General features: G+C 32.5%; 10 protein-coding genes and 3 long non-coding RNA genes across 21 annotated transcripts in view; 6 read left to right on the top strand and 7 right to left on the bottom strand.

Moving 5' to 3' along the window:
* The window catches only part of LOC129946059 (integrator complex subunit 2), a 10,212-nt gene extending 9,612 nt beyond the window's left edge, over positions 1-600 (bottom strand). The window contains exon 1 of the mRNA XM_056056084.1: positions 1-600. This exon is cut by the window's left edge and continues 389 nt beyond it. Coding sequence (XP_055912059.1) covers positions 1-451 — 451 coding nt within the window. The 5' untranslated portion in view covers positions 452-600.
* Positions 601-758: 158 nt separating this feature from the next.
* LOC129946018 (uncharacterized) lies at positions 759-1,241 on the top strand. The gene is made up of 3 exons (XR_008781532.1): positions 759-977; positions 1,029-1,084; positions 1,155-1,241. It is a non-coding gene; the product is annotated as an uncharacterized LOC129946018 (long non-coding RNA).
* Positions 1,242-1,298: 57 nt separating this feature from the next.
* On the top strand, positions 1,299-2,399 carry LOC129946016 (uncharacterized). Of its 5 annotated transcripts, none has more exons than XR_008781531.1 (4): positions 1,299-1,398; positions 1,517-1,778; positions 1,835-2,145; positions 2,220-2,399. It is a non-coding gene; the product is annotated as an uncharacterized LOC129946016 (long non-coding RNA). The 5 variants fall into 5 exon arrangements; XR_008781528.1 differs by having other exon boundaries at positions 1,299-1,462; positions 2,220-2,398; XR_008781529.1 differs by having other exon boundaries at positions 1,299-1,458; positions 2,220-2,398.
* A 1,336-nt stretch (positions 2,400-3,735) lies between these two features.
* LOC129946737 (uncharacterized) lies at positions 3,736-5,161 on the bottom strand. Its single transcript, XR_008781637.1, has 4 exons — positions 5,027-5,161; positions 4,411-4,962; positions 4,058-4,340; positions 3,736-3,992 (listed from the first exon to the last, which is right to left on the bottom strand). It is a non-coding gene; the product is annotated as an uncharacterized LOC129946737 (long non-coding RNA).
* Positions 5,162-13,687: 8,526 nt separating this feature from the next.
* On the bottom strand, positions 13,688-15,802 carry LOC129947569 (protein YIPF1). Of its 2 annotated transcripts, none has more exons than XM_056058185.1 (5): positions 15,550-15,802; positions 14,987-15,418; positions 14,733-14,933; positions 14,592-14,684; positions 13,688-14,539 (listed from the first exon to the last, which is right to left on the bottom strand). In XM_056058185.1, exons 2-5 carry the CDS (start codon positions 15,392-15,394, stop codon positions 14,270-14,272), a joined length of 972 nt encoding a protein of 323 aa, XP_055914160.1. In that variant the 5' UTR covers positions 15,395-15,418; positions 15,550-15,802; the 3' UTR covers positions 13,688-14,269. The 2 variants fall into 2 exon arrangements, with proteins under 2 accessions (XP_055914160.1, XP_055914161.1); XM_056058186.1 differs by having other exon boundaries at positions 14,987-15,422.
* A 4,349-nt stretch (positions 15,803-20,151) lies between these two features.
* LOC129945359 (40S ribosomal protein S19a) lies at positions 20,152-21,065 on the top strand. The gene is made up of 3 exons (XM_056055049.1): positions 20,152-20,235; positions 20,464-20,534; positions 20,602-21,065. The coding sequence occupies exons 2-3, from the start codon at positions 20,464-20,466 to the stop codon at positions 20,999-21,001; spliced, it is 471 nt and encodes a 156-aa protein (XP_055911024.1). The 5' UTR covers positions 20,152-20,235; the 3' UTR covers positions 21,002-21,065.
* Positions 21,066-30,709: 9,644 nt separating this feature from the next.
* On the top strand, positions 30,710-31,421 carry LOC129945389 (39S ribosomal protein L14, mitochondrial). Its single transcript, XM_056055120.1, has 2 exons — positions 30,710-30,848; positions 30,903-31,421. The coding sequence occupies exon 2, from the start codon at positions 30,920-30,922 to the stop codon at positions 31,385-31,387; it is 468 nt and encodes a 155-aa protein (XP_055911095.1). The 5' UTR covers positions 30,710-30,848; positions 30,903-30,919; the 3' UTR covers positions 31,388-31,421.
* LOC129945388 (DNA replication complex GINS protein PSF3) lies at positions 31,413-32,474 on the bottom strand. Its single transcript, XM_056055119.1, has 4 exons — positions 32,141-32,474; positions 31,982-32,087; positions 31,638-31,926; positions 31,413-31,581 (listed from the first exon to the last, which is right to left on the bottom strand). Exons 1-4 carry the CDS (start codon positions 32,241-32,243, stop codon positions 31,441-31,443), a joined length of 639 nt encoding a protein of 212 aa, XP_055911094.1. The 5' UTR covers positions 32,244-32,474; the 3' UTR covers positions 31,413-31,440.
* Positions 32,475-38,747: 6,273 nt separating this feature from the next.
* Positions 38,748-43,837, bottom strand: LOC129948537 (uncharacterized). The gene is made up of 4 exons (XM_056059578.1): positions 43,516-43,837; positions 42,166-43,428; positions 40,331-41,046; positions 38,748-39,978 (listed from the first exon to the last, which is right to left on the bottom strand). Exons 2-4 carry the CDS (start codon positions 43,351-43,353, stop codon positions 38,928-38,930), a joined length of 2,955 nt encoding a protein of 984 aa, XP_055915553.1. The 5' UTR covers positions 43,354-43,428; positions 43,516-43,837; the 3' UTR covers positions 38,748-38,927.
* A 2,935-nt stretch (positions 43,838-46,772) lies between these two features.
* On the top strand, positions 46,773-53,437 carry LOC129945041 (transmembrane GTPase Marf). 2 transcript variants are annotated; one of them, XM_056054702.1, is made up of 11 exons: positions 46,773-46,997; positions 47,853-48,270; positions 48,337-48,626; positions 49,120-49,458; positions 49,575-49,586; positions 49,731-49,847; positions 49,903-50,464; positions 50,530-50,768; positions 52,114-52,275; positions 52,331-52,527; positions 52,592-53,437. In XM_056054702.1, the coding sequence occupies exons 2-11, from the start codon at positions 48,060-48,062 to the stop codon at positions 52,791-52,793; spliced, it is 2,331 nt and encodes a 776-aa protein (XP_055910677.1). In that variant the 5' UTR covers positions 46,773-46,997; positions 47,853-48,059; the 3' UTR covers positions 52,794-53,437. The 2 variants fall into 2 exon arrangements, with proteins under 2 accessions (XP_055910677.1, XP_055910678.1); XM_056054703.1 differs by lacking the exon at positions 49,575-49,586.
* Positions 53,438-73,243: 19,806 nt separating this feature from the next.
* On the bottom strand, positions 73,244-74,377 carry LOC129947863 (protein Dr1). Its single transcript, XM_056058600.1, has 2 exons — positions 74,120-74,377; positions 73,244-74,063 (listed from the first exon to the last, which is right to left on the bottom strand). Exons 1-2 carry the CDS (start codon positions 74,213-74,215, stop codon positions 73,608-73,610), a joined length of 552 nt encoding a protein of 183 aa, XP_055914575.1. The 5' UTR covers positions 74,216-74,377; the 3' UTR covers positions 73,244-73,607.
* A 3,450-nt stretch (positions 74,378-77,827) lies between these two features.
* LOC129948412 (plexin domain-containing protein 2) lies at positions 77,828-100,621 on the bottom strand. Of its 2 annotated transcripts, XM_056059414.1 has the most exons (10): positions 100,447-100,621; positions 88,130-88,626; positions 86,274-86,396; positions 86,023-86,215; positions 85,760-85,969; positions 85,545-85,696; positions 85,415-85,487; positions 84,596-84,954; positions 84,476-84,490; positions 77,828-81,191 (listed from the first exon to the last, which is right to left on the bottom strand). In XM_056059414.1, the coding sequence occupies exons 1-10, from the start codon at positions 100,541-100,543 to the stop codon at positions 81,123-81,125; spliced, it is 1,788 nt and encodes a 595-aa protein (XP_055915389.1). In that variant the 5' UTR covers positions 100,544-100,621; the 3' UTR covers positions 77,828-81,122. The 2 variants fall into 2 exon arrangements, with proteins under 2 accessions (XP_055915389.1, XP_055915390.1); XM_056059415.1 differs by lacking the exon at positions 84,476-84,490 and having other exon boundaries at positions 100,447-100,620.
* Positions 100,622-103,421: 2,800 nt separating this feature from the next.
* LOC129944581 (serine/threonine-protein kinase Tao) lies at positions 103,422-121,017 on the top strand. Of its 2 annotated transcripts, none has more exons than XM_056054110.1 (13): positions 103,422-104,025; positions 111,975-112,242; positions 112,305-112,809; positions 113,454-113,807; positions 113,883-114,347; positions 116,513-116,686; positions 116,751-117,113; positions 117,179-117,301; positions 119,499-119,615; positions 119,671-119,844; positions 119,918-120,139; positions 120,206-120,324; positions 120,674-121,017. In XM_056054110.1, the coding sequence occupies exons 2-13, from the start codon at positions 112,013-112,015 to the stop codon at positions 120,795-120,797; spliced, it is 2,970 nt and encodes a 989-aa protein (XP_055910085.1). In that variant the 5' UTR covers positions 103,422-104,025; positions 111,975-112,012; the 3' UTR covers positions 120,798-121,017. The 2 variants fall into 2 exon arrangements, with proteins under 2 accessions (XP_055910085.1, XP_055910084.1); XM_056054109.1 differs by having other exon boundaries at positions 103,423-104,025; positions 113,454-113,810.
* The last annotated feature ends 879 nt before the right edge of the window (positions 121,018-121,896 follow it).

Here is a 121,896-nt window from a genome sequence, read left to right on the forward strand (position 1 = left end):
CTGGTCGGTTATTCGAAAGAGTATATTCTGTTAGTTGTGCTTGGATGAAGAATATTTCTGATAGCACTATTCTTACTTTCCTAGTTACATCGGCGCGCTCAAATCCTAGGGCAATTCCACTTTGTAATCCATATAAAAGAAAATTTTCTGAAGCAACTCCGCCTTTTTGACGAGTTTGCTGCTCTTTCTTCAAATCTGTTTCCAACTCATGATAGTTGACTTGCAAAAAAGCCACTATATTATTTACAACTTCAATACCCACAAGCAGGGCTAGAATTTGCTTACGAGAATCCATTGAAGATTTTGTGTTATCGAGAGGAGACAGAAGGCTCATTCGTACCAACGAGGGAAGTATTGGTCGAATTTCATTTTGCGTGTAGGACGAAAGTTCTTGGATGTTAAGATTTTGCATTGCTTCAAATACTCGACTAGAAACTGTAACAGTTTTCATTTTAATGTATTTTTTTATAGATCATGCAAATAAGACTTAAGTTAAACATAAAATATTGTGACTTGTTTATATCACTAGAAATAGGTGGGAATGGAAACCGAAAGGCAAAGCAAACTAAACTTAAACTGCACTAGTCCATTATAAAACAAAAACACTCAACTGACAATTACCAAGACCAAAAATACTCCATTTAACAAGATGGGAATCTCAGGCTGACATTTCAGTTTGGTTACAAGCTTCCGAGGACTAAATGTGAGAAAGTGTGCGTGAAATGATGCCATTCTCGCGTTTAGTCATAGAGGAAATATATTATCTAGAGTCCCGACCGGTACCCGTCCTACCTGAAACACCCTCAAATTTTATTCGAGGTGAACTCTCTCAAATTCCCTATCGGTGAATACATGTGAGTGGTGAAAAAAAGCAAAATGGGGGATTTCCCTTATAAAGAAATGTATGGAAATTTTGTGACCTGTCAAAAATTATAATCAATTTTGCAAAACAAAACAATGGGTTTCAGATTTTAAGAGTAAGTATTTGTTAATTGTTCTGATTTTTAATATAATTTGATATTTTTCAGACCAAAAATCTTTATAATGAAGAGAGGATATATAAGTTCACTTAATTAAATAAAAAGTAAGTCAAATTGAAGTGAAGGAGGTACAACAATAATCGATTTATTTTATGGTCTGTCTTTTCATTTTAGATGCTGCCAATAACATACTATAATGCAGAAGCATTTTCCTTGAAGAAATCTGGGAGACAAAGCAACAAGGTGCTGATTTGCAGGCAAGTTTTGTGTATATTATATTTCTCTTAAAAAATAATATTAATGTTTTTACGACAGATACAGATTGTGTTCTCAATGTCCATAGCTGCCGCAGGTGTTTACGGTGGAGGTGTCGCCATCAAAAACCATCAGCAAAAACACCACCAAGTCAATGATACAAGTATAAGAGGAAGTTTTGCCATGCAATAGTCGACCGCTAACGCCCTTTTCGATCAATTTCGTAAGTACGTATCGAAACAGTCATATCGTTGCCAACTAGCTTAATCCTCATCTTCTAGGTGTAAAGAGTACTACCAGAGACGCAAGAAAAGCAAGAATACAATCCAAAAAGTTTCAGCCTTGACTGTAAATTAAGTGAATTCAATTCAAACACTAAGGATTGCACTGGCTTAACGGTGGCAATCATTCGGAGGCAAATGGGCTGGCCTGACAAGAATCCCCTTTAAGTTAAACAAATTCAGATCAGTCTCTCGGCGACCACTGACGATGTCGGCGAGTTGAATCCATCGATTTTCATACAGAAAATCAACATCAAAAACAGTAAGTCAACTTCCAATTGAGATTTCCTTATATAATGAAAATTAATTTGTTTATAGTCAAGCCAATTCAGCAGCGTCATGGCCAACCTGCCTATTAACCAAACCATCTCTATTCGCAGTGGAAGTGTTTGTGGATCAAGCGATCTCTGCGTGTCAACAATGCGAACACAATGTCATTAGGCTGGAGTACCAACCTGGACCCTTGTATTGCAAAAGCGCGCGAAGATCAGTGTAACTGCGATGCAGCGGCTACTGCAGCCGCTGAGGCTGACACCGCCTGGAAGAGGTAGGTGATACGAATGCCGGTTGAGAAGGAAATTGTTGGGACAGTATAGTACCTCCTCAATGACGGGAGTCTCAAGTCATTGGTAAGCCATAAAAAATAAATTATAAATTAATTAAATACAAAACAATCTCAGCAGTTTTGTATTTACTATTTTAGAAATCCCTGCAATTTTAAGAAACTTGAAGACTAACGAAATGAAGCTGAATTCCATGTTTAGAATTAACTGGAAACGACACAAGAATGCCCGTACAAACTGCCCTTATGATGTTCCAAGAGTTGCTGCGCAAATGGTCGCGAGCCGGCAACCTTCATATAGTGAAAATATCGGATTGGAATTTATCAACCCAAACGACGTCGTTGCGTATCTAGTTTTTAAATTAAGTTATATTTTTTTCAAAATTTTTTTGTAATTGAGTATATTTTTTGTTTTTAAAATTCAATTCCATTATAGATTATAGGTTTTATTTAAAATGTATATTACAGCTAGGTTCCTAAATTTATTTCTATGTATATCTAGAAAATAATCTTTTTTTGCAAACAACTTGTTTATTTATTTTGAGCTATAGTGTAATTTTGTATATATTATATATTCTACTGTTTCTTTGCTGACTAGGATTATTTTTATTCAAAATTATTTATGATTTGCTTTACTTTAATAATAAAGGAATTTGTTTTGAATTCAAAGATGTTGGTGCTTTTTTCTTCAGGGGTTGAATTCGGTTGAATCAAGTGAATTTTGAAGAATATACAAATGGTAATGTACAAATTTTAAATAGTTCGTTTGAGATAATTTTTGATGCTGGGGTGGAATCGGCTAAGGTGATTGTTGATTGTTGACAGTCAAAATAATCGAATTTGATCTACGTAAGGTGATAGTCAAATTGATAGCTAAAAAGCTATCACAAAAAAATGTGATAGTCGTTTTCAAACAAATTTGTTTATTTCGAATAGAGCTACCAGACGCTTACACAAACGACTGGAAAATTTTCTTAGTTCACTTTGTTTCTTTTAAAAAAACACATTCCTGTGACCGACAAATCTTACGACATTCGAAAAAAAAACAAGAAAAGTAAGAATTGTATACAAAATCAGCCAATTTTAAACTTTTATTTAGATATTTTATAAGAATCAATTTAAAATTTCACCAAGGCAACAGCGAATTTTGACAATTTGAATCTGAAATTGTTCAATCGAATTGAATTGAGTTGAATCATCTTACACAGACGGAATGAAAATGATAGTCAATTTGACTATCAAAAAAATTGATTGTCAACAATCACCTTAGCCGATTCCACCCCTGATTACGAATCTAAACTTCGATTTTAGCTACATGTGCTCAAACTGAAGAACACCATTTCTCAACATTATTTTTTTATTTATTCAATGTACTACAAGATGAAAAGTACGAAACAAATTTAAGCGAAATATTAAAAAAATATTGTAGATTTGGAAATCATCACATTTTTTTTGAAAAAAAAACTACTTCATGAATTTAGTGAGCCTAAAAAAGCCTTAAATGTATGTATGTATATTATGTCACTAATTATAAATTTGAGTACCGAATGGAATTTAAAAACATATTTGAAATAATTTCATTGTATTTAAAAAAATATATAAACATGATTAACAAACCAGGAAGTCTACATGTTTAATGATTCAAATTATTTAAAAAAAAAAAAAAGAATACAATATTATTATTAATGATTTTCAATTAATGTAAAATTGAATATGGATATAAGCTAAACAAATTGTTTTTATCCATATGCTCATCATTGCCAACAAAAAGGAGACATTTAACATTTTGAACTAATAGATAGAAATGGTATGTGATGTTAGTGCTGATGAGTTAGTGTGATCTTAGTGCGAAGTTTTAAGTTCGCTATTGCTTGATATAGAACCCTCCAGCTGTGATGATTCTCATCGTATCAGCTGAAAGAAGATTTTTAATTATAAAATAAATTATCTCAAGCAAAAACATAATACTTTTCACTTACTCTCTGTTGTTAATCATTAAGCTTTTAGTGCCAGATCAAGATTGGATAGTCCAGGCTCTGGAAAAATCTTAACAACCTCAGAATCTGGCATTTTCAAAAAGAACTGATAAATAGAAAAAGGCGACGTTTTTTCTTCGTCCAGCCAAATACCATCGCCAGCAGATTTTCCGAACTTGTCTCCTTCTTCGTTGGTAACAAGAGGCAGAATTGAAATAAAGATATTGACGCATTGAAAGCAATAAATCATGAATGAAGGAAGGTATTTCAATTGAATTCCAGAGACCTACAATTTAAATTAGAAAAAGCGAAAATTTAGATAGTTCTTATTTTATTATTTATAAACACATCCTCACCAACTACATCACAGAGTTCGCCAAAAAATGTAAAAGGAAGATATTCAAATGTGCATTTCTGCAAAAAAGAACATAGTGAATCAGATCAATTGTCCAATCCTCGGTGGTAGGTACTGTCTTGAAAAACTGACTGTAGATTAAATTAACTATTGTTTACATGATCAGGAAGGACTTGCATACATTGCGATCTTTCGCCTATCCGTAGCTGGCTGAAAGAAGTGCTTTGCATTGCAAAGATGGTGGCACATTACGTGAATGTGCTACTGCTTTCACACGCTGCAATTAATTCAACTTGTATTTGTATTTGGCTTGGCTATAAATGACCACCAAGTAAAGAGATTCCTCAACTTTATAACAACTCTCGACTTGTATATCCATCTCGTCAAGTGAAGCATGTCGGATAGGTTGCAAAACAAAGCTTTTCAGACTTCTGCGACATCGCTGGAGTCGCCCCTTCTTATTCCTACAAGGTTTAAAATGAGGATATAAGCCATCAGAATAGAGCGATTTGATTGCCAGGAACAAAGTCTTGTTGAGAAGTGTAATTTTTTACTAAAAAACAAAACAAAACAATATTCATATAATTCGAGTTAAAAATTAATATGAACACATTTACCTTCAATTTGTACCTATTCACTCCACAATAAATATGTCGGCGTTGCTGGCTTCCTACTCGGGGCTTTCACTTCCACTTTTATTGTTGCAACGTAATCCTTGGTTTCTTCTTTATCCGAGGATCAAATTAAATTCATTAAATTCATTATACATATATTTTTATTTCAATAAATTAATATTTTGTTTTACCTTCATTTGCATTATTGATACTGAATTTTCTTTTGTTTACATTTTCGTAGAATTGTCAAAATACTCACCTCGCTGTTGATTTGTCAAAACTTGACATTACTCAAATTGGGCCACGTTCGCATTACAGTTCTAGGGTGCGCTTATACTTTCAGCACGATTTTTTCTGTTTTTAGTGAAATTTTCCATAAAATACATGGAATTTGTGTGCCAAAAGCATTCAAATATTATTTTTAGCACAGTTTTCACTAAAAAGAATGTGTAAAATTCATTTTTCTAAAAATATTGCATTCATTTTTCAATTTTTGAATTCAACGGATTTCTTTTTTGAACGTCTGAGTTCACCTCATATTGTTTTCCCCCGTAATTGTGCAAACTTCACCAAAAGCCCATAACAACTACATAGAATCTGGATTTTCCCATAAGAAATGCACGGGAGAACTAACACATGCTTATGCTAACGGGCAAAATTCTCTAAATTTAGTTTGTAGGCCGAAAGAGAGCAAACCCATTAAGTCGGGACTCTAGATAATATATTTCCTCTATGCGTTTAGTCCTCAGGCCCATCATCCCATCAGGCCCATCAAATTGCTTCATTTTGAAAGTTTTATGGCCGCGTTCAAAAACGAAACAATCCTAACCAATAGAATTTGTAGCGCTGACATGGTCTTAAATTGGAAGATTTGTACAGCTTTTTAATTTCAATCCAAATTAATGTTGTAAATGTATATTAAATTAAATGAAATTGATCAAATACATATTTTATGATTTATTAGTTAACCATAGGAATAAGCTCAATGTAGTAAGTCCTTGGAAAATGACAACTTGGATTAAGTGAAAATTTCAGGAAAAAGTATTTTTTTATTATGTTTCTGAAGTGGGTACATAATTCATTCTATAATTCGGAAATTGTTTGGTCTATTTTGGTGGTGGTATTTTAATTGGAAACAAAAATCATATAAAGTATCTCATCATTTTTAAAATTTTTAATAATCTTAAAATTATGAAATTTGTAGTACCTATTTAAAATATGCTATGAAATAATTGGCTGCTAAATTTGTTTTTAATAAGTTGATAAAGGTAAGGTGAAGCGGAAATTTCCTAAAATAATATTCTTTTCCTCAAAAATATTTTTTTATTTATTTATTTATTTATTTATTTATTTATTTATCATCAATTAGAGATTATAATAACTCTTACAGACTATGGAAATACAAAATTTGTCTTAACATAAATTTTTGTCAATTAACCAGAAAGAATAAGCTGAGCATATTTTTAAATGCATCTCTACTCAAATGAAAATTAAAATCAATAAAATCAGATATTTGGTTAATTTCTCTGACACAGCGAGATATTGGCTCGTTAACAGCATAATTTACTCTATGAAATACCTCATGGAATAAACAACGATTTCTAAGCACTCGAGTTGGAGCATGTAAATTTATAAGAGACAATAAAAACGGACAGTCAATATGATAGGATAAAATATCTTTAATGAACATTATAGAATATATTTTGCGGCGATTTTCTAAGGTCTGAATGCCAAGAAGTTGACACCGAGTATTATAGGGTGGCATAACATCAGCGTTGCATCTAAGTTTATAAATAACTATTCTTGTAAATTTTCTTTGAATTTTTTCAATTCTAACAGAATGAGTTTTGTAAAACGGATTCCATACCACACAGCAGTACTCCAGAACTGATCTAACATAAGCAATGTAAAGCGTTTTTAAGGTATAGGGATCACTTAGACCTTTAGAGTTGCGGACAACAAATCCAAGCATAGAGTTGGCCTTGTTCACTATGAATTCTAAATGATTACTGAAGCTGAATTTAGAGTCAAAAATCACTCCCAGATCTTTTTTGACTGAGACTCTATCGAGAAAATTTTGTTCTCAATATGATAATCATATACAAAAGGAGAAGATCGGCGGGAAAATGAAAAACATTGACATTTAGAGATGTTGAGGTTTAATTTGTTGATTTTACACCAAGTTGATAAGCTTTGAAGATCTTTTTGAAGAAGCACACAGTCTACCGGATCCTTAATGCATCTCAGAAATTTGAGATCATCGGCAAACATTAAGGAAAAGGAATGTAAGAGAAAATCAGGAAGATCATTTATGAATATAAGAAATAAAAGTGGTCCAAGATGGCTACCTTGGGGAACACCCGAGGAAACATCTATTGGACTTGAGACGATCGAATCAATACGGACATATTGAATGCGTCCTGTAAGATATGAACTCAACCAATTTAACAAGTTAGAATGTATACCTAGTTTTTCCAGTTTACGAATCAAAATTTTATGGTGAACTCTGTCAAATGCTTTGGCAAAATCCGTATATATGACATCGACTTGAAATCCTTTTTTTAGATTATTTAAAACAAAGTTGGAGAAAATTGTAAGATTTGTAGAAGTTGATCTACCGGATACAAATCCGTGTTGAAATGGGGATATAGTCTCTTTTAATAAAAACGAAAGCTTATCGCAAACAATTTTTTCAAAAATTGTTGGTATTACGGATAACTTGCAAATCGGGCGATAGTTTTGGACCACTTTTATGGACAGGAGTTATAAAGGATGTTTTCCATTCGGAAATACACCTTTCTCAAGTGATCTGTTAAAAATAAAACAAAGTATTCGAGACAGGGAAGGCGCACAACTCTTTAAAATAATGGGAGGAATTTCGTCTGGACCAGCATTCTTATCGTCATTCAAGCTCAATAATACTTTCTCAACCTCAGTTATGTTAAAACTTAACTGACCAATGTTGACCGTATTATTAGATGGTGCCAAAGAGAAAGCATTATTGGTATTTGAAACTAAATAATTAGATTTGAAAAATTTGGCAAAATTATTGCAAATGTTAGGTAGGTCAGTGTACGTATATCCCAAATACTCCATACACTTTGGAATTCCATTATTATTTTTTTTATTTTTAATAAAAGTCCAAAAATACTTGCTATTGTTTTTAAGTTTAGATTCCATTGAACAAATATAGTTTTTATAAAGAAATTTATTTAACAAGTTAAAGCTCTTTTCAAGAGCAATATATTCAACTTTTAAATTGGCATCAGACGAAGAAACCCGCAACAGTTTATAAACTTTGTTCTTTTTATTTTTCAAATTTATGAGTCTTTTATTGTACCATGGTGGCTTAGAGTTATTTTTAATTTGTGATTTAGGAACAAAAATGTCAATTGCTTCCTTAAGAGTACTTAGAAAGTCACTATAGAAGTAAGATAAATCAAAATTGTTATTAAAATCATTGGGCAAAACTAAACGATCCAAATAATTCGCTATGCCAACAAAATTGGCTTGTGCAAAGTTAAAGTTGTGAAATGAAAATTTAAAGCAATATGATGCATGGAATTAGAAAATATTGGAAAAAGTGATTCATTTACTGACATTCCCAAGTCCTTATCAACAAATACTAAGTCAAGTGTCCTATCCAAACTATTTTTACAATTATTTATCTGAATTAGATCATATGCTGCAAAGGAATCTACAATTTCTGATACATAATCATTAGAAACATTAAATGGAATAAGTTGTGACTCATCATGATCAAAAATCCAATTTACATTTGGTAGATTAAAATCACCTACTATAATAACGTGTTGATTATCTTTAAGTTTTGATAGATAAAAATTACAATTATTTTTATGTTCTTTATATAAATCTAGTGGACTTCTTGGTGGAATATAGCTGACAATAATATATATATCTTTATTAGAAGTTAATGAAAGTTTAATAATAACCTGATCAATGTCAAATGTTGAATAAGATGATGAGGGCAGCTTCAATTGAGTGGAAGCGTGAATAGACCGAACTACAAGTAAAACACCTCCACCTCTGTCCAAACCAGTTGAAAGAGAGCATCTGTCTTTTCTATATACAGAATAATGTTTAACATCAAACATCTCTGCGCTATAGTGCTTTGAAGAAAGCCAAGTCTCTGTAAGCGCAAAGAAATCAAATTGAAGCGAAGAAGACGATAAGAGCAGTTGTTGAAATTTCGTACGCAGACCTCCAACATTTTGATAATAGCCATGAAAACCATGGCTATTTATTAAGGGAGCCGATTGAGCGATATCGATGAATTGCGAAGAAGATGATGATTGCGAAGTATGAGAGCCGTTGACGAAGAGCGGTGTAGAAGAAGGAGCTGGATGACAAGAGTTGAGTGGCGGTGTGGACATTGAAGAGAGTTGACAGGTGGGTGAAGATGAAGAGTCATCATGATGAGAGCAGTTGTCACAGAGCAGTGATAGCTTAGAGGCACAAATTATAGATGTGATGTTGGAGAGCGATGGTGATGGAGCTGTTGTTATTGTGGTTGTTGCTGCACAGGTGGAGGCGGGGGTGGTATTACTGCCGTTTTTTCTTTTCTGTTCAGAGAGAAAAAATCTTTTACATGAACATGCTGTGGCCACACTGATGCATCCAAGATTGTTGTCAAACTGTCAACTGGTACACTTAATTTAAATGTTACAAAGCTTAAGTCGGACACCTCTGTATCTTTTTTTATGAGCATGTAACATTTAAATAGTTCAGAAGATATGTTTGTTTTTTCAGATATGTATTTGACAATATCCTCGGAAGTGGTTTTATTAGAAAAACGTGAAATATGGAGCCACTTAGTTTTTGGTATGGAAGTAAGAGAGGAGGTGGAATCGGTCCCGATTATATCTACCCTTCTCTTAGTTCTTGCATGATCTACTGAATAAGTTGTGCATGAATTTAGAACGACTTTTTGACGTTTTCATTTTATGATAAATGTCAAAATTTGCATTTTAATTGCTATTTTATATTGTTATATTGTTCTGATTATTTTCTTAAAACATTGGTGTTCCTTTGATATGTTCCACAGTATTATGATAGTAAACACATGTATGCTTCCATTAATGCAGAATGTTATGGATACGGTATCTTTCGCTTATAACTCTTTTTTAAATTTTAGATTTACTAATAAAAATGAAATTGAAAAATAGTTAATTAATTTGATACAGATTTTAAATACTTGCAAAATATAAATGCAATTCATTAAATAAAATTTCGTAAAATTCAATTAATTGCGCTCACAACCTTAACTATTTGATTCTTCGACCGCATCTTTGATACTAAATAAAGAACTTCGTGTTTTGATGTTGAGCATGTTTTTTTATGACGTTTGTTCGTTATAGGGATCATACACTAAGCAAACACGTTTTTGAACAAAGATAGTTTTGCCATACACTACACAAATACGTTTGAGAGATATTAGTTGCGTGGTACAAAAAACATCAATTTTTCATGCTAAATCTATGAAAATTGGCATCGGTTTGAGCGAAATTCAATACATACCACACAAACATGTTTGTGCTGGCACGGAAAATTCAATTTTTTTTGATTTTGTTCAAACCGCTTGCGCAAACAAGCATCATCGCTATACACTACTCAAACAGTTAGCAAAAATATTTTTACAACAACAAAATACATTCGTTAGCTCAAACAGTTTGTGTAGTGTATGGGCCCTATTATCAACAAAATGACTGCAAAAGTGAAGCTTACAACTGACTTTTTCATTGAAAAAAGTAAAAAGAAAAAACTAAAAAAAGTATTTACCTCCACAGATTGTTGTTGCTTTGCAAAGAGCCTCTAGCCCCATCGTTTTGTTTTTGGTTTTCACTTCTATTCATGGACTAATTGTCAAAACTAAAAATAAAACAATGTAAGCAAATGGATTTGGAGAGTGAAACGTAAAGATTCCCATCATGGTAAATAGAGTATTTTTGACCAGACTATAAATATAAACGCTGGGCGACATTTTGATTTTTAGGCCCATTGGTTTTCATCATTGAAACAAACATTGAAATTTTTTGACAGGTCGTTTATAGCGATCATTAGAAATTTCTATCATTGAAATTCACCGAACAACTTTTACTAATAGAAATCTGTCATTGGAACTGTGTGGAACTGGAACACAAATCAGTGGAACGATTCGTTTCATTTTTGACCATAAAAATATCATTTGTTCAGGGAAATGAATTTCCGTCCGGAAAATAGAAAAATACATTTTTAAAGAAAAATAAATGTGCAACTAAACTTTTTTTTCTCAAAAAAAATTCAATAAAAAATGTTTCCGAATCCATTTAAATGATGATGGACTAGAGAAAGTGAAACATAATTCTCGCATTTAATCCAACCAATGAAATTTAATGGGCGAATTCAAATTTAAAAACAATACAATCCTTTCAACAGAAATTCAGTTGTCTTAAATTAAAAGACTTATGGCTTATTAATTTCAATCAGAATAAAAATGTTTCATATTTTGTATTGTAATTTGTAAAGCTATCAACGCATTGACTCTTTGACGTAACGGAAAAATCAAATTTTTCACTAATCAAATGGCACCCGTTCAATGTCGTTACTTCGACGCCTATGTGAGTATATTTTTGGTTAGTTACTTCGCAAACCTCTACTTTAAGTTCATAGTCATGCAAGCTACAAGTCCACCACGATTTGTATTTTGTATTGTAAAGAAATATTACTTTTTTCTTTTCCAATTTGACATGGAACCCTTTAACATTTAATGAAGTTGTGTAGAAAATAAATAAATGATTAAGTAATAAAGTTCAACTTTCAGTTGAATGAAAAAACATAATCACCTGTCATTTTGATAAAAGTAGACTTGACTTAATAGTTATGGAGAGTTTTCTTGACTAACTTTCCAGTCAAGATTTCATTAAAGTTGCCTTAATTGGAAGGTAATTTTTTGGCAGCTGGCAAATCAGATACTAGAAACTTGCCTAACTTTCAAGTCCCTTATGTCGTCTGAACCTCCACAATCTTACGGCATTAAAATTCTTCTTTTCTTATGAACTTTTGATGTTTTTTTTAACAGCAGGCATAATATTATCTAAAAGCGTTTAAAATACGTTAAGAATTTGTTATATTAAATAAAAATCAAAAGAACATTTCGAGTTGAACTTTTAACCACTCCCAAAAAGTGGAAATATTAATGAAAGTTGATCTGAGCTTTTAATTATATTTTAGTACAAATAAACAAAAATATGTATGTAAACGTTAATATAAAATAAGAAACATTTTGTGTATACCTATCAAAATGTGAATAGTTGATCTATGAAGCCAAAAGTGGTTTTTAAAATCTGCGTCGCAAACCGTATGCACAATATCCCAAAAATTTGTTATTTTATTCTGATGATTTGGAGGCGTATTTTCGTCTGTTGAGGAATTGGAACTACTCGTATCATCTAGCAGTGCGGACAAATTTGACGAGTGATTCGCTATCATCGCTTTCAAATAAGAACTACCAATGTTAAGGTTTATAATAAAAAGACAACAAAATAAAAATTAATACTTTTTTTGATTTACTTTTTGATTGTTTTTTTTTTTTTGCTTTATTTTGAAATGTAACTTTTGAAAGAACGAATTTGACACTGCTACCAAACTTTAAATAATAAAAAATATGATGATCCAGCTGTTTTATTATCATGATCTGATCCGGATCAGATCATAGTGATAATAAAACGCTGTTATTAAAGTAATTTATTTTATTTATTTATTTCAATAATTTATATTTCCAGTCGCTTTTAAATTCCACACTTAATTTTCGTACAGGCAGCGCCCCATGGCTCGCCTTCCGTAACAAAATTATTGTGTTTCATGATAGTACTATTCACATATATATTCAAAGTAGTTTTCTTTCACTATTTTTAAATAAAAAACAATGATTCTAATTATAAAACATCTTTGTAAATAATATTACTGAAAAAAATCTAAATTGTAAGTTTAAATAATTATACTATTTTATTTAAATTAAAACTGCAGTTGGGTAAGTTTTGGACAAAGTTTTATAATACAAAGAGAAATATTTGTTTTGACAGCAGCCATCAGCTGTTTTGTTTACATTTAATTGAGTTGAATGCTTCGAAAAGTTTGTTTGTTTAGTTCATCATTCAGTTACCAATATTTTTTGGACTGTTTTATATAAAACTGGTTGTTTGCAAAAACTTAACTTGTAGCTTACGAACAATGTATGGGAAAACTTGAGTTTACGATGCAGGTTTTGGCCCGAAACTGATAAATTCACGAAAAACTGGTTTTGGGATTGAAAGTTACTAATATACAACCACTTTTACATTCTTTACCAAATAACCTAGAACTTGGTCAAGAGCTCGGCTATATTTACACTGATTATTCTTAAGCTTTTGATAAACTTTTCACAGGATAGTAATTAAGCTGGCGATAACTGGGATACCGCCTCAATTCACCGCATATATTTCTACTTATAAATTATGACTTTGAGTAGTTCGTTATCCCTTTTGTTGCATAATCAGGATTTTGCCAAGGAAGTATCTTCCAGTTCCATGGACTATAAATTAAATAGAATACTTTACGCCTTAAGAGGGCCACCATGTCCCCCTTCCCACAACCTTCCTCGCTATGAACATATTTAAATGCAACGTCTCTGTAAGTTAAAGGTTATAAGCGATATTGTATTTATTTACAAACTCATAATAAGAGTACTTTTAGCACTTGATGTATTAAATTCATTAAGTTTTAATTATGATGATGAAACTCAAATATCCGAAGTGTACAATTATTAATGTATTTTTCCAGCAACACACCAAAAAGTGCATGCATAAACTTTTAAACTTGAACTTAAACGTCTTGGATTTTAAAGAGGTAAGAATATAAGTAATACTTTAAAGAAGTTTACCATGCACTTAAATGCATTATTTTGTGTGTAAATATTATTTTCCTTTCCTCAATTATATAATACTGTAATAATTACTTTAGTTCGTTACTGTTTCCTCATTTATAACTAAGTGATGGGCCAGAGGAGATGGTGTAAACGAAAATATTACTGATATTATGTTAACACATTAATATATTGTACTGTGTAAAGGGAATTACTTATTACTAATAAACCTAATTCGTTTTGTCATAAGTTTTATAATTGCAACAATAAATAAACAAATCTTTTAATAAGCTTAGTGTTGTAAAAATAACACCGGCTTTTTGCGTATTGCCTTATATCATTTATTTTTAAACGCTAATGTTCTTTGAAATGCTAACTACACTGACACTTGCAGGGGTTTGCATTAAATTATTTGTTAGAGTTAGTGTTGTACTGTTGGGTACATGGAAAAAGTAAAGCATAAATCCTGCTGCAAGAAGAAAATGTGCCCCCAGGATTCCAATCATGAGAAAAAACGATATCTTTGAATTCCTAAGCGCTGGTGTCAAAACAGCAATGAGAACCGATCCTGATGCTAGAGCAGCTGTCAATACCAGTAACCACTGCAGAATTGATATCTAAGAAGACGAGAATTACAAAACAAATTATCATTTTAAAGCTTGCAATTACCTGGATAACCCATAAAATTGACACCGGAATATAAACAGCAAGGGAATAACCATAAATACACATCAACGAGAGAAGACTGGGTGTATACGTGGCCTAAAAAATAATTCAGTCAAATGCTTAGAAACAAAAATTTGAACCTACGTTTTCTGTTTCCAGGTCCTCTTCGACAGGCTTCAAAGTGTACTTCATTAGACCCCATAGAGTCCCAGGGACAAAGCAAGAATAAATAAAAATGCAGGAAGCTGCGTATGACACTAAGTGGAAATTATATCGCCAATGATAGTTTTCATTGGCCGTCTGAAGATAACTTGCAACATTTCCACTAATTGCAATGGAAAATATCTAAAAATTATAATTATTGTACGGAATCAAAAAAAGTTATTAAGATAACTTACTAAAGTAACTGTTATCCAAAATGGGCCATAAAGATCAGGATTGGTTCCAATGTGAGACTTGAGATAATTGCTTGGTGCTCTTTGTGGAATAACCGCACTCGCGATGCGATCAATAACCATGAATGTGTCCACATTGAAAAACTGTTGGTAGTATTCAATGGTCAGAAAAGATACAGTTCTCGGAGTGTCTTCCAAAGAACCGCCTTCATTTGCTTGATTTATATTGCTGTCGCTGCTTTGAAGGTTTGCACTCTTCGACATATCGTATATAAGAGCTTGAAGAGGGTCTCTTGAACGTCCTGTTGAGCTTTTTTCGGGTGAATTAACGCTAATCTGAGCAGGTTGGGGGCTGCTGGAGGAACTTGTAAAATCCTTGAATGTCAGCAAGTCTTCTGAATTTGAGTCCATATTGAAAAAAAGTCCAACTTCAACCTACCTGTATATTTCAAAAACCAAAACAGTTAAATATTTGTTATGAATTTGTACATTTGTGAGAAAATTATGTATCTAATTATTAATTTTTCAACAATCAAAATGATATTGATCAGGAACACTTTATATACCTCACGAACACAAGAATATATGCAGTATTTTAATTTATTTCATAGACTCTATTGGTGCTAGAGGGAAATTTTGTGTTGCATTTAAATAAAAGCTAGTGTTTTTTTTAATGTTAATTCAATTTCAAATCAACGCTTGCTTGTTTGCTTTTGATTTCAAAGATAAAACAAATTTTAAAACGTAGTCATACGAAGGAGTTTGTTAAATTTGTATATTGTATTTGACTATCGACACTAAAAACATATGTAAAGATAAGCATACTTCGTACGTATCACCCTTCAAAACCCATTTTTACATTGTTTTATTTTTATTTTTAAAATGTCAATGAAGAGATGTGGATTCAAAAACACTCTAGAAAAGATATAAATCCTCGGTAGACATATTGGTGTGCCTACAAGCTAAACCGGAAATCGGACTCATAAACTTATTTAAGTATGCGTGTGATTTCTCTGATTTCTCTATAATTTTATTATATTTCCCCTAAATAAAAACCTAGTATCTGATTCTATCTATGAGTGAAAACACGTCAATGACCGCATTCACAAAGCTAGTGACTCCGTAGTCTAGATTCAACTGGCTTTGTGAATGCAAAATTGCACTACAAAGCTAGTCAATCCGGAATCTTATAAAATAAGAAACATTTGTTTTTTTTTTTTGTTTTTAATTCAATGAAACCAAATAGAAGATATAGTCTGATTAATTAATATTTGTATTGTATTTGTGTTGAAGATATAATCTGATTGATATATATTTGTATTCAAATACCGAAATATTCATTGCATTTTGAATTTTTGTGTCCTTATCAGCTGATTGTGAAACGTCAAAACCAGTGTACACTAACTTTGTAGACAACATTTTTACACTACGTCGAAGGGGAAATTTCAACTACTTTTGTAGTTAGATTTAGCCAATCAGAATTCCTTGACCTCGTAGCCACCAGCTTTGTGAATGTGACCAATTTTTCTCGTTGAATTCGTCCACATTACAAATACAACAATGTAAACAAATGGGTTTTGGAGGATGATACGTACGAAGGATTTATATCTTTATATAGAGTGTTTTTGTGTGGATTTCAACAAAAATGTTTTCTTGATTTCACTCATACATACAACTAACAAATGAGTATTGCGCGCAAATGTCAGGCACATATTTTTATCACTTTATGAATCAACTGTTCGCTATAACTCGTAGGCAAACCAAGATGGCTACCGTGTTTTATATTAATTTGATGTGTTTTTTATAGGCACACAATATCAATGACAATCCATATGAAGAACGTAATCTTTAGTATTAACCCATCACCCATTCGCTTACGTGATATTTTGTCCATGAATATAAATGTCCCAAGCTAAGAACCAAAATGAGTTAAAAGTTAAATGAGAAATCGCATACTAATAACGAATTTAGTCTTAAAGTCATAGTAAAGACGTTATGGATAAACCACAACCAAGCGTTAGGCCGGTAGTGCTTTTGACAGGTTTTTTACTGACTACAATATCATGTATAATAAGGCACGACTTACGAATTTGCAAAACCTTATGTAGCATCAATCCTCGGTCATTGAGAAGGAAGTTTACTTACATTTTTTGACTCAATTATTTATTTCTTTTTGGGAAAGTTTCAGTCTAAATAGATTCACATGTACGCGCAATGCACTCTCTGGAGCCGAAAGGTATTTCTGTATGAGAGTTTGACACTTATTTGACAATATTTTGGTATAAATTGTAGCAGAATCAGGGTAAGTGAGAGAATAATCAGAAGGTTATATGTCTCTAGTGGATTTCTGTTTAAGTTCGACACTTTATTTTAACCTTGCAATCTACTTTTTGTCGACATTAGTGCTTGGTTATTAGTAAGGCCCAATGACTACACGGTGATCTAGTTTTTTTTTTTCAAAGCAACAACAATAAAAGATATTAAAAAATTGTTTTCTTGAGTTATTATATGGAACAAATTGAGATTATTAGATAGTTGTTTAGCGGAAAGCTAAGTCTTTTTAATCAGATAGAAGTACTTGGCTCGTTTATTCCCCACGTACGACAGAGTGCAGAGCCTTTATTTGTTTGCTCTTGCTGTTTGATTTTTGAAACAGTTTAGAAATAATAAAGATGAATTTAATTTAATGGTCCAAATAGTGGCTGCTAACTTGAAATTAAACCACTCTATATGAAGATATAAAACCTTCGTACGTATCACCCTTCAAAAACACATTTGTTTACATTGACGAACAGATGTGACGGATGCAACTGAGTTTTTAGGGGAAGAGAATTGTCAACCATCTTTAAAAGAGTTTATGAATCTGATTTCCTGTTTAGCTTAATCTTTATTAAAATGTTTTATCTTGAAATTTTCATCATCATCGGCTTTCATAATTTTGTATCGAGATTTAAAAGCAAGTAAGAAAGCCATGGCATTCCATGTTTAATAATTTAAAAAAAAAATTGTTTGGTGATTTGCTATTTCAAAATTTTGTCACCGCTTATAGTTCTCTATACTTCTTCCACTTATATACGACATCCTTACAAATTTACAACAAGTTATATATATATATATATATATATACATTGGGTGGCGCAACAGTCCGTTTGAGAACTAGGGCCTAGTGACTGACAACTCTCAACCATTCCTGTGTGCGAGTACTGTTGTCAAGGATGGAAGAGACCTACAGTTTTTTAAGCCGAATCCGAACGGCAAATTTGAGAAAGCACTTTTCATGACAAGAATTACTCTTGGAGAATTTGTTAATTCCTCGCAAGAGGCAGTACCCGTGAAAAAAAACTTTAGATGACCTCTGGCATGACATCGCACTAACCATCATGCCACGGGTACAACACAAGTTATATATTTCTAGCAAATATGTTATATATAGAAATTATTTATATGACAAAAAACGTTTGTCAGGTCAGCTAGTAATCTTATAAAGTATGTCGCATACATAGATTGTGGAATTAACATTTTTTTTTTAATGTTCAAGATCGAAAATTAACAAGAAAGTTTTTGACTCATTTGTACGTGCTATACAATATGACAAACAGCAACGGGTTGGGTTCAAAATACTGTATGGATTATAATACTGAATTTAAAATACTGTATCTCAAAATACTGTATTTCAAAATACTGTATGTACAAAATACTGCATGATCAAAATGCTGTATTTCAAAATTTAGTATTTCAAAATCTTGTATATCAAAATTCTGTAATTCAAAATGCTGCAAATAAGGCTAAGAAGTAAAAATCGTTTTGAAAATGTAAAAAACTGCGCACTTCTTACATTATCAAAACGATTTTAATTTTGTAGCCTTATTTACAGAATTTTGAAAACAGAATGCTTTTTTTTTTTGGGAAACATCATAATTATTTTGTATTAGCATAATGTTCTATCCCATGTGATCCCATCTTTCGCCAATATAAACAAACTGGATGAGAGAACGCTAGGTATAATTGGCCGTGTGAAAAACATGAAGTGCTTTAATGTAAGCCGCAGACAAATATTGTTTGACCTTGAGACTTATTGATAGTCATTGCAAATAACAATCTAATAGGAAATTGAAGTCGTTTTGAAATAATATATTTTCACCTCGGAATTTGCGATTTAGAATTATGGCTTCGATAACATTTTTCATCAATTTTTTAATAACTAATCGCGTGCCAATTACCAGAGTTTCAGCCTTCACTTGTGTGGCTAACGTGTTCAAAAAATCACAAACTGTATAAATAGATTTATATGACCCCAAGTCTTTTGGTAACAAATGTTGTATCTTAAGATTCAATTCGTTGACATCCACATTTCTTGCTGCTAAAATTGTACTTTCTGCCAGCCATTCTTGATTTATATATTTCTGTGTATGTCAATAAGAGCATCTTGCAAATCAATAATCGTGCAGTAACCGACCGGTAATTTTATGCATCCAGTTTCATCTGTAGTAACTTTCCCGTCGCCTATATCTAACAGTTGTTTTGAGAATGTGTCGATATGAATAGTCAACTATGAAATATTTCCAGTTAACAGTTGTTTCCTGGCTACACATTTCATAACAGTTTTCTTTCCTCAATTGTCAGTTTTATTTCTTTAATTAAGATTAAATATATAGAAATTTCTCAACTTAATTTTCGTATTTTGCTTATTTTTTCAAACTTTATACTTATAGATGACCTAAGTGTCTTTGAAAAAAGGTTCAACTCTCGTTTTTTTTTATTTAGAAGATATTTGCAATTAAAAAATAATCAGCAATTTTAGACCGAGGAAAATTTTATTTCTATTTTAAATTAATTATCAAAGTTGAAATTTTTACATGGAACATACACAAAAATGGTTGATTTTGACATTTCTCCCTGTTTTTTGTTCATGAAAATATTTTTTTGTATGACTTTTCTACTGAGAACTCTACCTCACTGTTAAAAAAAATCAAAAAATCGTGCTGAAGTAGTTTAAAGTCACCCCAAAAAAAAGATTATTGAGGCAAAGAAACAAGTTTATTATTATTATTATTTTAAAAATTAGTTATAACTTTTATCTGCAAACCAAATGAAATTACCTAACGCGCTAGCATTGTGTTTAGTCAGTGAACATACATTTGATAAGTAGCTCACATTTTGTTTTCGAAACCGTTTCCAATTTGCTCAAATGTTCAAACAGACACCAACTTCATACAAAATGTCCTTTCTTCCGGTTCACTTTATCAAGTAAGGTATGGTTTCTGTCATTTTAATGTAATTTTTAATTAAAACGTGTAAAATATTTGGATTTTCTTTGTAAAATCGTATATATATTCTAAATAAATATGTTCTCTCTGTTAATTTGTTACCAAAATGTCTCATTATTCTCAAAGCTCAGTCTGTTGGGATGTTTTTGTGTTTTGTCGCATCTTAGTGGAACGATTGATTTCTTAAAATAAAATATTCTCTCGTTTTCTCAGATGCCTGGTGTAACAGTTAAGGATATTGATCAACATGCTGTTGTAAAGCATGTCGCCGTCTTCTTGAAGAAGTAAGATTTGTATACATTGTAGCCTTAAATTTTCTAAACTTCTAATGCCTTATGTTTTAATTCTCAGGACTGGCAAGCTAAAGGTTCCTGAACAAATGGACATCATTAAGACTGCCAAGTTCAAGGAACTTTCGCCTTATGACCCCGATTGGTTCTACATTCGTTGTGCGTCGATCCTTCGTCACTTGTATCACCGCAGTCCAGCTGGTGTTGGTTCCATAACTAAGATCTATGGTGGCCGTAAGCGCAACGGTGTTCATCCATCTCACTTCTGTCGTTCTGCCGATGGATGTGCAAGAAAAGCTTTGCAAGCATTGGAACATGCCCGCTTAATCGAAAAGCACCCTGATGGTGGCCGCAAGCTTACATCCATTGGACAACGTGATTTGGATCGTATCGCAAACCAAATTGTAGTTAAGCAAAGAGACGCCCGTAAGGAAACCGGTCCAATCGTGATTTCTAAGTAATATTAGTTGTATGTAAGTTGCGAAGTATGGACAGTTTTAAATAAAAAGTAATATAAAAATCGAAGCTTACAGCCAATATCATTTAGTTGATGTCTTGGGGCGACTTTCCATTACAGCAGCACGATTTTCCTTGTTTTTTTTTACAGTCTCAAATAGAACATGTTTTGAAAATTAAGGCGAGGAAACACCTTTAAGTCATACAAAAAACATCTCGGCTCATTTTTTGTCGAGTTAATTGCTTCATCAAGAAAAAAAATTATGCTTTCTGATACGTTTAATGTGCAATTCAAATTGTTTATTATAGTTTTAAATGTACGAAAATAATAACTACCTCATCGTATGTAGTTGTCTTGACAAAACCGCTGTTGAAATAATCCTTCCTCATTTTTATCGAAAACAATATTTAACGTTTTGATTGAAATATACGTTTTTTGGACTCTGTACAGGAAGTGTAAACTTGAGTGTGTTTTTGGTGAATTGTAGAAATTCACTGTTTTATCAGCAACAATAATACATTAAAAAAATATACTTCACCAGCACGTGTCTTCGAATGAAAAATGATCATTTTATTAAAACTATTAGCTTAGGGACCTATCGTGAATAAAATTTCCTTTATGATGTTTCCTATCTTCAAAAATTGAAAACGTGAATTATGTCGAAGTTTCAAAGTTTTAAATTTCAGCTTACAAATTATATTCCCAAAAGTCCCCAATGTTTGGAAATTGGATTTGAATTTGTTTTCAGTGTTCTCACATCAATTTCAAAAACTCAATAAATCAATGGGAGATTTTCTTAGTTCAGATGAAAAGATTATGATTCAGTCGGATCAAGTTAAATGTCACATCTTAATAAATAAATTGGGTGGCGCAACTAGGGCTTAGTGCCCTCAACCATTCCTGTGTGCGAGTACTGTTGTCAGGGAGGGAAGGTACCTACAGTTTTAAACCGAATCCGAAGGGCTTATTTGAGAAACTACTTTTCATGACCAGAATTACTCTCGGAGAATTTGTCAATTCCTCGCAAGAGGCGGTACCCGTGAAAAAAAAAACTTTAGATGGCATAGGCAGGGATCGAACCAAGGCCTGACATAAGAGTCCATCTAAATTTTTTAATTTCGAGTAAAGTTAAATGCACAACTACCAATATACTACAAGAAAAAAAAGCTTTTAATAAATTTTCATTTCATTAAAATTTGGACTATACAATCTTTTTATCTTTAAATCATATTTAAATAATTAAAACAAATCAGGGAAAATGTTGAATATGAGTTCCATCTACCACCCCAATTACACCGGGAATTCGTAAATTTTGTCAAAAATAGCTTTGGACTTTTGTTTCTCTTCCTCATTCATTTCAAAATTCATCAATAGCGGGCACATAACTCTTTCAATTGAAGTCGAAACTTCGGCAAGTATTTTTGACATGGTTTGCTGTGCAATTCCAGTGTTTTTGTCACCACCGATTTGGTTTTGGTAACGTGCTGTTGCCAACATATTCAATGCTACTGATAACTTAATAATGATCGGAACGCTCTTAACAAAACTAAAACCAAAGTAATTGTATATTTTTTATTATGAATGCGTTCAAATATTTTACCGTACATATGTATATGTACAAACCTTTTCTCACACAGCTATTTATAATGGAATTATCTCATATTCTTCTGCGTTCAACTTGTTCTTCATTTCTTTGCAAATTAAACCAAATTCCAACGGTGTCCATTTTTGTCATAATTATTCTTGTCCAAAAATTTGATGTTTTATTTTTAAAACTGTCAAACAACTCGATACTCAAACAAATTGGTATAACCGGCATCCGATTCTACTTTTATACATAAACCGATTTGAAAGTAGAATCGGAAATGAGTTTCGAATAGAATCAAAAGTAGTTACATAGTAAGGCCCCGGGTTACTTATTAAATTTAACGAATTTATTTAACTTTATGCATTCCTTATGATCGCAAGTATAATTTTACATTAAGGGCATTTTCAAATTCCATTGTAAAGAGGAATACGTTCGTAATACAAAATTGGATGAAATTTTCCACTACGAACGTATTTGGCAATAGTTTCATTCGTGTTCATAGTAGGGCTGAGCATTCCATTATCCCAAACCAAAAATTATGTTAAATATTAACCCATATTTTTACATAAACATGTATGTACAGTACATATGCTTTTCAGATGAAAATGTTTCTTTTTAGTTGCTTGCGACCATCAATTCAATTCCAAATAAGGGACACTAAGAAACAATGATAGTACAAACACAAAAGACGATTTTTTTCATTTATTTTTGGATTTTAACAAACTAATTTTGCTTTTAGTATCTTAACAACTAAACCAAAGGGAAAACAAAAATATGAAAAATTAGACTACTTTATAATTGTGATGAGTTATTTTTTTTTCAGAACGAAATAATGTGAGGGCCAATTTTCAAAGGAATTCTTAGTAAAATTTAAATTATTAAAAAGGTGTTCAATTTTAATATTTGGTGCTTAATCCCTTTCGTTGAATAACATCTCGTAGGGGTCGTGTTATTGAAGTTATTAATTATTTTATTTGACACATACTAATTTCAGCTCACGCTTGAAAAGAAGTCTTGAATTAAAATTACCTACACGATTTCAATCGGGTTCGGGTTTTTAAACATAAATAGCATCCTTATTCTTGTGAAAGATACATTTCGAATCAAATATTTCATATGCATATTTTCGGGAATTCATTTTGGTAGAAACAGCAGCTTATGGCACAGCAAACCATCAACGTACCAGCTTCAAAATCTGGGTATCCTCCATTTTGTCTTATTCGAAAGAATTTATACTTTTCAGCTAAAGTCAATCTGTTGGCTTTTCGACGAGATTTTGGTTTCAGGACCCGTTTCACATATTTAATATTTTCACACCTTTCAAAAACTGTTGCATCCGTCTTGGGGACTCAGTGAGGGCTAAAATGTTAAAAATGTTCAAGCGGCTTAAAGATTTTTACTTGAACTTCGCTTAACTTCATAATTTTAACGCAGCTTTAAGAAAATGCCTATTACAGATTTACTTCTTAAAAGTATGCCACCGATTTGGCTATGTGTCTTAGTCTGTTCTAGGTAATAAGCAACAAGACCCCATTTTTCTGCGGATAATGGCTTTCAGGATCATTCTTGTAATTTATTCTAATACAGTCCCTTTTATAATTATTAGATTATTCGCAATGTTTGTAACGTCCAAGAATGGATTTGTGGTTACATTTGTATGCAAGATTGAGCTCCATGCCACACAGCCCTTTACATAAAAACTAATTTGAGGAAGAAAACATCCCTCTGTTGGACTGGCCGGGGAACAGCCCTGATATGAACCCAATTGAAAACGAGTGGGAACTGATGAAGAGGGAAGTAGCTTAAGATGCCGGCACTTATTGAAAGAGTAGTTCACGTGTGGAATCACCACCCACAAATGCAGGAAAAAGTCAAATCATGCATTTACAGTATGTCGCTCAGAATTGAGGCTCTTATTACAGCAAAAGGAGATTCAACAAAATATTTAAACAAAATTACAAAAATAACACCAAAAAACTGAAAATGTTAATGAAAAAAAAGTTCTTTAAATCTGTTGCTTTATTTTTAGGAAGTAGTTTATATTCTGCATACAAAATAATTAAAATGCATTACAGTAGGTATTCGAAAACCTGATTAAAAAAGCTGGAAATTAAGATTTTGCATACAATCGAAAGTGCGTCCAATAATATGGCCAGGGATTGTAAATTCAATTCACTACGTGATTAACAAAGTATATGCAACTAACAAACCTATGTTATCTGAAGATTTTTTTATTTTTGCTCCTTTTTAATAAATACAATAACTTGGTCTTATAAATTTTTCGTATCGCAATAAAGATCAATAAATTATTGTTAGACTAGCGGTACAAGAGAGAGAAAGCTAGTTAAACAGTCGTAAAAATATAAAATCAAACAAAAAGGTTGCCATTCCTTTATAGTAATTTTTTTATAAAAACAGACGGAACAGCAGTGTTTTTTTTTGTCCTTATCATTGTTTCGCAGAGTGTATAACATTCATGTACTGATTTTCGAAGATTAGATGATTTAAGAGAACAATATATTTGTATCTTGAGAAGTATATCTTGCTTGTTTGATGGTATCAATTATTTGAATCTTCACTTAAGGTCATGAATCCACATAGTTGATAAGTTAATGTAGAAAGATTCATATTTTCTGCTTCTTGTAGAAAAAGCAACAGTTTTTTTGTTTAATTGCTCAAGATACGACACGCCTCCCTGTAAAACACAAACATCTCCTGTGACGGTTATTCTCTTTATTCTTGGTACCAATATTCTCTAAACAACACAATAATACGACATATATGTATATAATATGCTTTTTTGTTATATGTATGTACATCAACGAAAATAATGTGTAAGCGCTCATTGTGCCGCAAGTATTATGCTACAAATAAGTTGGTTGGTTCCTTTGCATTACTTTTCTTCTTATGCTTTTGGATATTATTTACACACATTAAATCGGTTCAGTAACTTACATAAAATAAGATAATTCTAAACTAACAGCACAATTTCAAGCGAATTCAAGAACTACATTAATTCAATTAACCTTGGCAGTTTTTAAATAAAAAAGTACAAGTAAACATGCCTTCTTGAAAATTTGATTTTTCACAAAGTTTCAAAAATTGTATATTTTTAATAATGTGTACTTTTATCGTTGTATATTTCGTTTTGTTGATGTTCTGTGTTTTGTATGGGTTAAATTATTTTTGGAAATGTAAAAAAACACCATCGCCAATGCAGATTTTGATAGAGGTTATGGACGATAAAACGAAATTTTGTAAGAAAAAAGAATTTTTCTTAAAAAATTAGGGGCAAAGATTTTGTAAGTACCGGTGAATAAAGTCATACAAGCTACAATTTTAAGGAATATTTAATTTGTAAGTTCTATGACAGGCATTCATTCAAAAAAAAAAATAAAAACTTTTTTTTATAGCTTTGATGTATCGAGGATTTAAAAAATGGCTTACTACGGTATATCCTGTCCCATTTTTCCTGCAATATTATCATTAGTGTTAACTAAGTATATTAACTTCAATTGGATCTTTATTTTAAAAAAAGAATGCTAGCCGTTGTATTTACATTTACAAAAATTTGATGACTTAGTCTTTCAATATCTAGTTTCTTGCAAGTTTAATTTTTCCTGCAAACAAATATTTTGATTAGGGTACTTTTCCATTTAAAAAAATGTGAAATAAACATGCCGGTTTTCTGTTTTGTTATTAAAATAAAACTCACTCAAATACTTAACTTAACAACAGGTTAAATTTCAGGGGGTCATTTTTAGGCTTAGAAAAAAAAATAAAATAGGTATACGATTGGGTCGCACGAACTTGCTCTTGTATTTAAAGATTCTGTTTAATAACATTTCAAATTGAAAAATATTCCTACTGAAAAAAAACTTTTTTTTTTCACTTTGAGTATACAAATATTTTTAGTATGCAGTTATTTAAAAATTAAAAAATACAGTTGCAATTTGAATGGGGACTATAATTTAGTTTTTAAAAATTTCTAAGTTTGAACCCAATGGTGTGGGCCAGAGAGAAAAAAACTAAACGAGAGAAAGAACTTCGACAAGCTGCCATTTGCACATAAACTTGCATATGTAATAACTCCATATAAAACAAATGTGGGGAACAAAAGTTATGCAAAAAGATATCCATACTCCCACCACATGAAAAATGGCGAACACATTTGAAAAATTAGTTTTTTCTCTCTGGTTTGGGCTGTAGGGGCGAGCAGACACGCTGACTGACGGAGTCGGGGGACCCACTTTTTCCAACTTCTCTACCACCGTACTGTCATGTTTGATTAAAATCGCGAGTTCAAATTTTTTTACTAATGCAATACTTGTCGTATAGTTCCTTTATGTCATAGGTAAAAAGTTGTTTCCGATGATTTTTATTTTAGGGTATCCTAAAGATCCATAATAGGTTGATTGATTTTTTGCATGCATTTTTCTTATCCCTTTACTTACTTTATTAAATTATCATTAGTTGTTAGTCTCCCGAATGACGAACTCAATTTTCATGTAATTGACTTTCTTTATTTTTTGTGAAAATTTATAGTAGTCAAAGAAAACATCTCAGCAAAAATATTACTAGCTATATACATATTTGCTCAGGTTTTTTTTATTGCTTAAGTTTTTAAATTACAAAATAAATTTTAAATTACATTTGCACTTTTGCAAAATAAATACAAATTTCATATGCCAGAATAAAGTGGTGTAATAAAATAAAAATAACGACAAAATTAGTTCGTTAAACTCTCATGCCATCATATACCTGGATCGAAATCTCAATTCGATTCGATTCGATTCCAGGTATATGATGGCACTGAATCGAGGAATCGAATTCAAATGGAATCGAAATGACATTTGGGTTGTATTTGTGTGCGTACTGCTACGTGAATAACTTTCAAATTTTTAAACAATGCTCTCAACACAAAGACGAGCGCCAAATAAAATTCAGGTTATAACCAAAAATACTCCATTTAAATGGAGTATTTTTGCTTAGAAAAAAACAAGATAGAAAAAAACTTATCGCACGTATACAAGCAAGACCTCACACACCAATAACTCGATTCCCCGATTCAGGTTTACAAACAAATTTTCGATTCGATTCACCTCTTTCAGTGGGATCGGATCGAGTAATCCTATTTCGATCCGATCCAGGTCTATACGGCGCTAAATCCTGATTCAATTCGGATTCAATTCTCCTTGTAAACGCGGTATATGTGCTTAGTTTTACTGTTTACATATCCTTTTATTATGTTTCCATCTCATGTGTCGAGATATATTTCACTCTTTTTTCGAGAAGCTGCGCGAAACCGGAAATGCCTACCAACACTTTTGAAAGTTTTACGTTTTGACTTTTATATATTAGATGTCGTGGGGTTTGGTACTAAGGTTTAATTAGCTTTTTCTGGAAGTGATAAGGAACCTTAAAAAAGGGTAAAAAATTACGAATAATAAGCCATAATTTACATTTACTAAATTTGAAGTGCATATTATTAAATATATCATATCATTAATTAAATTTGAGTAATTGCTTCAATACAATGGTAATAAATCTTATGTCAAAAAGTTTAAGAATCTTTTCTTAAGCATTAAATCTCCTTCTGAAATATGGGTTGTTTGAAGAGAATTCTATTAAATTTTTGGTTAGTTACAAAATTCAAATTTAAAATCTTGTAAGTTATGCTATTATTTTTTAATATTTTTTTTTAAGATTTCCTTTACCTTCTAAACAAAAAGAGATAGCACCTATCCCATCTTATAACTAGCCAAGTTGTCATCATCTTTTCTTATATTTCGGAACGCCCCTTGTAATGTATTTATTGAAGAAAATCATCTTTCTATGACTTTAAAAAATTTGAACTTCTTAATACTTAATTTGAAAAAATTGTAAGGTAGAAAGGTGGTCAATTTTGTTTTTAATTTATTTGGGAATGAGAAACTTATTTACCCTTAATAATATAATTTATAGTTTCATAATACAAAAATAAAGTTAGAATCTAAGGCTAGGCGCGCACATGCAACTTTTATTTTCGAAACAAGTTTGGTTTCTAAACTGAGCGTGAGACACTTATATGCACATGCAGAAACCATTTGGTCGCCTATTTGTGCAACTTTTTAGTTTGTGTTTTGACACAAACTAGACGATCACCTCGAATTATAGGTAACTGCGCGGACATTCAACCAAATCGTTGAATAATTTTCTGTAAGTGCAAGTTCAAATGTAAACAAAAATCAGTCCTTACCAACGTTATCTGAGATTTGTTTCTTTCATACCTATCAAAGTAAAGGGTATGCATATACAATACATTTAATTCAATGTGTTTTATATTTGTATTCATTTGATTTTAGTTTTTACGAAATCTGAAAATTTAAAAGCAACGTTTTCAAATTTAAGTTTTGATACAATGCTACGTTGCCATATTTTGATTTTTTCCATAGCAAATACATTCGATGTAGGTATTTTTTTAATTTGTTTTTTTTTTTTTTTTGTATTGTAATGTGGGTAGTGGGTGAGTAGGTATGGTTCACCTTTTTTTAAATTCAAAATCAAATGGGGTGGCGCAACAGTCCGTTATGAACCAGGGCCTAGTGACTTACAACTCTCAACCAATTCTGTGTGCGAGTACTGTTGTCAGGAATGGAAGGGACCTACAATTTTAGGCCGAATCCAAACAGCTAGTTTGAGAAAGCACTTTTTCATGACAACAATTACTCTTGAAGGATTTGTCAATTCCTCGCAAGAGGCAATTTTTTAAATTGTTATGGTTATAAAACCGACCACTCAATTTGCTTGAGAGCCGTTTCTGCGTGTTTCTGCATTATTATCTGTATAACAAAATTTATTTGAAATCAATATCTCCATTGGTTCTTGAGCTATGGACGACGAAAAAAGTTCCAAAACTTACAGACGCAACGTACACACACACGCACAGGCCTCTTAAAATCTTTTAGACTCAAGGGACCTTGTAACGTCGAGAAACGTCAAAATTACAAATCTGAGCAATTACAATAACTTCGTATGGAAGGTTAGTAACATTTGAATTACAATAACTTCTTATGGGAAGTTAATAACATTTGAATTTTCTCAAGAAATTTCTGAAGTTAATGTACCTCGTCATTCTTTTTATATTGTTTACAAAAAATGTTCGCACTATTATTAGCATGGTTTAAAATATATGTTTCACTTGAAAATGATTCGGTAAGTAGGTAGGTAGGTAATTTATCTAATTGGCAATCACAAAAAATGTATATTCTAATTCTTTTTGTCGTGTTTTTCTTTTTTAATTTTTTTCATTTCCAATCAACCAATTAAAAAACCACATTATACAGAATATAAATAATAAATTATAACAAAAATGTCTTTTCATTGCCTCCCTCGAACTTTCGCTGAGCTTGTATACATTCTTCTCTATCTTCTGTCTTTTTTTTGATAAGCTGGAAATGTATTATTTTATATTGGAATTCTTGCTCATTTTTACCCCTAAATCAATTTGCACATACAAAACATGTGGAACGAACTGTTTAGGATGTTGATGAAAAGATGTCAGGTCGAGCGTTCCTCTGCATGATAGTACTATTCAAATATATATACAAAGGTGCGTATCACTCCTTAAAAACCATTGTAGTATTTATAACGTCAATGAACAGATGGGAATTTGAACAAAGTAATGTTGGCTTGTTTTCACGCATGCAAAACATTAACTAAAGAGTTTAAAGCACTATTCATATGAGCACCTCGATTTTGACATTTCTTTCACACGAGAGTTCTTAATTCGTCGCGAATGAACTAAAACAAGAATGATATTTTAGGTTAAGAACGTGCGATTATTTTATTCGTTGCGAGTGTGGATAATGTGGAACGCAAATAAAGTTTGACAGTTCGTATCAACTAAAATTTTGTTCGCAACAAATGAATTTGTTTTCTTAAATTTATTTATATATGATATTGAAATGTAAAAGTATGCATCATAAATCAAATAGAAACTATATTGCTATCGATTTGTTAGAAATTTGTGCGGAAATATGTCTTCAAACGTATATAAACCCACATTTTGTAATTCATTCGTCGTTCGTTGGTCGGGCTCTTGTGAATACTGCTTTAATTGAATGTCACGCACACTTGGATTTCTTTATGAATCAGCTGTTTGCATACCTAAATGGCTACCGAGGTTTTTCATCTTTATTAGAGTGTTTTTGGTTCTTACTGGCAAATGTAGTATTTATTCAGAATTTCATCTTACCTGCATATAATCCTTCAGCTTAAATAGGTTTGTTATGAAATATATTTACCAATAAACTACAATGTTACTTTCTTTCAACAGCCACAAAAACAAAGAAAATGCTGAAATCAAGTTTTAAGAATCTATTTGATATAACATTAACTAGTCTAACACAGTCATCAAAAATTCATTTGTCCTCACGATGTTATGAGATTCGAAAACTGGCTAGATTGCGCGTAGTCGACAACAGCGAGGTTGGAAAACGTGCAATGGCCGAAGGTAAGCCTCCTAGATGTATCCATGTTTATAACAAACGTGGGGTAGGCTTAATTGGCGACAAAGTCCTTGTAGCTATTAAGGGCCAAATGAAGAAAGGAATTCTCGTTGGCTTAAAACAAAATCAAAAACCAAAAATTCCTAAGTTTGATAGCAATAACCTGGTGCTGATAGACGATAATGGATCGCCTTTAGGGACAAGAATACACGTTCCAATCCCAACAATTTTACGAACTATTCTAAAGGAAAAGACCTTTTCCAAGGGAGCAGACTACACGAAAGTTCTGGCGATAGCTACTCGTTATCTTTAAAAGCTTTAGCAAATAAAAAATAAACTTTATACTATTTTTAAGACGTTTTAATACTATGTTGATGATCTTTTATTAGGTCCTTGAGGTGAGCTCTCTTCATCGCTAAGAAGCGCACGTCTTCTCTTTTTACTGTGTTCATGGACCATTTCCGAAATACAAATATTCCTTGATTTCATTTGTAACCAGTTAATATACTGAAATTCAAGATGTTTTAGTAAACAGAAATACAATTTAGTGTGCGTTTACTTACAAAAGTGTTTGTTTTTACTCCAATTTCATACAATTTATTTTCGATGTCATCGAGTTTACGTTCTGGTTTTCCTTCCCCGTTGGTATTTTTGGATATGTCCAACAGATGACGAACTCTTTGCCTCATTGTCTCAAAAACAATCTTACCTACAATATGATTACTATCGTACGGGGTTAGATACCTTCCATATTCATAGAAGAATGGATGAAGTTTCCCTAGCTCAATATGAGTTGTTTCGGCTTCGCAGACAGCCTTATGGACATTTTTATAGATCATTGGCACATCAACTCTAAGAAAACGTCGAAATGAATTTTCAATAAAATTTAATAAAATTTATGACTCACGAAAAATAAGGATTGTTAATTTTCAATTCCTTTATATACCAAAGAGGTAGGTTCACAGACTTCCCAGGGCTTAGATCCTCGCACTCGGCTCCAGGATCAAGGAAACCTTTTAATACACGTTTAAAGAGCAAAAAGCGAATAATACAATCAAATATTTACCCATTTGAAGAAGTTTAGTATTTACTATACATTCCACTCTCTCCTGCGATACGAAAATATCTTCTATTGAATAATAATTGGGGAAGTAACTCCTTGAATTCATTTGGCTATTTAAGTTGATTTATGAGCAAGGAATGAATTTACTATGAATCTGAACTGCGCACAATTTTTATTTGCATTGTATCAATTTCGTATAATTATTTGGACATAAATGTGGAGAAGCGGTTATAAGTCTGTTTGCTTATAGGACAAAATAATCTGTAAGTAAATTAGTATTTTTCTTTCAGAATATATAAACGATCATTAGAAATGTCCCAATACACAACATGTTGAATGACTGCATTCAGAGAAGAACAACTATTGACAGTGTTGCCGTATCCCGTAGATATAATTTTCCAATTTTAATTGAAGCATCTCTAAAAACAAAACAATTCAGTGTCAAAAATAATACATGTCGTTTAAAAAAAAATAAAAAAAAGATATTTTAATAATAACTTCAAACACATATAATAAAAGATAAGAATCGCGTACAACCTGAAACGTCAATTCGCACACACTTATTTAATGGAATCAATTGAATGTTGGGATAGTGTTTAAAAAGTATGAACGATGTTTTAATTGCTTACTTGGACCCTGTTTCACCAAACATTTTACTTTAACTTTGCAAATTACGTTTTTTTTCTAAAGAGGAAAATGCGAATTGGCAAGTTTTTCCCTTTGCAAACTACGGTTCAAAAAGCTCAAATTTTAAAAGTCCAAAGTATTTTCAATTAGGTGAAAGATTTGTTATCTTGCAAAGTTTTTGTTTTTTTTTGTTTCAACAAACAATAAACTTTTCAATTATATTTAGAATTTTGAAAAGCTTTTCAGTTTTAGAAATGAAGAAGTATATAATAGGTAAGAAGACAATAGACATAAGCTAATATTTGTATTTTTGACGAATTTACCAAAGAACTTCAATTTTAAATTATAAATTTGTATACATTATTCACTATCTTCTGTTATTAAATTATCTGAAAATGTATTCTTTTGTTATGGAATTCTCGCTCATCCTTACCCTTACTAAAATACATTCCATATGTCTAGCATAATTTCCAAACGACACCAAAAGAGATTATTTTGGGGATCCCTTTTATGATGTGTAGTACTATGCCCTGGTTCTTATTTATTTATTTTTTTAACTTTTTATGTACCTGGAAGAATTACTGCATTTGCTGATGATGCATTTCATTATGTTTATAATTCCTGCTTAACTTTATTTCTGACATTAACTATGATTTTGACATATTAAGACGCTGGTTTGCAGCTAATAAAATAAAACATACTTATGCCCAATTCGGATTTCAAGCTCATAAAAATAAATAAATAGGGCCTAGTGACTTAAGACTCTCAACCATTCCTGTATGCGAGTAATTTTGTCAGGACAGGAGGGGACCTACAGTTTTATGCCAAATCAGAACGGTTAATTTGAGAAAGCACTTTTCACGACAAGAATTACTCTTGGAGAATTTGTCAATTCCTCGCAAGAGGCAGTACCCGTGAAAAAAAAACTTTAGGCAGGGATTGAACCCAAGACCTCTGGCATGACAGTCCAAAGCAATCATTCCACGGGTACTGGCATCGAGCTCATAGCGATTTTTTTCCGCAACGCATACACACTTTTTCGGAAACTCATTTTCGGTTCAAAGTAGATTTTATCGGAGGAAATGGGCAGGTTCAGACGATATAAGGTTCTTGAAAGTAAGAGAAGTTTCTAGTATCTCCCTAACTATCAAGTCAAGTCAACTTATGCCAAAATGACAGGTAATCAAGTTATTTCAACTCAAATTACTTTATGATTTATTTATTTTCTGTTCAATTTCATTTAATATTTTTTGTAAAATTGGAAAAAAAGTAAAATTTTTTTACAATACAAAATGCAGTTCGTGATGGGCTTGTAGATTGTCTGAGTTGAGTTTTGTAAACAAAAATGTTTTCGGCATTTTTTGTGCGATAACCCGAGGGTAGAGGTTAGTAAAGTAAAGTTCCACGTTTGAAATGTATGAAAATTAATAGCTGATTTGGTCAAAATTTACGTTCAAAGAATGCAGTGGACTTCTCATGAAGTCCCTTATGGTGTCTGAACCTGCTCAATTTTATAGTTTTGAAGACGCATTGTGATGGATATAAATCTAAGCAGAAATGTGCAATTTAACCGACATAGCGAAAATGCAATTTTGATGATTTGTTATAAAATAAACGAAATGTAAGTTTTAAAACATGAAAAGTATGTCAAATAGTGTAATTTATTGTTAATTAAAAGTACATTTTTAAATTATATTGCGAAAGCTTTTTAAGAAATGTAAGGTGCACCGATTTTGAATTCAAAACTATAGAATAAAGCCCCTCCATATATCAAAAATTACGTTTTGTTTCCATTTGAAGTGTCAAAAACAAGAACAAATGTAAACACAGTATTATTTATTTGAGCAGCTTAATATAAGCAATATAATAAGAAATTGATAATGTAGGATAATTTTTGGACGCACAATCCAACGTGCTAAGGACACGAAATAAAAAATAGTTTGCATCCAGATTCAAGAAAAACTTTCGTTTCTATAAAAATGCGTTTTTGGAGCAGAATTAACACAAATACAAAGCAAATCATCGGTTTTCGCAACCAAAACCTGTAGGAGAACTTCGAAAAAAAATGTGGTTGTATCTGTCAAAAATAATACCATTACCGATTTGTAGGAAATCGGTGAAAATTTCGCCTCGACGGACGGTTACTTTTGAAAATTGTTTTATATTTTGTATTTAAGTTTAACACCTTAACTGTATAAACAAATTAACTTAAAACCACCCATAAGTCCATTATTATTTCAAGACATCAAAGATACGTCCCTTGTTTTATATTTGATGATATATTTTATGAAATGCGCATACCTCCGGTACTTAAGAAAAAAACATTAATATTTAGTAAGATTTGATAAAGAATGGTTTGTTTAAAAAAAAAAAGGTTTTCTTTTTTTTGGTACAAAAAGTTCAAAACAGCAAATTAAAAAAAAAACTTCAAATACACGAAATTTGGAAAATATGATAAAAACTTAAAAATTAAAATCTCAATGCAAAATAATTTGAATATTAAATTTCGACAACCATTAACAAAATAAGAGCAATAAACCAAAATCGAAAGTATCTTGAGAATATCTAAAATTTTAATTTTTGTAACCGTCCGGTTCAGCGTAGAAGGCCCCACAAATAACAAACTATTAAATGGAGTGCAAGTACTAGCAATGCTCTTAAGGGAGGTGCTGGGGTTGAGTGCTACACATTTCTCACATGCACACACTTCTTTACAAAAATACCATGCCAAAATGGTAAAACTACAAGGAAGTTTTGTTTTTCGTGCACAACAACTTCAAGAGAAACCGCCTTCAAGTCGAAGTAAGTTTCCACAGAGTACAAACAATGCAGCAAACCATTCTCCTTGACATGCTTCAATTTGCATCATACTGACACATAACCACATCATAATAAAAATTGTTAAGCTAATAATTATGTTATTTACACATATGTAGGAACCTACAGTCCCTGGCCATATTATTATACTCATTGCAGAATTTTTATGATTATTAGATTATACGCAATATTTTTAACGTTCAAGAATGCAAAATGGAGGTCCTTGCCACACAGCCCGGTCCATAAAAACTTATTGGAGGGAAGAAAACATCCCTCTGTTGGACTGGCCGGCAAACAGCCCTGATATAAACCCAATTCATAATGGGAGCTGAAAAGGGAAGTAGCTAAAGATGAGGTCACTTATTAAAAGAGTAATTCACGTGTAGAATCACCAACCACAAATGCAGGAAAGAGTCAAATCATGCATTGACAGTATTCCGCCCAGAATTTAGGCTCTTATTAAAGCAACAACAAAATATTTTAAAAAATTACAAAAATAACAACAAAAAAACTGAAAATATTAATTTAAAAAAATTCTTTAAATCTGTTGCTTTATTTCTAGGAAGTACCTAGTTTATATTCTGCATACAAAATAATTTAAAAATAACTGGAAATTAAGACTGCATATAATCTAAAGTGGGTCTAATAATATGGCCAGGGACTGTATGCAAAGAATTTTACTTATTACGTTTTATACCTTTAACTTTTTTTCAAAATAAAATGAAATATGTTCATAAAAACATAAGGCTTTACTTTTTAAAATGTTTTTTTTTACGTTTAAAAATATTTTCCAGTTTTCTTTAAGTTAAGTAACATACATACATGTAAAATATTACATTTACCTTTACACGTTTATTATGAAAATTATGTTTTTAAGTAATTTTGTTCATTAGAAAGATGATAAATGTTTATGTATGTATCAAAAATGGTACAAGGACGTACATAGGTGGCACGAGAAAAAAAATATTTTTGCATGTAACAAAAATGATACAAGGGACTTATTGATGATGTTGATGATGAATTTCATTTATAATGCAAAATAGTGGACATATGAATACATACATGCATATCAGTTTGTACGGGGACAGTCAAGCCGAATTCCAAAATGTATCAAATATGAAATATGAAAAAAAAATTAAATGTTTGTAAAAAATTTGATACATTGGACAGTTAAGGTGTTAAATATTATATTTGTGTGAATATTTTTTCCCTGGTTTTCTTAATTCTAATTTTTTAATTTATTTATTTAACGTAACTACCAAATTTTGAAACGTTGCACACTATGTATTGTGGGCTGCGGTAAATTAAAATCAAATAGGAATTACGTATTTTAGAAAGTGGAAACAAATGCTCCGGCCCGGAAAGTCTTCGAATCCGCACCCACAGGACAACGCAGTAGAGGAAGACCGCGGATCAGGTGGCGCGCACAAGTGGAAGGTGACTTTTCCCGCGCCTTTGGATAATACCACGGAACCCCTTGTTTTTTAAACTGTCTTGTTTTTGGATTGGCCTCAAAGATAATCAGAATTCTTTGACAGTTTCGAGTATGTGAAAACACTGAATGTCGGGTGTGGGATCGAACATCGTTGCCAGAGTCTTTTTTAGTGAACCAGTGTGCGAAACAAGGGTGTTTGATAAGCCCACTGCTATTGGCTCTATATTTATGGTTTTCTTTGAAGACTTTTGCAAGGGGATTGTCTATGGCGAATATGGTTATCAAAATCTTACTCCATGCAGATTATCTTGACTTTTTCTCTGATTGCCAAGCCAATTTGAAAAGCATGGTTGATCATTTGTTGTACCCTTTATGGCTTGAAAATCAACTTAAACAAGTCGAAGATTGTTGTTTTCGTCAGGGCACAAGAATTTCTAGAAATCTTAATTGGAACTACGGGGGAAATCTCATTGAAGTAGTAAATCAATATAAATATTTGGTTGTCTTTTTCAACCGTAATTTGTCTTTAAATAAACATCGTGATTTATGCAATGAGATCAAATTTTTAAAAAGACCTTTAAAACTGTTATTTCAAAAAATTAAGATTTTTAATTTTTCAGTGATATACTCGTATGCATATCTCAGGGACATATGTATATGCAGTGACGCAAATATAAGTATAAATAATAACTGTTACTTCTTCACTTCTCGAACTGCACAAGAATAGCCTTGAAAGCCTTTAAAATTCAGAAACTACGAATAACATCAATGCTGTTAGAAATTCTCAATTCCATGAACTTTACCTTCACCTTAATTACAACATCTCAACATACTTTCCCTCTTAGTTGCCAAAGTTAGAGGAGGGTTTCTCAATATCAATGCCGAAGATTTTAAAAAAGATAAAGGATGAAGTGGAGAGTACGTACCATTTTATTGGCAGATGTCTATTTTGAATAAATGTGCTTTTATCACTATAGAGTGAATAATTAATGTATATTTCGGTTATTACTTATGGTTTACAACTCTGTTTCCATAATACAAATAATGCTCTTGAAGTAAGCTTTCTAACGTTCTACATTACAGTGGTGATGCCAATATAATCTCTGTCCATTAAAAAAATTTACAAAAATATTATCTATTTTTTTGCAAGTAAACACAAAACTTGAACTTTTATCTAGTTTTGAAAATTGCGTATACTTCAGTTTTCGATATTCAAAAAAATTATTGAAATTGAAAAACACTGTTACACAAACAATAAAATAAAATAATTACATTAAATAATTGTTCAACAGGTTTTGTCTAGATGTAGAAGAGTTCTTCTGAAATAAAAAGTTGAGATTAACTACCCTGACTTTTTCAACAGCATGAAATCATTAATGTATTCTATTGATAAATTCGAAAAAAAGTTTTATTTCTGAACAAAATGTTCAACGAATAAATAAAATCATCTTCAACGCAATACGCGACAAGGTCTAATCTTTCAATTTTCGGAGGAGAATATAAAATTCGTTAAGTGTCAGAACAAACTATATTTTGTTATAAACACAATTATATTATAAAATGGCCATCGAAATCATATTTTAGCGTTGGTTTCCTTTGGGAAAATTCAAAATTTGACTACTGAATATTAAAATAAAAACAAATAAACAAAAGATAATCAATAAACAGTATAAAATCATCGTTTTTCCTGAAAATAAAATAGAAAATGCACGCACAACATCGCCCTTATAAAGTTTCAAAATAATACATTTTTATTTGAATTCAATACAGAAATTAAAATAAATAATACGTTCTATCCATGAAAATATTTCTTTATGAAATAAGATACCTTTTCCATTCAAGGTACACATCTTAAAAGGGCACACCTCATCGTTGATTCTTATTCAATAATATTAGTCAGAAACTTACAATTTACACTCCGCCACTGCTTTTAATCATTTCTAACAGTTGTATTAATTCTGGCGATCGCATCGTTAAAAATTCAGTCTGATCAACATTTATTAAACATTTTATAAGAGCAGGTACAAGTTCAGCACTGGCCGAGCGCAAGCAAACTGCTGCTAACTCATTAATGTTCTGCATTGAAAACTTATATCCCTCAATGGTTGAAAATTCTTCAATGGCAAAAACAAACATTTGAGCATCGGTTTCGATAATTATTTCCAACAGGACATTAATTGCCGCGTCAGATCTGTCTCCAACTCTACTTAAAACGAAACGACAGGCATTTACCTTACTGATACCGCATCCTGTTAAAGCATTGTAGATATTCTTAAGAAATGGCAAACATTTCGGTTGCAATTCACAATCGCCAATTACTGTCAAAAGCTTTCGACGCATGTTACGACGTCCATATTCTTCGCAGAAAATAGGAAAGTACAATTTAAACAATTTATGATGTCGCCAAATAAATCTGTAGGCTGAGTTCAATACTTCATTGCGAAGAAGGCTTACAGAGATAGAAATAATACTAAGGTCTAAAAGTTGATGACTAAATTTACACGTATTCTCGAAACACATGTCAGCTAAGAAATTGTAGCACATCGAACCAAATAATTTTGATATTTCAATACTTGACATCATTTCAGATCCCACTCGGTTCGTACTGATGTTCAATGAAATATTCTGAAGTTGATTTTGTGGACTTGTCAATGAAAGTGGAGATGGATCACGAGTATAGCACGTTGTTTCTGTGTCCTTAGGTCTAGGGAGTTTTACAGCGGAAAGCTTTTCGGGAGAATCGTCATTTGATGATGTTTCGCGGAGTGGTTTAACTCTTGGGATCTTGAAACTTTTTAATGCTGGGTTTATTTCATCTTCTTGAGGACTTAACAATGTTGTTTCAAGATGACTTCTAGGCGCAGGACATGCGGCTGAAATGCTACTGACAGAGCAAGCTTCTATTTGGGGTTCTTCAACATTTAAGAAATTTGAACCTTCGAAGCGATCATCTATAGGAGAGCTAAAATACAAATTATTTATTATAGAGATTACACATTTTTTAAACTTTAGTTAGTAATAAATATGAATTTATTTTGTGTAGCTTTTAAAACCGAATGAAAAAAGAATGAAATTTTCGGGAGCGAGTCTGTGCATTTTTTTTATAATTAATACATACAAATTATAAAATCATTCGTGATATACTACTTGGACACGCCGTACTCGCTCCAATAGATTACCATAAGATTCATACAAATATCGAAAAGCCGACAGGTGAGATAGATAATGTCTCAGTCTCTATGCAGTCTTTTATTCTCAAGCAATATAATTTAAATGGTTTCAAGAAGAAAATATAAGTATTTAATAGAACTTACTTAAAACAAGACGATGGAGCTAACGACAGCAAGTCATCATCCAAACAATTTTCAAAATCCAAAAGAGAGTCATCAAAATCTTTTTCTATTTCAAGCAATGACATATCTTTCACAACTTCTCCTGTCATCTTAGCCTTGGATGATGTATTTTTTGAGATATCTGCGATTCCTGAAGAATCACTAGTCAATTGCAATTTATCTCTTTTATCACTATCGGTCACAAAATCTGTAACAGTCTCTTCGCGTTGATTAAATAGAGATTGATGGTCAGATCTTGTGGTCCCATTTGGTTTCATACTAAAAGCTATTACACTGTCTGATATTTTGACCCTCTGTGGAGTAGAACAAAATAAGTCTCCTTCTTCCATATCTAGGGATGGCATACTACGACAGGTGCTAAAGATGACATTACTGCTCTCTTGGGCTTTTGTCAGTCCTAAATCATTCGGATTGATTTCTTTTGAGCTGTAAGCCATATTGACTCGCCTATTCATAGATTGTGGTGTGTTGTCAATAGTTTTTGTTGTTGAAATATCAAATTGCATATCTTGATTATTTGGTTCACCTTTAGATGTTTGATTGTTCTCATCACATGGATTTACATCGCTTTCTTGTGGTACGTTAAGTGAAACTTCTTGGGTATCCACAGTTCCTTCCAGAACACGCGCTATTACATTATTTCCAATATCAAGCGATTGATTATCAATAAAGTTTACCTGAAATAATATTTAATTAATTGCGGATTCATTGAAATATAAAAAGGGGGTTCTCAGTGGGAACACTGTTATTCTAGAGAAAAGAAAAAAAAACATCAGTTATTGCACAGATAAGTTTTCTAGGAAAAAATATTCGGAAGTTTAATGGGAGATGGCTTTTACTCTGAAGGTATTTGCAATAATTGAAATGTCAGTCCCAGGACGTGCTACGATTTTACTTCAAGAAATTATTTCAGAAGCAGCAGGGAGCTACATTTTTGAGCTAGCTAGTATAAAAAGCTATCAACATTGCCAACTCGAAAAATATAAAAAAAGTAATTTGCTCTGCCAATCTGAATATCTTCTACGGACTTATGAACGCCAACAGCAAATTCCTGATCAATCAAACAATGTAGTATTTCCCAAGAACATGACTTTTTTAACCGCTTACTAGATGTAAGTCCCTAAGTTTCTAAATAATAAAGTTCCCCAAAATCGCTTGTGGCTTGTATATTTGCCGCAAATGCTCACTTTATATATAATACAGACTCAAATATAAACATTTTGAATTAAAATTTAAATAAAACTTATTTAAATACAAATTATCCATCTTTTAAATAAAATTACAATTAAAACTATAATCTGAGCTTTCGGTGTGTTTAAATCAACATCCCATCAATCTACAACACGAATTATTAAAAAAAATATGGTGGAGGCTGAACTTCCTTCGTTTTAAGTCTTAGGGCCAATAACTGGCTTAAATGTGACCTACTTCTTCCCTATTGTTTTCACGGTTGTATAAATTAATTTGTGGTACCCGTGGCATGATGGTTAGTGCGTTGGACTGTCATGCCAGAGGTCTTGGGTTCGATCCCTGCCTATGCCATCTAAAGTCTTTTCACGGGTACTGCCTCTTGCGAGGAATTGACAAATTCTCCAAGAGTAACTATTGTCATGAAAAAGTGCTTTCTCAAATTAGCCGTTCGGAGTCGGCATATAAACTGTAGGTCTCCTCCATTCCTGACAATATTACTCGCACACAGGAATGGTTGAGAGTTGTAAGTCACTAGGCCTTGGTTCTCAATGGACTGTCGCGCCACCGAATTTATTTATTTTTTTTATAAATTAATTTGTACTTACAAAATCATCAAAAGGGATAAAGTTTTCATTTTCTGCTGCATCTCCCACACCTTCGTTTGTAGTTGTTACCATCGTAGGTACTATGTTGTTTGATGGAGCACCTAGTGTTGTCCATTCACCGTTCATAAAATATGCAATTTGTGCAGATTGATCCGGTAATACATCCCAGTTTTGAGTAGTTGAAGTGACAATTTGAGATATAGCCGACGAAGGACTATTACCGTTGCACTCAAACATTTCGACATACCTTGCTAACTCACTTTTTTCAGTTTTGGCTTTGTTTTTAGAGCCCGGCTTCCGCCCACGCTTTTTGGGGGGACCGGTTGGCGGTTTTGGGTATTTTCTTTTCGGTACACGTTGTTTGGTCGAAGTTGGCATTTCATCTTTTTCCTTGATAATACATACGACCGACTCTACAGAAGCTGCTGATTCTGATTCATTGGGAACTTTGAACTCAATTTGGGGGCTTTTTTTAAGGGTGGATTGGGTTTGTCCTTCAACCGGCGGAACATCGTCGTCGTCCTTTATTTCGCAAGTCAGCTTGCATTCTGAATTTTCACCGTTATTTGCAGTTCCAGCTGCTTTTTCTGTGTTTCCTTTAAGATTAGATTCAAGCTGCGAGAGATTTAAATCTAAGATCTTCTTTGTCATATCAAGATGGTTCAAATCAATAGATATCTTATATTTCACACTATGCAATTTCTCTTGCAAAATTGTTGGCACGAAAATTGTAACGAGGTTCGTAGACGCCGATACTGGCAAGCTCTCTACCTGCACTAGGGCAACAAGGTCAGATTCAGACTGATGACAACATTTATGGCTAGAGTATATCTCCGTTTCGGCTTTAGTGGACGTCGATGGCGAGGATACGCTTAGTTTACTACGTGAACATCTCGAAGACGAATCCTGCGAATTATTTTTTCGCACGCGGCTAGTTCTTCTTAACTGTTGCTGGGCCACTGACTCGTCAATACGTTTTTGGAATTCAGATAAAGAATTCTTAACATTCTGTATAATATATTTTAAGTCTAATTGCTCAAGTTCGACTTTTGGAACTTTGTCCTTAATTTGTTCTTCAAGTTTGGATCGCAGTTGATTGTTAAACTCTTCACTATTTGGTAAATTAGGGCACAAAACATGCATTTTTTGCACAAGTACATTGACATCAACGCCTTTTGTGTCCTCCATTGTTTTTGATTTTCGCTCACCACAATGCAACAAAATTGTTTGCTACTTTATAGATTATTAATTTTCTTATTATATCTTAATTATAAAAGAGAAGATTTAGTTATATGTTTATTTCTTTTTGAAGGTAAAATTAATAATAATTTTCGTATAAAATTTACTTACCAAAAGTAATACAATATTTGTTCAACATTAAATGCTTGTGGTGGTCTCGGTCTACGCAACGCACCAAAATATTATATTTAAAAACTGAACTTGAAATGAGGCAAATGCACACGGTGTATGGTAATGGTATGGCTGATGAAGACGTTTGGAATTCGACCGTTATTTATTTCCAAGAATTTCCAGATTTTAGTACGGGCGTTTGAATAAAGTGTGGTCCGTTCTTTTTCTTAAGGAGGGCTTACATGCCTGTCAAACCTCACTGTGAATTTGAATTTGACCGATAAGGGCCTGTTTAAAAAAAAATCATAATAGTACCTTGTCCATAAAATTTGTCCTAAGTGTAATATAAATCTGATTAACTCAAAACAATAATTTCTGGATTTAATTAGTTAAAAGTAATTCATTTTTAAAGTACACTAGAAAAAACAGCTAAACTAAGTGTTATTTTTTTTAATATTCAAGTTATCTGTTAGTGAAAAAATGTTAGTTTTTCGAAAAAGAAATTAATTCATTTATTAAAAGGAAATTGAGTCATAAAAAACGCAATGTCACGAAACATCTTCAACCACAAACATGGTCTTATTTAATTTGAAGCTTTTATAAATTATTGGCCAATAGAACTAACGTCCTTTTATTATCAAATTTTAAAATTATTTTTCTTAATTATTAGCTCAAGAAATGTCTTGAGGAACGAAACCTTCTAAAGGATCCTTATGTGCTGCAGGGTTCCTTTTTGTTTCCAACCCTTTTCTTCATTTATATAAAGGATCTCCTATCTGGGACATCTAATCCAATTAGTTCTTTCACTAACGATAACACTCATATTCACATTCGTTTCCTTTCTATTGAGCATGATACTATATAGGGAATGAAAAAAACATGTTTAATTTAATGCTTCGGAAAACCATACCGTATTGTACCTTTAATCAAGATATATATAGATATCCTCGTTATGTGCATCAGAATCCACCTCTTGTGGAAAGAGCATATTCATAATGTCGCCAAAAATGGAGAAAGATGTCTGTTTTTTATACAGAGATTCATTTTTTAGCCACACTTCACGAATGTTGAATTCCTTGCCATGCCCTATTTTTGTGACGTTCCAGAACTCAAAATCTATGTACACATACACCTGCTACTAGCCCTTCCAGCTGAGCTCTAAAAAAATGATGGAGCTAATGGAGTAAAGCTCTGAGCACGGCTGACTTCACGTTTGTTTTGTTTGGTTTGACAGTGCGATTCTCTGGTTTGTTTCAAACACAAATTTCCCTTTTAAAAAATTCGGATATTATTCAAAGTTGACTCTTAACACGTATTTACGAATATTTGGAGTCAAATTACATGACTACTATTGCTATAGCAACTTGATTTATGCCCTACAGTTGAGTATTATGTTTTTTTTGCAGGTAAACTGTTTGTGAAATGACCAGATTATTCTGTTTTTAAACTTTAAGATTCCAATTTTATCTTTGGTAGCTATTTATCATATTTTAACAAGTAAAAACTATGCCATTACTATAAAACGATACAGCTTCACTTCGGAAATGGTGCACATTTTCTGGCTACAGTTCGCAGTACACAATTTTGCTAATTTTTCTTGACCGTGTTATTTCTGGCCACGTGAAAGGTATGGATGGATAAAGGTACGTACAGAAGCACATGCGCAAATGGTTATGGAACATTTCATGAAAAAGAATGTGACGCTGCCTATAATATTGTAACTCATTTAACGTTTAAATGTCAATTCGATTTTTATCAAAATTTTACCATATGTCAAAAACTTTATTTTTCGTTGCATACAATTATTTTGGAGATAAGATCATTTTTTAAAAGAAAAAAATTCTAGGGGACAGTTATGTTTTTTTTGAGTATTTTTGATTTACAAAAAAAACGTTTCTTTCCAAAAATATACTAGTTTGGTTCACGTTACAATATATAATATAAAATTTAACTTAAGTCGCTAGCTAGTGATTGGTAACCCTTTTTAACATTGCTATGGTAAAAAAACCACCCACTCAATTTTTTCGAGAGTCCTTTCTGCATGTTTCTGCATTATTATTTGTATAACAAAGGTTATTTGAAGTTGGTTTCTCCACTGGTTCTTGAGCTATTGACGACGAAAAAAAGATTCCGAACTTAATGACGCAAGAACGTACGTAAACACGCACTCACAGACATCGCTCTTAAAATCTTTTATTAAGACTCTAGAGAACTGTCAAACAGTTCAAGTCGACAGATCGGGAAGTTAATAACATTTAAATTTCCTCATACAATTTCTGAAGTTAGTGTACCTTGTATAAGTCATTCTTTTAATATTATTTATCCCTAAAACAAAACTAATCAAAAAATGTTTGCATTATAATGAAAATGATTTGAAAAAACTAGGTAAAACCTTAATTTTTCTAATTGGCAACCACAAAAAGTTTATACCTATTCTAATTCTTTTTTTTTGTGTTGTTGTGTTTGTTTTTTAAATTTTATTCACCAATCAAAAAACAAAATTATTCAAAATATAAATAATAAATTATAACTAAAATGTCTTTTCATTGCCTCCCTCGAACTTTGTCTGAGTTTGTATACATGTTTCTCTTTCTTGTTTTTTTTTAATAATCTGCAAATTTATTATTTTATATTGGAATACTCGCTCATTTTTTTGCTGTAAAAAGATGTCAGGTCGATCGTTCTTCTTCATGAAAGTTCTATTCAAATATATATACAAAGTAAATTATTAATAAATCGGAATTCTCGCTCATGTGTACCCCACCACAATACATTCCACATGTAAAACATGTGGAACGAAATATTTAGAAAGTCCATTAAAAGATGTCAGGCCGAGCGTTCCTCTGTGGATGATACCGATGAATTCTATATTTTAACTTTGAATTATTTTCCACAATAAAAGACTCTTGATTTCAATAATAACAAAATGATGAAATGCTTTATTTAATGAATTGGACAAAATCAAAACGAAAGATAACTTACAGGCGTCTGGTTGTATCCATAAAATCTTTCTGTCTTCTCGAATATTCGTTGAGCGAAGAATTTGAATTTGTATGCGATGGTTTCGCCATCTGGTTGTGGTAAGTATAATAGTCGCCACACCTCTTCTTTTATACTACTTTTCAAATATATATTCAAAGCTGCTGTTTTGTTTCACATATATAATGCTCTTAATCAAGAGAGACTGGCAGCACTCATTACCGCCGGAGAATTCACCACACTTAAATGTCATAAATGTCAATTCAATGTTCGTTCTGGTTATTCGTAATCGCCGTCGTCGGTATATTTTCTTGTTGTTACATCATTATCAAACTAGTGCAAAATAGATTAGTAATTTCATAAATTATTAGGAACTATTTCCAAATTAAACAAACTAACATCATTTCTCATAATTTTTAATATCCAGATCCGATATTTAAAAGCAACAAGTTTTATGAAATATATGCTTACTTGGATTAGTAAAAATGACAGAAATTGACCAGGTTAGATGAGTTTGATATTTGTATTCCTAAATACCTACACAATGTACATACTAAAACTTGTATTTATTTGTAATTAAGATTGTTTTTTTTATTTAGTTCTTTAATCAATGTGTTTGTATTGCGTATTATTTATTCCCAGTATAGTTGTTTAGACACATAAATTAATAGTGGCGAAGTTTCATAAAACTATAATATAATTTAATATTTTCCATTAATATGCCTTCTTGTTAGATGCCAATCGTGTTTTCATGTTTCTGAGCACATTGTAACTTAAGAACAAGGTGTTTGTAAAGAGGTGTCCTTTATTTTGGAAGAAACGTTTGTCGAAGCCACCTAAACGTTATTGACCGGGTCATACTTTTCAACTGTGCAAGTTTTGTTTATTAACAAAATTTGTTTTTCAAAAATACTTTATATTATTTAGTGATGCCCCTACTATTTGGATAGATTATTTTGTTAACTCAAATATAATTATAAAACAGGTATACTATTTTGTTAACTCCATTTTCTTGAATCTGAATGTACTAATGGGTAAGAATTATGTTTTGTACTAATAGTGGACATTTCTTAAAGTTTCCTTTTTCCTCACGTTCTAGACCAAAAATGTATTCATCATTAAAAGAACGATAAAAATATAATAAAATAATTCTAGACAAATTTAATAAAAGTTTAGATAGTACTTTCTATTGCTAAAGGTTAGAAACCCGAAGGTCAATTTTATGCTCTCCATTTATTTACTATAAGATAGAACTACTCGTAATCAGAAATATAAAATAAAATTGAGTTTATTGCCAAAAAAACAATTTTTTAATTTTTGCTTGAATAAATTTGTTTTTATTGTATTTTTACTTTCAGTTCAGTCGCTGATTATTTTCATAAGCGCAAATAATTTATTTTTTAATCAAAAAGTTTTAATTTGCTATAATTTACCGTTACCGTTATAATTTTCTTTCGAATATTTTGTTGAATTTTGTTTGCATCTCTGATGCTGAAGTTTAAATGATATTTACACAAACTAAATTGCAAACAACCTAATTAATTGTTAACTTTAAATAAAAAATAATGGCGGCATATTTGAATCGCACACTTTCAATGGTAATCGGACACGACGGCAATACGGCTTCATCGATCGACACAAATGCTCGTTCCTTGCAAAATGCTGCCGCTCTTGACAAATCTCCTCTTCAGATATTCGTGAAGGCTAAAAAGAAAATCAATGATATCTACGGTGAAATCGAGGAATATGTTATTGAAACCACCCAATTTATTGATAGTAATACGTTTTTTGTTTTCCTATATAAAATATATTTTTGATGGAGAAAAATCTTTTATTCAATAGTTCTTCCAGAAGATGTTGACGTTGTTGATAAATCAGAAAGAGAACTTTTCCATAGCTACGTACACAAAATTACAGCAATTAGAGAAGTTTTGTGTAGAGATCACATGAAAGTAGCTTTCTTTGGAAGAACCTCAAACGGGAAAAGTTCGGTCATAAATGCTATGCTTAGAGAAAAAATATTACCCAGTGGAATTGGGCATACAACAAATTGTTTCTGTCAGGTCGAGGGCAGTGATGATCAAGAAGCATATTTAGTTAAAGAAGGGAGCGATGAAAAACTCAATGTTGTGGTAAGTTTATCTTAGATATTACACTTTCACTTCTTTTAATTAAAAAAAAATAAAATAATAATACAAAATTGTATCTAAGCACGCATAGATTATTAATACCTACATATATTTAATTTAAAATTGTATCACACTCCTGTTTGAGAAAAAATCTAAAACTAAATTTGAAAACTAGCCTTAAGAAAATAGATATCTAAGCTTTTAAAACTTAATACCTTAGTCCAATCTTATATACCTTGTGTTATAAAATATAATTAATATCCTTAGTTAAGAGTGTAGAATGTCTTAACACAGATTTTGTGTTATTAAACTTTTTTTAATTATATTCATAAAATATATTTAGAATTCTAATAAAATTTAAAGTACGTTATTTAAATGTACTTTTGCTTATAACATCAACAATCGAGATTAATGTTTTGTCTTACACTGAATGTACTCTACGAGTGTACTAAATTTAATTGCGAGTCTTAAGAATATTAAAATCTTTTTTTTGTAGAACATCAAACAACTAGCAAACGCTTTGTGCCAGGAAAAACTCAGTGAGAGTTCATTAGTACGGATATTTTGGCCTCGTGAGAGGTGCAGCCTCTTACGCGACGATGTTGTTTTCATGGATTCACCGGGAGTTGATGTGTCACCAAATTTAGACGATTGGATTGACAATCACTGCTTGAATGCAGATGTTTTCGTTTTAGTTTTAAATGCTGAGTCAACAATGACACTTGCTGAAAAATCTTTCTTCCACACAGTTTCGCAGAAACTATCTAAGCCGAATGTTTTTGTTTTGAACAACCGCTGGGATGCATCAGCTAACGAACCAGAATGTCAAGAATCGGTAAGGTTAAGCCTTTAATCCCTTTGTATGTATATCGTTTTGAAATTTTTAGACAAATTTATACAGTTTTTATGTTTCTTCCGTTCATTTAATCCTTGTTGGTTGTTTGTTAACAGGATCTAGAAAAGGTAATTTGTTGGCTAGACTACCATAGCACCATGCATCGCATCGTTTATTATTATTTTTGTATTATATTTATCTTTTCTGTTAGGGATGTTTTATATTAGAATTTACACTAAAAACTTGTTTTACATTAAATATTTCGTTTTTAGGTCAAATCTCAACATACTGAAAGGTGCATTGACTTTTTGACCAAAGAATTAAAAGTGTGCACTGAAAAGGAGGCAGCTGAACGCGTCTTTTTTGTTTCAGCTAGAGAAACACTTCAGGTAAATACTATATTCTTGCTTGCTAAAATAAAGGTTTAACCTGTTCGTATTATAGGCCCGTCTTGAAGAAGCGAAAGGCAATCCAGCTCATATGGGTGCTATTGCTGAAGGTTTCCAAAATCGGTATTTTGAGTTTCAAGATTTCGAGCGTAAATTTGAAGAGTGTATATCAAAAAGTGCAGTAAAGACAAAATTCGAACAACACAGTTCACGTGGGAAAAATGTTTCCAGTGAAATGCGCCAGATGCTAGATAACATATACGATCGAGCTAATTCATTCAGGAACCAAAAAATCGACCAAAAAAAAATGATAACAGACCGAATTCAAGGAACGGAAACTCAAATGATGCAAGTGACCAGAGAGATGAAGTTGAAAATTCATAAAATGGTTGAAGAAGTTGAACAAAAAGTTTCAAAAGCACTCAATGAAGAAATTTGGCGTCTCGGTGTTCTTATCGATGAGTTCAACATGCCATTCCATACCGAGCCATTGGTTTTGAATATATATAAAAAGGAATTGAATGGACACGTTGAAGCTGGTCTTGGATCGAATTTACGTGCAAGATTGTCAATGGCCTTAGCTATGAATGTTGAAACTGCTCAACGTGAAATGACAGGTTGAGATAGCAAATTGCTTGATAATAAATATGTTTGTTTAATTTATGTTTTGTTTAACTTTCAGATCGGATGCACGCACTTGTTCCCAGTGAAAAGCTTGTTATTCAAACAAAAGTAGTAACACGATCTCAACCCTTCGAAATGCTTTACTCACTTAATTGTCAAAATCTTTGCGCCGATTTCCAAGAAGATCTTGAATTCAAGTTTTCATGGGGAATAACTGCAATGATACAAAGATTTACAGGCAAAACCAAAGGACACAACAAAAAAGTTCCTGCTATAACCTCAAATAGACACAATAGTGTAAGTATAAGATGTTACTGCGTTAAAAGTCATACTTAGAGTTCATAACACAAATATTAATTAGCTATAGCTCATAATTAAATCGATATTAGTTAAAAGGTTTTAAAAAGTAAAGGTGAACTCAGATGTTTATTTGTGCAGTTCACAACTCTGTGACTTTTATGTGTTGTTCCAACTCCCACTCCATCTTTCAAAATGGTTTGAACTCAGCTATTTGGCAGAAAGTTTTTAGAGTGGAGTTAAAATCAAAATTCATGCACATGCACGTGTAAACGTACGCACCATCATATCAAATTCAACTGTCTGTCAGATTTTTTTCAGCCTTGATCGGGGTAAAGCGTTCGGAAATGCCTTCAATAGTTATGCTTTTAAACTTTTGCATTTTAAGCCTTTTCAGACGCGTTTTTCAAATAAAAAAACTAATTACTTTTATCCTATAAGGGATAACAAAATGTGTGTCCAAGACGGTTTGGTTGAAAGAAAATCAATCTAAAATATAATTAAAAATTGTATTTTATTTTATTTTCACTTTGCGAATAGATATACTTAGCGTATATACTATGAACATTTATTAACACAGAACAATAACGTTGAAGGTGCAGCTAATAACTTTGATATCATGAGCTTTCTCTTGAACTTGAGGTAGTACAAGGAAATAGTGGTAAGGATTGTGTATTTTCTATGGTTGTTTAATGATTGATGCACTTTTAGACCCATGTTTATTAATGTAAATCCTGCCTAATGGCCTTAAAAATGGTTAGCACCTACTAACTACTAATTGCTTTCAAAGTTGTTTTTTATGGTACGATGGGGCTTATATTTCAGTCTAAAACAAATATGGAGTGGTATCGGTATGAGAAATTATTTAGGGAAAGCTCATGAAGTTGATTACTCAGGAGTGTCCTTAGTTCCAAAAAACATAAAAGGAAAACAAATCGGTATGCACGACAAACTTTTGCTGATAACAGCGTTAGTCGATAAAATAAAAAAAAAATAGGTGGCACAACACTCCGTTGAGAACTAGGGCCTAATGACTTACAACTCTCAACCATTTTTGTGTACGAGTAATGTTGTCAAAGATGGAGGGGACCTACAGTTTTAGGCCGAATCGGAACGGCTTATTTGTGAAAGCACTTTTCATGACAAGAATTATTCCTGAAGAATTTGTTAATTACTCGAAATTAAACCATAATGTAATTAAATGTCAACATTCCCTTAAAAGGTTCTATTATTTTGTACGCTTTTTTAAATAATGTCTTTAGTGCGGCTGGATTTTAAATATTAACACATGTATACATGTGTATGTATGTGCTAATTAATTTAATTTGATTGATTATCTTCATAGAATATGCTATCACCTGTAACACCGACTTCTGAAACACCATTATGTCTTATGCCAACAAATGCTGGTGGTATAACACAAGAACAATTGTCAATGATTTCCCGTTTTGCGGTAGCTTCTATCGGTTCACAAGGAACAGTTGGCGGACTGGTTGTAGCAGGAATTGTAAGTGACTAAATGTGTAATGTATTCTATTTTATATTATAATATGGTCTTATAGATGCTGAAAACAATAGGATGGCGAGTTCTTGTCGGCGTTGGTGCCCTTTATGGTTGCATATACCTTTATGAACGTTTGTCGTGGACGAGTTCTGCCAAGGAGCGTGCATTCAAAAGTCAATATGTGCGCCACGCAACCAAAAAACTAAAAATGATTGTAGATTTGACATCCGCCAACTGTAGTCATCAAGTGCAGCAGTAAGTATAATAAAATAATTCTCCTAGTTTTTGTTTTTAAACGAGAGCAAATCATTTTTTTAAGAGAGCTTTCAAGCACGTTTGCGCGTTTGTGTCGCGTTGTTGATAACGCCACCACTGATATGAATGAAGAACTCAAGGGAATCGAGACCTCTCTTGCCATTCTTGAGGCTAACCAAAAGCAAATAAAGTTGCTGCGCAACAAGGCAAATTATATTCAAAACGAATTGGAGATTTTCGAGAACAATTATATTAAGTCGAATTGATTATCGGCCAAAAAGAATGACGAATCCTATAATCGTTTTAAAATCACCCAGCGAAACATACATTCTCGTCAAACGATCAATACTTGTAAAAACTCAAAATTTGCTAGAATCAACAAGCATTGCAATAAAGTCGACTCAATTTATGTTAATCCCTAAAAAATAGTTAATATAAAATGAGATTGGTATCTCAAAAGCTCTTGGTCAGAGTTTTTGATAGTTAAAAACGCTAGAAAAATTATAATTATTATCATAATTTTGTATCGAAATGAAATATTTAACTTCATTGGTAATTATTATTATTTGTTTAATTTATTGCCTTTAAAATTGTTTAAATATTGGAAACTTAAAATTTATCAAATAAAATTCGTATTATATCTACTAACTACAACATAAATAAAATAATAATATTGAATATAAAAGTTGTTGTCAACTTTAATTATCTATTAAAAATATAAGACAGGTAATGAAAATGGAACATTAAATACATAAACCAAGTGAATATTTTGTATCGATGATAACGCACCGATTTAAAACTATAAGTGAACAAATGGGTTCAATTAGAACTTAAAGTAAAGCTTCTATGTTTTGTTGATGTGCAATAAAAATAACATACATAATTGAAAACAATTGAAAGTGAGGCGAAATTGTGGTTTTCATTAAGTTACTTATTTATTTTTATAGACCAGAAAAAACTTTCGACACATGACTTCAAAAGTAAGCAGGGGTAATATCGCATATAATTTCATGCTATACTCGACGGTATGTATATAAAATATTTATTTTATTTTATTATTATTTATGTTTTCGTTTTTTTTTAACATTTATTTATTTTTATTTTTGGTCAATGGACCTATCAGGTTGTTGACGAAAAGCTTCAGACGTTCACTTTATACGACAGAAAGTATCTTATATGCAATGTTAAGGAGACCAATCCCTCTGTAGTTGGCGCAATTCAGTGAGCCTCTATTCTTGTGTATTGGGCAAACTCGGGCATGCTTTCTTACAACCATATGCAATTCATTCATTGAATCTTCTTACAGTACTTCCTTGTTTTGGTTTGAATCGATATATCCGTAGCCGTAACTTGGTTGAAAAGGGGTAGTGGTGCGAGTCAATGTTGGCCCCTCAAAATGTTCCGACATCCTGTGTACTGGAAAAATGTCGTGCGTCGATCGCAATGTGGTCAATCTTGTTGAGGCCCAACATTCCACGTACAGATCCGAAATTCGTTGTCCTTATTTCGTCATCAGTAAATCCGTCCGACTTTTTTACGTTCCATCTCGGGAATTCCTTCACTGCCGTCTGGATAAGGAGATGTGTCCTCTTTACTGCCCATCTCCACCATTTGAACATGAGGTGTTGGTATAAGTCAATATTTATTCTCCGAATCGGATTGCAAGAACAAAAATAATCTTCCGATCGGAAATTTCTCTGCTCACACAATGATAGTACGATATATTTTATATACAAAGGTTACATGTTACAAAATGATTCCTAAGCTTGGGTTTTATATCATAATTTATATGTATGTACATATACGATCTTTACTATCAACATGCCTACAATAAAGGAACAAATCTGTAAAAACCGCTCTACACACAAGTTCCCAACATTGAACATTCCCTTCATAACCTAGATATATATTATAGAAGGAGCATTCAACAACCTCGACACATCCGATGATCAATAAGTTTGTACATAATATGCTGCTAAGCAGGATTATCGAATCTGAACTGGGCGATTTTACATACGTACAGCTTAATTTTTGTATACACAGCTAAATAATTGGGTCTTGTTTTAGGCCAAATGGAGATCAGTTATGGATAAATCAAATACCTCCCAAAAGAGAATGGGCGGTTGTTTCATGTTATAAAGGTCAAAAAGTTTTACAATGCGAGGTAAGTAAAATAATTTTCGGCTTTCACTAATTGATTTAATAACAGAACTGGAAATTAGGTTCAGAAACAAAAAAATAGTGAACACATTTCATTAAAAATCTCTCATTTTTTTTAGATGCTATTAGGGTTTACGACAGGTAACCGTTTTCATTGGCGATTGTTTTTGGTGATCGTATTGATATCGCTTAAACACATGATGTTGTCGCATATATCTATTGTAAGAGTTTACTGCTTATTAAAACCAACTACAATGTAACGATATAAAAATACATAGAACGATTTAAAGTAATAGATACTGGTGTCCGCCCAAATTTGGTTTGGTGGATTTTTAATTTCCTAGAAATCTAATTGGCTCGCGAGTTTGGCTGTAATAAAATTCATTCAATTTGTAGCCATCGATTGGAAAGGTACTACAGATAACGTCCAAAAATCTTGTTTGGAGGCTTGGTTGAAGAAACAAAGCAATCGAAATATAATTTGTGATGGGCTGGGCTGGGTCGAAATTCTGTAATTTTACTTTTTGACGAATTTTTCCAAAACGAAAGCTCGCATGACCTTTTGGTTTGCAGTTGGGGGTAGAGCATTAAAATACCTTTCTTTTGAAGTGATTGTACGTATTAAGTGGGAAATAGTTTTGAAAATACTACAATTTTCTCGAAAAACTGAAAAAAAATTTTGAGACTTATGCATCAATTGAAAGGTGGGTCGATGCTTGGAGGCTTGATTGAGGAAATTAAGTAATCGACATTGCCGTTGTTCGTTATTCCAATTTTTTCCTTTACCACGTCAATTTAAATTACAACAAAAATGAGTTCCGCTTGGCTTTATTTTTTCCTCTACCTTAATATTTCGAATAGCTTCATTGGTTTTTCCTTTTTTTCCTTTACCACGTCAATTTAAATTACAACCAAAATGAGTTCCGCTTGACTTTATTTTTTCCTCTACCTTAATATTTCGAATAGCTTCATTGGTTCTCCAAGATTTAGAGATTAAGTTATATACCAGGCGTAATATTTCCATATGCTATATCTGCTTAATTGCTTTCTCCACTTGCTTTCGTTATTTTTAAACTAACAATCGATACCATAAAAATATGAGAATCCGATACATCTTGATTCCTTGGAAAATATCTATGTACATAAATTCGCTCTGTCCTTACAAAACATCACAGCTCCAATCTGTGTGTAGTTCCAAAGTTTGATCTTTTAATTTTTCCAGTTCATCACAAAAATTCGTTTTGAAAATTTGTATACGTTTTTTAAGAGCATACATAATTTAAAAAATTACTGAGGCAATAAAAAGGAGTTAAGCAAAAAAATATATTGTCTTAGAGCTCGGCCAATTGATTAATTTTATTTATATAGAAAGATATAAAGAAATATATGTATCTTTCAACAAAAATATGCTGGTTGCTTCTTTCCAAAAATTATACATTTTGTAACATTACCACTGTCATAACCGTGTATTTTTAAATCTTATTCAGAGAAACAAATTGGTAAACTGTGAATGCAAAATTGCACTACAAAGCTAGTCAATTCGGAACTGTCATATTAACGACAAATACAAATACATAATATATATAAAATAAGAAAAAATTTTATTTTCAGAACTTTAAGTAGTTTGTTTTCTTTTTTAATTCAATAAAACCAAATAGAGGATATAATATGATTGATTTATATTTGTATTTAAATTCCGAAAGATTAATTTCATTTTAAATTCTTGTGTCCTTACCGAGCAGCTGATTGTGAAACGTCAAAACCAGTGTTTACTAACTTTGCAGCCGAAATTTTTACACTACGTCGAAGGGTAAATTTCAACTAATTTTGTAGTCAGATTTAGCCAATCAGAATCCCTTGAATACGTAACCACTAGCTTTGTGAATGCGACCATTGAGCAGGTTCAGGTGACATAAGGGACTAGAAAGTAAGGCAAGCAAAAACACTCTATATGTGTGTGTTTTTTTAAAGGCAAGTTTCTAGGATCTGATTGGTCAGCGGCAAGAAATTGTATTCTAATTAAAGCAACTTTCTTGGAAAGTTAGTCAAGAAAAATCTCCCTAACTATCAAGTCAAGTCTACTCATGTCAAAATAACAGTTGATAATGTGTTTTTTTTATTCAACTGAAAGCTGAACTTTTTTTTACAATATGATTTATTTATTGTCTGCACAACTTTATTTAATGCTTTCTGTAAAAGGTTTCCTTGTTAATTTTAAAAAGAAATACTTATTCGTTGGAACTTTTTGTACTATGAACTCAAAGTAAAGGTTTGAGAAGTAAAGTTTGTTGTGGCCACCGATAATCCAGAGTTGTCCTAGGTGGAGTCACTATTCCTGCAAGGAAAATTCAAAAATATTAGGAAAAATTATAGAAATACAATGCTGACCAGGGACATGGACTAGGTAAGACCCAGGTCGATAGTTCTGGTCAGAATAGGCAGGAGGAATAACTTACCTAGGGACTCTTTTTTGCATCCAGTCCAATTAGTTATTTTATTATTTTATATTTAGTTTTGTGTTATTGCTTTGAGTTGTATTTTTTATGTTTATTTATTTTCCGGCGCACGCGACTTCTATTTCCTAATTCTAATCACTGAAATTTTTTTTTTTACCGAACTTCTCTTTCTCCATTGTCTGGACCCTTGCGTTAAAGCTCAATTTTCACTCCTATCTAATCCTTTCTTATTTTCCCCACCTTCCCCAATTCGCATAAACTTTTCATTAAATATTTAATTTTGTAGGTATTGTTGTTCCTTTCATACCTATAAACATATATCCGTCGCACCTGCAATTCCTTCGTTTTTCTTTTATACCATCTTCTTTATCCCTATTCTTTACTTCGGTCTGTTTTTCATGACATACATATGTATGTCTATTTCGTCCCTAATTGTCATGTCAGATTGTCATTTTTCAAGTCGAGCGTGAATGTAGTGTTGTCTAGTGATAGTGTGTCTGGTGATGGTGTGTTTTGTGTATGGTCAGGTGGCGGTGTGTTTGCGACGAAGCGTTGGAGATCAGTCCGAGAGGACAGCCGGAACGAGTAAGTAATATTTTTTCATTCGGAAGGTTTGTACGTACCAAATGAATCGCGACTGGAGTTCCAGAATCGATTTGAAGATGGTGATTTTGGGTAAAAGTTCTGGTCGAATCATATGTCTTGGATGGGATAGCTTTATAGAAAGCCCACCCAAATGCGACGAGGAGATAAGAATCACAAAAAGCAAAAATAAAACTGTATTTTTAGATAATGTAAATAATTTTTAGAGTATGTTCGTTCTAGTGATTGAGGGGATGTTGTATGTTGGACAGATCTCGGGAACATAAAGTGAGATTATCAAGTGAAGTGAAGTTCGTTAGTGTAACATGTACGAAGAAAAAGGGAAGTAACTGAAGAATCCGCCTGAAACACCTCCAAAGTGCTTTATGAATAATTTTTTTGAATTTTTGAAAAATGTTGGTATTATCAATCTGTCGAAGTCTTTCGTTCAGTCTTAATAGTGTTTTACGTTCGCGGTGTCGGATAGTGATAAATGTTTTTTTTTTTAAGTTTTTCTATTACAAGTGGTTTAAGTATTAATGTTTTACAAATGGTCCTTCAGTTTAAAATCGATATATGTATGTATATGTACATATAATATATATTGTGTTTTTTTATTTTAATTTTATTTACGTTTTTAGCATTAAGTTTTTTTTATTTGATCAGTTTAGGTATACAGTAGTTAAGAACGATATTTTAGTTTTTTTTTTTTTAATTATAATAGGTTTTAGTTATTAATGTTTACAAATCATTCTGTCAGTTTAAAATCTGTACCGGCATAAGTTCGGAATTTGCAATCCATGGCACTTGAAAAACTAACTAGTTCTTTTGGTTAAAATTTTCGTTAAAAGCATAAGAAAGAAGTTGACTGCAATGAAGTTGCCTGAACCTGCCCATTTTTTGTAACTTATTTCGGAAGCTGGATTTATATTTTATATAAATACTTTTATTATTTTCTGAAAAACTGTTTTAAAAATGCTACTTTTCTCGCAAAGTGTAACTTCAAAGCATTATATCTCGCATATTCCTTGGCAAATTAAAAAAAAAATAACAAACATAAAAAATAAATAAATAAGTAAAAGGTATGAAGTGGATGAATAAATTTAACTTTTTGATTTTAGTATCAAGCAACACTCTCGTGGATTCATTGAGTAACGTTTTTTTGCCTCGAGTTTTGCATGCGCAACACAGGGTCGGACATCGATATTCCTAGCATATAGTGTGCCAACCACCTTGAGTTCAGATATTAATTTATTCGTTTCACATTGTTTTCAAACTTTTTTCAAATACAAACGATAATACTATGTACATGCCCTTTATATTCTCCAAACCTGGACATCATGGAAACCGTGTGGGGATGGCTTCCAAGAGAAGTCTACAAATTAGGAATGCAAAATTTGATTTTAAACGAAGGTAGATAGTTATTAGCTGTTTTGTGTGTTGAATTTTAGGCCCTGCTAAATGTCTTAAAATAATGCAAACAAATAATGCAAATTTTTAGACAAAGATTTGTAATCAAACTATATTTTCAGATGGTGATGCAAATGCACAAACGACGAACGTTGGATCTATTAGATTCAGATCTGTTTTACTTTAACTATATTCTCTAGAAGTAGGAGCAAGATATGGCTGTCAAGAACCAGCACGGTATAATATGTCATGCGCAGGCTTCTCTAGACGGCCATTAAAGGGAAACACGATCGGAATCGAAAAACGGACATCGACATACGTTTATTTAGTATGTATGTACATGGAAGGTGCCTACACTCAATCGGCTACAGAAAGCAGAGCATCTTGCCGATGCCACCATCGAAATCAAAGCTGATGTAACACCCCTTCATTAATGAGGACAAATGAAAGTATGTATGTATATGATGTTTTTTTTTTTTATAATAAGCACACACTCAAGGGGATATACTACCCTTATTATGCAGAGGCACAGTGAAGAGGAGAGAGGGTTTAAAAGATGTCGTATTTCATATATTTTATTGAACAGGTTATACTGTAAGATACATTATCTTTTAAAATAGTATAAACTTAATTATTATATTATGTGTTGTGTATATTTGTTTGTGAATTTTCAAAATGAAAATTAAATTAAATTGTATGTATGTATGTGAACACTTTTAAAAAAAAAGTTTAATTTAAATTAATACAAAATAAAAATCAAGAAATAATACTTTATAACTAACAGAACAAAAATATAATAAGGACTCAAATCATCACTACTTTAAGGTTTGCAAATATTCCTCAATTTTAATTCGAAAGAGCTTAGTACAGTTTATCATTCTTAAAGATCGAGGAAGACAGTTCTACAGACGAATCGCAGCTATGAAAAATTGGCGTTCTGATACTAAGAACGTGTAACGTATGGGTACAATATTTAATGTTCTAGTAGAATGTGAGTAACGTATCCTATCATAAAGGTAAGGTGGTTTACGCGTTTGTATAACATTATTTAGCAATACAAGTGATCTAAACTTGAAAAGGCTTTCAAGTTTAAGGCCATATATAGACCTTGAGAAATTAGAATCTCGATCGTATTTTTTTAATCCAAAAATGTATCTGGCAATACAGTTGTAAGCAACATTAAGTTTGCGCTTGTGCTCATAATCACAATTATGAAAATTTCACAGCAGTAGAGCATTATAGGCACGAGCAATGTTTAAGCCAGTATCATACGAGTTTTGAGTGGTGTTATTTTATGATTTGTCAAAAGTAGATGAAGGTCTCCGTAAACACGACCTATTGTCAATCTTATTTGGTAATTCCAAGGAAGCGTTTTTGTAAACATTAAACTTAAGTTTTTGGCTGAATCGACAAACTCAATTTGTTTAGTATTTAAAATTATCACGGGAAAATAAGACGTGTCGATGGCTTTTCTTGAAATTACCAAACATTTTGATTTTACTGGATTGAGACAAAGTCCATTTTTCTCTGACCAAGAAAAAACATTGGCAAGGTCTTCGTTGACTTCAACAGCAGTTTTTTCAACCAATCCTAAAGGAAAACTTTCACTTATTTGAACATCGTCAGCATGCATATCTAATTTAGAGTTCTGCATACATAAGGGTAAATCATTGATGTACATAGAGAAGAATAGTGGTCCTAATATTGAACCCTGCGGAACCCCTCTTTTAACCATAAGAAAGCAGAAGAGTTTGCAATAACTGCCTGAGATCGTAAATGAAGATAAGAATGAACTAGACTTGCTGAAGTAGTAGAAAAATTAAATTGATTTGTTAGTTTACTAAAGAGTATTTTATGACTAACCGTATCAAATGCATTTGAAAAATCAAGGAGAACTAAAAAGGTGACATTGTCGCTGTCAACAGCTTGTCTGATGTTTTCTACAACGGTAATGAGAGTTGTGGTGCAGCTGTGCTTAGGACGAAAGCCAGATTGGTTAACACTAAGCAGATAGTTCTCAGTTAGGTAATTCCTTATCTGAGCATTATTGGAAAGAAATGGTAAAATCGCAATTGGTCGAAAGTCACGTTCGTTTTTGGGAATTGGAATAATTTTTGCTTGTTTCCAAGCTGATGTAAAAACATTCGACATTAATATTGTATTGTAAAGATGTGTTAAGTATATTAGAATGTAGGGTAGTATAGCTTTAACAAAGACTGGATGAATTTCATCTATTCTAATAGAGTTTGATTTTATATTAATGCAACTCTCTAAGACGTCAGCTTCAGTTACCTGCGAGAAACTAAAACAAGGAAATGAAAAAGACGCATTCTCAAATGAAGCAAAAGATGTTTCTTCATTTAATTCAGAGTTTGGAAGCGACAAAACTTTTTATTGAGCTCATTACAGTCAACATCATCATAATTCATCTTTTCTTGCTTGCCAATGCCAATTTCACGTAAGTTTTTCCAAAGGTTTCTACCCGCTTGTGAAGGATCTATTTTTGGTGCGAAATAATTTTTTTTTGCATTTCGTATGTCAGCTGTAACTTTATTTTTCAATCGTTTAAATTCAATATATGTACAAAATATTTAGTCGAAAACGCTTCCAACGGTTATAGGCCTGGTCGCGTTCATATATAAGATTTTTAATGTGCGTGTTAAACCACGAAGAATTTTTTGTTACTACCGTTTTTTTAATCAGTGGAATGTGTGTTTCAAATAAGTTTTGTTGTGGACGCTTTTTCAGGAACCGCCTCCTCAATCCTAAAATAATAAAAAAAAAAGAATTTGAAATAATATACAAAACAAAATTTTTGAAATTAAATAAGATTCAAAAAAATTTTGAAATTTAATAAAATCAAAAATGGAATACAAAATTTGAAATTAAATAAAATTAAAAAAAAAAGAAGTGAAAGAAAGAAAAACTAAAGAACCCGAAAATTGAAACTTGAAAACTGAAAAAAAAGAACCTAAAGAAGAAAAAAATTGGAATTAAAGGAAATTTTAAAGAAAGTTTGAAATAAACGGGGAGTTAGAAGCAAACAAAATTGAAGGAGAAAAAAAAAAGAAATCAATTTATAAGTTAGAAAAAAAAGGAATTACCCAGAAAGAAAATTTGACCCAGAACATATACGACCATCTACATATTCTATATATCTTCATACCTACCCGGTGGATCTTTTTGTGTTTGTGATTGTCCTATATTTAAGTTTTTTTTTAAATTTATCAAATTAATTCGTTAATCTTTAATTAATTCATCGGCGTGGAAGTTACTTTTTGATGTTTATTTTCATAATCTTGTTTGTTTTTTTCTTTATATTCAAATGTGAGGTGTGAAAAAAACGGTTGGTGTAAGTTTCGTGTTCGGTCCCGTAAGTTTTTTTTTGTACAGTGTCCTGATAGATACCTCCACAGAGCTCTTTAGGGGTAGGGAATTAGGGCTCCGCTAATCGTATAGAAAATACCTAATAGAAAATACCACAAAGGGTACTTCTACGCAAAGGTAGAAACAATTAAAGACGTACGACAAACAACCGGGCTTTTATTTGTTACCATTATCTTTTTCTTGTTTTTATGTTATTTTTTTTGTTAATTTATTGTATTTATAAATCTGATGATGATTACGCTGTCAATTAAATAAAAATAAAACTTCCGACTGAAACGCCGGCAATAGAGCTACAAAGTTTTTTTATGTTTCGCCCAAGCGAAACAATGAGAGCTTGAGTCTTATTTTTTCAGGGGTGTCAAGGGTAGCGGAGTGGACATGGACCTAGGATGACCTGAACCCGATCATCGTCCAACAATTTTGGGGGTATCCAAAACTGGCCACGGATACCTAAAGGTAGGGTGGGTAATGGCCTCACTGCACTAACATCCGCAGTGCCCTGATGTGCCAATAGTCCGTCCGTATGTGTTTCCTTCCTTTTCCTCATTCCTTGGCCTGATTTATGTTTTTTATGTCTGCAGGCGAGGTTGAGTTTCGGGGGCAAGATCCCCCCCCGTCCGACGAGCTGATGCCGTGCACCGCAAGCAGGCCGCGTCCCCTGGATCTCAACAATCCCACCTAACCTATTCCTAATCTTCCTATCTCTTTTTCCTACCTCATCCTTATCCTATCCTTCCACTTCACCCACTTCCACACCTCCTCTTGCCTCGCAACAGTTTCTTATATTCTCTTGAATGAAAAAAACTTGATCGTCGACAAAAGGCATTTCATAAACTCGTAACCATTCAATTCGTTTTAAATCAACTTCTAATTGGCTCGTGTTCACTCGTTTGAAGTCGTGAAATAATTTTGCTCGAAATCAATGGATCACATGGAAATGTCAAATGAATTAGGTCGTGACGCGATATTTGATTAATCTTGAGAACTTTATAAATATGACTGACAAAAAATACATCAAGAAGGGTGCTACTGTGAGAAGTGAAATGGGTGGGTGATGATGTACATAAGGAAGAATAGTGGTCCTAATATTGAACCCTGCGGAACCCCTCTTTTAACCATAAGAAAGCAGAAGAGTTTGCAATAACTGCCTGAGATCGTAAATGCAGATAAGAATGAACTAGACTTGCTGAAGTAGTAGAAAAATTAAATTGATTTGTTAGTTTACTAAAGAGTATTTTATGACTAACCGTATCAAATGCATTTGAAAAATCAAGGAGAACTAAAAAGGTGACATTGTCGCTGTCAACAGCTTGTCTGATGTTTTCTACAACGGTAATGAGAGTTGTGGTGCAGCTGTGCTTAGGACGAAAGCCAGATTGGTTAACACTAAGCAGATAGTTCTCAGTTAGGTAATTCCTTATCTGAGCATTATTGGAAAGAAATGGTAAAATCGCAATTGGTCGAAAGTCACGTTCGTTTTTGGGAATTGGAATAATTTTTGCTTGTTTCCAAGCTGATGTAAAAACATTCGACATTAATATTGTATTGTAAAGATGTGTTAAGTATATTAGAATGTAGGGTAGTATAGCTTTAACAAAGACTGGATGAATTTCATCTATTCTAATAGAGTTTGATTTTATATTAATGCAACTCTCTAAGACGTCAGCTTCAGTTACCTGCGAGAAACTAAAACAAGGAAATGAAAAAGACGCATTCTCAAATGAAGCAAAAGATGTTTCTTCATTTAATTCAGAGTTTGGAAGCGACAAAACTTTTTATTGAGCTCATTACAGTCAACATCATCATAATTCATCTTTTCTTGCTTGCCAATGCCAATTTCACGTAAGTTTTTCCAAAGGTTTCTACCCGCTTGTGAAGGATCTATTTTTGGTGCGAAATAATTTTTTTTTGCATTTCGTATGTCAGCTGTAACTTTATTTTTCAATCGTTTAAATTCAATATATGTACAAAATATTTAGTCGAAAACGCTTCCAACGGTTATAGGCCTGGTCGCGTTCATATATAAGATTTTTAATGTGCGTGTTAAACCACGAAGAATTTTTTGTTACTACCGTTTTTTTAATCAGTGGAATGTGTGTTTCAAATAAGTTTTGTTGTGGACGCTTTTTCAGGAACCGCCTCCTCAATCCTAAAATAATAAAAAAAAAAGAATTTGAAATAATATACAAAACAAAATTTTTGAAATTAAATAAGATTCAAAAAAATTTTGAAATTTAATAAAATCAAAAATGGAATACAAAATTTGAAATTAAATAAAATTAAAAAAAAAAGAAGTGAAAAAAAGAAAAACTAAAGAACCCGAAAATTGAAACTTGAAAACTGAAAAAAAAGAACCTAAAGAAGAAAAAAATTGGAATTAAAGGAAATTTTAAAGAAAGTTTGAAATAAACGGGGAGTTAGAAGCAAACAAAATTGAAGGAGTAAAAAAAAAGAAATCAATTTATAAGTTAGAAAAAAAAGGAATTACCCAGAAAGAAAATTTGACCCAGAACATATACGACCATCTACATATTCTATATATCTTCATACCTACCCGGTGGATCTTTTTGTGTTTGTGATTGTCCTATATTTAAGTTTTTTTTTTAAATTTATCAAATTAATTCGTTAATCTTTAATCAATTCATCGGCGTGGAAGTTACTTTTTGATGTTTATTTTCATAATCTTGTTTGTTTTTTTCTTTATATTCAAATGTGAGGTGTGAAAAAAACGGTTGGTGTAAGTTTCGTGTTCGGTCCCGTAAGTTTTTTTTTGTACAGTGTCCTGATAGATACCTCCACAGAGCTCTTTAGGGGTAGGGAATTAGGGCTCCGCTAATCGTATAGAAAATACCTAATAGAAAATACCACAAAGGGTACTTCTACGCAAAGGTAGAAACAATTAAAGACGTACGACAAACAACCGGTCTTTAATTTGTTACCATTATCTTTTTCTTGTTTTTATGTTATTTTTTTTGTTAATTTATTGTATTTATAAATCTGATGATGATTACGCTGTCAATTAAATAAAAATAAAACTTCCGACTGAAACGCCGGCAATAGAGCTACAAAGTTTTTTTATGTTTCGCCCAAGCGAAACAATGAGAGCTTGAGTCTTATTTTTTCAGGGGTGTCAAGGGTAGCGGAGTGGACATGGACCTAGGATGACCTGAACCCGATCATCGTCCAACAATTTTGGGGGTATCCAAAACTGGCCACGGATACCTAAAGGTAGGGTGGGTAATGGCCTCACTGCACTAACATCCGCAGTGCCCTGATGTGCCAATAGTCCGTCCGTATGTGTTTCCTTCCTTTTCCTCATTCCTTGGCCTGATTTATGTTTTTTATGTCTGCAGGCGAGGTTGAGTTTCGGGGGCAAGATCCCCCCCCGTCCGACGAGCTGATGCCGTGCACCGCAAGCAGGCCGCGTCCCCTGGATCTCAACAATCCCACCTAACCTATTCCTAATCTTCCTATCTCTTTTTCCTACCTCATCCTTATCCTATCCTTCCACTTCACCCACTTCCACACCTCCTCTTGCCTCGCAACAGTTTCTTATATTCTCTTGAATGAAAAAAACTTGATCGTCGACAAAAGGCATTTCATAAACTCGTAACCATTCAATTCGTTTTAAATCAACTTCTAATTGGCTCGTGTTCACTCGTTTGAAGTCGTGAAATAATTTTGCTCGAAATCAATGGATCACATGGAAATGTCAAATGAATTAGGTCGTGACGCGATATTTGATTAATCTTGAGAACTTTATAAATATGACTGACAAAAAATACATCAAGAAGGGTGCTACTGTGAGAAGTGAAATGGGTGGGTGATGATGTACATAGGGAAGAATAGTGGTCCTAATATTGAACCCTGCGGAACCCCTCTTTTAACCATAAGAAAGCAGAAGAGTTTGCAATAACTGCCTGAGATCGTAAATGCAGATAAGAATGAACTAGACTTGCTGAAGTAGTAGAAAAATTAAATTGATTTGTTAGTTTACTAAAGAGTATTTTATGACTAACCGTATCAAATGCATTTGAAAAATCAAGGAGAACTAAAAAGGTGACATTGTCGCTGTCAACAGCTTGTCTGATGTTTTCTACAACGGTAATGAGAGTTGTGGTGCAGCTGTGCTTAGGACGAAAGCCAGATTGGTTAACACTAAGCAGATAGTTCTCAGTTAGGTAATTCCTTATCTGAGCATTATTGGAAAGAAATGGTAAAATCGCAATTGGTCGAAAGTCACGTTCGTTTTTGGGAATTGGAATAATTTTTGCTTGTTTCCAAGCTGATGTAAAAACATTCGACATTAATATTGTATTGTAAAGATGTGTTAAGTATATTAGAATGTAGGGTAGTATAGCTTTAACAAAGACTGGATGAATTTCATCTATTCTAATAGAGTTTGATTTTATATTAATGCAACTCTCTAAGACGTCAGCTTCAGTTACCTGCGAGAAACTAAAACAAGGAAATGAAAAAGACGCATTCTCAAATGAAGCAAAAGATGTTTCTTCATTTAATTCAGAGTTTGGAAGCGACAAAACTTTTTATTGAGCTCATTACAGTCAACATCATCATAATTCATCTTTTCTTGCTTGCCAATGCCAATTTCACGTAAGTTTTTCCAAAGGTTTCTACCCGCTTGTGAAGGATCTATTTTTGGTGCGAAATAATTTTTTTTTGCATTTCGTATGTCAGCTGTAACTTTATTTTTCAATCGTTTAAATTCAATATATGTACAAAATATTTAGTCGAAAACGCTTCCAACGGTTATAGGCCTGGTCGCGTTCATATATAAGATTTTTAATGTGCGTGTTAAACCACGAAGAATTTTTTGTTACTACCGTTTTTTTAATCAGTGGAATGTGTGTTTCAAATAAGTTTTGTTGTGGACGCTTTTTCAGGAACCGCCTCCTCAATCCTAAAATAATAAAAAAAAAAGAATTTGAAATAATATACAAAACAAAATTTTTGAAATTAAATAAGATTCAAAAAAATTTTGAAATTTAATAAAATCAAAAATGGAATACAAAATTTGAAATTAAATAAAATTAAAAAAAAAAGAAGTGAAAGAAAGAAAAACTAAAGAACCCGAAAATTGAAACTTGAAAACTGAAAAAAAAGAACCTAAAGAAGAAAAAAATTGGAATTAAAGGAAATTTTAAAGAAAGTTTGAAATAAACGGGGAGTTAGAAGCAAACAAAATTGAAGGAGAAAAAAAAAAGAAATCAATTTATAAGTTAGAAAAAAAAGGAATTACCCAGAAAGAAAATTTGACCCAGAACATATACGACCATCTACATATTCTATATATCTTCATACCTACCCGGTGGATCTTTTTGTGTTTGTGATTGTCCTATATTTAAGTTTTTTTTTAAATTTATCAAATTAATTCGTTAATCTTTAATTAATTCATCGGCGTGGAAGTTACTTTTTGATGTTTATTTTCATAATCTTGTTTGTTTTTTTCTTTATATTCAAATGTGAGGTGTGAAAAAAACGGTTGGTGTAAGTTTCGTGTTCGGTCCCGTAAGTTTTTTTTTGTACAGTGTCCTGATAGATACCTCCACAGAGCTCTTTAGGGGTAGGGAATTAGGGCTCCGCTAATCGTATAGAAAATACCTAATAGAAAATACCACAAAGGGTACTTCTACGCAAAGGTAGAAACAATTAAAGACGTACGACAAACAACCGGGCTTTTATTTGTTACCATTATCTTTTTCTTGTTTTTATGTTATTTTTTTTTGTTAATTTATTGTATTTATAAATCTGATGATGATTACGCTGTCAATTAAATAAAAATAAAACTTCCGACTGAAACGCCGGCAATAGAGCTACAAAGTTTTTTTATGTTTCGCCCAAGCGAAACAATGAGAGCTTGAGTCTTATTTTTTCAGGGGTGTCAAGGGTAGCGGAGTGGACATGGACCTAGGATGACCTGAACCCGATCATCGTCCAACAATTTTGGGGGTATCCAAAACTGGCCACGGATACCTAAAGGTAGGGTGGGTAATGGCCTCACTGCACTAACATCCGCAGTGCCCTGATGTGCCAATAGTCCGTCCGTATGTGTTTCCTTCCTTTTCCTCATTCCTTGGCCTGATTTATGTTTTTTATGTCTGCAGGCGAGGTTGAGTTTCGGGGGCAAGATCCCCCCCCGTCCGACGAGCTGATGCCGTGCACCGCAAGCAGGCCGCGTCCCCTGGATCTCAACAATCCCACCTAACCTATTCCTAATCTTCCTATCTCTTTTTCCTACCTCATCCTTATCCTATCCTTCCACTTCACCCAATTTGAAATAATATACAAAACAAAATTTTTGAAATTAAATAAGATTCAAAAAAATTTTGAAATTTAATAAAATCAAAAATGGAATACAAAATTTGAAATTAAATAAAATTAAAAAAAAAAGAAGTGAAAGAAAGAAAAACTAAAGAACCCGAAAATTGAAACTTGAAAACTGAAAAAAAAAGAACCTAAAGAAGAAAAAAATTGGAATTAAAGGAAATTTTAAAGAAAGTTTGAAATAAACGGGGAGTTAGAAGCAAACAAAATTGAAGGAGAAAAAAAAAAGAAATCAATTTATAAGTTAGAAAAAAAAGGAATTACCCAGAAAGAAAATTTGACCCAGAACATATACGACCATCTACATATTCTATATATCTTCATACCTACCCGGTGGATCTTTTTGTGTTTGTGATTGTCCTATATTTAAGTTTTTTTTTAAAATTTATCAAATTAATTCGTTAATCTTTAATTAATTCATCGGCGTGGAAGTTACTTTTTGATGTTTATTTTCATAATCTTGTTTGTTTTTTTCTTTATATTCAAATGTGAGGTGTGAAAAAAACGGTTGGTGTAAGTTTCGTGTTCGGTCCCGTAAGTTTTTTTTTGTACAGTGTCCTGATAGATACCTCCACAGAGCTCTTTAGGGGTAGGGAATTAGGGCTCCGCTAATCGTATAGAAAATACCTAATAGAAAATACCACAAAGGGTACTTCTACGCAAAGGTAGAAACAATTAAAGACGTACGACAAACAACCGGGCTTTTATTTGTTACCATTATCTTTTTCTTGTTTTTATGTTATTTTTTTTGTTAATTTATTGTATTTATAAATCTGATGATGATTACGCTGTCAATTAAATAAAAATAAAACTTCCGACTGAAACGCCGGCAATAGAGCTACAAAGTTTTTTTATGTTTCGCCCAAGCGAAACAATGAGAGCTTGAGTCTTATTTTTTCAGGGGTGTCAAGGGTAGCGGAGTGAACATGGACCTAGGATGACCTGAACCCGATCATCGTCCAACAATTTTGGGGGTATCCAAAACTGGCCACGGATACCTAAAGGTAGGGTGGGTAATGGCCTCACTGCACTAACATCCGCAGTGCCCTGATGTGCCAATAGTCCGTCCGTATGTGTTTCCTTCCTTTTCCTCATTCCTTGGCCTGATTTATGTTTTTTATGTCTGCAGGCGAGGTTGAGTTTCGGGGGCAAGATCCCCCCCCGTCCGACGAGCTGATGCCGTGCACCGCAAGCAGGCCGCGTCCCCTGGATCTCAACAATCCCACCTAACCTATTCCTAATCTTCCTATCTCTTTTTCCTACCTCATCCTTATCCTATCCTTCCACTTCACCCACTTCCACACCTCCTCTTGCCTCGCAACAGTTTCTTATATTCTCTTGAATGAAAAAAACTTGATCGTCGACAAAAGGCATTTCATAAACTCGTAACCATTCAATTCGTTTTAAATCAACTTCTAATTGGCTCGTGTTCACTCGTTTGAAGTCGTGAAATAATTTTGCTCGAAATCAATGGATCACATGGAAATGTCAAATGAATTAGGTCGTGACGCGATATTTGATTAATCTTGAGAACTTTATAAATATGACTGACAAAAAATACATCAAGAAGGGTGCTACTGTGAGAAGTGAAATGGGTGGGTGATGATGTACATAGGGAAGAATAGTGGTCCTAATATTGAACCCTGCGGAACCCCTCTTTTAACCATAAGAAAGCAGAAGAGTTTGCAATAACTGCCTGAGATCGTAAATGCAGATAAGAATGAACTAGACTTGCTGAAGTAGTAGAAAAATTAAATTGATTTGTTAGTTTACTAAAGAGTATTTTATGACTAACCGTATCAAATGCATTTGAAAAATCAAGGAGAACTAAAAAGGTGACATTGTCGCTGTCAACAGCTTGTCTGATGTTTTCTACAACGGTAATGAGAGTTGTGGTGCAGCTGTGCTTAGGACGAAAGCCAGATTGGTTAACACTAAGCAGATAGTTCTCAGTTAGGTAATTCCTTATCTGAGCATTATTGGAAAGAAATGGTAAAATCGCAATTGGTCGAAAGTCACGTTCGTTTTTGGGAATTGGAATAATTTTTGCTTGTTTCCAAGCTGATGTAAAAACATTCGACATTAATATTGTATTGTAAAGATGTGTTAAGTATATTAGAATGTAGGGTAGTATAGCTTTAACAAAGACTGGATGAATTTCATCTATTCTAATAGAGTTTGATTTTATATTAATGCAACTCTCTAAGACGTCAGCTTCAGTTACCTGCGAGAAACTAAAACAAGGAAATGAAAAAGACGCATTCTCAAATGAAGCAAAAGATGTTTCTTCATTTAATTCAGAGTTTGGAAGCGACAAAACTTTTTATTGAGCTCATTACAGTCAACATCATCATAATTCATCTTTTCTTGCTTGCCAATGCCAATTTCACGTAAGTTTTTCCAAAGGTTTCTACCCGCTTGTGAAGGATCTAACTTTGGTGCGAAATAATTTTTGTTTGCATTTCGTATCTCAGCTGTAACTTTGTTTTTCAATCGTTTAAATTCAATATATGTACAAAATATTTAGTCGAAAACGCTTCCAACGGTTTTAGGCCTGGTCGCGTTCATATATAAGATTTTTAATGTGTCTGTTAAACCACGAAGAATTTTTTGTTACTACCGTTTTTGTGATCAGTGGAATGTGTGTTTCAAATAAGTTTCTTATATTCTCTTGAATGAAAAAAACTTGATCGTCGACAAAAGGCATTTCATAAACTCGTAACCATTCAATTCGTTTTAAATCAACTTCTAATTGGCTCGTGTTTACTCGTTTGAAGTCGTGAAATAATTTTGCTCGAAATCAATGGATCACATGGAAATTTCAAATGAATTAGGTCGTGACGCGATATTTGATTAATCTTGAGAACTTTATAAATATGACTGACAAAAAATACATCAAGAAGGGTGCTACTGTGAGAAGTGAAATGGGTGGGTGATGAAGTGTTAACAGGAAAGAGATTTAAGATACTCATATTGTTGACAAGAAATGAATCATTTAATATGTTGCAGTTAAAGTCACCTACAACAACAACAAGCGGTGATATAAAAGATAATAATTCATCAATTACAGTTAAGACAGGTGTAATATCAATTTTGTTGTAAGGTCTGTATACAGAGCCTAGCAAGATTTTGTTTTCATTACAAAATACCTCTATAAACACATAATCTCTTTACTTCCTGGTTCCGCTTTTCTTTAAATTTTACAATTTATCTCACTGCGCACAAAAATAGCTATCCCTCCACCGCATCTCTCAATCTTATCACAACGAAAAGGCTTATGAAAACCATTTAAGGAACAAACAGTATCACCAACATTACTTGAAAGCCAAGTCTCTGAAACACATTCAACGTCAACCCTCGAACCTTTAAATAAGAATTTAAACTCATCTATTTTTGGTAAAATACTTTGCGCATTTATGTGAACAACGTGTAAACCCGATTGCTGATTACTTAAAACGTTAACCATTGCGCGTTCTATATAATTATTTAGCTGAATGGTTTGTGCAACTTCGGTTTATATTATTTATTTTAACCATATTCGAAAAACCAAGATGGAAAAGACAACCAACCTGCGATCCAAACGAATGACGAACTCCTTTGAGAAGAAAACATTACACAAATAAACAAAAGGTGTGATACATTACACAAATAAACAAAAGGTGTGATGATAAGAGGCAATAAATGCAAATAAATATTACAGAAAAATATATTGATCTTAGAAATTCAGGAAACATGTTTAAAAATAAAAGTAATAAAATATATAGAGATTTGTAAGAGAAAAAAGAATAATTATACATTGCATTAAAAAATTAAAGTTAAAGGTGATAAATTTCATGAGTTGACATCAGATTGAAGCGTTGTTGTTGGTAACGTTTTAATTAAAAACGGCAAGGTCATCAGCAGTTTCAATTAATTTCGCATTTTCTTCCTTATTCTTCTTAACGTAAACAAGTCCACGAAAAGTAAATGCAGATTGTATTTTTTCTCTTGTTTGAATTTGAAATTTTGCTGCTGACACCATCACCATCGCACATTGGTTTTGAATTCCTGAATATTGCAATGACTGGGAAAGACAGAGTGTGGTAAGGCATTCCACATTCGCGTAGTGCGGCTAAATCGGAGACCGTCGTTTCTCATCGCAGGCTTGGTCAGAAGTAGAAATGTGACTATTGATAGGTATAACTTGAAGAAGGTCAAAGAAATTATCTACTTGGGCACTGCTGTCAAGTGTCAAATCTTCAAATGAAATCAGTGCCGAAATCAAGATTAGAATAACTTGCTAACCGCCATTGGTTTTTACTATGGAAGAAATTAAGTAAAATCGTTCAAACCCTTCATCATTTCGGTTCTTGTCAAAAAAATAACACCAAATTCACTGCATTTTTGATTAACTAACATTTTTTATTATTCCTTGAGTGCATTTTATCTATGGAACAGTCAAATTCAAAAGTGAACTGAACTCATGCTCAATGCATATTAAAAAAAAAAGTAGGGTACAAATGCAGTCAATTAAAATAAAAAACCGACTTCGTCCGTTTACATATCAGAGGTATCCATTTGGTTTGTATTGCTGAAATTCCATGCAACCACAGCATAAAACAATTCAAATTTTAATATACACGAGGCAAGCCAGAAAGTATGGGCTAGCGAGTTTCAATGCAATGAGGCAAGCCAGAAAGTATGGGCTAGCGAGTTTCAATGCAATGAATGTATACGAGTTATAAATCGGATTTCATTTAGTTAGTAATCGTCCTCATCGTCATCATCTTCTGGAGTTCCTTGGGCTACTTTCATTTGCTTGTGCATCAATTCAGCACTATGTTGGACTGCAGTGGCTTGCAAACTCATCCACTGAGCTTGTTCTTCTCTGGCTTGTTCTTCCCTTGCTTTTGCAAAAAGTTCTTGCTGTTGTCTCAGGAGCTCCTCTTCTGGAATGCCTAAATGTTCAAGTCTTGTACTTTGTCGTCTGCGCTTTGCGGCAACTTCTTTGCAATTATTCAAAACAGCTTCAGCTTCGTGTTTATAGTCTCTAAAACCAAGTCTGTCAAGTGCTTCTAAGACATGATCGGCATTGATGGTTTTCTTATTCCGCTGATTACAAACTTCATTAGCTTCTGAACTTATGAGATGAATGAATTCCGTACAACAATTTAATATCAGCTCTCTACTTTCATTAGCAACTCGAATTGAAGGAACCTGGAGTATGAATACTTTGTTAATGACTATATAAAAAATAGATGTTGTTTACTTACAAGCTCTTTTATTATTTTGTATATACTAGCTCTCGGTAATGTAAGTTCATCGTCTTCTGTTGGAGGAGGACACAGTTCATCTTGTGGGTTGCTCATTTTGGCTTTATGTTTATTTTTAAGTTTTACTTCGCAAGTTAAATTAAATTATTCTACATTTATTATCGAGTTGAATGTTGTCCTGCATTTATTATCGTATAGAACTCATCTAAGAAGTAAGAACCAAAAATACTCCATTTTATGATGAGAATCTCAGACTGACATTTCAGTTTGCCTATACAAGCTACTGAGGACAATATGTGAGAAAGTGTGCGTGAAATGATGTAAGAACCAAACACATTCTCGCATTCAGTCATCTGGCCCATCCAATTGCTGCATTTTGAAAATTTAATAGCCGCGTTCAAAAACCAAACAATCCTAACCAACAGAATTTGAAGTGCTGACATGGCTTAAATTAGAAGATTTGTATAGCTATTTAATTTCAATTAAAATAAATATTATAAGTGTATATTAAATTAAATGAAATTGACCAAATACATATTTAATGATTTATTAGTTCTAAGTAAACAAAATACTTAAATTATTTGCAAAAGCAATATGCGCTGCAAAAATCGAATTGACAGTTTTTGTACACAAAATAAAAAACAATACTAAAACTTGGTAAAAATTTACTTTCAACTCAAATATCTTTTCAAAAATTAAAAACATTGGCCTCAAACTAATTTTTTCTCACTGAAAATATTGTTTTCATCATTCAGATAATTTTTACAAAAACCTAACAGTGAGTTTCCTTATACAAAATTAAAATCTTTAATAAAGAGTACGCAAATAGTTCTAAAATTTTTAAAAATGGTTTGGAGGTCTGGAAAACACCAAGGTAGGTCTGGAGATTTCAGGGGAGGTCTAGAAAAATTAAGGGAGGTCTGGAAATATCAAGGGAGGTCTGGAGATTTCAAGGGAGGTCTGGAATTATCAAGGGAGGTCTAGAAAAATCAAGGGAGGTCTGGAAATATCATGGGAGGTCTGGAAATATCTAGAGCGGTCTGGAGATTTCAAGGGAGGTCTGGAAATTTCAACGAAGATCGTGAAAAATAAAGGTAGGTCTAAAAAACTCAAGGGCGGTCTGGAGATTTCAAGGGAGGTCTGGAATTATCAAGGGAGGTCTCGAAATATTAAGGAAGGTCTAGAAAAATCAAGGGAGCTCTGGAATTATCATGGGAGGCCTGGCAATATCAAGGTAGGTCTAGAAAAATAAAGATAGGGAGGCGTTAGTGCAATCGGTCGATTACTAGAAGGAGATGAGGATTCGGCTTTTTTGCTAAAGTAGGTGCCTACGCTTGTAGGTGAAAAAATGTATCCAGTGACGCATTTGGACAAATGTATTTGTATGTAAAAAGTCTCCCTACAGCAGTTTGCCTTTTGTTGGTTCTGAGATAAAATATTTATTGCAACAATATATTTAAAACAAGTATTTTGAAAATTCTTAGAAATTGAAGAAATTAATACAATAAACATAAAAAATGACGTTTCATTGAAGAAAAAACTAAAAATTTAAAACAATTTACAGCAACCAAAAGAAAAATCAACGAAAACTTTTCCATTTTGCCATTAATCTTTTTGATATTATATGGTATGCATTTTTTTCTAAATTACCACACAGGTGTTGAATTGGGTTGAGATCTGAAGACAGGATAGGGGGCTTATTTAGTTTTTTTTTGACATTGTATAGCAACCATTGGACAGGTTAAGACAACATAACTTCACTCTTTGAACGTACATTTTGATTAAGTCAACTAGCTATTTTTTCAAGTGTCATGAATTTCAAATTCAGAACTTTACTTCACAAACCCCTATTTTAAGTTCATGGTACAATAACTACCAAAAAGAAAAACATTACTGCATACAAAACACTCTTCAGACAATGTACAAGTCTATCACGATTTGTATTTTATAAAGAAATATTAATTATTTCTTTTACAAATTGACAAGGAACCCTTTTACACAAAACATTAAATAAAGCTATGCAGAAAATAAATAAATCATAGAGTAATAAAGTTCAGCTTTGAATGAAAAGACATGATCAACTATCACTTTGGTAGAAGTAGACTTGACTTGATAGTTAGGGAGATTTTTCTTGACTAACTTTTCAGTCAAACTTTCAATAAAGTTGCCCTAATTGGAAGGTAATTTTTTGGCAGCTGGCCAATCAGATGATAGAAACTTGCCTTACTTTCAAGTCCCTTATGTCGTCTGAACCTGCCCATTCTTAAACTTAGATTGATGTGTGCTTCGGGCCATTATCTTGTTGGAATATAAAATTATTCGTGACACCAAGTTTTTGAGCACTTGACAGAATATTCTCCTTGAGTATAGTCAAATACCCATATTTATCCATCGTGCTCTCAATGGAAACTTAAGTTTTAACGCAGGAAGATAGCATATTTCCCCACACCATAACATTGCCGCCACCATGCTTCCCAGTAGGTTTTAAATTTTTCGTATTCATAACAGTATTTTGTTTTCTCAAAACCATTCGAAGACCATCTGATACAAAGAAATTAAATTAACTTTCGTCTGTAAATGGAACTCGATCCCAAAACGAATTCTGCTTTATTACGTGTTTCATTTCGTAGTCCATTCTAGCTGTCTTATTTGCTTTTCGCCAAAACGGCTTCTTTCAGATTACACAACCCCGAAATCCATTTCTTGTCAAAAAATGTTTTGTTGTCTTGTGGACAAACATGAATGCTATCTATTGAATTCAATTTACAGACAGGAACAGGAGCACTTTGCTTAGGGTCTTCTGCGATACTCCTTACCAATCGCTTTTCAGTACAATGACCAATATTCTTAGATCTGGGTTTATTGGCTACTGGTTTTGCATTTTTGAATTGCTCCAAGACATACTGAGTGGATGAACGTCAGTCGTCTTTCCTCCATTTCTCCAGTCAATTATAATTTAGCCAGGATAATAATTAGATTAGCACAGAAATTTGTTTGTCTCTATCCAAATGAGCGAACGAATGAAAATCTACACATATGTACATATTGGTCAACAAGGTGAAGATGGAAACTAACTTTTTTCAATGTTACCACTTTGGCTTTTACATTTGTTCCAAGTACTTTTTTCAAAAAAAAAACACTAAAATTAGGCTGCTGTACGTAGACTTTCTGGACTATGCGTAAGTAGGTAGTTTTTTAATATAAGATTTTTTCTTTAGCAATAAGGTCTTACTTTGAGTCATCGAAGTTTTAAGAAAAGACCAGTAATTGCACGGTTAGAGCTTTTTTATGTCATTTCTGCCAGCCCAACTGATTTTATTTCATCAGGCAAGTCGCCTTCTTAACTAATTCGAAAAGTATGCGATTACTAGTCGATTTAATATTATCATTGAATAATTACAAATAGAAGAGGACATTTGTTATTAAAAAAAAATAGGTTGCACAACAGCTCGTGGAGAACCAGGGCCTAGTGACTTACAAATCTCAACGGAACGAATATGAATATATGTGAACGGCTAATTTGAGATTTTCATAACAATTACAATAGGAGGCAGTACTGCATGACAGTCATAAGCACTTACCATCAAGCCACGGATATTAAGTTATTAGTTTTGCAAACAAACATTGTAGTCACGCCTATGAAGGTAACCCACAATTAAGGTTTATTTTAAATAAAAGAAATATCTGAATAAAAAACAAGGAACAAAATTGAAAGATGCCAAGAAACATATCAAATATATTGTGTAGCATAAGGATTAATTTCAATGTGTTTCGAACTTTAAATAGAATTAAAACATAATGCCTCAATAGGCGTGAGTATTTCTTATTACTACATAAGTACGTATGTACATACGTTTATTGAATTGAACGAAACAATTTACATGCGTGTCGTATTTAAAAATAAGATTTGCAAACAACTTCACACTTGTGTTATTTTGTACATACTTACATAATTATAACAAGTTGACTCCAATCGGTTGGCAGGTCAAAATTACCAAATATATTATGGAAATGAAGAAAAACACAAAAACTGTTTACAAACTTATTTCCATCAATATAATATATTTCCTTCATATACACCAATAATAAAAAGTTATGAGGGAGAATTAAAATGTTAACCATATTTTTTATTATTTAATATACCTATGTTTATCAAATTAATAGGATTATGTAGCGTTAAAATAAATAAAATACAGTTTTTAATAGTTTTATGGAGGGAATAAAAGATATTAGTGTATGTAGGTGTATTTTTGTGTGGATATTACAAATATATTCATTTTTCTAATTTTAATTAGTTTTTTTAATGTTTAAAAACATATTATTATTTTTACAGTTTAGTACAAAATGTTTAGATTTTAATTTGATTTTCGTTTTTTTTTTTTTATGTATATACATATATGTATAAGGTTTCGTTTTTTTATATAAGGCTCGGGAATCACTAATTGATCATTTCATAAATATATATATAATTCTGAAACACTTGACAGTATTTATTTGTCTTTCGGTGATTGTTCTTTTTTGTATAAATATGCATAAATGCCTACAAAATTTAGATTTTCAGACTAGCGATTAAAATTCTCTGACTGAAATATCGTTTGCTTAAAACTCACACTGTCAATCTTTCTTTTCAATTATGAAAATAATTATCTCTTTAAGTAATACGTAAATATGTAAAATATATAAAAATACATTGAATTTATTTTTACTCAATATTTTCCAAACGTGAAATAATGAAGATGTTGAAAGGTATTAAAATTAGATAAGGAAATTTAATTATAAAAAAGAAAAAAAAATTGCAAAAAATGTATTTATACTTCAATAATAAATGATTATACCTTAATATAGGTACAACTATAATATTAAAAGTTTATAGTAAACACATAATTGAGCTGCCAAAAGGGTTGTTAAGGAAGAATAAAGAGACGTATTGGTACTAAAATGTGTCACAACTTTGTTGAGACTATTACTACAAAATATGTAAAGTCTTCAATGCTGTTAACTAGATGTCGAGAGCATCCCAAATTTATTGACAGGTTAACCCGATTATGACCAATGTAACAAACCAATCTAATAACGGAATGTTCTCTGTTCGCGTTAGAGAAAGCAATACACCATATCGAAAACAGCATGGACCTGTTTACCCAGATCAAACCGGCGACCACAAATTTAAGTTGTATAATAGGATTCGATTAAATTCACTGTCCTCTTAGCCACGTTCGAGGGAAGAGTACTACAGAGACTAATGTCCGCGTGTATAGGGAAGCAAGATTCCATTGAAGTTACAAGCAAACATACGTTGGATTATTATATATAATTCAAAATATATATATATATATAATACAAATTATGTATACACATATTTCAAAATATATATGTATATGTAGCACAAATATGTAGCTAGCGTGAGCGTATAAATAGCCGGTAAGTTTTAAGCTGATAGTATGTAATTTACAAATATAGGATCCATCTGTGCTTTAAAATGCTTGTGTACGCGAAACTCCTGATTGACACCAACAAGTTACATCAAAAACCCGTTTTTGAAAAGTAGACTATACAACTACTTTATAAAATTAAAATCGGTTTAGAAAACTGAGAATGGATTAAGTTCACTTCTACCCAAATAGAAATGAAAACTATAGACTTTTTATAAGTTATGAGTACACATCGTATATAGTTTAAGTAGACGGATAAGTATTGCTAAGTTCAAGATCCCTCCAATCGCACCAAAGCTTGAGGCTCCGATATTTATAAGAATTAGGTGATTTTTTCTTTCGAAATTCATAGCCCACTTTAAAAGGTTTTAAAGAACCCTACTAAAAGGGCAGTTGCTTCATAAACCTCATGAGGTTAATGAAATAAGTGATTTGGTACATAACTACTACTGAACCCATGAACGAATGAGCTTTTGTATTTGTTTATCGAATTTAAATTAAGGATCAATGAAAACATCAATTAAATTGTAATCTATGGATTTTTAAGTCCTTCATATTCATACTCAAAATTCAATTGAAATCTTATTAATTTAAACTGAGTTTTCTATCAAAAAATGTGTGTAACAAACTTTATTGAGTCAATTTGTATTATTTCATTCTTTTCTAACTCTACTAGACTACTCCACTATTGTACTATATTAAAAATATTGTAAATTTTTTTTGACTTACTACACAAATTACAAACTTGGTAAGTACGTTTTTAGTGTTTTCCAATATTTTCTCAAATATTACCTTCGCTTATAGACTCATATTTCTGTCAATTTAATAGAACGACAACGGCAATAGGGTGCAAATTTAAATACGCTGCTTTTAATATGCATTGATATGGTTGAAAATGTTTGTTTTTAAATAAAAACCACGATAGTATATATTTAAAACTGAAACTAGTTATGTACATAAATAAAAAAATACATAAATTTATTAAATCACAAAAAAAAATTAAATACAAAACAATAAAATTAAAGTTAAAACAAACATGCAGTAGGGCTACAAATATTTTACAAATAAAACAATAATTTTTAAAAATACAATTCCTATTTGAAAACTTATTTCTCTACTTATGTATCTATTTTTTCTTATTTAATAATGTTTGCCATACGCCCGATTCTTAGATTTGATTAATTTTAAAATTTTAATGGAGGGCTGGCAAGCTGAATTCTTTTTATTTTGAAACATAAAAATTGTGAAATTTTAAACAAAGAAATCAAAAAGTTTGATTAAAATTAATGTGTGTCTTTCAAATAATTTTTGATGTTTGAATTTTTAACATTAATTCAAATTCTGAAGTAAGGCATTATCGTGGAATTCGGAAATGTTCAGCATACCTAAGAAAGTTGTCTACTTATCGATAAAGTATTATTTCATATGTATCGTAGAATACTTGACTTAATTTGGATAATGCTTTATCGCCCTGGATATATTTGTTTACTGGTAATATTTACGGACCGAACTACCGGATTCCATGATAGCGACAGAACATACAAATAGTTAATTATTTTTTGTTGTCAAGTTTACATATGTATAGTAGCTGCTGTATATCTGGCTTCCCCTCGTCTCCATGTCCATTGACTCGGCCGGTACTGAAATTATATTTACATATTAATAAACTAATTGCATAGTGATTGATTATGAATAAATAAAAGGTTTTTATTTTAGTGATTTAAATATAAATCCTGTGAATCTTGTGCTTGGAAAACGAACTGTCATTTAAAGTTATGTTAAAACAAATTTAAAGAAAATAAAAAGTTAGAGTTTTGTTTAACAAAACATATGACATTGAACATTTAAGAACAGAAATGGAATTTGATAAAAATGTCAAAACATTCTGTTGGTCACATTACATCAAGATATATAAGGAGAAAACATGAAATACATTACGATAGAACAACCAAAATTGTGGTGGATTTTTACGAAAAACGTTTAAAAAATGATTTTTTAAAACTAAAAACACAACAATATTTTGACTTAAAGTTGAATCTAATAGTTCAAGAGCAGACAGCAAATTTGGGGAGTTAATACATATAACCAAAATTGGTGAACGCAGGGTTTGTAGGGATTAGCGCCTTGATAGGGAACACCAAAGCCTGGTAGGTTTTTCCACAGCTTTTGGCGTACATTTGTTTAAGATGTATCTTTTGTATACTTTATGAGTATGAGTATAAATTACAAATAAAGTAACACAATTCCGTAGGTATTTTTATTTGTTTGGGGGGGCTGTGGTCTTAAACTTTTATAATCTAGGGATTTTTCTGATATTTTGGAAAACCACATTTTTAGTTACACAAACCCCCAAAAAGTGATTTTTCCACCAATTTTGGGGTTGCCTGGCGTTGGGAAAGTTTAAAGTGAGACGTGTTGCAATCACATATTTTTATAAATTGTTCGAATACCTCTTTTTAACACTTCATTCACGCCAAATTCTGACAAAAAATCGAATTTTGGTTGCATAGAAATTTCTAAAATTTGATGTCGGCTCTTAAGAATATTATTAAGCAATTTACTATTCTACGATGAAACGATCTTAAATGACTTGTATGTTTTTATATTATAACCCTTATTAAGAAGATGAACTTTTAATTATTGATTGATATTTTTCATTTAATTGTGACTGTCAATTCACGATATTCTTGACCTATTTTGAATTTTTTTACATTTACATGTTTTGGAAGATAAAAAAGGTATTGTGAATAAGAATTTTCATCAATTTTCTGGTTACTTTTCCATTTTTATTCAGTCTTAAATTTGATGTCGATGAGTTGGTGATATCAAAGAAATATTTAAAAAATGCAATTTTTTAAATAATTTAGGTATATAAAGTAGTAAGCAATAAAAAAAGAGTTGTGCAGATTGATCCAATTAACGGGAGAAATGTTGGACTTGCCAAAGGATTTTGTTCCAGACTTATAGCTTATACAAAGTAGGAAAATATTCCTGTAGATTTTAATAGCTAAGGTACTCCAAAACAAATTTTAAAACGTAAGTCCTTCATAACAAACTATAGAAAAGTGGCAGAGAAATCGATCTAAAATGCAAAATTAAACAAAGCAATCTAGAGATTTCAATAAAAATAGGATCATTCAATTTTGTATCTTCAGCGTACAGAGGTCAGTTGAAATCATTTTGTTTTTAATTAAAACAATTTTGTTTGTACGTTCTTCTTTCTCAAGGAAATATCAACCGGTTGATCTTCGCAGCAAGTGTGTATTTTGTAGGAAATAATTATTTAATTATGATGACAAAACTATTTTAAATTTCAGATGAATCTAACTACAAAGAAAGACTTTGCCTCTAAAAAGAAAGAACTTTGAATTTAAAACAATTAACTTTCTATAAATTAACTATCTAAGCAATTTTAAATTCCGTTAAAAACATACCTTATTAAAATAATCATTGGTTATGAAAAAAAGTAAGGTGTTTGATAAAAGTTATTGAAATACCAAACTCAAACTAAAAAAAAAGAACTAAAAAAGCCATACTCTTGTCGCAAGCAAAAATGGTTAAGAGTTCTAAGTGACTAAGTAAGCGACACGTATTTATTAATTACTTGGCTGAACTTGCACAGATATTCCCGTGTTTGAAAATGGGAAACACAAGTTGGGATTTGTCTTTATTAATGTTTCAAGTAGAAATGTGTGTATGTTGATGTATTCAATTGAGTGGATAACCCAAAAGCTATTCATACATACTATCGTACACTGGCACGTTTTGAGCGTTCATAGACTGCTGAAGGATCAGCTGAGAAAACTGATGCATATTCCGGCAGAAGACCTAGCAAAACTATGTTACACTTTTGTGTTAAAGAAGCGAGACCTAGATTGAATTCTGTATTTAAACCGTCAGAAATTATAAGATTCCAGTTTTGTGCTTTAAGGCCATCTTTTATGGCGCTGAACATATTTTATACAAATTTTTGAGTTGTTTGAAAATGCAGCCGGTCTCAGTTTAAAGGACTACGGTCTGCACAATGCACATCCAAGGAGGGTATAATGATGTTTGAATGCATCTAATTTAAATTGACAAGTTAAATTGCGACCTATAGTCAGTGGTTGATGAGGGCTCACTTTGCATCCTTATTTATAATAAATCTTGTGGGAAATAGTTTTGTGGAGTAAGGCATAGGGTTCCATTTACCAGAATAGATTTGAGATACAGGGTAACTATGAGCTAGGTGATTATTATTTAACTACTATGATTGTAACGACTTTATTGCGGTTTTCAAAAATTATATTGTATAAAATATAAATATATGTACATGTCCTCTATTGAATTGAAAATTTAATTAATCAATTAAATTGGGAAGGACAAAGCCTTAAAAAAGCTCTGAATATTTTGTTGTTGCCTTGTCAAATGGCGCCAGTGCTCTCCATTTTATCTGTTGTTGGTTTTTACATATGAAACCAAGGTCATAATTACTTGTATTTGTTGGAATACTCTTATATTTCTGACGTGTCAATAATGAAAAAATAATATCTCTTTTCGAAAAGCTTTATTGTTTGCCAACATATTCAAAAAGAAATTGTATGTGCAACCATTATCTACGCCAGAACAAATATTTCCGAAATTGATGGAAACGTATGGGTAATGTATTTATTATCCTAGAAAATATGTTACAAAAAAAAAAAAACAATATAAACCAGGTCAGAATCAATGAGTCGGGTTTTATAAAAGAGGATTAAATAAAGAAAAAATCTACTTAAACTAAGTCTACATTCTGACTCCATAACATAATTGTTATAAACAAGTGATAAGTTTTAATGTTTTTGCTTTTCCATTCTAAATGTTTAGTGGCTTAAAATAATTATTAACTCGGAAACAACGAATTAATGCAATTAATGATATCTTATTTTTCTATACGAATACAAACCTGAAGATGTTTGGTCTGCATGAAAGATTTAGATAAATATTTTAAGTTTTTTTTTTTTCTTCTTTTAAAATTTCCGATTGGTAAAATTATCCTTATGAAACATTTGGAATGATCACTTACCTGAATCAAAAGTTGACCACTCTTTGTATGTGGGTTGCGGTATGCGTATAGAACCCAAACCAATAAAGTCATGACCAAACAAATTGGAGCTATAAATCCTAGTACAACACCGACACTGTGTACATCTCCACCATCAGCCGAAGAGAAATTTGCCGCAGCCTTGTTCACGGAGAAATCGGACTGAGAAGTGTATTGAGTCTCAGAGTTCTCATCGCTAGTTTTGACAGGAAAGTATTCACCATTATGATTATTTTCACCATGGTCAATAATTGTTTGATTTGTAATCTGGGCCGCATTATTTCCCTTTTGTCCAATAGCAGGACATAAATTAACAACATTTATTGGATCTCTATCGCAACCTACAAATACAAAAAAATAAACACTACTTTAAACTGTTTCAAAATAATACAAATATTATTAAGATCTGCCTCCCATGATTCAATGTGTCACTTCTGTATGTTAAAAATGGAAGTCACTTGATCATTTTTTATCTCGCATTATGTTAAACAATTACCAATACACTAAGAAACAATGTTTATACAAAATAAAAATGTATGCATAACTTAAGAGCTACGAGCAAAAAATTATAAAGAAGCTTCGACGAATAAAAATTCTTAGTTTTTTTGTCGTAGTTGAATCGTTATTTTTAAATCATTCGTTGAGAATAATAAATAAATCGGCACAAACCTAACGTCTTAAAAATAACTTGAGCAAAAAGCATTCTATATTATATTTGTGACATTAGTATTCTTTTTACACAACTACATTCAAACAAAATGAACATTTATATATATCAAAAATGAAAAAATGCAATACTACCTTTATGAAGCCACTCTTGACGTTTTCTGTCTGTTCCTGTTGAGCATTTATTCAAAACTGGACACCACGAACACTGTGATATAAATAATCTTGTAAAAATAATAATCAAGCAAACAAAACTCATTCTCACCTCAAAAGATGTTTGATGTTGTATGCATGATGCACAATCGGTATAAGACAAACAAGTGGGAAGAGCTTTTAAGTAAATTACTGTCGAGTTGGTAATATCTGAGCTTCCAAAATTTACTCGATGATACTCATAGATTGTTTTTCTTCTTGCAACTACAAAATATTGGTAGACATAAATTTATTTTGTTTAAGTTAAAAAAAAGTAAATATTTTTACAGAAAACAATTTTGTCAATTATATAGGCATCAGATAAACCAACTTTAACTGGATGCTTGTCATCTTGAATCGAATTAATTAGGATTGGCACGTTGTAATAGGTAAAAACGATATCACCATTTTTATGCAATGTTGTACTGAAAGTAAAAGTGCCAACGTCTTGTTTATCTTGCAACGAAACTTTTTCCCATATAACTGTAAATGCTGTGCCTGTAACATTCAAACCATTATTTATAAGATCTCATTTTCAAATTTTCACTTACCATTATCTTTAAACCTCACGTATGAATCATTAGATAGACTCGTATCAAAGTTCGCCATCAATGGTGCTATATATTGGGTCGCTGCTAACCACGAGTGAACATAGTCTCCAGTGTAAAGAAAACCACCTGTTGCCACAGTTACATTTTTTACTGGGTTACCATAGAATGGAAAGTCGAATTTGAGTTCTACCGTCTGAGTATGCAAAACAAAAATGAATTTGAACTTGTTTTTTGTATGCGTCCATATTTACCATTGCTCTACGATGTGAAGCCGAAAGCATAGAATTTGGGGTTATATTTTTGAAAGAGTTCCAAAATGCATCAGCTTGATCCTTGCTTACATAAATCGTGCTATTGTAATATATATGATGGTCCTGAAAAGTTATTTTTTTTTTCAAATTTAATGTTTTACAATTACAATTATCCTCATAAAAAGTTTTAAACAAATAATAAAGTTAATTGATTTATTAATATCGAATTGCTTAAAGTACACGACCATTCAGAATTGTAAAAAAATAACTCTTTTTCGCTTCGTTTGATCAAGATAATAACCCCAACCTAAAATCTATATTTACCTTAATCCCATCGAACATTTGTATGAACAATTAGGATAAAATTCATAAAATAAGCTATTATAAAGATGTTTAAGCATAAAGGATACTATACTTAATATTAATGCAATTTCTTGAGACTTAAACTGTTTTTATCTTGGCCTTTAAGCATCTTATATTATTTTGTTAGTTAATCGCCGTTTCACACAACAAATTTTAAAGAAAATGGATTTCTGCAAGAAAAAAAACGCCCTCCCCAATTGACTTACAACTTGAACAAACTAATCGGGTACAAAAACTATTTATTTCGGTAAAGTAGTATTTCATAATTTGTTGGGATGAATTCTTGTTCACGTTACAGTACGGAATGTTTTGTCTCGTATGTAACTAACCCATACACAATGCTACAGTCCCTGGCCATATTATTAGACGCACTTTAGATTTTATGCAAAATCTTAATTTCCAGTTATTTTAAAAAGGTTTTCGAATATTGTAATGCATTTAAATTATTTTGTATGTAGAATATAAACTACTTTCTAGGAATAAAGCAACAGATTTATAGAATTTTTTTTTAATTAATATTTTCAGTTTTTTTGTTGTTATTTTTGTAATTTTGTTAAAATATTTTGTTGTTGCTTTAATAAGAGCCTAAATTCTGCGCGGAATACTGTCAATGCATGATTTGACTGTTTCTTGCATTTGTGGTTGGTGATTCTACACGTGATTTACTTTTTCAATAAGTGACCGCATCTTTAGCTACTTCCCTTTTCATCAGCACACGTTATGAATTGGGTTCATATCAGGGCTGTTTGCCGGCCAGTCCAATAGAGGGATGTTTTCTTCCCTTAAATAAGTTTTTATGGACCGGGCTGTGTGGCAAGGACCTCTATCTTGCATAAAAATGTAACCACACATCCATTCTTGAACGTTAAAAATATTGCGTATAATCTAATAATCATAAAAATTCTGCAGTGCGTCTGATAATATGGCCAGGGACTGTAAATGCAAGGTAACTCTAAATGCCAACAAAAAAAGGTAAATGTTTGCATACTAAAAATTAATTTTTCAACAATAACTAAAGTTTATTGTTAGTTCTATTAAGGGAAATAGTTTTGGCTAGTTTTTGGTTATGTTTAGCAACACAAGAAAAACTGATACCATCTAGAGAAAATTTGAGACACATAGGTAATTATTTTTAAAGAAATTCAATTTGAAACAAAATTTGCTTAAGGAAGCAATATGTCACGTCATCAAAAAACTCATTGATAAAAACTTATTGATAAGAACACATTTTAAAATTACTGTTAACTGTACCGACTCGAATCAATGAATAGTCAGATGAGAATGATGTGCGGTACTCACTACATCAGTTATAAAGAAAATTAATAAATGCTCAGCTGATGAACACAGACTAAAATAGATTGGATATTTTATTTCTAAATCGCAGTTTAATTTAGAAAATTCGTCTGATTCAGTTTGATTTGTTTTCAAAAGTCAAATTTTTCCGCTTTTCCTTTACTTTTTAGCAGGAGAGCCAAGTTACAAAAAAAACTTACCGAAGTTTGATTGACCGTATATTGCCTATTTTCAAGATCGCTTATAGTCTCATTTTCAGGTACATCGACATTTTCAGTATATTTATCCGGCGATTCTTCTGAAACACTTGATAAAGTTTTCTTGGGGAATAAAGCAGGCTTTTTAGTTGCATCCAGCTGAATTGGTTCGGAGACGACCGGTGGTTTAGTTGTTAATTTATCTGAAAAATCTTTTCGCTGTCCTGTGCCATTGACTCCAAGCAGTTGTTTGGGATGAACAACCATCGGGATGATAATTGATGGTGTCCGTGTTGTTGATAAAGTAACATTGCCTGGTGGTTCTTGTTTTACGTCAACACTTGTTGTTGTACTATTCGATTGATCTGGTAGTGGTCCATTTGGATCTTGCAAAACACTCTGATATTGCGTTTTAGAATCTGTTTCTCGTTTTTCTCTTAATTTGACTATCGAATAGGAACCTACATTTGTGGCTAAATTTGACGTTTCATATTGGTTAACTGAAAATAAAAAAAAAAACAAAATTATTACCAATAATTAACAACTACCGTAAAAAGATTTTCACATATCTGTCGCATAGAGCGCTTATAATCGAGTACTACTGAGCCTGCATGCACATAGATTTTTATTTTTAGTTCTTCGATATTTATTAAAACGTTAAAAATTAAAATTTCATTTATAGTTTTTGTATTACGAGTCGATGTAAATTTTTTAAACAATACGTTTGATACATTTTCAGAATTTTTTGATGTAGATTGTGCATATTTTTTTTTTGATGAGAAGCCCTAAGAAAAATAAAGATGTTCCTCAGTCATTTTCTGAGCCAGAGTACAGTGTTTTGGAATTTTTGTCTCTACCAAGAGCAAAACACAACAAGACATCGGGAAAGCAAAAGGACGCCTTCGGATGTTGCACAATGTTTTATACGGATGCAGCACCTAGAAACCAAGATCAACTGGCACTATTCTTATTAACAAGCTCTACGAAACATCTTAAGGATTTTCTGACGCAATCGTATTTCAAGCAAAGAACTGTAGAGGAAAAGCGGCAGTGGACTGAACAAATACTTCGAAAAGTAATAGTACACAAGTACATTTTAGGCCAGGCAAGCAATAAGATGGAATTCAGAAGTGTTGGCAGACCGAAAGCACGTGTTGGGTTAGAACTGAGGGAAGATCAAACACATTTCCGGAAACCCCACACGACGGGCGCTTTGGAGTTTTTAAGGTCTTATACCCTACTGATGGTACCCACAAACTCAAGTAAGTAAATAAACCTATACCATTCTCGATTTCAGGACAACCTGAAATAAACATGCACACGCTCCAGCTTTTGGTTCAAACAAAAACAATTAGCGTTGCCAAAAATAAAGGTGTAACAATTGCATATATTTAAGGATTAACAACAAGTGTAATCATTAAATAAATCTATTAAAAAAATACAATACCACTCTTCATATTTCTAAAAGTTTTTATCATTATTGCCTTTTGTTTTAGTTTAAAAATTGTGTATGGTTTCTTTTTTCCTTACTCTTTCTAAAGAGGCAAAGATTGTTTCTATTATTTTTTTTGGTTTAATTAAACTATTGGAAAAACCAGTACAGAGATATGTATTGTATAAATCAATAAACTTTAATTAACGTCCCTCAAAATAAATATAATTATGCTTGGCTAAGCAATGGATCTAATATACCTATAGATATAAGTAAACACAAAGCACTTTTGTTCATATGTACATATATTGGAATGCCACCTTACCATCAAAAGACTACACTTTCGGTGACTCGTACTTTTGCGTCCTTGAAATAATGAACACCCCACTGGGTTGTAACTCTTAATAAGTGTTTAAATCGTTATTATATACTTGCGTACAATACTACCTCAATGTTTAAATCGATACGACTTTTTGGTCATTAAATGTATGGCGAGAATATTGATTATTCAAATATAAATAATGAGCTATAACATGAAAGCTTCTCAAATCGAATGGCAGCTAAAGGTGCAAATAATTATATGTAAGCATATCAAAGACCTATTTTGCAATTAGCAGTATCGTCTATTAAACAAAGCACGATTAATCAGAGCAAATATAAATAACATATTGCGAACAGAAAGAAACTCTACATCTTTAACCCATTATTATAAACAAACATAGTAAAGTTTGAGTTTGAGACATTTTTTTTTATTGTTTTGGCATATTTCCATAAAATATGTTTGCAGTACAGAATGGATAGGATGTCTGTCCCTTGCTCAAATCAATAATAATGGCTACCATTCATAAAAATAAAATAAATTAGGTGGCGCAACAGTCCATTGATAACTAAGGCCTAGTGACTTACAACTCTCAACCATTCCTGAGTGCGACTATTTTAGTCATAAATGGAGCGGACCTACAATTTTATGCCGAATCTGAACGGCTAATTTGGGAAAGCACTTTTTATGACAAGAATTCCTCTTTGATAATTTTTCAATTCCTCGCAAGAGACAGTACCCGTGAAATAAGCTTTAGATGACATAGGCAGGACAGTCCAACGCACTAACTATCATAAATAGCCTTACAAGCTTATAAAAAGCTTCAATTTCTAAAAACCCTTCTAAAAATCGCAAACAAAAGTATACATTACCATGCTACGACACCTCTGATTTTTGTGGACAGACACTAAGATGATGGTAAAGAAACTGAGCTTAACGATCTGCTGCATACAAATATTGCGAGGAAAAGCACATGTCAGTTCTAAATTTGAAATTTAAGGGTTTTTGAGATAGTTTTATGCGCAAGAATGGCCCTTGTGCAGATAAAAGCTCTCCCATAAGGCATGTACTTACTTACTTACTTAAGGTGGCGCTACAGTCCGGGGCGGACCTGGGCCTCAACCAACAAGCGTCTCCAGCCAGCTCGGTCCCTAGCTAGCTGTCTCCAGTTTCGCACGCCAAGTTGGTTGAGGTCCTCTCCCACCTGGGTGCGCCACCTGAGTCGCGGTCTTCCTCTACTACGCCGTCCCTCGGGATTGGATTCGAAGACCTTCCGGGCTGGAGCGTTGATGTCCATCCGCTCTACATGACCTAGCCATCTAAGCCGTTGGACTTTGATTCTGCTAACTAGGTCAGTGTCGCTGTACAGCCCGTACAGCTCGTCGTTATATCTTCTCCTCCATTCTCCATCTATGCGTACGGGACCAAAAATAGCCCGAAGAATTTTTCTCTCGAAGCATCCTAAGACGCTCTCGTCTTTCTTTGACAGGGTCCAGGCCTCAGCGCCATAAATGAGAACCGGGATGATGAGTGTCTTATAGATGGTGATTTTACATGTTCGAGAGAGGACTTTACTTCTCAATTGCCTTCTAAGTCCAAAGAAGCAGCGATTTGCAAGAGTTATTCTTCGTTTGATTTCAGCGCTGATGTCGTTGTCTGCATAGCGGTGCCTAGGTAGACAAAGTCCTTAACTACCTCAAAGTTATAGCTGTCCATGGTGACGTTTTGTCCAAGACGTCGTCGTTCAGTGTCCTTTTTTGATGACAGCATATACTTGGTCTTGCCCTCATTGACCACTAAACCCATCTTCTTCGCTTCCGTCGCAATGCTCAAAAACGCTCCACTGACATCACGCTATGATCTTCCAATTATGTCAATATCATCTGCGTATCCGAGTAATTGGATGGATCTTTGGAAGATTGTGCCTCTAGTGTTGACGGTTGAGTTTTGCACAATTCTTTCCAGAACGATGTTGAAGAAGTCGCATGACAGTGCATCGCCTTGTCTAAAACCTTTTTTGACATCAAATGCATCGGTAAGATCTTTTCCGACCTTGATAGAGCAGCGTGCATTCTCCATCGTCATTCTGCACAAATTGATAAGTTTGACAGGGATGCCAAAACTAGACATTGCTCGGTAGAGCTCTTCCCTATAGATGCTGTCATACGCGGCTTTAAAATCGATAAAGAGATGGTGGGTATCGATTTGAAGCTCCTGAGTTTTTTCCAAGATCTGCCGTAGTGTGAATATTTGGTCGATAGTGGACTTTCCTGGTCTGAAGCCACACTGATAAGGACCAATCAGGTTGTTGACGAATGGCTTCGGACGTTCACATAATACGGCAGAGAGGATCTTATACGCAATGTTAAGGGAGACTGATGCCTCTGTAGTTGGCGCAGTTTAGAGGGTCTCCTTTCTTATGTATCGGGCACACTATGCTGAGATTCCACTCATCGGGCATGCTTTCTTCCGACCAAATTTTGCAGATGAGTTGGTGCATGCTCCCTACCAAGTCATCGCCTGCTGCTTTGAATAGTTCGGCGGTGATGCCGTCAGCTCCAGCAGCTTTGTTTGACTTAAGTTTAGATATAGCTATCTTTACCTCGTCAAGGTCGGGTAGGCGGAATTGTTGATCTGCGTCGCCGAGGATGAGTGGTTCTATCTCCCTTACAGCGGAATTCTGTTCGTCATCGCCGTTATATAATTTGGAGAAGTGATCTTTCCATATTCTCAGCATCGACTGTGGTTCTACTACGATGTTCCCTTGATCGTCTTTACAGGCTTCGGTTCGTGGCTGGTACCCTTGGGAGGTTTTTTTTACCTTTTGGTAAAATTTACGAACCTCATTCCTGTTGTGACATCCCTCTATCTCCTCGATCGCGCGCTTCTCATGCTCTCTTTTTTTCCGTCTAAGAAGCCGGTGTTCCTCTCTCCTCTTCTGCTCGTAGAGCTCGCGAGCAGCTCTCGTCCTTTTGTGCAGCGCCGTTTTGTATGCCTCTTGTTTCGCTGCGTGAGCTTGCCGGCATTCGTCGTCAAACCAGGGGTTTCGCTGTGGTAGCCGTGTGAAACCTAGCACTTCAGAGGCGGCATCTCTGATGGCTGCAAGGCAATGTTGCCACTGGTTTTCAATGCTTAATGCAGGAAGCATAGGACTCCTTAGGAGGTTATTAGAGACTCGATCGGAAAAGGACATGGCAGTCTCTTGCGATTGTAGCCGTCTAACGTCGAATCTTCTCACAGTACTTCCTTGTTTTGGCTTGGATCGGGATATCCGTAGCCGTACCTTGGCTACAAGGAGGTAGTGGTCCGAGTCAATGTTGGCCTCGCGGCATGTTCGGATATCCTGGATACTGGAGAAGTGTCGTGCGTCGATCGCAATGTGGTCAATCTGGTTGACGGTTGATTGATCAGGAGATTTCCATGTCCCCTTGTGGATATTAAGATGCGTGAACTGCGTACTAGCTACCAGAACGTCTCGCCCCGCAGCGAAATCGACCAGCCTGAATCCGTTGTCGGAGGTAGTGTCGTGCAGGTTGTATCTACCGATTATGCCACCAAAGATGTCTTCTCTTCCTAGCTTGGCATTAAAATCTCCTAAGACAATTTTAATGTCATAGCCAGGGCACTGCTCATATGTCTTGTCCAAGAGCTCGAAGAATATGTCTTTAGTGTCTTCATCTTTCTCCTCTGTTGGGGCATGCGCGCATATTAGGCTTATGTTGGCGAATTAAGCCTTGATGCGGATTGTCGTGAGGCGCTCGCTCACACTGTTGAAACTCAAGACTTTTTGCCTGAGCCTAGTTCCAACAACAAATCCACATCCAAATAGACGCTGTCTTTGTTCTCGGTAGCAGTCGCCGTAGTAAATATCGCAGTCTTTTAGTTTGCGTTTTCCCGGTCCATCCCATCGCACTTCTTGGATGGCTGTAATATCTGCCTTGCAGCAGTTTAGGGCTTCCGCTAATTGTTCGGCTGCACGTGGTCTGTTAAGGGACCTAACATTCCACGTACATATCCGAAGTTCGTTGTCCTTATTTCGTTTGCGTGGGTTGTCAACATTGTCCGTATCCGAGGCTTGTTGTTGCTTCGAAACTATGATGTTTTTACGTGGCCAGGAAGTCACCCCGACGGCACAACCCCCAACCTGGAGGGCCAGATCCTTAGTATAACTCCAAGGAAGGGGAGCCGGATGAACCGCTCCTTATAGGCCTGGGCTCCGAATATGTCGAAGAAGCCTTATAAGGTGTTCACTAAGTAGTTCAACCTTACTGGAACTGTAGACGCCACCGTTGATTCTATCTCGAGAATTCGTCCGCTGCCGCCTGGATAAGGAGAGGTGCCTTAGTGGAAACACCTCTCCCCCCCTCTCTCGTTTGCTGCGCCCAACAACTTTCCACTGGGGTTGGAACCCAATCTCCAGTTGAGGTACTAGGCACCCGATGTTCACCGCGGGGAGGTGAGAGTAGGAGTTGATAGACAGAGGTGGGTTTTGAGAAAAACCTGTGGACGCTTGTGTCCTCTTGAATGCACATGTCTACCATTTGAACATGTACTGCATGTACTGCACATAATTATTGGACCAAGTATAGTAGGACATTTCATTCACATACTTTATTTATTCAGTATGCAATGCTAATCCGGGGAGAGTACGATAACCCAGGCGACAAAGTTTCATGACGGATTTGTATAGCACAGTTAAAAACAAGCGTTTTTTTTAACGATATGAGAGGGGGTCTATCTCCCCCCGTTAGGTGCAATTTAAAATAATATGTACGTTAAATAGAAAAAAATATTGGTAATACCTACGACTAAGTTTTATACATTTTTTTTAAAGCCAACACTTTTGTCTATTAGCTTGTTTTTAAATCAATTGAAAACTATGCAGTTTTTGAAAAAAAAAAAAATGTTTTAAACTGAAAATTTGGGCAAACAAAAATTTTAAAAAGGTTTAAGCCTAGTACATACTTGTGAACCATCTCGTGAACCCATACAAATTTCAGTTTTTAGTTCACCCGTGAACTTGCTCGTGAAGCTGAGTGGAGAACAAAGTGGAGAGTTTTCGTTCACGGGCAATTCACGTGCAAAATGTACGGGAAGTGTTGGTGAAGCTGAAGTCAAATGTTCACAACGTGTACTCACAAGTGTGTACCAGTGAGCAATGTCAAAAGTTCACTTTCTCCACTGGCGAACGTTCACTTCACGAGGAAGTATGTACTAGGCTTTAAAGTGTAATTTTCAAGACTTTAATATTATCTACTGTTGTTTTTTGTAGAATTCATTGGTCTTATTTGTTGTTAATCAAAAACTAAATGATTTTATGTCTTCTAGTTCTTGAGAAAATTGGAAGTTACCAAAAAAAATATTTTATTTAAGAGATAATTTGTTTGCTTTTTCGTAAGAATTCCCTTCAATTCAAAACTAATCGTGTTGCGTTAATGGATATGACCTCCATTATATTTTGAATTATTAATTTTTTGTATATGAAAACAACATTTGTATTTTACTTCCTTAAACTTTGTTGCTAAATGTAATACTTTTGACTGGAGATGGGACCAGGAATATAATATGAATCGCCCTATTCCAAAAACACAGCACAAATTCATCAAATTTTGACCAATTGAAGATCCAGTGGGGGGGGGGGGGCGGTCATATGAGCCAAAAAGCTTATAGGTACAGTTAATTTGTATAAGTAAAGATTTCATTTAAAGATTTATTAGTAATTAACGACATTCACCAAAAAGTGGTTTGCTGTCAAAAACAACTCAAATTTTTGGAGGTTTTTTGTATGAAATTTTATACTCACAGTTTAAAGCAGCTGCTTGCCGAATTTATAATTGAATATAAGAATGAAACAACAACAACTTGTGTGTGCTACCACCAAGTTCATAGGCTGGAGTTATAGCTATTTCACGGGGGCCAACCCGATCATCAGACTCCTTTTAGTGGTGCTTAATCGCTTTTTTGTTCAATTTAATTTTTGAAGAACTTTTGCCCGAGCTGGGCTTGAACAAGCGATCTAGCGTGTGAGGAGCTAGTGCACTACGCACTACGCCACCGCACCCACATGAAAGTTGTAAGCCAATTACAGGTTTTTTCGTTCTATCGAACTATACTGAACCGATTAGCATTTTTCTAAGTACACACAAGTAATTGTTGTTGTTTTATTCAGTTTCTTTCTATTATCTCCTCTCTTTTTCATAAGCCAACGATTTCGATTGGATTCGTATGAGGAGGGAGATGGGGCGAAAGAGTTGACACGGGTCAAGATTTTTAATTTTTACAATTTTTGGAGGTTTTTTGTATGAAATTTTATACTCACAGTTTAAAGCAGCTGCTTGCCGAATTTATAATTGAATATAAGAATGAAACAACAACAACTTGTGTGTGCTACCACCAAGTTCATAGGCTGGAGTTATAGCTATTTCACGGGGGCCAACCCGATCATCAGACTCCTTTTAGTGGTGCTTAATCGCTTTTTTGTTCAATTTAATTTTTGAAGAACTTTTGCCCGAGCTGGGCTTGAACAAGCGATCTAGCGTGTGAGGAGCTAGTGCACTACGCACTACGCCACCGCACCCACATGAAAGTTGTAAGCCAATTACAGGTTTTTTCGTTCTATCGAACTATACTGAACCGATTAGCATTTTTCTAAGTACACACAAGTAATTGTTGTTGTTTTATTCAGTTTCTTTCTATTATCTCCTCTCTTTAAAAAAATTAAAAATCTTGACCCGTGTCAACTCTTTCGCCCCATCTCCCTCCTCATACGAATCCAATCGAAATCGTTGGCTTATGAAAAAGAGAGGAGATAATAGAAAGAAACTGAATAAAACAACAACAATTACTTGTGTGTACTTAGAAAAATGCTAATCGGTTCAGTATAGTTCGATAGAACGAAAAAACCTGTAATTGGCTTACAACTTTCATGTGGGTGCGGTGGCGTAGTGCGTAGTGCACTAGCTCCTCACACGCTAGATCGCTTGTTCAAGCCCAGCTCGGGCAAAAGTTCTTCAAAAATTAAATTGAACAAAAAAGCGATTAAGCACCACTAAAAGGAGTCTGATGATCGGGTTGGCCCCCGTGAAATAGCTATAACTCCAGCCTATGAACTTGGTGGTAGCACACACTCAAATTTTTATTTTCGCTCAATTTAGAACTTGAAAAACCTTTAGTCATGCTTTAAATTATTTTCATAAAAATTGTTTCTAAGAAAAAGAGCAAATATTCAAGTTCTTAAGAAGAAACCTTGAATAAGAGATCATCAATTTTATATTAAGTTGCCTTTGAATTCCTTAAACTAGCCTTCAATTTTAGTATTACATTTTTTTGACAGACATAAATAGTGATAGTTAAATATGGCATATTTAGACAACTGTTCGAATCTTGGAATGCTTTCATATGAGTGTTCTAAATAATTTGATAGCTAAAGTTGTCATTTGATCAATTATTAAATTTTGTTAGCATCCTTTACAAAACATTAGAGAACATTTTTAAGCGGTGAGTAAAAACTACATTCCGTTTGGGAACTAGGGCCTAGTGACTGACAACTATCAACCAATCCTGTGTGCAAGTACTGTTGTCAGGGATTTAAGGGACCTACAGTTTTAAGCCCAATCCGAACGGCAAATTTGAGAAAGCACTTTACATGATTAGAATTACTCGTGGAGAATTTGTCAATTCCTCGCAAGAGGCAGTACCCGTGAAAAAAGACCCAAGACCTCTCGCATGACAGTCCATCGCACTTTTTTTTTTTTAATTCATTTTTATTAGTTTATTCTTAAACCTATCTTAATGCTAGACAAAAAATCATAAAACTAGCCTAATTATCCATAACTTACAACTAACTTAATGGTCCAATACGGACACTCTAAGTTAAACTATAACACTAACTACTAATGCCTTTCGGCCCCAAGATCTATTTTAACTTCAATTCAATTTTTGTTATTTTGTATTAATTAGAAAATTTAAAAAACTAATATCAAAGTCCATCGCACTAACCATCATGCCACAGGTACTAGTTTTGTTCTAAGCAACTTTTAATTTCATGTAGTCATTGACAAACATATTAAAAACTAAAAACTGTTACTCTGCATAAATAAATTTGTTTGCGTTTTCTGAAAACTGCATAACTTTGTAATTAAAACTATTTTTAGCTGGACATACATTTATCGAGTTAATTCGGTATTTGCTAATATCAAATTATTAAATAAATCAAAATGCACTTAAATAGTCATGGCAAAGGGACAACGGTGCTGAGAAGATAAACACAAATAATATTGTAGATGAAGACAAAGTAATTTATCGTTTGTCAGCCAAGGATCCATTTCAGAGCTCCAGTGCCATCCGCAACAAACTAAAAAAAAATGTATGATGTAAATATAATATCAAAGACGGTAAGACGCCGATTAAACAAAACAAATGTACGTGGTTGTGTTGCTCAGCGAAAGCCACTCCTTTCAACAACATTTCATTCAAAATGCATGGTAAAGCATTCCAAAACAACGATGTGTGGCTTTGGTTGAAAGTTTGCCTAGAAAAATCAATGCAGCCTTAAAAATCAAAGGATTCCGCACCAAAAACTGAATCCTCCATAAAAGTTATTTATCTAAAACTTAAAGTGTGCTTAACAAATGTCCAGGTAAAAGAAGTTGTTTTAATAAATTCCTTTTTTACAGGTATAACTTTTACATTGTTCTTTTCGGTAAAATCATATACATATATCCCCTTATTGCATATAAATAAAATAAACTTGCAGCTTTCAGTACAAAAAAAAAAACTTTTAAATACAAGATTTTTCATTTTTCAAATAAGTGTGCTAAATTCTTGTCCACCACTGTTTATGTCTATAGGCCATTTTTACAGTGGGAGTATAAACTTAATTTCGACTGAATCAACGATTAATATCTAAAGTTCAACTCGATCGGTTTCACAATGTACACTGAACTTATAAACAATTAAGTTTAAGCGTATATTAACTTTTCAATTATGTATTTTTAAACTTTATATCATTTTGTGCTTTTTGGAAGAAATTATCGAAAAAATAAATGTATTTAAAAAAAATCAACTTTCTAAAAACAATCAGGGCTATTCCGAATAATATAGGGCTAAATAGCTCTATAAAACTTTTATTGATCGAGATAGGTTTGATAATATTGACGGACCCGGCGGTGAATGAAAACGAAATCCTGTGTTGTTTCTATGGAAAAGTCAAAACTATTATCTTTTTACATAAAAGTTGTATCTTATAAAATATAATAAAAGGAATATATTAACTAGGTACCTAAATATGCAAAAATGTGTCAACAAAATGTAAATCTGGTCATTGTTTTTGAATTGCTAGGTTACATTTACAAAGATTTGGTGAAGAGGGTTGTCTGCCCAAATAATACATTATACGTCCTAAACAATTTAAAATTCATTATATTACATTACATACCATTTCATTTCCCTAAAATTAACTAAAAACACAAAAAACAACTTCAGTGGATCAATGTATTTTTCAACATACCTACATACCAATCAAGTAGGAAGTAAAAGCTAGAAAATATGCAAAATCTTTGAAAAGTAGACATATAATACTACCTAACTGAAATAAGTAATTTCTCCCAAAGTTTTTGAGAACAAATTCTTTGAAAAATACAGTAACAGAATTCAAAAAATTAATTGCAAAGTTCTAGTATAGTTTTATATTTTAGATATAGTCAATAACACGTTATCATTATTGTACTATTGCAATCATAATTACGTTTTAAAGATATTCACTCACAAAATAAATAAATAATAACATGAATAATTCATTAAATCGAGAAGGTTGTCTTTCAGTTTTTCTTATAGATATGATGATGAAGAAGCTAATGGAGGAAGCAAGGAAACAAAACTTGTCAATCCCTATCCCCAGAGAACGATTTAAAAATCATTTCAAGTCTGTATTAGCTATCAGTGTACGAGAATTTAACATATGTACATGGGTATTTATAAAATACACGATCAGGGGTACATGCAAAGCAATTTAGCCAATCATTAGAACATCATACGCTTTTAACTATTAGCTTTACAGTACCAAGTAATTCATCGCTCCAGCGGCTGTTTTGAGTTTCTAATTGTAATAATATATGATTCAAAAATTTAAAAAAAAAAAAATTGTGCTCAGATTGTTGCATCGAAGATAAATGGAAACCCTATACAAATACCGGATTGTACATTTTTTATAGGTATGTAATCTATCCAACATGCTAGTCTCATCGTTTTATTAAGTCCAAATTTGGTTTATCGACGAAGACGACACGATGACGGTCACCAGGTCATCAATAATTGGTACCCTGGCGAGTTTTTTTATAAGCAACCACCAAATTCTATTTTTTAACATGTTTTATGACTTTTCTTAACAATATTAAAAGCAATGAAGTTAAATTATATTCGTTTTCACTTGTTTTTTCTTTCTTAGAACTCTATTTTCCACTTCTTACAAAAAATTTAAATATTTTTGTAATTAGCACCCAAATTAATTTTCGAATAGTAATTGTAAGCACTAAAATTAAGGGTCTTATAGAAAAGGTTAATTGAACTTACTTTGTTCAAATTCTAATGAAACACAAATACCGTAGTAATTAAATAGAAATATTATTAATCCAATTGTCGCAGCCCTAGTACCGTACACTTTCGCCATTTTTGTTTTGTAGAAATTTACTATTGCTCGTTTTCCGTATGATATTGACGACTTCACTGCGAGAAATTAATAAATTCAACTATTTCAATTTCAACAAAAATATCGAGACCGAGAGTGAGCGAGGCAAACCAAAACCGTGCAAGAGCTGGCAAATGGTGACTCTTAGACAGGGATGTACATATAATTCGATACAATTTTATGAAATTCAATACACTTAAGTTTAACAAGTAAAAAAGTAGAATTTGTGTCAATTCAGTACAATTTAATAATTTGCATCTTGATTAAAAAAAACGGCTCAACTTTCCATTACCGCTGCACGAATTTCGACTCGCGGTTTTTTTTATTCGATAGATATGTGCAAATAAATAATAACTATAGCAATTTTAGAGCGAGGAAACATTTATTTCTATTTTTATTTAATTTTTAAAGTTCACTTTTTTACATACAAAACACACAAAAATGGTTGATTTTGACATTTCTTCCGTGTTTTTTGTTCAGTGTTGCCATACTATTTTTTTTCTTGGTAATTTCTTTTATTTTAGTGCTCAAATGAAAAAGTACTAGCATATACCTAAACTCGCACAGACCCCAAATCCTATAGGGATCCCGAGCAGGAGAGTACCATACCTAGCTGTTAGTATGCCGGGCTATCAATTAAAAAAAAACTTGTTTTAGGCTCAAAAAATTAAATACAAAAAATGTATGGTAATGACGTAAAGGTGTTTCCTCGCCTTAATATTTAAACCACGTTCTATTGAGACCCCTATCTAACTGTACAAAAAAAATCAGAAGGAAATTCGTGCTGCGGAAATGCAAATTCACCCCCCCCCTCTTTTTGTCAAAACACTTAGATTAGACTTTTTTGGATACGAATTTTTAATCATTTATTTTCTATCGCACAGTTGAAAAGTAATTTAAAAGGTGAAAATGAATAACGATTTCTTTTATACTTCATGCTGTCAATCTAGCTAAGAGAATTCTCAAAATTTTTAGAAATATAGACTAATAAATACATAACTGTGACTTTTGTTTAAATAAATTACTTGTTTTTTGTCAGTATTTTTTTTTAAACTAACTAACTTTAATTTTATGCAAATCAAATACATACTTTTAAAATGTTTGCTATGTTTTAATACATTTTTTAAAATAGACGAACTGATAATTATTTATTTTCTGATTTAATTTTTGAATGTAAAACACATGCATACTTTGAATTACTAAACGTAGCTGTTTTTTGTTCACACAAAATGTATTTTCTGTACAGTCTCAAATCAAATTTAAGTGAATTAAAAAACATTTTTTTTTTAATTTAAGTTCATTCTCACTTTTTAATGATTAAATTTGTATTCATCGAACAGGTGATTTTTTATTTTATTGATCGAAATAAAATTGTTCCATTTGCATTCTCACCTTTCAGGTTTTCTTTCAATCACCCATCCTAACCTGAATTTATTGAAGTCAATTAGGGACATTTTTTTAAATGCCAAAAAATAGTAGAGATCGGTATAACTAACCTGTCAAAAAACCATCGGCCCAAAACTTTATTTTACAGCAGCATAACGTTTCATGGTTATTCATGACATTATTTTTCCCTGTTTGTTTTTTATTGCTTAAAATATTTATCATCTTTGTATATAAAACCAATAGTACTATAATAGTGAGTTTTGATAGGGGTGTCACCCGTGACATTAGCAGTTTTTATGCTTAACTTTTGTTTAAAATACTTCTAGCGGCATCTTGAGGCTACAGCGAACTTAAACAAAAAAAAACAGTTCCATGATATTTCTACAGATTTTATATACAAAGATGTCATTACCTGACCAAATAAAAGCGTATTAACCAAAAATATTTGATCTGAGAGACATCTATCACTCATTGATTTCAACTTTGTTTACACGTATTATGATGCTTTGAAAAAGTGAAAACTTTTCACTTTTTTTATAAAATGAATGATTGGAATTAACAGTGTGTTGGTAAGAGACAAAAGATAATTTTACATTTGCTCTTTTTGAAGTTAAATGTAGTTAAGCCTAGTCAAAAAAAAAATGGGTCAAATCTGAAAAAAAAAAACAATTTTTGTTTATTTTGTTCAAAGTTAACAAATACTTTGAGCTAAATAAAGAAAAAAAAACACAAGACAGTCTCGCTGAGGTACTTTACAAAAAGCGCACAGTTTTTATTTAAAAAAACAATAATACCAAATGAGCTTTTTACAAGGAAAATAATAATGATGCCAAAACAACTTTTGTCTCCCCGCCTTAATACTTTAAATCTGTTTTACTGCGACTCATTGACCTACTAGATAGATATGAACTGCTAGTTACCAACTTCGCACTAATGTCATCTGTTCCTTAATGCTATTAAATAAGCCCTTTTGTAGGTTCAGCTCAAATATGCAGAAAATTGGAACTTTAATTTTAAAAAAGGGCTTTAAACTAATAAATATTTTTGAACCAAACCTTATTATACTTTTTTTACCAAACCTTAAGAGGAAAGTAAAGCTAAATAGGTGGAATCACTTTTTGGGGGATTTTTTATTTGAACAAAAATCGACTATCAGTCCATATCTAGTATATGCTGTGGTAATGAAAAGTCGACCCAAAATTATAATGGTTGGAACTATATATCAAAAGCAATTATGTTTTGATAATTTAAGATCAAAGTATTTCACTTAATTGACATTCAATTCAATTCTAGGCACTGAATGCATCCAAAATATGAACACACACAATTTATTTCTAAAATAGTTCAGAACTATAAAATGGTATTACTCTTAAAGCAATTTTACACGCCATTTTCTTTTTCTTCCACGAAACAAATTAAACTCCACCTTCCACCACATCTGGGCGCAGAATTTAGACTTGAATAATGAAAATATAAAATATGTGAAAAAAGGAGTTTGCCTCTTGTCTCTTCTGTCTCGTGTATGTTTAAAAAATAGTTCTTCCATTATTCTTCTATCTCAAAGAATTTTTTTCAACCTCTTTCGTTTGAAGTGTGTCGCCTCGCCGCTACGCAAAGAGTGTAGTTTTGTTAATAATAAAATTATTAAAAATGCAATTTTATTTGCACCTTGACAAAAATGTGAAGTGATTGATTACACTAATCTTTCTAAAAACAAAAGAAAACTTGTTCGTTGCATGGCAGTAAGGAGCAGCACAAGACGAAAAAAAATGTCTTCGCATTAATTGTGGTGAAAAAGGGAAATGGTTTTAAGTGTCCGTCGATTTGCGAAGGAAAGACATCATAGCACCAGCAGTAGCAGTACCCCCATAGCAAAAAGATAAATCCTAAAAAAACCTACGAAAAAACTGAACACGAAGATTTACACACGAAAGTAAATCCAACGAACTTGGAAATTAATGTGTCTAATTAATTTCTCTTGTACATGAAGTGGAAATATTTTAGAGCACAATATTGAATTTAAAATAGGCAAATTTTAATCTCAACTGCACTGTGCTTGGTCCGTTTTTTGAAGGAATGTAAGTGAATAACATTTTTTTTAGTGTTTAATTTGGACATTTCACTGACTTAATCTTGTGTACCTAGCAATTTGCAAATAACAAGAATCTTATATTGTTTTTTTCGTTTTCGTAAGCTATGAGAAAAAACCCTATGCGCAAAAACTACAACGAATAAACCATGGTTCTGAAAAATAAAATAAAAAATAGCGACTATTGATAATAAAAATAAATGACCAAGTGATGGACGGTGGACCATACTACAGACAAATTTGTACGTGCGACACAACGAGAAATGAGCGTAGTATCCAATCCACACCCAAAATAGACGATAAAAAATAATTGTCGGAAAAAAGTTAAATCTCATTTTCATTATTTGCGATTAATTTCCTGGATTGGGATGGTTTTTTGTAATTGAATGATTAATTTCATTTGATTTAGCTTAATCTTTCCTCTGATTAACTTTTTATCAGAGACAGTAAGATAATTTGGAAATAAATTCTTAGGTTTGAAGTAAAAAAAAAAACTAATATAAATATATATGGCAAACTTTTATTTGAACATTGCTTACGTTTCATTAAATAATTGTTTATCTGTAAGAAATCTGTATTTTCCATCATTTTTGTCTATTCAATTTCCCTTCATCATTTTCACCCTCATTAGTAAAAAGTGGATAAATTCATTCCTGCGCTGCGCATTGCTGAACATACATTTTAAGTAAAAAATATTGAAGTGGGAGTTAATACTGTTGTTAGAGCTAAAGTCCTTCGCAAAAAATATCTGGACATTTATTTCGATTACCCATAAAACAAAAATAGTTGTAAACAAGAAATAGCCTAAACAACAACAAAAACAATAGTTCGTACCCAAAGATAAATGTATTCTCCAATTGTCATTTCTCTAAAAAAACTCAAAACACAAAATTATTAAATTATATTCCAATGTTTAGTGCTTTAGCTGGTGATCTTCCCTCAATTTGTGTTCTGTCTAATAGTAATAATATTAAATTGTAAGTTCAAATTATAATAGGTAGTTAACTATTTGGATTTAAGGATGGCTGGAATAATGTATTTTGTTGAGAAAGTTGTCTCTTTGATGAATGTACGTCCACATTTTTGGCACAATTTCTCTCTAAATTTGACAGCTTGACCCGTCTGAGACTAAAGTTTCAAATAGAACTTTAAAAAAAAGTGGTAAGATAATTTGTAGTCTTTAAATTTTTAATAATTTAGATCTTTCCGATCTTATTGTCCTCATAGCGCATCATAACAATGAATAGAACCTTAAAAAAATACGTACCCTCAATTGGTATTTATATAAAATATATACATACATATTAGTAGGATATATTTGTTAAAACAATCCTTAACCGCTTACAGTGGATATCACGACTGATCGGATACATGGAATATATTTTCCTAATATAATTTTTCCAAGAAAATGTAGAGCGGGTGTAGAACTTTGTAGCCATTTTATATACCTAACATTTAAACTTGTTTTTAGTTTGAAAAAATCAATTACAATTAAAGTCATTAAACACAAAATTAATATTAAAAACAAATTTATAATTTAACATCTCATACAAAACTTAGGTGGCGAAATTATCCGTTGAGAACTGGAACCATTCCAGTGTTCATATACTGTTGTCAGGAATGGAGGGGACCTACAGTTTTTAAGCCTAATCCAAACGGTAATTTGAGAAAGAACTTTGCATGACAAGAATTACTCTTGGAGAATTTGTCAATTCCTCACAAGAGTCAGTACCCGTGAACTAAAAACTAGATGGCACAGGCAGGTGTTGAACCCAAGATCGCTGGCAAGAAAGTTAATACCTATTAAGTTCTTAAATGCGTATTTTTTTTTGTGTCTTCTTTCAAAGATATTGAACAGCAACGTTTTCAGCATACTTCAGAGCTTATTTCCTGCACTCTTAAATGCCGGTTTTAAAGTTCTTAAAATTGTCTAAAGTTATTTTGAGCAAGTCGACATGTTAGTTCATCCAATATAAAGTCCTGTTTTATATGCTCATTAGCAAACTCAAGTCTTACATTTTTTTCAAGGATGTATGGCTTCTTACACACAGCTACACCGCTATTTCGAGCATTATTCTGAAGAAGTAATGATTTCGTTACTTGTGGTCTCTTTAAAAAAAAACTTTCCAGATTCCAAAGACTATAATGTTCATTTGCCCAACAAGAATCTTCTCATCGTACTCCTTCAGCTTGTTTCCCTTTGTGCTTAGATTATACGACTTACGCCCATGTTCCGAATTTCGATCGAAAGTCAATTGAAATCATTTTTTAATTTCACGTGAAATGAAATTGCATGTTCTTCAATACGATCGATTTCGGAAACTTCGAAATTGCTTCGAACTGTCAGAACTGAAGAACCATCCATTTTTATTTTGTTTCTGATGAAAAATGTTTGCTGTTTTGAAGATGGATGCAATATTATTGGCAATTTTAACTGAAAAAAGGAAGAAGAATTCAAGAGAAAAAATAAATTTTGCGAAACAAATCAAATACAATGTAAGTGTGCGAAAATTATTTTGAATTGTTCTGATAAAGAAAGTAATTTTAAGACGCTTTTTTATATGTTCTAAGAGAAATAAAACCACTTATAATACCTTCAACGTTTCCTTCAATTTAAAAACTTGCTGCAACCTTTCAATTCCTAGCAGAAGGAGGCTATCAAAGATCAATTCACAGAAATAAAAAATGTAATTTGAATGCGTTCAAAAAATGGAATAAACTGAAAAACAAAACATCCATTAGCCATTTACATGTTCGATAATCCAATTCACGATAACGAATTTTGGAACACCCAAATTTATTTACTCATAGTGTATTCACAATAAATGAATTGCAGAACATGGGCAATAGTAATATTTTCATTTTTAAATCGTGAGATTCCAGTAGGTATTAAATACTAAGTCTTGCATGAATGAACTACGAAATACCCGTCTTAATTATAATATTGGGCAGGTTCAGTCGACATAAGGGACATGAAGTTTAGGCAAGTGTCTAGTATCTGATTAGCAAACTTCCCAAAATGTTCCTTCGAATTAAGGCAACTTTATTGCAAATTTGACTGGAAAATTAGTCAACAAAATTCTACTATCAAGTCAATTTTACTTACATAATATGTCAATATGTCAGCTGATCATGGTTTTCCATTTAACTGAAAGCTGAACTTTGACCCTGATTTATTACAATTGTTTTTGAAGTTTGTTATAATAGTGTTCTCTCATATTGGAAAAGGATTATTATTATTTTTTTTTAATAATGTTGTTGATAGTTTCTGCAAGGAGAAGATATTGAAGTAAAATTTCCAGTTTGAATCTAAGGACATTTGAAAAGTATAGCAGCTAGCTAGACTACAGTGCAACAACTGAATGTCCGATTAAGTGTGAGTGAGGTTAAATTAAGTAGTTTTTTTTTAATTTGCCAATAACTTTAAATGTTGTTTGTTTTGGCTTAATTTCCTATTACCGCAGCAGCAATATGCAAACATAATATAAAATATAATTAAAGCAATTTTAGGGAGAGGAAACATTTATTTCTATTTTAAATGAATTTTCAAAGATCAATTTTTCTCATAAAACATACGCCAAAATGGTTAATCTTTTCCCTGTTTTTTGTTCACGCTTGTTCTTTTTGGGGATGTAAAGAAAATTTCATTGAATTTAAATGCAAAAAGAACTTTGCTGCTGGTACACCGCGCGGTACTATAAATTAAAAAAAATATTTGAAGATGTTAGGGTTAAGTCCGAAAAAGAAAATATTTATTATAACTTTACGGTGTTTCCTCCCCTAAATATTTAAACCATGTACTAATGAGACAACTACCTAGATTAGGTTAGGTTGGAGTGGCTGGCCAGATGTCATTGAAGCACGTAGACCTCAAGGGTCCATTGTAATACCACTTATGAGGTTACTCATGGGAGAGTAATAAACTTAAACAAACCATTTTGTACTTTTAATAAAGTTAGAAGGACGTTTTGTGTCAATCGTTACCAGTTCACTGGTATTATCGAAGAAGGAGAAAGTTATTCCTCCTAATGCAGAGTGCTGGACATGTACATAGAAGGTGTTGGACTGTTTCCTCTTCCTCCTCGTCCATGCACTTTCTACAGAAGTCATTTGTGTAGACCCCTAGCCTCAGAGCATGTCTTCCTATGAGGCAGTGTCCTGTTATTACTCCAAATGTAGAGCTTATACTTTGTCTGCTCAGTGATATCAAGCCTTTTGACCGTTTTAAGTCTATACATGGCCATATTTGCTTGGTTGCTAGGCAGGTGGTACTCTGTGACCATCTAGCATTTGTTGATTCTAGAGCATATTGCTTGAGAAGATATTTGCATGTAGGAAGTGGTGTTCCTATGTTATGTTTTTGTCTTATATTAGGCAGAGTCGAGCTCATCGGCTTTGCAATTTCCCGGAATTACTCTGTGGCCCGGCACCCAAATGAGGTAAATATTAAACTGTTCCGTCATCTCATTCAGAGATGATCGACAATCGTAGACTATTTGAGAGTTTGTGGAGACAGACGCGAGCGATTTAAGAACGGCTTGGCTGTCCGAGAAGATTCGTATATCCTTTCAAGATATAACGTTTTCTTTGAGCCAGAATAGTGCTTCTTTAATCATTGATTGGGAAGTCTATATGATAGACTGAGTTTCAGTTGTTCCAAGTAGATACCACTTCCAACTCCGTTATCGGTCTTTGAACCGTCTGTATAGAAGTCATCGTCTTCCAGGGGTCTTCCAGGGATCTCTTTTCTTCCAAGGAGAATCTTGAAGGGATGGACACATGGAAGCTTTTACCGAATACCATTTTTAGGGTGGTATAGTCTAAGCGGTCTGGGATAGATCTGAAACTGTCTAGAATAGTAGTATGTCCAGTATTGTTACTGGTCCATTGAGAGGTGGCTCTAAGCCTTACACATGAGTTGGCAGCCACCTTTTTAGAGAAGATGTCAAGTGGTGTTAGGTTTAAAAGCACTTCCAGTGCTGCCGTTGGTGTTGAGCGAAGTGCTCCTGTGATGCACATACCTGCTGGCCGCTGGACTTTGATGAGCTTATTTAGATTTACCATCTTGTCCAGTACGGTCCACCATACGATAGCTCCATAAATGAGTCCCGGTCTCATTACCGAAGTGTATAGCCAGGGGGTTATTTTTGGGTAGAAGCCCCATTTTGATCCTATGGCCTTTTTACAAGTAAAAAGCGCTACAGTAGCCTTTTTTACACTTTCATCAATATTTGCCTTCCAATTTAATTGTTTGTCTAAAATGAGGCCTAAATATTAAGCTTGGTCGGAAAAGCTTAATGGTATTCCTTTAATCTTGGGTGGGCTAATCTTAGGAATTTTATATCTCCTCGAAAAGAGTATTAATTCTGTTTTATGTGGATTGACGTCCAAGCCACATTGCTTAGCACATTTTGTTAGCCTATCTAAGGCATTTTGTAGGAGTTCCGAGAGAACTTGGGGGTGCTTCCGAGACCCCTACCTAACTGTAAAGAAAAATCTGAAGGAAGTTTTTGCTACGGTAATGGAAAGTCGCCCCGAAATTGCATTGCGAAAATTTCTATTTTCTTTGTCCGATTAGTCGTAGGAGCCACTGTATTTTTTCAATATTAGTACTTACAATGAGACAAAAATAGAACCTTACTGGTTTTTGGTGGCAACTAAAACTTTATTATTTTAGTACCAGAAGATTACTGCTTCACGTGCATTTAGAAAAGAGACACTTCTTTATTTTTGGTTGATGCAAGATGGTATTCCAATCTCACCTGCAAATATTGGGAGAATTACAAAAAAATCAAATTCAGAAGAGACGGTATCTTGAAAACATGTAAATATTTTTTAGAAAAATTTTGTATATAAACCATAAGCACTAAATAACTTCGTATCCAAAATATTTTAAAAGAAAAGTGTAGAAATCTCATCCATACATACTTATGTATCTGCTACCCTTTATTTTAATAATATAACCCTTTTGTCGAATAACGAAGGCTCTTTTAGTGATAAGTGTTTTTAACTAAAAGAATTATATGTACGTTTGAACATAAGAAAAATAGATTACACATTGCGTGCATAGTTCTGTCTGAACATGCAAATAGGAGGGTAATAATTTGCAGTAAGCAAATTAGATAAAGTGTAATTACAGACAAATTATTTAAGTCGGAAAATTCACTTGGCTATTTCGATTTTGGAGAGAACAATCTATGTATAGAAGAATGAAAGATATGAAACATTACGGTTCTGTAATCATCCAGGTTACAACATAAAGTTACGGGTATAGTTTTATTGCCTATGATTTTAAAATCACTTTAATTAATTTTGAAAAATAGTACGAAATTACTTCTAAGATCGGAAAATGTTGGGTAACGTCGAATATGTGATCAATTCACAATAGGTGACCTAATGTCCTTTATTGTAAAATACCTGTTGTGGCCTGGAAACTGTAATAAAAATGGTCGGACTAATTTATTTTACAGAACTATGCAAATTGATATGAATTAAAATTTAATTTTAATTGAAATAATCAGAAGATATAATATTAAAACTTGTGAAAATGACTCATTGACTCATGAATCATTACTTCACAGAACAATACCCAAAATATAAAAAAATAGACTTTAAATTCACAAGTTCGTCAATTATACGTATGCCTCAGTATTTATGATTGTAAGAGAAAGTATTGATCATTGATGAAAGCTCTTTTAGGTTGGACACAATAACAAAGAAAAGTGTGCAGAACTTCTATGGCAAATATTAAAGAAGTCACACCTTTAGTGGTGGCGCCGTAATGATTTGGAAATGCTTTTATGCCTGCGGGCATTCAAAAAACGAATGTTCAATAGATTTGAAAACCATAAATTTCCTATCGCATTACAATAGTCGCCTAAAAAGTCCGAGCCTTTAATGGATGGCCTCAGTTTAGAAGTCTTGAGTTCGTTGTCTATAACTTGTTGTTTTTTCCCCTTTTTTTTTATAAAAAACGGAAAGTGTGCTTTCCTTAGATGTTTGCTCTAAGGCTATGTTAAATGGGCTTTCTTGGAAGAGTCAAAATTTTCTGCCAATATAATGAGTTGTTGGTAGTTGCAATGTTAATGTACGCTTTTGGTTTTTTGAATTTCTCGGGTGAGCTCGCATACTTAGTATTACAAACGCGGTTATTTACTGTCTATTAGACTTTTGTTTGGGCTTTATTTTTATCGCCAAAAAGAGATTATTTGATTTTCAAGTTGAACCAAACACGGGTATTTAATGCGGGATAAACAGAGGTACAAAACTGCAACATTTGATTTCAGATGTTGCTTATTATGGAAAAGGTAAGTGGTAGATTCTCCTTAGTTTTAAATATTTCAGGTGCTAAGTCTTCAAATTGTCGAATAACCCGCTTCACTATAGGCACATTTGCCTAAACACTACTTTTCTCAATTTTGTTCGGTTAGATAGTTCGAATTTGACTCAAATCACATAATCGCTTTATAATGATGATATTACGTCCCGCCTTCGTGGTGAAGTATTTCTAGCTATTTGGTAAATACTACTTTTGCTTTTTGCCTTCTCCTCCCCTGTCAATGATTTCGCAAGACATATTTTAGCCATACTGATCTTAATATTACTAAAAATAATATTTGTAATTTGTTACGAATAAAACATAAATCAAGTTCTGACGATTTTTCTTAATACGTGTAGTTAGATAAAGAATTCTGAGAGTGTTATTTAATGCAGCATAGTGAAATATGCTATTATATTACTATACTTAATTCTCATCATTATGACCGAAAAGTATAATACAGAATTTTGAAATAGTTATTTAGACCTGCTCAAAATCAAGACACATATGCAAATGCCTCTGTGAATTTAACTAATAAATAATAAAATCGTTTCTGTTCTACTCTTATCATTCCGATATTTTGGTGTATTTTGTAATGATTTACTTTTTTGTTACTTAAGGTGAAAAAATAAATAAACACTTACATAAATAATGAGCAATGCCTTCTGCACGACCTGGTAGCCTTAAAGATCCCGAAATAGCTGATCTATTCTATAAACATGATCCCGAAAAGATATTTGAAGATCTCCGTGAAATCGGCCATGGGTCATTTGGTGCAGTTTACTACGCCCGATGTAATCTCACCAAAGAAATTGTGGCCATTAAAAAGATGTCATATACGGGCAAGCAAAGTTTGGAAAAATGGCAAGACATCTTAAAAGAAATACGGTCTGTACAAGAAATTGTATTTTTAATTGATTTTTTTTCAACTCATAATTTTTTACTTTCAGATTCCTCGGCCAATTGAGCCATCCAAATACCATCGAATACAAGGGTTGCTACCTACGCGAATCCACAGCATGGCTTGTAATGGAGTACTGTGTGGGATCAGCTTCAGATATAATAGAAGTACATAAAAAACCATTGCACGAGGAAGAAATTTCAGCAATTTGTTGTGGTGTTCTGAGTGGCCTGAGTTATTTGCATAGTTTGGGACGTATTCATCGCGACATCAAGGCGGGAAACATTCTGCTCACTGACAATGGTGTTGTAAAACTGGCTGATTTTGGTAGCGCTGCTATTAAATGCCCTGCTAATAGTTTTGTTGGTACCCCCTATTGGATGGCACCGGAGGTTATACTGGCTATGGACGAAGGACAATACGATGGAAAAGTTGACGTTTGGTCACTTGGTATAACTTGTATTGAACTGGCTGAAAGAAAACCGCCATATTTTAATATGAACGCAATGTCAGCATTGTATCACATTGCTCAAAATGAATCACCAACACTCTCGGTAAGTACGTTGCTATAAATAAATGAGTTTTGATTCTTTTAATCCGATTTTCTCAAAATGGTTGTACCTTATTGCCATTAAAATAATAGTCAATAAATTTAATCAAAATAACCTATATTTCCAATGTAGATCGATAGATAGTTTATTGAATTTGTTTAAATTTTATAATTATTTGTTAATTCCAATGTGTCTGAAAAAAAATAATGGGGTTTAAAAAAGTCAGCATATTTTTGCAATCTAAGGGTGAAGTTGAATTAGAGTTCATTCATCAACATTGCGTTACCTTAACTAATACACTAGAAGAAAAAACACAATTTTTAAAGTCCAGATTTAAAAAATGTAAATTTTTTGATTGTTGAAAAAACGTGCTGGAAAGCAATAAATGGAAAATTTAATTGAAAAATAATAAATTTAAAGAAGTTACTGTTTACAGTAAAACCAACAGAGCACAGTGACATCATTGTATATTCCTACTTTTAACCTTGTTTCTGTTTTGTTTTTATAAATGTAATTTAAACTACTGTTATCGTCCCTAAGTCCAAAAGGTTTTAATTTTGTTTGTAGCTTGAATTTGGGTAATGGAAATAATTCGTACTATTTAAATTTATCAAATCAAATCAAAATATATTCCTACCAATTTCCAGACTCCAAGTTGGTCGGACACTTTTTGTAATTTTGTTGAATTGTGTCTGAAAAAATTACCAACGGATCGACCGTCATCGACAAAACTACTGACGCATTCATTTGTAACAAGACAACGTTCCGAAACGGCTCTCCTCGAATTAATTGCCAGGACAAAGGCAGCCGTACGAGAATTAGACAATTTAAATTATCGCAAAATGAAGAAAATCCTAATGGTGGATGTAGAGACTGAAAGTACAATCGGTGATACTGATGATCAACAAGACGAGCATGCCGGAGGCGATAGTAGTAAAAGTAATAGTATTACATCGGAACATTCTATACATTCGGTTGGTGTTTCAGCGGCCAGTAGTCAAGTAGTACAGAAATCCAACATTTACACATGTAGTATATTGATCTTACTAATATATTTTTTTCTGGTTTGGTTTTAGAGCTCTTCTTCAAACTCAATACCAGCAGCAAATCACGGTGCACCTCCTACACCAAACTACCACAATCTACCGGTAGCAGGAGCCGTCTCAAGGAATTCATCAAGGCATCGTAATCTTCCACCATTGCCAAATATGATGCATATGAATAACAACGTAACACCAACTAATTCGACATCGGTTGTGCCCGCACCTGTGATGCAAAATAATAGTAATGCTGGAGGAAGTGGGGTTGGTGGAGGAAGTGGCTCACCTGCATCCTGTGGAATGATAAGTGGAGGTCAAGGCGATCGTATGATGATGCAGGCTCCTCGTTATTTGCCTTCACCAGCAGCAGCTGCAGCTGTTTACGCTGCTGCTTCTTCACAACAAGCAATATCTAATGCTGTAAACGATCATGGGCCGAACAATTTTGCAACTATACGAACTACGAGTATTGTGACAAAACAACAGAAGGAACATATGCAGGTAAGTTTTTGCATCTATATGCTAGCATTGTAGCGATAGTATTGTGATCTTTAAAAATGTTTTCTCCTTTGTTTATTTCAATCTGTATTTTTTTTTGTTTAACCTTCTTTAGGAGTTTCCATATCTTTGTTCAGCTTTATGTGGAAGCAGTAGTAACTGCACGGTATTATAGCAAAGTTATTTTTCTAACGTACACGCTAAATGCTAAAAGTAAAACAAAAAAAAACAACTCCTATAAATTAAATAGATTGGATTGTATTGATTACAAATTAAATGAACTGCTGCTGATATCTGCTACGTACGTTAACTCTATTGGTTGCCTTAGTTTCATAATTTCCTTGTAAAGGTTTAAAACAGTTTTTTCTTTTTATGTTAAATGTGATGTTTAAAACTTGGATTTTCCTTGTTTGAAGTTATTATATTTGTTATATACATTTGTTTGCTTGCTGATAAAAAAATATAACGTCATAATTTAATTTGTTGGTGTCCCATTACCAGCTTCGAAAGATTTCACTGATCATTAATCATTAAAGCTTTGAACATTTGTGAAAGAGAACCTATAAGTGAAACCCAATTTGCTAAATTTAGCTTGTTTTGATATTAGTCCTAAAACAGCGTTATTAAGACTTAAGTATTATTCTTTGTCTGTCAATTCGTGGCTTACAAATATGTGTAAGGCAGTTAAATTGTAAGAACTGAAAGCTTTTTTGATTCATATCTCCTTTCATTTTATATTTTCTTAGCGAACTTAAACTTTTAACCAAAAATGTACATCAATAATAAATTCGAACTTGTGTTCACGTAATGATGTGCATATGCATATACATAGTAGTAGATGCATTAGATTTATAGTTATTAATTAATAAAAATACATTTCGCTGTTGACATTTCTAAATGACTAGAAATTAATAAACTTAAACAAAACAAATTGTATTATTAGAAATAAAGCTGCAGTCAACACACTTTAAATAACAGCGGAGTTATTATTAACATTCCACATTCAAGGTGTAATTATATTAGTTCTTTCTCTGTTATTCAACTAAATGTTTTTGTTTCTCTCAACAGAAGAATAGACAGAACTTAAAAGAAGATCTAGTAAGCTAACGTGCATTGTCTGTTTTGTTCAAATAAAAGTTGTTATTTTTGACCATGTATTTATTCAAATAACTGTCTCTTTTACAATATTTTGTTTTGAATAATAATATTTCATACACTTAGGTTATACAAATCTTTGTTTGGAAAAAATGATTCTTCTGTGTTATCTTATAATCATACAAATCAAAAATGCATTGATTTCTACGTTAAATACGATATTTGATCTTTAGATAATACAAGAATAGCACGCAACTCATTTTACTTTGTTAATATATTCCCACTTTGAATTCCCATCATGCATTGCCAAAGTTTTTATTTAACGCCCCAATCAAACTGGTATTGACATATTAAAGATTACAAATTAAAAATTTAAGCGAATTAAAAAACCAATAGACACTACCGATTATAAGTTAAGAGAATGGATCGGAAGGTCCAAAATGTTGGCAGATAAAATCAAAAACCCAAATAGTTCGTCGAGCCAATTTGATTGGACAAATAGTTTGGCGTTGTTTAGGTTTCCAAATCGACAAATTAAAACACAAATCGGCACGTACGATTCAATTAGATTTCTACAAAATTAGAAATTTACATCTTTATTTAATAAAAACTACTATTGCAACGAAACGATAAGGAAATATATTTTTGCGGTTATCGTAATTCGCAATGCATTCCACAATTTTTCTTTTCGATAAAATAAGTAAGATGGAATTTTCTAGGCGATCCGTGTAAATTATTATGAGAAAACTGTAGACTTTCCTGTCTATATCAAAATAAATCATTATCAAAATGAAACTGTTTTAGAAATCAATACTTTGCTTCACATATTACTCGCTGAAAATCATATTATTCAAACTGATATTTTTGGACATTTTTATATAAAATAATTTGTTATGAAACACGAAATAAGGAAACCCTTTCATTATTGCATTCACTTGGAAGTTTTTTTGTTTAATGTCACGGACGTTTTTGTTTGAGCACAGTATTTTTGTCTGCAAAAATTTGTATGATCTCTTTAATTAGATTTTAATTAAAAAACATAATATTTGAATATGTAAACGTTTTATTTTAAGGAGGAGATGCATGAACAAATGTCTGGTTATAAACGAATGCGTCGTGAACATCAAGCAGCCCTTGTTAAGCTGGAAGAAAAATGTAAAGTTGAAATGGAAGCGCATAAAGCGGCCCTTGATAAGGAATATGACATGTTGTTGCATAATTTCACACGAGAACTGGAAAGATTAGAGGTATACCACAACTACAAACAAAATTACGGTACAAATATTGAAATAAATAATATGTTTGTTGTAGGTAAAGCATCAACAGGAATTGGAGCGACGTATTAAACAAAATACTGTGGCCGAGAAAAAACTTCACAAAGACATTTCCTCGAAGCAGGAGGGTGACCGAAAAGCATTTGACTTGAATCGAAAGAAAGAGTACAAAGCAAACAAAGAACGATGGAAACGGGAGTTGTCAATGGATGAGTCGACACCAAAACGCCAACGTGATTTGACTCTCCAATCGCAAAAAGATAACTTGAAACAAGCTGAAGCCCAAGAAGAACAGCGCCTTTTACGGGTACAGAAGCAGTATATAGACATAGAGATGAGGAAATTCAAACGAAGGCGAATGATTATGTTGCATGAATTGGAATATCAATTGCTGCGAGATGTAAGCAAAAAATAATAATTTCTCTTCTGTATGTTCAATAATTATTGATATCCTTTTCTTTGTAGGAACTGAGCAAAAAGCAATTCCAGTTAGAACAAGCCCATTCAATGCTATTGAAGCATCACGAGAAAACTCAAGAACTAGAATATAGACAACAAAAGAGTGTACATAACTTAAGAGAAGATCAAGTAAGATACCGTACATTTATAGTTCTGTTCTCTAATTTTATTTGCTTTTTAATTACATTATTACACTTGCACTTCGCAAGTTCTTGTATACTCGAACATTAAGGGTGAAGGTAAATACTGGTCTTAGTTTTTTTTTTAACTTGGCGTATCTCTTAGATTTTGTCTACATTTTCATTCAATATTATCAAAGCGTAACAATCTCACATAATGATATCTGGTTACGATATATAATATTCAAAGAAATGGTAAAATTGGCTATTTGCACTTCTTTCTTATATTCTTAGAACCTTAGTGGTTCATGCGCCTTTTACCCACAACACATACAATTCTCTCCATGTTTAACAAATTATAAGGTAATCACTAAACAAAACTGTTGCCTATTTCTACTACACTACTACAAAATAATTGATTTTATTTTTTTTCTGTACTTAACCAGTGACTAATATTTTGTACAAACGTTAACTAGCCCAGAAGTAATATAATTAGAAATTCTCGAGATAGTAAAACATACAATTTTGGGTATGATTTGTGTTAAAATAAAAAACACGCAATTGATATTTTCTTTAAAAATAACTCAGAAACAAAAAGCCAATCAATTTGTACAAAGATCTGTTACCTATCAAGGTATCACTATGAAATATAATTTATTGTGCAGGTGCAAAGAAATATTTTGCATTTCCTAGGTATTTTTAAAAAGCAAAGAAGATTTTCTCTAACAAATAACCATACTTTCAGTTTTAAATTCGTTTTTTGTTTAATAAATTTATGAACAAATCATTTTTTTTTAAATTAATAAAATAATACAAATTTTAAGGTGAATTAGAAACAGAAAAATACATATTTATTTGAAAAATATAAAAATGGAGATATGCTCTTTTTGTTTAGGTATCCCAACAACAATTTAACTAAACCTTCACCTTAATTGTACCCAGATCAACAACTGGCTAGCTCAAAAGTGAGCTAAGCTAAAATGTTAGCTCGCATCCTTGATACCTTTCCTTTCAAAATGAGTTCAGACATAGAACCTAAGCATATAACAAACTATGAACTAAATAAAATGCTGGCTCTACATTTTTTGCGGGACATTTTTTTTACCATAGGTCGTAATACGGGCATTGTAAGACGAAAAACTTATATACTGTTCCAACTGGCTTCAACCTTGTCAAGTTATAACCGGCAATGATAGAAAGTAGTTCTTATTGTTTCTACAACTTTTTTTTTAATGGGTTAACTGTATTCAATTTTTGATTTGTAAGGTGTCATTTTGACACATATATATATTATATATGTATATTTAATTTTAAAAGGGGGAACCCATTATACATACTGTATACTAAAATGTATCGGTTTTTTTTAATGATTTCATTTAATCGAGAGAGTATGACATTACAAAATATTGTTCTATTGTGACTCCTAAGAATCCCGTTACCGTTAGATTCTATAAACTTCAACTAATATCCCCTTTAACATGCATGTTAGTTCAAACTTTCTTTGCCAATCGGATACAGGCTCTTTAAAGCAATATATTATGATATACACTAAGTTACCTACATGTCAACAAATCAGAACTCATCAAGCTTTGTAACTTAGCATTTATTGTATAATTGACTGTGCTTCTTCGGCTAATGAGAAAATCATATTGAAAGACGAAACCTTCATCTGAAAACTTCCCTGATAAAAAATACGCACAATACATAATATACTATAGGCATATTATATAATAAGACAAACAATGAAGATTCAATTTGAGAGTCATCTAAGATCCATAACATACCAAATTAAACGTTATTATGATGCTTACAATTGAAAAAGTTCAGTCTTCATATAACATTGTCAGAAATTGCTCAAACTGCAAAAAGTGCCAACAAAACGTGCATGAATTAAAATTGATCGATGATCTCGATATGCTAGATCGCTAATTCCCTGGCAGAGCCATCATGTAGATCAATTTAAAATAATGTTTGAATCATTGATTTATTTTTGGCCTTGAAACGCCTAAGAATTTTTGCTGAAAATGTGTGTTTTTTTTTTAATTTCATTAAAATATTGGCTATGTTAAAAGTATATATCAACGCTATATTTACAAATGAAGACTTGTTAATATTTAAACATAGGGTAGTGGATTGGTATCAGTATTACAGTTTTGCAATTTTCCACTATATTTTGATATTAATATGAAATTATAAATTGCACTTAGATAAACAAACAACATGATACGGAATTACAAAATCAAAAGGACTACATGGAGAGAGTTCGAAAGGAATTGGTGAGAAAACATGCTCTCGAAATAAGACAACATCCAAAGAGTTTGAAGGTACCTGTTACTTTAAATTTAATGTGTACATAAGAGTAATTTTTTTTTGTGTTAGCAAAAAGAACTGCAAATACGCAAACAGTTTCGTGAGACATGCAAAACTCAAACAAAACAATACAAACGATATAAGGCTCAAATACTCCAAACTACGGCTAAAGAGCATCAAAAAGAAGTGATAAAGCAATTGAAAGAAGAAAAACACCGAAAATTAACATTGTTAGGTGATCAAGTAAGTATAGCCACTAATTATTATGTACAAGTTATATAACATACGTCGTTTTTAACTCTATCTCTTATTTTAGTATGAACAAAGCATTGCTGACATGTTTCAGAGTCAGAGCTATAAACTTGACGAAAGCCAAGTAATTGAATGCCAACGAACAAAAGAATTGTTGGAATATGAACTTGAAGTTCTAACCGCTTATCAAATTAAAAATAAGAAACAAGCCCAGGAACAACGTGATAGAGAGCGCAAGGAACTAGAAAATCGCGTTAGCGTTCGTAGAGGTCTGCTAGAGAGCAAGGTTAATATTACATAATACCTCATTGTTTACTTAAAAAGGTTATTTAATTAAAATTATTTTAATTAGATGGAAGCTGAATTACAGCAATTTAATCAAGAAAGAGCCGAAAGGCTTAGAATGAAACACGAGAAACAAGCCAAGGAGCTGGAGTCGTTTGACGAAGAGTCAGCTGCATTGGGTTTCAGGTGAGGATTTAGCATAAAATATCTTCTTAAAGTTATTTTTTTATTTTGTTCTTATTTAGAATTCTTGTTTTTATCGATTTTTTTTTCTTTTGAGAGATTTAAATTCACATAAATATATGCTAAGAAAAAGTTGAAAATGGTATGATTTAAGCTTCTATTGAAGCTTATGCGGTGTTGACATACAACTTGGCTTACTTGTTCACACCATTATACAATCATGAATAAAATCTCAAGTTAAATATATTTTTGTGAATTTGAAAATTGTTCTTTATTGCAATACATTTGTAAAATATTTGCTAAATTCTGATAACTATTTATATACGGATTTACGTAACTTACTTTTTTTCAGTGCATTATCCATAAACGAAGTATCAAGGGAGACTTACCCAGACGAAGAAGGTAGTTTATCAGGATCAATGATTAGTTTAGCACATAGTAATAGCTCTACAAGTTTTCCGGCTGGATCCCTATAGCATATAAACGTAAATAATTGTAATGCAAATTATAACACTAATAATTACCGCATTTCTAGTGATGGTAAAAACCAATTAAAAGACGACATTGAAGCAAATCGAATACAAAAGTCGCTTTCTTCAATGTTAAAGTAATAAAATAATAAATCTATTTAATTTAAAATTTAAGTAAATTAATTAATTAATAAAAAAATTAACATAAACTCAAAGGTAAAGATTCGATTAAGCAAATAATTTCATTCAACAAACACCATAACAACCCGTATATAATACTTGCATAAAATATGACTAAATAAAAAGGACATAAATCACAACCCATATTACGCTCACATTTCCAAGGTGAAACATTTTAGAAAAAAAATCAAAAAACTTAAATTCCAAATTTAAAAAAAAAATCAATTACACGCATTATTAAAAAAAAATAAAACCTAAAGATACATACACCAATCATTTATAGAAAACCTATATAAATTTGTAGAATTTATAAAATAAAAGAAAACAAAACCAACATACAAATTAAAAATAGTTTTTTATCCATAACTTAATTTGAATAAATAAATAAATAAATAAACATGTTTACCAGTACATGCAGTTTATGTACCAAAAAAGTCCATACCACTTTTTCTATTTGGCAAAAATAACATGAAACAACCAAGTCAATCAAACACATTTTGATGAATATTACTTAATAATATTGATTATTTTGAGGAGTAATACAGGACGTTTATTTAATCATTGTATGTAAGTGTTGACAATAAAATCAAATCTTGGATATGTATTTAAAAGAAATGCAAATTTTGTGGATGGATTTTGCAGACAAAAACTCTAAGCACAAAACAAAGATTTTTTCTTTAAATGTAATACAAAGCTTCACACAAAACTATGTTACCTCAAATATTTGTATTGATTTGGAAAATTGGAAATTTTATTACAGTAACCTGCCCCATTTGGTACGTATACTCATTAAATGCAGTTTATTTGTATGATACAAAAAGATTTCAAAAATTCATTAATGTAGGAAAAATAACTGCTTTGTAAATTTGAATCGTATATTTTCATTTTCACGATGAAGAAGAAATTGATGAAAAAACGGCCGCGC

The sequence above is a fragment of the Eupeodes corollae genome, chromosome 2 (assembly GCF_945859685.1).
Source record: "Eupeodes corollae chromosome 2, idEupCoro1.1, whole genome shotgun sequence".
NCBI classification, from domain to species: Eukaryota; Metazoa; Arthropoda; class Insecta; order Diptera; family Syrphidae; genus Eupeodes; species Eupeodes corollae.

Excerpts from the sequence above, each read along its gene's own strand:
- LOC129945041 (XM_056054702.1), top strand. The coding sequence starts at position 48,060 with ATGGCGGCATATTTGAATCGCACACTTTCAATGGTAATCGGACACGAC. Across the intron at positions 52,276-52,330 it reads GACTGGTTGTAGCAGGAATT|ATGCTGAAAACAATAGGATG; the intron begins GTAAGTGACTAA and ends ATGGTCTTATAG. Across the intron at positions 52,528-52,591 it reads TGTAGTCATCAAGTGCAGCA|AGAGCTTTCAAGCACGTTTG; the intron begins GTAAGTATAATA and ends CATTTTTTTAAG.
- LOC129944581 (XM_056054109.1), top strand. The coding sequence starts at position 112,013 with ATGCCTTCTGCACGACCTGGTAGCCTTAAAGATCCCGAAATAGCTGAT. Across the intron at positions 117,114-117,178 it reads AATATCAATTGCTGCGAGAT|GAACTGAGCAAAAAGCAATT; the intron begins GTAAGCAAAAAA and ends TTTTCTTTGTAG. Across the intron at positions 119,845-119,917 it reads TAACATTGTTAGGTGATCAA|TATGAACAAAGCATTGCTGA; the intron begins GTAAGTATAGCC and ends CTCTTATTTTAG.
- LOC129945389 (XM_056055120.1), top strand. The coding sequence starts at position 30,920 with ATGCTGAAATCAAGTTTTAAGAATCTATTTGATATAACATTAACTAGT.
- LOC129947863 (XM_056058600.1), bottom strand. The coding sequence starts at position 74,215 with ATGAGCAACCCACAAGATGAACTGTGTCCTCCTCCAACAGAAGACGAT. Across the intron at positions 74,064-74,119 it reads ACAAAATAATAAAAGAGCTT|GTTCCTTCAATTCGAGTTGC; the intron begins GTAAGTAAACAA and ends TTCATACTCCAG.
- LOC129948537 (XM_056059578.1), bottom strand. The coding sequence starts at position 43,353 with ATGGAGGACACAAAAGGCGTTGATGTCAATGTACTTGTGCAAAAAATG. Across the intron at positions 41,047-42,165 it reads TTATCCCTTTTGATGATTTT|GTAAACTTTATTGATAATCA; the intron begins GTAAGTACAAAT and ends ATATTATTTCAG. Across the intron at positions 39,979-40,330 it reads GCTCCATCGTCTTGTTTTAA|CTCTCCTATAGATGATCGCT; the intron begins GTAAGTTCTATT and ends TTTGTATTTTAG.
- LOC129945388 (XM_056055119.1), bottom strand. The coding sequence starts at position 32,243 with ATGAATTCAAGGAGTTACTTCCCCAATTATTATTCAATAGAAGATATT. Across the intron at positions 31,927-31,981 it reads ATTAACAATCCTTATTTTTC|AGTTGATGTGCCAATGATCT; the intron begins GTGAGTCATAAA and ends ACGTTTTCTTAG. Across the intron at positions 31,582-31,637 it reads GAGTAAAAACAAACACTTTT|TATATTAACTGGTTACAAAT; the intron begins GTAAGTAAACGC and ends CTTGAATTTCAG.
- LOC129945359 (XM_056055049.1), top strand. The coding sequence starts at position 20,464 with ATGCCTGGTGTAACAGTTAAGGATATTGATCAACATGCTGTTGTAAAG. Across the intron at positions 20,535-20,601 it reads GTCGCCGTCTTCTTGAAGAA|GACTGGCAAGCTAAAGGTTC; the intron begins GTAAGATTTGTA and ends TTTAATTCTCAG.
- LOC129948412 (XM_056059414.1), bottom strand. The coding sequence starts at position 100,543 with ATGGCGAAAGTGTACGGTACTAGGGCTGCGACAATTGGATTAATAATA. Across the intron at positions 85,970-86,022 it reads CGTGAGGTTTAAAGATAATG|GCACAGCATTTACAGTTATA; the intron begins GTAAGTGAAAAT and ends TGAATGTTACAG. Across the intron at positions 84,955-85,414 it reads TCAAGAGTGGCTTCATAAAG|GTTGCGATAGAGATCCAATA; the intron begins GTAGTATTGCAT and ends TTGTATTTGTAG.
- LOC129947569 (XM_056058185.1), bottom strand. The coding sequence starts at position 15,394 with ATGGACTCAAATTCAGAAGACTTGCTGACATTCAAGGATTTTACAAGT. Across the intron at positions 14,934-14,986 it reads TTTGGATAACAGTTACTTTA|ATATTTTCCATTGCAATTAG; the intron begins GTAAGTTATCTT and ends TATAATTTTTAG. Across the intron at positions 14,540-14,591 it reads CAATTTTATGGGTTATCCAG|ATATCAATTCTGCAGTGGTT; the intron begins GTAATTGCAAGC and ends TCGTCTTCTTAG.